Genomic DNA, 122389 nt, shown 5'->3' on the forward strand with positions numbered 1-122389 from the left:
ATTTTATTAGGCAAACTACCTTATTCACAGTAGATATAAACAAAAAAGGCCCGAAGTGTGCATTATTCTAACAAACAATGCACTTGCCGTCTTAATTATCTCCCTGCGTATTTTCACATTAAGGCGCCATTTTGTTTGAAAAAGTGTATAAATAAATACAATTTTTTGTCGAATGTATGTTGTGAAAAAAAACTACTAAATGAAAGGAAAGGTCTAACTAAGAAAATGAATTCGAAACACCAATAGCTTTTATTCAGTCGTTAACGCTGTACAGACCGTTTTAAAGTATTGTTACGTGACGTCAGATGTAGCGCCAAAACAGCCGTGCAAAACAATCAGATAAAGTACGCTATCTTAAGTCGAAAACGAGTTAAGTTTTACATTTATTTCACTTTTAATAATTTTATTTCGGGCTTGAAAATTATTTAGAGTGAAATAAAATAAACAAACAAAGTTTTATCAACATTTCCAAAAAATTCCCGATTATTCTACACCACAGAAGATTTAACGACAGGGTTTTTTATTTTTTTTCTTGAAAAGTAGTCCGGCAAACATGCATACCACTTGATCCAAGTGCCGTAGAATCAGTAAATATTATCGGGCACCTTGTTATCGGGCCGAAATTGATACAATGACAGGATAAAGCTTATCTTGGGCAATAAACGTCAATCAGCAATTACTGGTTTCCCCTTGTCTTATTTTATTTGTACTATGTACCATAGATTGTTGCTATGCTTTAAACGTGCTGGTACATGCAATTATATAGGCATCTTTAATAAGAAAAGGAATATTGCAGGGAAGCATGTAAAGTGTAATGCTAAGTATCCAATATCTGCAAGATTATTGTCACACAATAAACTGGTCGGAATCTCTAAGGAGTCGGGGTTCCCTTTTCAGTTTTTACGCGCTTTAAGGCCGGGTCAATTGTTTTAATCCCTTTCTATAAATTTGTTTTAGGATGTTTTTTGTTTGCTTTTTTTTTTAAACATATCTGAATACATAAATTACAACTTCACTGAGTTATGATACGTTTGGCTATTAATATCTAAAAACAAAATTTAAACATTTGAGTATTCACGTGTCCCCCAAAAACCTAATCAATAAGAATTTGGTTTTGGGGAGTTTTGGGGAACCACATTTTATGATTGAATTCAAGTTAGTATTACAACTAAAAATATGCTCACCATGTTGATCAGCGGATTTTTTTCATCCTAATTTATAGTTTTAAATTCTACAAAATATATTCATAAACAGTTATGATTTAACTATTGGCTATTTTTTCTTAAGCTTATTAATAAAACAGTGCATTGATTCTTTTCCCAATTTTCCAGCATCATGCAAAAAATAATAGCATTTACTTAATGTACAGGCACTGCGGTGGAACCCAGCGACAAAAGGGACTTTTTTGCTTTTATTTTGTAATTGAAATACTTAATGGAATTATACTATCTAAACGTTATAAGGGAAAGTGCGGTCCAAAATACCCGATGGTTAAACATATACCCTACAACGCTCTTTTATTTTTTTTTTATTGATTCTTTTTTTTTTGGGTACGGGGAAATGCTCGTTCCCCACGGGCCCCATTGGACCCTTTTGGTAAAAAAAACCTAAATTGATAAAAATACAAGGGCAAAAAAAAAACTCAACCACTATAGAGCAAATTTTTTTCCTATATAAATAAAATGAAAAAACGTATTTGGCTATATAAAATCTTCAATACTTTTTTCAAATCCCTTATTGTTCAAAGTGTACTGTATACCGAGTATATAATGGGTTAGTAAGAAAAAGGGGAAAATTTCCCAAAACCCATTGCGTTTAATAATTTAATCGTAATGGAAACCCAAAAACAAAAATAATAAATAAATATCGCATCTTGATTCAAGACTTGTAAGTTTTTACGGGTAGAGTTCACATTTTGAAAAAAAATGAAAAATAGCAATTAAAAAAATTTCCAAAAAATGGGCTGGGCTTATTTTTTATATAATTTTTTATTTTCGGGACTGATGTCAAAAAAAAAATTTTAAAAATGGGGCCCAGAGTTATCCCCCAATTACCATAGCATTGCAACTTAGTTTGGTGTTGGGCCTTAAAAGGTCCCGGGTCTATTTTTTTCTAGGAAAGTGATGTTAAAAATTTAAAATGTAAAAATTTAATGACAAAAGAAAAACTTTTTCTTTGATTTTAAATTGTGACCATACCTTTCCGCAAAGCGTACTTCGCTAGTCTTTCATCGGATGTTTTTTGCTTTTTTTCTTTCACTTTGGGGGGCTTGTGTTTTGCGTATGTTTAAATGGGCATGTTTAAAATATAATTATTTTGGTTTAAAAAAGGTACATCCCTGAAATTTTCCCTTTTTTTTCATTTGATTACTCCCTTCCCATCAAATAATTTTTCCCAAATCAACTTTTTTTAATCAAAGACAAAAAATTTCATTCTTGAAAACAACGTCCGTGTTTTTTTTTCCCGAAAAAGATCTGAAAAAAAAACTAAAAACTGTTTTTTTTAAATGATGTACATAACTTCAAAGGCTTTTTCGGGCGTTGGTTAAAAAGTCCCCCTTAAGGGTCGACCTGAGGCCAGTTTTAGCCTCTCAAAAGCCAAATATTTTTTTTTGGTGATGAAGGAGCTCTGCTAAACCCCCTTCAAACCCCCAAGCAGAAGGGGGCACATCCCTATGTACCCTTTTTGAGGGGATGATGGGCCGAAAAAAGTGATCTTTTTTAACGGAAAACATTTTTGCAGGGGGTTTCTGCAAAATTATGGCATTTTTCCCAGTATTTGGGGCCCCCAAAAGTGGGGGTTGGGGGGAAAGGGGGGAAGCCATAAAAAACATCCATTTTGAAGTAAGGGGGTTAATGTATCTTTTAACGTTTTTGGGAAATTTTTTTATCAAGGGAAACATTTTTTGCCCCGAAAAATTTCGGGGGACCCTTTAAAAGCCCGTGGGGTTGGGCCGTCCGTCAGTCCGTCCGTACGCCCCGAATTTCCCCGGTTTTTCCCGGCCCAAAATTAATTTTTTATCTGGAGTCGGTTTTTAAAAATTTAAATTTCACAAAAAAATAAACCCATTTTGGGAAAGACGTTTTGGCCCGCGAAACATTTGGGTCGCTACCTTAAAAGGTAAAGGTCAAAAGCTGACCTTGCAGAAAAACCCGTGCCCGGGTTCCTTAATTTCCCAATATTTGAAAGTCGGATTTTAAAAACTATTTCACAAAAAATGATCACCATTTTGTCGCTCCCTTAAAGGGTTTCAAGGTCACGGGCATGACAAAAAGAAAAACATTCTCTTTGATCTTTATGTGACCTTTGCCCTTTTTCCGCTAGCGTACTTCCCCCTAGTCATCATCGGATAAATTTTTTTGTTTTTCTTTCACTTTGGGTGCTTGAAATGTTTATTTATATAAATCCCCAAAATTAAGACGAAGGGGTCATGCACAACATTTGGGTCGTTTATTGAAGGTAAAGGGGTAAAGGGCAGCCCCTTGCAGCAAAATAGTGTCGCCCATAACTTCAATTTTTAAAGTAGGATTTTAAAACTTTTTTTCCCAAAAATTTGATCCCCCATTTTTGAGCGACGGTCCCCGCGCAACTTTTGGGTGGTTCCCTGAAGGCCCAAGGGTCACAGCATGCCCTTTGCAGCAGAATCGTGTCCGGGCATAACTTTTTATTTAAAGTCGGATTTTTAAAAACTATTTTACAAAATAACCCACCATTTTGAGACAAATTTTGGGGGCCGTAACTTTGGGTCGTCCTTGAAGATCAAGGTCAGGGGCTTTGATTTTGCAGAAAACTGCCCGGTCCATAACTTCATTTTTTTTGAAGTCGTTTTTTTAAAAACATTTCAACAGAAATAAACTTTATTTTTGAGATGATGTTTCGCGTGCAAAAATTTGGGGGGCTACCTTGAAGGTCAAGGTCACAGAAGGGAACATTGCAGGGAAATCGTGTCCGGGGACATAACTTTGTTATTTAAAAGTGGGAAATTTTACAATTTATTTTACAGAAATATCACCAAAATTGAAAAATGTGTCGCGCCGCAACATTTGGGGGGCTGTTTTTTTACACTTTGAATTTTTGTCTGTGAAAATTAACTCTAACATTTTCAAGGGGTAAAACCTTCCTGGGGCCCAAAAACCTGGGCGGGGACATCCCCCGGGTTAAACCCGGTCTTTTTTTAAAAAAAAAAATAAAACACCCCAAAAAAACAAAAACGAAATTTTTTTTAAAAAAAATTTACCCAATTTTATTTTAGGTAAAAAAAACTAAATTATATGATTTATAAAAAAAAAATTCTTTTAAAAAATTTCCCGGGGGGGGAAATTTCATTTTTCTATGATTTTTTAATTTCCCAAAAAACAAGCAAAAAAGTGCGATGAAATTGGTAAAAAACCCTTTCTTTGTTTTCCTCTGGGCATTTAAACCCAAATTTCAAAAATCATCTTGTAGAAATTTCCCTTCACTATTTCCGAGTGCTGGAAGCTTGTGATTTTAAGCAGACATCTGAAAAATTTTTGCTCATGTTTTAAGTTCCCCGGGGTTTAGTAGGTTTCATAGTTTGGGTTTGCCCGGAGGGTTTGCTTTTTTGGGGGGGTTGACACTTATGTCGTCTGCTTCTCATAGCCCCTTTGTTTAATGTAAAAACATAATAATAAAAAAAATGAACCCCAATTTGTAAGCGCTGTAAAAATTTTCCATCGTAAATAATGACATGCAAATATTAAACACTTTTCCCTTTTACGGGTTTTTTAAAATTTTTTCAAAAATTAGGTTCTGTTTTTTTAAAACCCAAAACAAAAAATAAAAAACAAGATAAAAAATAGTTTTTTTTAAAATCAATTATTAATGGCACAAAACGGGATAAAGAGAAAAAATGTATCTTTGAAAAAAACTTGTTCCCTTTTTAAAATTTGTATGCAAAAATTTTATCCCTTTTTTAAATTTGTATGAAAAAACTTAAAAACCTTTTTTAAATTTTTATGCAAAAACGTTGGGGGGGGAATAACCTTTTTTTAAAGTTGGTTCCTGCAGAGGGAAATATTTTCTGGCACGCCTGTATTCTGCTGTTGAGGATGACACTTTTGTATTCTGTTTTTGAAAAATTTGGTTTTTTGGAAGTTTCTTTTAAACTGTTTTTTTGTTGCATGCATTTCAAAAGTTATCTTCGGGGTACATTCTTAAACTTTGGAAAAAAAAATTTAAAAAGGCCCTTTTAAAACTTTTTTTAAAAAATTTTTTAAAGCATAATGAAAACAAAATTTTTTTACGTATCCATTCACTTTTTTCCCCCCTTTTTATCATTTTCATTGTGCAAAAACAGTTCTCAAGTTTAAAATTTTTTCTAGTCCCCAAAGCATTAGCAGTCCCCGGGTTTTTTTGTTTTTGTTTTTTTTTTAGCAAAAAAAAGTATTAAATTTAATATTTTTTTTTAGATATGTGGTTTTAGTTTTAATTTATGAGGGAAATTTTACCTATTCAGACTGGTTTTTTCTTTCAGCTCTAGAACTCTTAGCCCCTTTTGCGCCACAAAGTTTTTTTTGGCCCTTTGGGGACCTCCTCTAAACCTTGGGGTGGTAAAGGGGCTCTTACTACGCCTTTTTTTTTGGTGTGGTTTATCATCACCCGGGAAAATTAATAAAAAAAAATTTTAAATTTAAACAATTTGTGAGGTTTGGCAATGTTCCAAAGGGAACACCTTTTGGGGATTAAATGAATTTTGACAAAAAAGGGCCCGGGAAAAAAAAATGCGATTGACTATATATATTTTTCTCTTAAAATAACTTTTTAAATTTTCGGAAAGGGAACTTAAAAATAAAATTTTCTACTTTAGCCAACAGTCTTTGTTACAACTAACATTCCGTAAAGCTTATTGGGGATAAATCGTCGTGTAAACGGTTTCATGACAGGGAAAAAGGGGGGTTTTTTTACAATTTATATTCCCGATATCATTTTTCCCTATTAATTCATGATTCAAATGGTTAAAATATCCTGTTTCTTTATAAGATTAAAATATTTAAAAATTAAAAAATTTTAATAAAATAAGTTTAAACAAATTCTTTTAAAAAACTTTCCTTTTTTTGCGATTTGGGCAATTTTTTATGCGATCCCAGCTCTATGTGCGCCACAATCGACTTTGTCCTTTTTTATGATAAATTTTTTCCCTTCTTGAGTGGTTTGTAGTCCCTTTTTTGGTTTTAAACTATCCATTATTTACGTAAAAAAAATTTTCAAAACAATTAGTGTGTCACAACAAAAACAAAAAATTTAATTTTTTCAAGGATTTTGATCATTTTGTTGTTTTTAAAAGAAATTTAAACTTTTTCTGACATAAAATTTCGGTTTAAAAAGTTTTTTTAAAAAAATTTAAAATGATAATAAAAAAAAGGGATCTACATTCCGTAATGTGGGTTTTATCTTATGCCCGCAGAACGTCGTTTCTAAAGACAATTTTGTCAAAAAAGATTATGGGTTACGTCATTATGTACAACGTTACTGACGTGATGAAAAATATAACATAATTTGGGCAACAAAGGTTTTTTTTTTAATTTAATCTCTGGGTTTAGTTTTTTTTATTGTTGAATTTTGTTTAAAAACTATAGGGGCTATAATATGCTAGAGTTAAACCCATAAAAATGGCGAAATCTGAATGGATCATTTATTTTTTAAATAGGTTTCCCGAAAAAGCTTATAACAGAATGTTTGGCCTTCGTAAATTTTTTTCCCAAAAGGCCATAATTCCATAAAAATGTTTGAATTGCAAAAAAACTGGGCAATATATACGCGCCCGGAGTATTTTATAAATAAATTTAAAGAAAAATATTATTATCTGTTACACATGGGCCATTGGCCATTTAACTAATATTCAAATTTAGAAAATCCTAAAAGGTTTCCCTTTTCCCATGGGCCATTTGTGCCCTTTTAAAAATTTTTTTCTTTTTTGTTGTTTTTTTTTTTCCTTTTTTTTTTTTTCTTTTTTTTCGGCGTACAACTTTAAGACAAACCAAAATTTTTATTATTTACAAAACCTCGAGGGCGTCGCATGGAAAGGCGTTTTTTTGGTTTTTTTGTTTTTTTTTTTGGGTTTTTTTTTTCAAACCATTTGTCTGATTTTTGTTTCGGTTTTGCCCCCGCATTTGTTTTGGAAGGGTTTTTCTTTTTCAGCAATAGAAGGGACTAAGCTCTTGCTTAAGAAATTGGGGCCCCGAGAGGTCCGCATTTTCATGGTCTTTTCCCTGGATCGGTGATTTTATCCTTCTGTATATAAAAAATATAAAAGGGTTAAATTTTTTGAAAAGTTAAACAAACGTTTTTATTTAGGGTTTTTTTGAAAAACTCTGTATTTGGGGCCCCCTTAATTAGCGACATTTTTTTCTGGCTTTCATTGAGTTTACGATAAATGAACATTAGAAATGAGGGTTTTGAACCCGTAGATTATATTTTCTTTGGTCTCCGTTTTGAAGAAGGGCCTTTTCCCTTTTTGGGAATGGGGGGCATTGGATTCGAGAGATCTAAAATGGCAAATTATGTTGTTTGAATTTGGGGTTTTTCGTTTTTTTTTTTTCTGTATTAAAATTTTTAAAGAATTTTCATTAAAAACACAATTTTCTTGAAATCAAAAAGCTAAAAAAAACATTTGTCTGATTCCGTTGGGTTTGCCATTGTTACAAATTTTGGGGGTACCCTTTTTACAAAACTCTTTCGTGAAAAAAATGGCCACAAGAGGCCCCGCAAAGTCATTTCGTTTTAAGGCTGGCGATTTGTTCTTTTTCTATACTCTTTTTGGTGGAACTCAAAAAACCTTAAGCTTTTTTAAAAGAGACTCAACCTTTTTTTGGGAAAATTTTGAATATATATTATTTAAATGGGGACGAACAGTAAATCTTTTAAAATTTTTGACAACTTTATTAACCCTGGGTTATGACACAAATTTTATGCGCGCTTAAGACTTTGTTTAAAAGAAAATTTGGTGTTTATGCACGAATTTTTGATTAAAAAAGTTCGTTGTTTTTCTTAAAAAATGAAAATTTTCATTATTTTGGGGTATCGTTTTTCAGAAAATGATGCTCAAAGCTCTTACGCAAAAAAATTGACCGTTTAGAGGCTTGCGGTTTTTCCTTTGGGGGGATTTTTTTCTTACAGTATATAGATCTATTTTTATTTAAAACGGGCCCTTTTTTTTTTTGGGGCTAATAAAAATGTTAAAAGGGACAAAATGGGGTGATTCCCTTACAGATAACAATTACAAAAAGTGGAAAGGGCACATTTTTACATAGCGCAAAAAAAAAATTCTCCAAAAGGCCGGAAAATGGGATTGTCGTTGTTTTTTTAAACTTGATTTGTTTTTTCTGTATCTAAATTTTATTTTCATATTTTACTTAATTTAGAATTCAAAAAAATCGAGTTTTGATAGATTTTATTTTTTCAATAGGGTCCCGTTTTTTTTAACAATGAATCTATTTTTAAAAAAATTTTAAAGGGGGCATAAAAAAATAAAATTTACATTCATTTTATCCAAACTACGGGAAAATCGATTTTTTTTCAAAAAATTCCCCAAAAATGTTTAAAAAAATAAAACAAGCGGTACTTCAAATTTACGGAAAATCCAAAAGGGAGTCTGGGGGAAAGTTGGGAAAATTTTAAAAACTTAGTCTTTTTTTAATTCGGGAAAAAATTTCCCCGGGACCCCTTGACGGGTGAAACGTTTAAAAGGGGGTGGGGCAAATTTTCTGAAATTTTGAAAAGAACGGGGTATCGAAAACCCCCCAACAGTAAGAAAATATGCCCTTGAAAACAAAAAATGGTTAAACAATTTTGGTGGAGTTTTTTGGGGCTAAAAAAATAACATTTTTTGGGGAAATGAGACTTGTTGGCACTTTTTCAAACAGACATCTATTTTCTAATGTAAAACACAGAAATGAAAAAAAAAGTTTAAAAACGGGTGACATTTGTACTTATATCGTTGTTTAAAAAACCGTTTAAAATAAAAATTTGACTCATTCATGTAAATGGCACAGGGGGAGAAAAATTTCAGCCTGACCACAGGAACTTGAAAAATTTTATTTTAAAATTAATGGTTTAAAATCAAAAAAATTTTAAACCCCCCATACAGTAATAAATAAACACAAGGGAAAAAAGCCTTTTCCCCCAAACCCCCAAAATAATTTACCCCAATAGAAACGACAAAACAACGGGATCAAAATAAATTTTTTCCCCGACTGAGGAAAAAAAAAACCCTTTTTTTTATATTTCCCTATTGGGATAAAAGGGATGTTGTATTTTTTTTCAGGTATGTTTAAATGCAGTTTTCCACAATTAATTTTCCATTTTTGGGAAAACCACAGAAAGGAAAAATGAAATCATTCTTCAAAATGGGGCAGATTTTTTAGACAGTCCACTGCTGCAAAGGAAATTTTCATTCAGTCAAGGTGGGCAGAAGTGTTTTTTTAATTTCAGTGTAAATTTTAGCAGATTTTTCTTCTTATTTTCTTATAAATATAACAGGTGGTTTGACCCTACTGAAATTCAGAATGAAAACCCATTCACAATCAAAGAAAAAGTCCCCCACAAAATTCAGAATTTGGGGCGGAGGGGACTGTTTACAATTCTGCTTAAAAAAATTAAAAATTAAAACTTTTTCTTATAAAAAAATTTTTTCCATGATTTTTTTCTTAATGTTCGGTGATAATTTAATAAAATTTTCAGTTTGCATTGTGTTTTTTGTTTAAAGTTATTTTACTTGGGAAAGGGGGTTTAAGCCCGTTTTAGAAAAACAAACTGATGTATAGTCTTAAGTTTTTGTTTAATAGCTTTTTTAGTTAGAATGAAACTTTCCCGGATATTTTTTAAACTGGTTTTATTTTTTATGGTATGGGGTTTTTGGTTTCCCGAAACCCAAATTCAAAATGGAATTAGCAGTAGCCTATAATAACACATTGTCACATGATCCAACCGTTTCAACGTCTTTCCAGGGAAAAGGGATGTTTTTCAAACATTAAAGGGTATACAATTTTTATATATGTGCTTTCTTCATTTTAAAATTAAATTTGCAGTACTCCTTTTATTTGTTAGCAATAAAAATTTTTTTTACTACGTCATACAGTATAAAGGATTGTAATTTTTTAAATTTTTTTAGCTTAAAGCTACTTTAAAATAAATTCAAAAAAACAAAAAATAGCGACTTTTCATTAGTAAATTTTGGTTTCATATCACTCCAGATCTTATTATGGTTTTGTCAAGGCAAAAAAAATGGGGGTTTTTAAAGAAAAAAAGTCTGAGATTGTGGGAAATCGGAATTTGCTGAGACACTCCGTTTCGTGTCATCCGTACTAAAATTTTAAATCAACAACATGGTTATAAGTAGCAGCCCCTAATAAACGTATATTTACGCTTTTTAGCGGTTGTTTTCATACAAATTTAAAATTTTTATGGAAAGATTACTCTTTCCTGAAGCCATCCAAGTGCCCGTGAAGCTAAACGGGTTTAAAGGGGTATGCACATGAAAATCTCGTAATTGCTGTGCTCTTTTAGCAAATATAACACTGTGACGTACCTAATGAACGATTATAGTCTCTTTTCATGTTAAAAATTTGTATACGAACTTTGTGTTACCGTGGGGTTTTTCCGTTTAAAATCGTAATTTATGACAAAATTTTTATGAATTTTCAAACTACTGTTAAAAAGGTTAAAAAAACAGTAAAAATGCTTTTTTATTGGCACGGCAAAAATATCTTTAATATTTTTTTTAAAAGTAACTTAAAGATCCTAATGTTTTAATTTAAAGGATGACATTTGTAAAACATTTTTAAATTTTAAATTTTAAAAATAAAATAATTATTTTTCAAAAAATTTTCCCAAAACCGAATTGTTAAATGTACTGCCAAATGTATACGCATTATAAGTAATCATTTTAATATATGCTTTCATTTCTTATTGAAAAATTTGGCTTATACTTTTATCGAAAATCAATTTCTAATTGCATGTACCTCCCTTTATTTACATGAAATGTAAATTCGGTAATATCTTTACAAATAATGCTTTTTGGAACTTACAATATTGATAAATCTTCATTTGAGCATCATATTTATGATATAAATCCATAACAATTTGAGCTACAGGTCTTTAAATGTCATGCATGGATCTGCCAGCTTTTGATATTTTCTGAATCCAAGATTGAGGATGAGCTTTGTGATAAACAGTTAAACAATATCTCTGAAACCACTGGCGAGAATATCATCAGTTTGGTTTCATGCATACTTACTAATCCTAGGATCATTTATTGATCAATATTAATTTTCCCCCTTTAGGTGCCACAAAAGTTTGAAAAATTCTTTGAGCATTACGAAAATATTTCGAACAATTTTGAAACACTTCTTTTCTTACTTGCAGAATTACATGGGTTCAGATAGTAGCTGTTTTAACTATGGCAACCAGAGTTCAGGCTTAAGTGGTCAGTTTTACAATCAAGGTGTGGCTCAGTCTATTGATTCAATGATGAGCTCTGCCTACATGCAACAATATCAGGGATCGTCATTTCCCCAACAGATTTCAGATGGAAATCATTTTCTCAATATGCGGAATTCCTTTCCATCATCCAGTTAGCTTCTGGATAGCAATCACAATCGTGCTTTTCTAAGGACAGGTTCCGGTTCCCCTTTTGATGGGCCAGACTAACATGCATCATTTCACATCCTCCATTTGAGAAATTCTGGTCAAATCCCCAAGAGGTGGCTAATAATATTTACATTATGCAGCATCATTCGATATTCCACAAATAATTACTGTACAAGTGCCATCTATCGAAAAATTAGATCTGCACCATTATCATATGCCAAATCAAGATTCACCAAATTACAATTCCAAAATTCAAGATAATCAACAGCTCATGTGTTCAGATTACAACCAAGGACAGTTTGCATACTCCCTAGCCCACCTCATCAGTCACAGCTGCACATGGCAGTCCAGGGATTCAAGACTGTACACCAATAAGTCCTGCCTCTGCGTCAGTATGATGTCTAGTCCACACTCCCACCATAGTGGACGTAATGTACCTAGCTTCCAGTCCATGTTCAATGCATAGTCCAAACAAAGGAGTGCGTGAGATCTCCAGGCCCAAATCCCCAACTTATAAATTCACCACAACGGGGTCAGTACCAAATGATGTCGCCAATGAATACCTCAAATCAAAGACTGATTTCTTCCCAATTCCTGCCAATCAGCAACTCAAAGTCTCTGTTCCGTCTTCCTTGCCACAAACTTTCCAGCAGTGTTACTATGGGAATATGATGAATACTTCGCAGTATCCAAACTTCCAGCAACCAATGTCTGTACAAATTTTCACCTAGTTCAATCTCACAACCCTCTACAAGTGGACAGTTAAGTAATTCCCCTGGTAATTTCCAGCACATTCCCCAGGTGGTCATTAGTGGGCATTTTTAGTAACATATCATCTCCCTACACTCCTGGATCAGGTAATTACCTTAGTCCAGGTCAACCTCATAATTCTCCATCTGTGTCTCAACATATGACTGATAGAAGTTTAGCAAGTTCACCAAACTTTAAAAAAATGTAATAGTCCTCTGCAGTCTCTTCAGAAACTGTGTATGCTACCAGAGGTTCAAGTTGTTGATCCTAAAACTGTAGTTAAAGAAGCTTGTGTTCATTCTCAAGGAGAATCATTAGAAGAAAAACTTTTAGAAAACAATTCGCCATTGCCTGTGTCTTTCAAGTGGCACACCATTGCTGATACCAATTTCTCATCAACCTTTAACGAATTAGCTCCTTGTAATTTTGAGTCTGAATTGACACAAAGTAATTCAGATAGAGCAGCTTGTGAGCCCCTAATGTAAAAATTTCAGCCAAAAGAAGTTATGTTACTAAAAGAAGCAAAAAATGATTTAAAGTTCACCTCAAAGTCAAGATACTGTTCAATATTTTAATGTTAGATCGGAGATTGATGATACAAAACAGTATACTTTTGGAATTAGTTGAAAGTATAGAAAGACAAATCAAAGGGAAATAAAAAATTTAGATGATTCTCCAAAGTTCGGATAAAACAAATTCAGAAAAATATTGATAGTGAGAAGAACTTATTAAAGGGTGACACAGACAATAAGGTTGTTCATGGTTCTTCAGAGGATCAAACTTGTGCTGAAAACTTTGTTGGTGGATCTACAAAATGATCATGTAGAATCTAACTTGGAAAATAAGACTTCAAGATAATTTAAAAACAGATACTGTAAACAATGAAGGAAGTATTGAAAGGTAAACAAGATTCTAGTCAGAGTAAGCAAACTTTGTGATACTGGCTCTGAAAAAGGTGCTGACACCACTGAAAAAATGTGCAATTTAATTCAGCAGACATTGATCAAGGAGCTTAAAGTGGCAATCAAAAGATGTTGAAATGGCATTTGATTCTGAAAGTTCTTTGAGTGGAAATGATACTCAGCTGAGCTTGTGTGTTAAAGATGTGAAAGAAAACCTACAGTAAGCAAGAGATATTAAAGAGTTTTGAAATAAAGCCCAAGATTAAGAGGTGATAGTACTGGTTCATTAAGGCATAAATGAACGTGCAAACAGTGATTATGAATATGAAGACCATATAGGGTGTGATGACATAGAAACCGGTTTTAGTGATATTGATAGTTAAGTCTAATGAGATGGTTGAAGAGTCGTTTGATGATGCAAAGGATTTGGAAATGATATTACAAATGGAAGTGTTTTAATAGATAGGGTTGTGATTACTAGTCCCTCTTGGAAAAAAAATAGCATTAAAAATAGTGTTTGTTCACGTCAAAAAGCGTAGAAAAAATGGGCACATGAAAGAGAGCGTTTCATGCAGTCTTTATCAGACTCTGATGATGTGCCAAGTCCACTGGGTGGTGATGTTGATGAATGGTTTAGAGGATCCAATAAGTGTAGATAATGGTGATGGAACAGTCACGGTGAGAAAGATCATCTCATATAAGACAAAGAAAAACTCCTGTTAAGTACAAAGATACCTCATTTTTTCAGGGAGATTTTGTTTTGATTGATGGACAAGATGAACCTAAAAGAAAAATTGTTAAGAAAAGCATCAGTATGAACCATAATGCAAAAGCAAAAATGGTGTTGTAAAAAAATCTGATAAAAACTATAATAGTATCAACTCACATGATTCGCCCAAACTGAAAATCAATGTGAAACAAAAAAGACAAAAGTTATGAAGATGAAAATGTTGTAAAGAATTTGGAAAGTACCATGAAACTTTTAGCAAAGCAGGAAGAAAAAATGAGTAAAAGTGAACAGGAAAAAAATTCATGTTCAGTGAATAATATTAAAGTTCTTACAAGAGGGGAAGATGGTACAATTTAAGGAATTGAAAACAGTAACTATTTGTAAAGGCTCTTCCAAAAGATGACTTGGTGAGAAATAGTGGATCTAAATCTGGTTTTAATTACTCAACTGCCAAAGTCAGAGATTCAAAACACACACCTATTCAGACAGCTACAGTTATGACCAGGAAGTCTTCTAAGCGAGAATGTAATATAGAAAAGAGTGAAAGTACCAATGTAAAGAAAAAAGTTTCTAGAAAGCATATCAATGGTGTTAGAGCAGATACTATAAATGGTGAAACAAATGAAAGAGTTTCTTCAGGTAGCCTTTCAGTGAACCAAAATAATGAAAAAAAATAAACAGAAACTAAGAAATCAAAAGCATTGTCTAGGAATAAAGATAAAGTCAGATGAAGACATTGAAGTAATTGAAATTGATTCTGACGATAGTGAAGGTGCTGGAAATAACAATGCGTGCTGATATAAAGGTAAACTAAATTACGAAATGAAGAAAAAACAGTTCCAAAGACTAATAGTAATCACTGTGGATGTTCAAATGCAGTGACTGAAGATGTGAAAGAAGGCAGAGGATTTTATGTTTTCTCTTGTTGAAGATGAAGTAGTTGACAAACACTTAATTGAAGGTATTCAAACTGATCTCAAAGAAAAATCTGAAGAAAGTGAGGAATTTGCATTGAACCAGAGACTTCAGTAAAAAGGTTAAGTAAAAAGTCATCTTCTGGGTCAAATAACAGAGGTAATAACTCAAGTTGTAGGACCAAATCAAGTGGTAAAGTTGTTAAAAGAAAATATTTGTCTGATGATGATCCTGATTTTGAAGTGGGGTCCAGTAAACGACAATGTAAGTCAAATAGAATTGATAAAAATACTGATAATTCTGCTTCTAAAAAAAGTAAAAAGAAATCGGACAAATGGGCAAATTTCAAAGGACCAAAAAATCATATTTGAAGGAATGAAACAAACTCCTAAACATTTTGTGTTGTGATAAAATGACCCATATGAAGAAACTGCCTCTAAAAAAACAAAAACTGTGACTCAGAATATGACCAGAATTGAGATCTCACAACTTCCAATCGGACAAATCAGTTCTTATTCCAAACAATGAAACTACTGAAATTGAAGCATGGACTTGTGCTCTTTGTGGTAAACACAGTAGCTTCAAATTTCTGGGTGATCTCTTTGGACCATATACTGTTGAGACTATGTCTGACGACATGCTAGAATTGAGTCCAAAAGTTCGACTTGGTACTAAAAAGAAAAAGGCTGAGGACAGTGGCAATAAGAATGGTAAGTCAAGGAGGCGTTCAAGTAGTGTGACTCAGGAAGTTGGTGACTGGAAGGAAGTGTGGGTCCATGAAAGCTGTTCAGTGTACTCGGACGGTGTGTTTCTGATTGGCTCCAAGATCTACGGCCTTCAAGAAGCTGTGAGAATTGCCAGTCAGACGGTAACTCAAGATTAATTAAATTATAATAAACATATCATGACAAGAGTTATAAATACTTAAACTTATCTAGTTACATGTACATTAAAGCCAGTTAAGAATCATTCGGGAAACTTAAAAACTTTAAATTAATTTGTGTCCTCAAAAGGGTAAATTTGTATGGAAGCTGTACTGGTTTTAGCATTATGAAAATTGCTGTGAAATGTTTCATTATCACTGACTAGTTTCTCATTATTCTTTAATAGACAGATGTACATGTATCAATTGAAGAACTCATAAGATAGTAGTATACATGTTGTAACCTACATGAATGCCTCCAGTTATAATGGAGCCAACAGTCACAGCAGTCGGAATCTAGAATCAATACTTAATTTACTTTTAACCTGCTTAAGTAATGAGTGTGTCTTGCTTAGACTTCAGAATCTCATTAGTTTGAGCTATTAATATTAGAAAGTTGGGTTGGACTTGTTCTAAACTGATGGCATTGATTTATTGATTGATTATGGCTGCTAGTGTGTGCATGCAAATGTTAAAATCACCTACCATTTTAATTTCCTCTTAGAACTTCCAGTATTTTCAATGTGTTACTGTACATGTTAGTCTATGAATTGTTGATTATTTAAACCAAATGATCTACACATAAAATTCTAGTTGTAGAAACTTCAGACCACTGCAGAAATATTTTACTGACCAAGATTAAAGTACATCAAGTTGAAGGGATATAAATAACATAATAACTCACTTTAAAATACAACGTAATTTCTTAATGTAGTATGCACTTTTTTATGTGGAATCTTCTGGGACATTTTATTTAATGTGATTGACACAACATAAGGTTAAAGCTTTTAAAACACAATTTGATATATTGCTTATTTTTGAAATTTAAGTAAAAGGAAAGACATAATGTTTTGATATCAAATGATGTTGTTGTTGTTATAAATTTCAATGTTAATATTAAAACTTTTTTTACAGCCGTGTTCAGTTTGTAATGAAATGGGTGCTATGATTGGTTGTCTAAATAAAGGATGCCAACAAAAATTCCATCATGCCTGTGCTCAAGGAGCTGGTAGGTTGTTTTATTCCCATTGTTAAAATTATTTAGTTCATACCTTAAGCTCCCCCTTGTGGCTGAGGAGTTTCCTTTAAGATCGAGGCATCAGAATTGCAGCTTCCGTTTAACCCAGTGTGATCGTAAGAGGTGACTAAATGGGTTCCAATATTGGAGTCTGTTATCTCTTTGCACCAGCAGGTGAGATGGTTTTGACCTCTGGTGTTGCTATAATTTTGTAACACCCGAGGTTAGTCAAAATCATCTTTCCTGTTTTGGCGCCATATGACCTAAATTGTGTTGGTGCACCGTAAAAACCAAACAAACAAAAATACGTTAAGCTGATATAACATCTTGTTCTCAACAAAATTTAATTTAAATCCTGCATGGCATCCCATTAAGGAAAGTGGGGGGAAAATGAGAACAAAGATCAACAAGGCAAGGTGATGATCACAGAGCGCAGCCCCCGACACAATGTGTTTGCATTCTAACACGGAACAGGGACAATATCTTTAACAATGCTGGAAACTGTGGTGGTAAATTAAAAATGTATCTATGAATGTTATATCAAGAATAAGATAAAAGATAAGTAGCTTTACGATGATGATTGCTTAATTCTTTGAGGAAAAACAAACAAAAAAAACAATAACAAAACATTAAACATAGTGTGATACAAGCTGTTTGGTAAACCTCCACAACTTAAGATATATATGCAATTAATAACGCACAATTTGTGACAAATGTAACTCAGAAACATGTGAAGAAGTTGCCAATTTCAGTGTCACAATATAATGTTTAGGCACAAATGTTAAGGCACAGGTGGCATGTTTATTGCATGAACTTTAATTTCCTACTGGATTAATGTACTCTTATTAATTGATGTATAATATAATAAATAATGTTTTCTATATTGACAGAGTGCTACCTTGATGAAGAGAACTTTTCACTTCTTTGTCCAAAACACAAGGTTAGTAGTGACGGTTTTGAAGAAGTATATACAATTTTTTGACATTCCTTGTCTTTTATTAAGAAAAAGAAATGTAATTTCAAATAATCATAAATCTGTGTATATTTTAAGAATGGTTGAACGAGATACAGTGAAAATTAATAATTATTCGCCACAAATACATATTTTTTTACACCTTATGTACCGTATTTAACCAATTATCACACGTCTATATGTCATATGACAGTAAATCTAATTGTGTGATCATATTACCCACAGGGACTTAAAATTCTTTCATGTAAGAAAGCTGACCAACTATTTTATATAATGTTTGCTGTTTAACTTAGTTGTGTAATATCAGTGATTCTCTACTCAGAGATAGAAATAATGCAAGGAGGAACACCTGGAATGTATCACCACCGGATAAGCTAAAAAGTCACCCTATGACCATTACAGTGTAGGTGTGACTTAAAACTGACCCCTGCCCCTGAAAATGTAGCTTCTCTGTATTTATATGGTTTTTTGGTTCTGTGAATATGTAAGGTTAAAAAACCCAATGTTTGAAAAGGTTCTAAATAAATTTGTTAATCAGGCTTAATAAGATACTTTATACAGATAGTTCAATAGTAAACCCTGATAAACCATGAAGAATAGATATTTTGGTATGAGTAAACTGAAAGAAGAATCAACATATTCTAACAAATGTTACGTTAAGTAGGTAAGGAATAAAAAAGTTGTATGTGATTTACATAGTAGGAATACACACATGTATTTGTACTTTTACCCAGCTTGAGTGAGACCATGTTGGACAAGGTAGCAGGCTTTTCCAGCATGAATTTTAAATTGAATGTATTTGATGATGTTTTCTTTTAAAATTATTTTATAGGTAAAAAAATTAAAACAACTAGAAGAGGCCTCAACGTCTACTAGTGTTGGGTGATGAAATAAAGGAAAGGGATTTGAAAGAACTGTTTCTGAGTCACTGTTCAGGAAGGACGACAAGTTGTGTTCTGCTTTGCTTCATTCCGTTGCTGGGAAAAAAATGAGAGCAGGGTACCAGTGTCATAATTTGTTGTGCAGGGTATCGGACACCAAAAAATGAAGAGCACAAAGCCAAGTTAAAGTTACTATGGATAAATGATCCAGACATCTTAGATATAGGATTAGATGACTGTTGAGGGGGGTATAAGGCAATAATTGTTCTGGAAAAAAGTTTTAGTGGGGCTCTATGAGCATCATTAGAATGTGTTAATGTTTTACTTTAGGATGTGTGGGGGATACTATTTGATGATGGTATCAGACATTAACATTTGTTTATTTTTTTACCCTTCATAATCAATCTTTTTTATAGAAACATATACAGATAAGTTTGGGATTTTTTTTGATTTTTTTTTTTCAAAATCTGAATGTATAAATTCCTGCTCCCATTTCTTTAGGGAAAATAATACAATTTTTTTATAATTGTATAGGCACCTTGGTTGGCCACTTGTTATGATATACACTGTCCAAAATAGTGGGTTATGTGGTTACTTAATTGTACCTAAAAGTGTAAGAAATATTAAGAAGGACCATTACTTAATGATTGTTATATGATGAAATAGTAAACAAACCAATATGTTTACATGTCATACTTATAATATTTGGATTAATGTGTGTATATGAGTCAAAACCATGATTTGTATTGCACCAAAGCTGGGAGAAAGGGAAAATTTAAGAATTTCTTACAAATTTTGACAAGATCTTAACCAAGTTTTATATATATTACTTGAAGTAATGTATTGAATGTCTCCCTTGAGTTAGAAGTTTTATCACGACTACGAAAATTTCTATCTCAGCAGTTAACATACAGGTTTTTTTTCACCTTTTATAACAGAGGCCTGAAAGAGGTCTCTTCCCATATTGTAGTTTTCTCTAGTTTTCCAAAAGTCAGTTTTTGCTTTCTCAAATCAGCTATTATAGCAGTAGTACTTCCCAAAATCAAGAGGCTTACGCCTCTTCCTAATTAAGAAAGAAAAACTCTTGGCACAAAACCTGCCTTAGTCGCATTTAGCAATATAAGAGGATGATTGATAAAAAATCAAAACCTGTTGATTATCTTGATCTTGTGAACTTGTGTCTCAACTGTCACAAACTTGGTCAACAGCGTTTTGAATAATTCTCAAGTATGGTTGTATAAAACTGTTACAGATCATTTACAAGGTAAGAGATCAACAGAGCTACAATAGTACACTTGTCACAATCTTACTTATTGTAGGGTCATCAGAAAGTAAAAGAAACAAAATTTTGATTAGTTTTTGTCTGATCAAAATAATAACTTTTGTTTTTATTAGCATTCGGATCTTTGTGTCAATATCAATATATACATGTAGCTTTGTTTCAAGTTAAGCATTTTTCTTTTGCAAAAAAATATATTTTAACTTTGTTGCTTTTTGTTTTTCAACTTGCATACCTCATTTTCCACCCACCTCATAGTCACATGAAAATTGTGAAAAAAATGTCTCATTTTTTAGCTGGACTATTCCAAGAATAGAGAGGCTATTTTACCCATGCATAAGAGTTACTCATGGTTAAAGGCTTTGTACGCAACTTTATATCTCCAACACAAAGGTATTCACTGAAAAGTTCAAGCATGTCTAAGGGATCATAATGCTTACTGAAGTTTATTTTCCTAAAACCTTAGCTAGGATAAGTTTATTTTCCTAAAACATTAGCTAGGATTTTTAGTCTGACTAAACAAAGTTTATAGACGGCAGGCGTATTCTTATTGGCGACGGCACAGATGTGCCAGCTGATCTCGGTCTGTCATGGTCTCATGGGTGGAATCAGTTGCCACTAGCATAAGGGTTAGTAATCCGTTATCTCAAAAATGCTACATCTTACAGATCCATCTAATACAGTCTAGGAAAAATATCAAAGACTGTTAGAGAAATTGTATATTTACAAATATATTATGTAAAATAAAGCTTGTGGCATGAATTATAGTTTTGTATTGTTGACTCATTTCAGCTTTTGTTGTTGAGCAAAACTGCTATCATTTAAACATTGCAGAGGTATTCACAAAGTTAAGTGGCAAATGTTAGTGAAATATCCTCTCACCATTTTGTATAAAAGTACTAATGTTACAAAATTAGTTAATTTTAATTTTGTTGATAAAATACCTGTTTTCTGTGATAGATTTATGTTTAGTGATGTTGTACAGTAAGTGTTAAATACAAAGCTAACTGGATAAAGTTTCTGGTAAATTATTAGCAACTTATAACTGCTTCTCTAGAATTTTTAGTGCCTTTACATATTTTCTATTCTAGATCTTGTTGCCAAAAAATTGATTAAGCCCTTTTCATGCTGAATGTCTTAAATAGACTTGTCCATCTTTCAAGGTGAACAAAACTATCCATCTTTTGAAATATCGACAGCTTGGTGTGACAGGGTTGTAACTCCTTCTTTATCTAATATGAGTTAAAACCCTTTTGCACCAAGCCCTCAATATGTACGGATTGAAGAACGAACAGTGAAGGCATGGATGTGCTTGCCTGATCTTGTTTCGCACTGCTTTCATAGGTTAAGTCTGATTCTGCCAGCAGGTTATGGGTTAAAAATATATAATTTTTTTCTCTCAAATGATGGCTTGTATATATACATTCTGTTAAGTGTGTAGAAATTTGAATCAGTTATTTGATTTTGTAAAAATATTTTGTAGACAAAATAATGAAAAAATATGTAATTTTATTCATTGGTTGTGCTATTTTCACAAATTCTTATTTTTGTTTACATTATTATATTGTTCATTTGAGGCGGACGTTTTTGTTTTTTGTTGCATTTCTTTCGGTTGATACTGAGGGATTATTTAGTGGTGAAATATCACTACCTGTTGAATGTTTAAATATTTCTTTCTTATAGTTTCACTAGTGCTTAATGGGGGAAGAGAAGATGTGGCCTCTAGATTCCTAAACTCTGTTCACATTTAAACTGGTATCTTTTGAGGTCACATTTTCTTCGTCCTACCACTATGAAACTTTTGTCAGAATGTTTCTTCTAATACAACAGTTTTTAACAGTAAATGTAGCTCCCAGAACAGTTTTGTTAATTTATATACATGTAGTCGAGGGCATTTTGTTTGTTGCTCTTTCATGATGTGATTTTTTTAAATTCTTTTTTTCTTATGTTTAGATATTTCAGATTATTCAAACTACAGAATGAAAAGTTTAGAATGTGAAAGAGTTCCATTCAATAATTACAGTTGTTAAAGGTAGCACATTTGTGATGTGTCAAATATAAAGAATGTCAGTTGCATGTCTTTGACACAATTATTAATCTGTGCCTAAAGAACTTATCAAACTTTATTTCTGGACAAAACCATTCATCATCTATAGAAACAAAAATAAAAAAAAGTACAGTGAACTGTACAGACCACATGAACGTGCCATCGGATCTTGGTCTGCACTGGGCTGCATGGGTTACCAAGAATCATATAGCACCAGCAAGCCTAGAGTTAAACAACATAAATATTACTTGTCAGCTTTTGTATATACAATATAATTTGTTTTGCTTCTTTTAAAGGCTGAAAAAAACATATATGACTGAATGGAAATGGAAAAAATAATCTTAAAAAAAGGAATAAAATGTTATAAATATTTTACACCCAACTGGCATTTTTTTCATAACATGCGTTATAAATACATATAATTTATGATAGTTAAATACATATATGTCTAAATATGTGATAGTTAAAGATGTCTTAATGTTTTTGTTTTTTTTCTCTCGTATTATTGTACTTTTCGTAATAAGTGATCATAAGTATAAAGACAAATATGTTAAAGTATCAGAAAGTTCTCACTTTAAATGTCATTCATATGTTAATCTGCTTTCTTTTTCCTTAATCTTTGTGCACAAGTGCACTTGTACATATTTATGAAACCTTCATTTTTTCTTTCTTTATAATTGCAATGAAATGCCTATGTCATTAAAATAAAGAATATGGTTTTATTTGTTGTTATATGTTGAAGGCTTGCTGTCAGATTTTAGGATAACTTTTAATAAATAAGTCCAGAAGATAGTATGAATGTCTTTGGTATTACACTTTGATTCAAAGTGAAACACCTAGTATATTTTGTAAGAATTTAGGGAAAATTGTTTACAAAGATTTTGTAAAAGTAATGAACACAAGGCTGTGATGTAACCATTTATGAAACCAAAATATTAAACAAAGTACAAAAGGAAAGATCAAAAAAGGAGAGTGACATTCACAAAATGCATTCCCCATAAGGACCCAGCCTCACAGGACCATCGTTAAGGTAGTCCAGCAGGACACAAAGCCGGGTAAAAAAGACTGACTGACCTTGGAAGTCAAATTATTGTATTATCACAGTTTTTTGTTGGATGCTATAATTGGCTATACATTTGTAAGAAATTAATAAATTGTCTTTATACTTTGGCACAACAATCCTTTGGACAAGACATAAAAGAGGATTTAATGAAATTAAAAGTTGACCTGAATTTGACCTTTACTGTCGAGGACAAATTTTGCGTATATATTTATATTGTCATTATAGACTTGATTGATACTTCAGACAAAAGAACATTTTGAATTATTTTAGTGTGACCCTCAACCCTTTAAATGACCTTTACTATCAAAGTCAAAATTTGCTTAAATTTTCATAACTTTGTTGTTTACTTGTGGATTTTATTTATTTTTTGACAATAGAACATCTGACAAAAATAACATGATGATTATTTCAAATGAGACCTTGACCTTTGAAGGACCTAAAATTATTTTTTACTACAATATTCTTCCACAGATGCATTTGACTGTAGAAGTAAGAGTGTCAGTGCCACTCGGTTGGCACTTGTTTCAGTTCCACATCATGTGCACAGACCAGGCAGTATTCCTCTATTACTGACATATGGAAAAAATGTTGGACCGTGCTTTCCCTTAAAATGGATAAATCATAAAAAAAACCTACAGTATGCTGCAGGGCATTTAATAACTGTAGGAAATGTTGCACACAATATAATACTGCAAACAAGTTTTAAGATAAAACATATATACTGGAAAAGAATTGTAAAAAGATGCATAATGAGGTTGACAATGCTGGTTCGGTGCGAATTTTGTCATCTTACTGTAACATGATATTATACAGTGTCTTTTAGTATATCATTACAAGAGACTGCTAATCCGCACAGACAAAAGTAAAAAGACCTGTATAAAGGGAGGAAATGTCGTGAAGTGCCACACCATTTGTATGCAATTACAAATAATGGATTCTACATGAGTATCAGGCTACAGCTGCAAGGTTGGTAAATTGTTACAGATTTCAAAATACATATTTCAGTGCTTTTTTTTTCAAGGGTATGTATTGTTTCCTAAATTATATTTTGAATGACGAAAAACAAAGTTGCCTGGCAGGGACCAAAGGCATAACATTAGACCTTAAAAAAATCACAATTGTATTTCATTGAATTTTTGCCTGAAATCCGTTGAGAATTGAAAAACTTCCACACAGAAAGAGAATGATAGTTTTTCTTTATTTATTAATTAGATCTAGATTTTAGCTCTATCTAGATTCTACCTAGTGAGAAAAAAAACAACGCATACACTATGATACAGTAGATGATATTTGTTTAGTTCAGTGTAAGATCGGAATTTATGACATGCTTTTCGGTGGTTTATAGAAATATATCAGTGAAATATAAAACTGATAATTTCACTGTTTTAAACAGTGAAATTATCAATTTGATAATTTCACTTTTTTAAATGTAAGCCCCTTGAGTTGTTTCAGTGACCAACTTAATGACGTCACGTCGTAAATGACGTCACGTTGTATTATCATTTGGTGCGCTTTTCGTGAACACCATAACTTCATATTTCACTCGTGGCTGCGTTATGTTGATCAAAAGTTGATTTCTAGATCTTATTTCTTCATTAATACCGATATCATCATAAACATACATGTATTTTTAAAGGCACATTATGCCTCGGAAACGAATAAACTTTCCTTCTTTAGAAAGGGGTAAGTATTAATTCAACGAGGAGTTTTAAAATATTCATAATGCAGCTAAGCACGTAAAATTTTATTCTTTATAACAGGTACGTATATTAATATATACTTGTTTATAGGTTTCACTTAAATTTTAATTTTATTCTCTAAAAGTATTCACCTCAAACAGATATACAAAGTTTCAGTCTCCGGATCCAATCTTTGAGGGCATTTTCATAGTCCTTTTATGCATTTAAGAAGACACTGGAATATTGAAGAACCAAGGTAATTTCGCTGAACAAATTTTCGACCTGAAAGGTATTAAATTTTTTAGCTTTGGAAAACAAAAAAGAAGGCAAGGGGCAATGTCAGGTTAATACGAAGGACGGGGGAGATTTTTTTCTGCTTCAGAAAGTCTTCCACTGTAGACGCCTTGTGCGATGACGCGTTGTCATGCAACAATTTGACATTTACCAAAACTGTTGCGGGTATTCGTTTTCGAAAGTTTTTGTTTTTTAAAGAACTTTTGTCTTGTAAAATTTCGAATTAACAGACTTGCATTCAGGAACAACAACCGGAATGGCGTGACCTTGAGTTGTAAAGAAAATGGCATATACATTACGTTCGTAATACTGATGGTCCTTTTTGTCATTTGCAAGACTTTGTTGCCCAAATCTTGTTTTTTTCTGTGTGTGTTTTCGCTTTGGGTCATAAAAATGAACCCATGCTTAGCGCATTACACGTGAAAGTTTTTCTGCTCATCTGTCAGCAAATGGGGAATCAATCTAGCTCAGATCTTTCTCATTTTCAAATCAAGTTTGAGAATGGTATGAGCTGCTCCTAATGAGATGCCAACGATACTAGCTATTTGCCTAGTGGTGTATATTGTATCGATCAGTTCTATTTCTTTCACTTTAGCAACCATCTTGACAGGCTTATTGACGGGCATTGGATGCATCTTCAGTGTAAATCAACTCACCTTTCAAGCCTATTTAACCAACAAATAACTGATAAAAAAGATATTTCCTTTTGTCCAAATACAGAATAGATTTCTCCAAAATTTACACCCTTTGCCAAGGAGACAACGATTCCTAATGTAAGAATGTTCCGTGTCACTTTCTGATCTTCTACCAACCATTGTTGTATTACAACATACAGTAAAAATATACACAGCTAAAGTGAACGTATTTTAATGTAAAACTAACATATGTTCATTATATACATGTACTTATAAATGAAATATTGAGAAATACCGGTATTGATAAATAAAATGCGTATTTTCACTGTCCGTATTTTCACTGTAAAAATTTATTTTTCACTGCAGTGAAACATATTTTCCGTATTTTCACTGGTGTCTTGCCCGATAATGTAATGTCAAAAAAGAGGAAAATGTATATAATAAACAGAAAATTCAAGTTTCCAACTTGTGGCATGAAAATTTACATATTTCACTCGTGGCTACCGCCACTCATGAAATATTTATTTTCATACCACTCGTATGTATCAATCATGTATTTATAGAAAAAACTTGGATATCCTCTATATATTTTCCCGATAACCTTCATTTCCTAGTGATTTTTCTTTCTTTCTTTCTTTCTTTCTTTCTTTATTTATTTATTTATTTATTTATTTGTTTATTTATTTTTATGCAATATTGAACAAAATTACGTTATAGATGCATTCATATTTGAACTTGGGGAAAATATTTGAACATTCCTCGTATAACGTGGAAATAATGGATTTATTACATGTTAGATGTTTATCACCTAAAGAAATGAGCACTGAATGGGAAATTATTTGTCATTCAAGTAGCATTTGATGCAAACAAAGAAGTAATTAGATTTCCATACAAATAGAGGATATTTGTTTGGTTCAGTGTAAGATCGGAATATATTTCACCGAGTGAGCACCAAAAGGTATATTTCACGAGTGGCGCAGCCACGAGTGAAATATGAACTTTTGGTGTTCACAAGGTGAAATATATTTCGATCTTACACTAAACTAAACAAATTTTCTTTTTATTATATGCAAAGAAACGTTTTAAAAAGACATAAAACCTAATACTGAATGATAAGCGCGCCAAATAATAATACAACGTGACGTCATTTACGACGTCACGTCATTAAGTTGGTACCCAGTTCTGTGCACGCTTGTATTTCACTGAAACAACGTAAGTGGCTTAAATTCAAAACAGTGAAATTATCAAAGTGGTAATTTCACTGTTTCAAACAGTGAAATTACCAGTTTTATATCACTGATATATTTCTATAAACCACCGAAAAGCATGTAATAAAATATTATATCACTCTAACTTAACATATTGACAAAAAGCAACAGAAGCAAAAGATGATTTAAGTATATAATTGGCCAAAAAGTTACTTTTTCGGAAAAAAGAAAGAAGAAATAACAGGGCATCAATATAAACTCTTTAAAAAAATATTTCTGTGGCATAATGGGCGTTAAAAGAAAAAAAATCAAAGGAAGTCAACAAGATTCGTATGTGAACAATCCGAGTTAATGAAATTATGGACAGAGTATTCAAATTAACACTTATATATAAAAACAAACGCTTTTATTACATGCTTTTCGGTGGTTTATAGAAATATATCAGTGAGATAAAAACTGGTAATTTCACTGTTTGAAACAGTGAAATCACCACTTTGATAATTTCACTGTTTTGAATTTAAGCCCCTTACGTTGTTTCAGTGAAATACCAGCGTGCACAGAGCTGGGTACCAACTTAATGACGTGACGTCGTAAATGACGTCACGTTGTATTATTATTTGGCGCGCTTTTCATTCAGTATATTAGGTTTAATGTCTTTTTAAAACGTTTCTTTGCATATAATAAAAAGAAAATTTGTTTAGCTTAGTGTAAGATCGAAATATATTTCACCTTGTGAACACCAAAAGTTCATAACAGTAACAGGCTTAAGTTCAAAACAGTGAAAAATATCATATTGATTATTTCACTGTTTCAAAAAATGAAATATTAGTTTTTTATTTCACTGATATATTTCTATAAACCACCGAAAGCATGTAATAAAATAAAAGTATTTTATGACATTTAAAGATACGTTTTTTATTTCATGCTTTCCAGTGTTTTATTGTAATATATCAGATGATATAGAGGATATTTGTTTGTTTTGCATGTAAGATTGAAATATAATTTCACTGAGTGAACACCAGATGCAATATTTTCACGAGTGGCGTAGCCACGAGTGAAAATATAATAGCTGGTGTTCACGAATGAAATATATTTCAATCTTATATGTAAAACAAATAAATTTTCTTTTTATTTTATGCTTTTTAAGTGATTTTAAGTATTTTTTTTTACTGATTTTGCCGCGTAACGTCGCGCATTCTCCTTTGTGACGTCATTATATCATGACGTCACATCATAAGTTTTGAAATATAGTTCTGTTAAATTTCTCTAATTTTGTTAACTTTTTAACATGATGTATGATGACATTGACTTTCTTTTCCTAATTAAGCAAATTTACGTATGACGGCATTTATTCCTGCCTGTTATTCCATTTGGTGATGATTTTCTTTTCATCCGCATTCAGATATAGTCCGGCTACAGTGAAAATTATATTTTATGAATTTCACTAGTGGTTTATCAGAATATAATCATCTGATATATTGTAATAAAACACTGGAAAGCATTAAATAAAAGATCTATATTCTGATAAACCACTAGTGAAATTTATAAAATATAATTTTCACTGTAGCCGAACTATATCTGAATGCGGATGAAAAGAAAATCATAACTAAATGGAATAACGGGCAGAAATAAATGCCGTCATGCGTAAATTTTGCTACTTAAGGAAAAGAAAGTCGAAGTCACCATACATCATGTTTAAAAACGTAACAAAGTTAGAGGAATTTAACAGAACTACATTTCAAAATTGATGATGTGACGTCATGATGTGATGACGTCAAAAAGGAGAACGCGCGACGTTACGCTACAAATTCAGTAAAAGATACTTAAAATCACTTAAAAAGCATGAAATAAAAAGAAAATTTATTTGTTTTACATATAAGATTGAAATATATTTCATTCGTGAACACCAGCTATTATATTTTCACTCGTGGCTACGCCACTCGTGAAAATATTGCATCTGGTGTTCACTCAGTGAAATTATATTTCAATCTTACATGCAAAACAAACAAATATCCTCTATATATTTAATATGTGTTATTATATCGCAATATCTATTTAGAAATCTACTATATAAATGTAAAGCAATTAAAAAAAACGATTTGTCTACAAAAAATTAATTGCATTATAGTTAAAACCTACAGATCTAACTGCTTTTGATTTTTTTGTACCTTTGAAGCACGTTCGACTGCCAATGTGACTAAAGATATCTTCCAATGTGTTTAACATAGACCACTCGTATCATTTTACTAAAGAGTTATGAAATTATGAAAAATGTGCCTAACATAATTATACCTATGTAGGAAACACCATTATTTAATGCGATTTTTACGCGCCATTTTATTTAGTGGTTTTATACCTGTTATGTTCTTTAAAGTTAAAAAAGGCGGGAAATGCCCTTTCCAATCAAGTTTAGAATATGTTATAATTAAATTGCGCAAACCGATTATAGCTATCTAGTACCGTGTTACCTATTATACGTTTCATGCAATTATGTATATACATAACCATATATGCATGCATGCGTGCGTACGTGTGTGCGTGTAAAAATCCTCTAAAAACACAAGGTTACGGATCAATAAAGATCCGGATCGATTTGAAAGCAGGATAAGTGGCTCTAATTTTATCAAATAACTACCATCATCAATTAATTTTAGTTCATCAGTAATAAGCCACTGTACATGGATTTTTATTTTTACAGCTAAAGTGCAAAAATATTTTTATAAATACATGCAGAAGTGTCCCAGAATTTAATTCCTTATATAGAGCTCAATGTGTAGATAACAGTCTATGTCGCCATTCGTGCAAAAGTGTTCTCAGTCCATCTTATAAATTATGTAAAAATGTAATAAAAGTCTGAATAAGTGCTTAAAGTTAATACTTTTGGTTCTCAAAAATAATTATTTTTGGTACTTTTTTTAGTATAAGTCCAGGTATTTCAAATATTATAAGATCCATTCTATTTTAATAATGACCCTGTATAAATTTAATGCACTAGCTATTTATTGCCCATAGAAAATCTACTTATTTAATTTACGTGTTAGATTAATAATATACTTTGTATAGAAACCAAAAGTGTTGTGAATAAAAAGAGTAGCTGAATTCGTAAGCAACTTACAGGTGACAACAATTGGGACATATGTAATCAACAGTTGTTCTAAAATAAATTTACTCGGAAAAAGTAACAAATGCTCGTACTGATTTAGGTGCTAATACAAATGTGTCAATATCAACTAATGAGATGCCTACTCCTGGAACGTAGATTAGTTGGATAAAGATTTTTTTAAACATTTGACAAGTCTAACATTTGTCAGTAGCTATATATGTCCGTCGCAGGGTCTTTTCCTAGACAAAAATAAATGCATCATCGATTCAAAACCTCGCAAAATACGTCTAATTAATTTCATTTCGATATAAAATGCGAAAAAAATGGATTTTTAGGTGACCCAGACCGGATTCCGTAGCTTATGCATTCAATACACAAATATTTTGAGTCACCTGTCTTACTGAATGATCTCCCTTGATAGCCTCTCCTAAAACTGTCACGTGATTCACTACTATCAAATCATTCAAAGGCGGGCGTCGGCCCGGGTATAACTTGGAAGTATAGAAAGTTTGACAGAAATTACGGAATATACTTAATATTCAATATAACAGTTGTTTTGAGGAATTATTTGCATATATTGACACGTGGATACATTAATTTTTATTCTCAGCGTACGAAGTTACCTCACTTTGAAATTTAGGTGACCAGTTTGGGTATTTTCAAAATGGCGGCTGGTGATGATCCTTTTGGTAGTTCGGGCGTGAGTGCCCAAGAAATGAAGTATTTGATGGTAGACAAGAATGTAATCAATGACCCGATGATGCAGGCTGAATGGGCATCCAAAAAGCTTATCTGGGTACCCCATGAAACGCATGGATTTGTTGCTTCTTGCATAAAGGCGGAAGTTGGTGACGAAATTGAGGTCCAGATAGAAGAGTCAGGAAAGAGAATGAGGTTTCACAGGGATGATTGTCAAAAGATGAATCCCCCGAAGTTTGCAAAAGTTGAAGATATGGCAGAACTTACTTGTTTAAATGAGGCCTCTGTCCTCCATAATTTGAAAGATCGTTATTATTCTGGCCTGATTTATGTGAGTAATCTCTTGGAATTTGTTTTAGAACAAATTTCATAATTTACTGATTAAATGACTGGTGGTGCCCAGTGTCTACAACCAATCAAATGTATCTGTTACTGATTCCAATACCCTTTTTATTTACAAACACTTGTGTATATTTCAGTGAACTGTATTACTTATAAATTTTTATCCTAAATGACCCTGGTATAAATTTTGAATGAGTCATTTATAAATGGTGCATTTTCAATCAATTGCATATAAATGCCATATATATATATATTTAACAATTATATTTTATGCCTTCAATGAGTTGAGTTGAATATTGTTGGTTGAATAGTTGTCTGTTGTGTCTTTCAGATAATAATTTGTTTAATGAGGTGGCTATAGCCATCATCTGCAGAAATGGCACAATGATATATAGAGTGTTGGCACTATCAAACAATTTGAGCTGCAACTTAAAGGCTGTTTATGTATAAAAATTATTATATATCTTTTGATAGGGAAATATGTGCATTGTTTTTTTATCTGCCTATTATTCACGAGTTGCTGCCCCTGAGTTGAGGTAAAATAAAAAATGTCAAATAAGAGTCTAAGCAAGGAAATATTGTAAATGTTAAATGAGATCTATTGCACATCTGTAAAATGTGTACATATAATAATACTTACCACCAAAGGCATCATATAGGAATCTGTCTTGACAAGTTTTTTGATCTACTTAGTATTTCAGGAGTTATGTAACCATGTTCTAAAACTTTGACAAAATATCTAAAGCCATGTTCAAATTATATCCCTGGAACAAATTTTATCAAGATTAATGGGCAATCCTAGGGTTACATAGAACATACTTATTGATTAATCGTATAATTATTTTTGTGCATTTATGTGTGTGTTTTAATTTATATTCAAGTTGATATCTGTGATAAAATTGTATGTGTATACATGTATGTCTATTCCCTGAATAAATCGATACGATGTACACAGAAGTGACAGGAAAATGTTGGTCTAGAGCTACAACTAGAAAACTGTAACATTCTTGATAAAATTTGTTCCAGGGATATAATTTGAACATGGCTTTAGATATTTTGTCAAAATTTTAGAACATGGTTACCAGCATAGTGAATTTTGTTTTAACTTTTCATCATCTCAAAAGAATTTCAGGAGTATAAAGGCAGGTTTTATATGTGATCCTGTATCTTTTCGGTGAATGATAGACATAGTGTACAGGGTGTTCACTAGCTATGAAATCCTAAGGGTCATTTTGACTGAGTTTTACTGACTACAAGGCCAAATCCCCACGAATTTAACAAAATTTGACCCTCCAGTTAAAATCCTGATGGTCAAATCAGGCCTTTTGGAAATTTGAAGGGTCAAAGAGTCATTTTAAGGGTCAAACGGACACCCTGGTGTATAAAGCAATTAACTTCAGCAAGAAAAGAAAAACATTATCAGATTATCTAGGCTGAAGAAATAGTGTGAAGACCGAAATATACATTAAGCTGAATAGAATATAGGACCAACCCAGTGTTTGAAATTAGCAGTAGTCCTATAGCCTCTGACTACTAAATTTCTCCTCGGGCTACCAACTTTTCAAAGTAACAAGCCCGGCCAGGCTACTGTATTTTCAGAGACAATATAAGCAACTGTTTTGAACAAATGAATCGTGCTAGTTTAATGTCTTTTGGGCTAGTGAATATTCCAATCTGGTAGTCCGACCAGCCTAGTGGAATCAAATCCGAATTTCTTACACTGCCAACCAAATGAAGTATATTTGTCAGCTAAATTCCTTTTAAAAAAATTTTCCATGTATAGAAAACAAATAACATTTAAGCTCTTTGTATATTATATTTTCTTTTTCATTAATTATATTTTAACTTCTTTTCAGACTTACTCTGGATTGTTTTGTGTAGTAGTAAATCCTTACAAAAGATTGCCCATCTACACAGAAAAAGTTATAGAACTATATAAAGGCAAAAAACGTCATGAAGTGCCACCCCATGTGTTTGCCATCACAGATAATGCATACAGGAGTATGCTGCAAGGTTGGTTAATGTTTATAGATTTCACTTTAAGGGGTATGGAGACAGGGCCCTTAGTGAAATGAAGAGGAAAATAGTGTAAAATTTGGGAATAAAGAAAGTTAGGAATTCTTATCTTCAATGAGTCAACTAACATTTTGGTTAATGTTTTTGGCTTTGTTTCCTGTTTAAATACAAAAAATATACATAATCGTTAATGTATATTGAACTTTGATACTATGATGCTTCCCTCTTTCATATTTGTAACACAAAAAGAAAATTGCTTTTTGTAGTACATGTGTGTGTCATAAAAGATCATTAAGGAAGTTTTGCTTCGGTGTCATTGTTTAATACAGTACATGCCATTACTTATTACAGATTATGATACAGATAAAAACAAGATAATATTGAAATGAAAATGTTTATTTCTGTGAAAAACCACTTTTAGATAATAATTTCAAAATCAAGGTCAAATATGAGTATTCTATGGTCAAAAAATGATTTCACCAAATCACATGACATGCAAACCTTGTTAACAATCAAAGAGGTATAGTTTTCATTAGATCTTTATCAAACTTAGTTTGACAGATTTTTAATAAGATCTTTTGGAAAAAAACAATAAATATAGGTCATCTAGGGGCGAAAACAAAGTTGCCAGCTGAAATCTTATCGGAGAAAAGTATTGTTATAAGTTCAGACACCCTATTTTTGATCATATCTTTTTGCTGACTCAGTATTTTGTTTTGATGATTAATTAGTTAAGTTGAATATTGGTTATCCAGGAGACAGTTACTGGTCCCCATGTCAAATCACAAGAAAATGTTCACAGTATGATTTGATCTTCATTATGTTACTTTCAATCATGGGAATCATGGGGGGAGTTTGAAAACAGGTCATCTTGATTCATAAACTAGGTCATCAGGTCAAATCAGAAGTAAAAGGGCACTGGTCAGTATTGACATTGCAGATTTTTTTGTAAAAATTTAATTGGTTCATGGATGTGCCAGAGAAATTCTCAGCAACAGATGAGCCTTTATAGTTTAATGATTGAATTATTATTATAGATATTATAGTTTTCCATTTTATTGTTTTAAACATATAACACACTGCCTTGTTTGTTTGATCAGATATTGGAGCAATCAGTATTGATAATATCAAAATTAAAGGGCAGTCTGGAATGGTTCATTGTGTTCTTTGAATTTACATTTCTTTAACAAGTTACTGATATATATTTATATATACACACACAATTGAAAATGCTTGGCGTTAACGGAAAAATCAAGATTTTACTCTATCATTTACTTAAGAGAAGAAACTGTGTCTAATATTTTAAACCAAATTTATTTTTATTTTACACAAGATTTACTTAAGAAACCTTGTCTGATATTTTAAACCAATTTTGCATGTTCAGCAATTGTGTAGGACTGTTGGGTTCAATATCTTATAGATTTTATTATGTATGCATTGTTTACAAAGCAGGATTGAAATTTGACCCAATATTGGCATTGAAGTGTGAGCTGTTGAATAACCAAAATATTCTTGCTTGCGATTAGGCTCAAAATATTAAAGAAGAATTTGCAGATAATTACATGTAAAAATGCTTGTTTAGCGTAGAGAGTGGAAAATTTAACCTTTTATACCGTAGGATGTGAGGTGTTAAGACAGTTTCAAGTTTTATTATAAGGTTGTAAATTGAAATATTTAAAATGTTAAGATTGCCCGAAGGATTGTCATTTGTCTGTTTGATTATTGAAATACCAAAAAATACGTTTAAAACAAGTATTGAAAAGTACTTAACATGGTACAGAAAAAGTTTGGTCTCTTTAAATATTGACAAATTGTTGAGTTTTTTTGGGGGGTCACATTTTCTTATGTACCTAAAATTTAGTAAATATTACGGTAAATCCTGTCCTAATGTTTAGTCATAAATAGAATTTATTTAGTGGCTGTAAAACGGTCATAGCCAAAGGACATGATTGCAGTTATTTACTCTATCTGGTTGTAAATCGTAAATTTATCTATCAAGAATCTTTAGAAACGGATTTAGATAAATTGTACATGATAAATTACCATTAAAAACAAGCTGACCTACTAATCCAAGTAACAATGTACATGTAAGTGTACTGGTATGTCACATCAAAGCCTTATTTATTTTAAAGGAAAATTTTAATTTCTCTCTTAGGTGTATTATAAAGCTTAAAAATGTTGGACCAATTTTGTAAATATTGAGTCTTCAGTAATTGGTCAATTTAAAACATTGTGTAATGATACAAAGTAATTTGGTAGTGTTTGTGTGATCACAAGTTGATTATATGTAACAGGTGTTTGCTTTAAATTAGTTTACTTGTAATTGACATTCATAGTGCACCTTTAATGAGAGTATTATAGGTGTATGGTTAAGGTACGGTTGTTTAGTCATCCTTCAAGTGTTTTTGGATGTTTATTTGGCTTACATTGAAAAATACTGGTAATATCCTCAAATCAAGGCCGATCCCGTGGCAACAGAGAACATGTATTTGTACCTAACAGCTCATAATTTCCGAACTACTCATAATTTCCGCATGAGGCATGATCCTAAATTTGTCAGATAAAATTAATTATGTAGTATTCAGCAAAAAAAAGTAATGGATTGGGTTTTATCACTAGTTTTTATCTTTCAAGTACAGCAGTTGACAGCTTTCTTTCATAGAAAACAAATGTTAAGTTGAAATAAATTTCATAGAAAACAAATGTCAAGTTTAAATGAATAGAAAGTCTAAAATACTCCACAGTCTGTTTTTTTTATTAATCTGCACCTACACACAGTGTTTATTTTACTGAGACATTAAATGCAAAACTGTCTTGAGACACAAATGCTTGGAAGCATCATTCTGTTTGAAAACAGTTTGAATTGTTTGATTTTTTACTTTTTGATTTTTTTTACTAGGGTTATAATGTTTTTCATTCAGGAGATGGCAACTTCTCCACTTATATAATGTGATCATACTTGGATAGCTTGAAAGGCATGTAGATTTCAGCACAAGCAATTAAAATCATATACCAAGGGCATAATTAAGCATTAAACTTATTTTCATTTTCAGATAATATTTTTTTTTTGCCATATTACTCAGTTTGAGGATATTTTAAGCCAAATATTACCACAATCCCCCTTTAAGATAGTATGTTTTTTTGTCTTCATAAATATGCAAAAATTGCTTATACTTAATACTATTGGGAGAAAAGTCAATTATAGAAATTCAGCAGGATATGGTTAAAAATGAAAAATAGCAACTGAATGTTAAAAATCGCATTATATCTTAAAAGTTGCCTGAATCTATTTACAATCAGATTTAAATTCATGATATTTTACTATCATATTGTCTGTTTGTGTAACTTGAAAATCGCTGGCGTCATGCTTTGAAAACTCTTACGATAAAACAGACAAACCGGTTACATACTGTGTGTTATAAGGCTTACTACCACCGTGTAAATCTGTGTTGTTGACAATGACACGCAACATGAATTTCATGTTTAATTATTTGTGTAAATTGGTTTCATATCATTCGATTTCAAGGGCTATCTACAAACACAATGTACTGACCAGAAATCTTTTCGTATACTTAATTTTAATACTTTTTTCTACACGTGGACTAGAGAGTTATCGCAATTTTGCACAAAGACTTACTTTATGGTAAAGATTAGTTGTATTTGGTTGAGATCTTATCTATTTAAGGAATGCAGTGTGTGCTTTCTCAACCATTCAGCATTTGTCATTACGTTAAATATGCAGGCTACATGATACAACAATTTATTTATTTGACCCTTGAAAACGTTGTATAATGACGGTCAACCTGGAAAAATGATAGTAGATCGCTAAATCGTCACTTTTATTAGCGATTTATTTGGTTAAACGTTTTAAGTCAACTGCCAATGAGGATTCTTTTAATAGATTAAAGATTTTTTCGATTTATTAGAACAAATACATTTCATGTCAACGAAAATAGGGTATAAATAGTATTGTAGTACTAGAAGATTAGGTACATTTATATTTGTAAGAAAAAAGAACATCTAACTCGCTACCTCATGAATGGGAGGGAAAAAGTGATAGAAAGCTGTAGTTTTCTAGTTCAAGTAGTTTTAGTCTCCTAGATAAAAATGTACTCCAAATTTTTAACACAATTTGAGTGAAGAGTACTACTGTATCATATCGACTGACTACTTGTGTTAAGTTCAGCTATTATCATAAAACCGCATCTTCTTCATATGTGCCTCTATCATACATCCATTGTACAGTTGTCACTTTCGAGATATGCGATTATTGTACAGGAAATTTTTATATTATGATGCTTGAGATATGAAGTTTTACTGATGTTTACATAGTTTAAATAGTTGTGTTTGGCGGCCTTTCATGATAAGTGATGGTATGAATAATCAGCGGGGAAAGGAAAGGCTGTATTTGCAAGATAACAGTGTTGAGGTGCAAACCTTACTTAATGCAACTGTACATAGCATTCTGTGTGTAAAACTCCAGCATAGATAGATTATAATTATACAAGTAATAAAAAGTTTCAAGTTAATACTTTCATATAGTATCTTCTTAACTTGATAATTAAAGCTTGTTTAAATTAATTAAATCAGCTATATCTCATAATCTGACTGTAAAGAAAAACATGTCCTACACTTCGTTTTTAAGCATATACTTTTTACTGTCATACTGAGTTAAGGATATAATAATTATATTCTATAATATTGACCTTAACTCAGTATGACAGTATTAAATTTGGGGGAAAAAATTGATATGGTGTATTGCGGATGTCACATTAATATCCATATATAACCAAATTTTGGGCAGTCTACTGTAAAATGGAGCAAAAAATTCTTGATAAAACATATTCATATCTCTATTCCAAGGCCAAATTTTGCATAAAAGATCAAATGGTAATGTCATAGGCTTAAATGCATAACATCAGCCTCCTGGGGCATTATTTAACAGATGGCATTTGTTTAATGTTTTCAAGAACCCTTATATTCAATGCTGCTTCCTGTTAGCTGATGGACACGCTTTTGGCCAGTGTATTATAGTATATTTGCATGCTCTGATATAAATTATGATTGTTAAGATAGTTTGTGATTTCATTTTTAATCTGTTCAGGTCATAAATAAGTAATGGGCTAAAAAAATTTTGAAATTGTAAGGCTTCTACCGCATTTGCATTAATTTTATATGTGTCTGTTTTGTGTTTGATCATCGGAACAATTTCTTCTGCTTCTTTAAAACTTTAATGAGTCGTTATATTATGACAATTCACATGCAAACATTTATTCATCTATTAGTATGTTAAACTGTGAAAAGAAAACATTAAAAAAAATCGCTGATAAAACAGCATAATTATTATTTTTATTGATACTGCAGAGTCTGCACTGATACAATTTGATAGCAATATATTAGTGAATATTATGAATAGTGCAATTAACCATTTCATGTTTTTGATAAATCGTGTGAGAAACTTTTCAAAATTTTGTAAACGACTGAGCTTTAAAGTTGCTGACTTGACTGAAGTCACAAATTGAAAAGATAATGTTAACCCAGACAAGTTCTGTAAGGAATGAATTGTGTTCTAATACAGAACAATTGAATTTTTCATTGCAATTAACTACCTCGGGGGGGGGGGAGGGGGGATATTACTTAAATTTTCTTTGTTTCCTTAAAATTTAAGTAGGTTAATGTGACACTTAAAACTGAAACACCAAAAACAGAAAATAACACCTGAAATTTAATACAAATTTATAAAACTGCCTGAATAGTTTAAACTCCTGTTAAAACAGCTTTTGTTTTGTGTCAGATTTGGCATCAGTTGTTATGTTTCTATATTTGTGGATGGTAATGTTTAGTGAACACAGTAGTCGATTCATTTTCTTTCAAGAGCCCTTGTAATAAGATATTGTCCTTGCATAAAAATGAATGATTGTTTTAGGTGATAGTCAGCTGTAGTTTACATGTTTGTCAAGAGGTAGATAGATGAAATGCATAGTCACACACTGGTTTGGTACAGTTATTTTTACCATAAAGAAATTCATGCTTCTTGTATCTTTGTAAGTTTGAATGTCCTGCTTACAGTTGCAATTAATTCTTCCCTCCTTGTTAAATAAATACCATTTTAGATTAGGGAAATGAGTCATTATGAAAGGCAATTGATGGTAAGGCCACATGGAATTTAAATGTTGTTTTTTTAAGAAATTTTCACTTTGTTAAACTGAGAGTAAAAATTTTTTGCAAAATTCATGAAACAAGATTTACATTTTAATGTCAGAAATACTAACTGATCAAGGGTGAAACAGATACTAATATTAAGTACCTTGTTATGCATTGCTTTGTATTGAGCATTTGAATTATGGAAAGGGATCTGATGAACCACAGATTTATTGGGATGGCCTAAAATAGTTTTGAAAATCTGCTCCTGTGTGAATAAATTTTAAATGCTTGAAATGAAATCAAGAATTTGAAATGAGAGAAATCCAGCCAGAAGTATAAATCAGATTGTTGAAGTATCTATATATATTTATATATATCTGATACAGATACACAACTGAAAATCTGTTACATGATGTATAATGATTAATATTAATGTGAGAAAATAACATTTTTTATTTGCTTCTGGAGCTTTCACTTTGATGCAATTTATATTTGAACAGATAGAACTCTAGCAGATGTTCCCAGACCTTCATTGTTTTAATCATTTTTTTTCTAATGTAAAACCATTATACTGGAGAAGTACATGGTTAAAATTATGAGTAATCTTGTTGCCAGTCATGTTGATATTTATTGTACAATACATATATACCAGTTAAAACTCAATTTTATGCTACTGGACTGCACGATTTAAGAAAATGGGTAACATTTCCTTCTGCCTGATGTTTATACCACACAGCCTGTCTAGGATGGAATCATTCTTCATAAATATGACATGCAACTGAACTTCCACCATCGGAAGTTAACTATGTCATTATAACATCAACAGGTCCTGATATAAATTCTTGTTGTCTGATGGCTAATTATATTAAATCTATCTTTTCACCTTTGATAGAATGGATTTCAGCCTGTGTATGCATGATATTCTAATAATTGATGACAAAGTCACTGACAGTGTTCCAGGAATGTTTCCAGGAAATTATAAATGATGACTTCATAATCCTCTTTAAGTGGGTTCAATACAAATTGATCGAGCACAATTACTTTCAACCACATTCATAACATTCTTCTGGGAATCGATAGACTATGGCATGGAAAGCATTTTTAGCCTCTTTGCTCCAGTTGAATGTCTTGAACTAATCTGAATGGTATCAGTTACAGTAAAGTTCACTAGCCTAGAAAATGTCTTATCACATCTGATTTTCTCAGGTTTTCTTTGTTTAGTAAGTTTGTTCAGTTCAGGGTAAATATGAATTGATTGAAAAAAAAGAACATTGATCAGTGTTGAGGAAATCTGGTTTGGATAGTGGTCTAGGTAACAAAGTGATCTAGGCTTCAATCTGTTGCTATATTAATGCTTGAGTTTGAATTCCACCAGCCACGGTATGTTGAATATTTTTAGGCAAGGGCTTGGGTTATGAAGCTCCTACCCTTTCTGAGAAAAGAAAGAAACTTGAAAAGAAATTCTTCTGGTACATGTAGTAATGACTTTCATTGGTGTGATTGAAGGTTTGATTGACCTGTTGCTCATACTTGTTACAGTCATTCATGTCATTGATCCAAGAATTGTGAATCATTCAATATGTGTCTGCATTCTGTTACAGACAGTCTTATAGACAGTCTTAGCATCAATGTTTTATCAATAAATGTATAGGTGTCATTCATACCACTTTATCAATCTATTTATATAATCAAAGGATGATACATTATTTGGTTTGTATTCAGGTAGGCTCAGTTGGTCATTTGGTGACAGGTCAGTAAAACTGCTTCAGTTAAAGCTCAATATCTAAAGTACCCTTCATTGTATAGTTGTCTTCTGTATTAAGGTACAACCCCTATTGATTTCAGTGTCAATCGGTCATAGTTGCATTGACTTTAAAATTGAAACAGTTGTGGGTCTGTCTGGTCAGTCAAGTGTCAGGAATGGTGTTGACTGGTCACTAGATGAAATTATCATTTCTGTGGCGATATCTCATAATTGGTCATTTTGTTGACTTTTACAAGATGACACCGTCTAATCTATATATCTGAAATGTTGAGGGAATTTATAGATTTAATATTTAACTGTACTGTAGCTTGAACAATTGAAGAGAGACTGGCAATATGTAGGAGTCCGAGAGGTCCCTTAATATTTTGGATTTGATTTTGTTTCAATTTTCCAATTAATTATTTTGAAATGAATATCAAACTATATTAATTATTATTACATATTATCTTATATGTATTGTAGTCTATCAGTCTTCACGAAAAACTTTAAAAAGCGCAAGACATTCGGGCCAGTAAAATTTCAAATCTTACTGGCCCTGGTGATTTTAACCGGACCAAATGCATAGATAGGTAATAAATTGATGGGTAAAGGAAAACACTTGATCATGCTTCCCTTGACAACTTTGAAAGAAGTAAAATACTTCTTGTATTCTGGGCCATATGTTGACAGCTTTGAAAAATCTATAAGGACCAAATGTTTAGACAAAATTGACTAGAATTGAACATGAACAAAGCAATTTGCTTCTAACAAATCACTTTCACACAAAATATTTACTTTGATAATCATAAAATCATAGCTAAATAATGACAATAATAAACAATGGTTTAATTTCCGTTACTTTTCGGTGCGGTACGGAAAATATCCAAGAAAAAATGGCAGCCTCCAATACTCAATACAATTTAGACATCTCTCGCTGTGTTTTGAACATTTAGGACAGAATTGATGGGTTTCATTTGCAAAAAAGGCAAAAAGATCGACCTTTTAGAGAACCCTGCTTCATTATTTTGATGAATTTTTCTTATAATATTTTTTCATGGCCAAAAATCTACTGGCCCGTCGGACCACCAACCTTGCAATAATCACCGGACCGATGCTAAATTTAGTGGCCTCGGACTGGCGTTAATTTCGAAGACTGGTCTATAAAAGCTTTTAGGAATGTAAAAATCCACAACTTAGTGGGAATCATGTAAACCCCAAAACATCCAGTTTTTCACATGACACCTATTTCTTCATTTGCAGTATTATCAGCATGTTTTAAAAGGGCCCTGTCATTCTTGCCTTCAGATCAATTAATCATACTGATTGCTTCATGATATACTGTTATATAGGCAGCATATTTGTTTAACAAATGGGATTTTGTGTTTAATATATGAAAAAAAAGTTGTGAAAATTCTATGTTCTAATTGTTGACATTTTTTGTTCATTGCAGATAGAGAAGATCAATCCATCCTTTGCACGTAAGTAGATGTTCTTATTCTTGACATTGTGATAAATTAAGGTCCCTAAATTTCACATTTCTATACTCTATGGAGTTTCATACGCACACAAATTCTGTTACATGGTACCATTCATCTTAGGGCCAGTGGGTCGGCCCCAACATTGTCAGTACTGGTCTTTGATAATTAAAGGTGATTATGCATTATTAATTGGGGATATGAACCTCTTATATTCACCAGTAGATCTTAATAGTGTTTGTTGTTTGTTTGTGTGACATAAACTCATATTGGTTTGTGACTTATGCCTGGAATGAATACTGTGTACATTTTATACATTGATTGATGTGTTTGTTATATGTGTTGATGGGGTGATAGACCTGTCAGTATTGTGTCAGATTATAGAGGTAGTTTAAGGTCATTAACTGCTTTTATCTTTGCCAAGTACACCATGTGAAAATTTTTCTTTTTATCATATATAATATATAGTAAATTATGCATGTGACATTTACATAAATGACTGTGTATATGTATAATGTTAGATCATTATCTGTACTGTCAGTTTATCAGAAAGCAAATATCCCAATCTTTTCATTGGTTTGTGTCACATACTGGAGACGAAAGTAAGGCACAAGTATTTAACCTTTTAAAAATTAAGCATCTCAAGTTTCCCTAGATTGGCCAATCAATATTTCAGTGCATTTTCATTGGTTTTATGTTCACCACTGCTGTCCAGCAATAATATTTTTGGAATCTCCATGGAGGTTTACTTGCTACATTATCAGTCGCTTTATCTTTTCCACATACAAAGTGAATAATTGGAACTTCATCTATATATTGTTTATTTATTTGTCCAGCTTACCTTGTAGCTTATCGAAGGATGGCGGTTCTACTTGTGGTGCATGCTAGTGAGTGAAAGAATAAAGTGGTACATAGGGTCTCCCTCCGCCACTTAACAGTAGGACTGTAGGTGTGTCTTCAAAACACAACCAAGTTTATTTATTATCATCCCTTTAAGTAAACAAGGCATGATATAATAATGACAGGCACTGATATATTACATTCAAACTATTTACTGCTGCATTAAAATAAACCTTAACATTGATCATGTATATAAGTGTTTTCTGGCTTTAGTCATTGTATTGTTTTATATGGGATTATTATTATTCATGGCTTATTTTTACACGGGCATATAATTACAATAAGTCCACACTTGTGAACACGATATCTCGTGTATGCTAATGAAGAGAAAAGAAATAGGTTCCTGTCTAACATGTTATGACTAATGTTAGGTTATCAACATGTATTTTGTGTTCAAATCAATATGCACTATAGGGTAACCCAACCGCACAGATTATTTCTACACTCCTCAAGGTTTTTATTACAAAAAAGAAATATGAAAGAAAATGTCTGCATGTGTTACAACAAAGCTTAAGGTCATATCATTAAATGCAGTGCGAAAGTTTGATTGCGCAGATAATATTTGTATAAATTTACACATTACTTTATATAAAAAAGGAAGAATTGAACTTCTGTTTATTTAAGGTTTGAATTATTTTTAGAATTTTAAGGATAGGTTGTTACTTCATTTTTTTAAGAAGCATAAAAAGAATTAATATCTACTTAATCAAAATTAAATTTGATCTCCTCGGTGTTTCAATCAGAATCAGGTGATCAAGTACTGGTCGGATTTTAAGATTTTTACATTGTTTGATTAGGCGCAAAGGGTCCACTGAAGCAAAAAATGTGTAGTATAGAATTGGAAAATGTGCTCAAAGATAATATTTTGGCTCCTTGGCTCCTTTAAGGAACTTGGTCAGCCAGTGACAATGAGGGTATCTATAAACTACTTGATATAGTCTTGTTAACAAATTAATTAATTACAACTATTTATCTCTGAATGGTCAAATTACCAGCATGTGGAGGTATAACTGGTCAAGTAACCAGCATGTAGAGGTATAAGTGGTCAAATTACCAGCAGCTGGAAGTATAACTGGTCAAATTACCAGCAACTGGAGGTATATAACTGGTCAAATTGCTATAAGTGATCAAATAACCAGCAACTGGAGGTATATAACTGGTCAAATTGCTATAAGTGATCAAATAACCAGCAACTGGAGGTATAATTGGTAAAAATACCAGCAACTGGAGGTATAACTGGTAAAAATACCAGCAACTAGAGGTACAAGTGGTCAACAAATTACCAGCAACTGGAGGTAAAAATGGTCAAATTACCAGCAACTAGAGCTATAGTTGGGAAATGTGCTTCCCTCTGACAAGCCCTGAATTCGCCAGCATGTGCCAGCATCAAATTTGAACTATCTTCAGTCATACAGAGTGCCACCCTTTCAAACTTTACATTTATCAAACTGTATTATAGATTGATATTGTTCTGTTTTGAAAATGCACTGGTAGATCCTAGATGTTTTGAATATATAAACACTTCATATCGAAGCGTAAACGGTTTCCGGGACCTCAAACCTTGTCCTGTTAGAATTGTCAATTGTTTGCAAGTTTTGCTACTTACAAATAAAGCTATTATTATGTGGGACACTTGAACTAATGATTATAATACTGATTGTTTACAGATATAAATGTTAAACCTTCCTGTGTGTCAAAAATGTCATTGAAACTTGACGTTAGGTTAAGGCCTTATTTATGTCCCCCCTTTTAAAGAAGAGGAAATATTGTTTGGCTTAGTATTGCCCTATTGATACAGTTGTAGACAATTGTATGTCTGGCAGAGAACTAGATATAAACTGCACATAAAACAGATATAGTCAGTGGATGTTTTAGGGCAAAGGTCAAGGTTACATTTAAGTTTAGACTGAAAAAATGAGTTTCCCCAGTGTCAATAAAAAGAGAAAGGTTTCATTTGCAGTGGTCAAAATTTAGCAGAAGATAATGAAAATGAGGTGTTAAGGCAAGAAAGGCAACTGCTGTGGATTTATAAAGATAATAGCTTACTATCTTGATAATAAGGCATGAAAAATAAGTCCAATCAATGTTGGCACAAATAATTTTCTTATCCTATTACTATGGTGGCTGATTTGTGCTAATAAGCGGGGACCCGTGGCGAAGTTTTATTTATTAAACTTTGCCCCGCGCCCCCGCTAATAAGCGTGTTTTTGTTCCGCGACCCCGCTGTATTATTTCTTAAATCTCGCTCCGCGCCCCGGCAGGACAAAGTTTTTGTGTCGCCTTAAAAAGGTGACATATAGGGATTACTTTTGTCGGCGGCGTCTTTGTCGGTGTCGGCGTCCCCTAAAGCTTGTCCGGAGCATAACTCAGTCACTTTTAAGTCTGATTGACTTCAAACTTGGTATGCAAGCTTCTTTCAATAACTCGAAGTGCAGTACACAAGGATCGGTACTCTGCACTTCTTAATTTTTGAGTTATTGCCCTTTGTTAATTTTCATACTTTAATTTTGTCCGGGCTATTTCTCTTCAACTATAAAAGCTATGGACTTGAAACTTCATAGGATGATAGATCTAAGTAAGAAGAAGTGCAGTGCACAAGAACCGGTACTCTGCATTTTCTATTTTTTGAGTTATTGCCCTTTGTTAATTTCATACTTTAATTTTGTCCGGGCCATTTCTCTTCAACTATATAAGCTATGGACTTGAAACTTCATAGGATGATAGATCTCATTCAGAAGAAGTGCAGTGCACAAGAACCAATACTCTGCATTTCTTATTTTTTTGAGTTATTGCCCTTTGTTAATTTTCATACTTTGTCCCGGTCATTTCTCCTCAAGTATGAAAGCTATGGACATGAAACTTCATAGAATGATAGATCTCATTAAGAAAAAGTGCAGTGTTTAAGAACTGGTACTCTGCACTTCTTATTTTTGAGTTATTACCCTTTATTAATTATCATACTTTATTTTTGTCCATTTCTCCTAAACTGTATTGTTATCAAGGCGACAAATCCGACTTGCGGAGTTCTAGTATTTATCAAACTTCGCCCCACTCCCTCGCTCATTAGCGTGTCTTCGCTCCGCACCCCCGCCATTTTAACTTGTTAATTTTCGACTTTTCGCTTGGCGGGGTCGAGGGGTGAAAACACGAATGACAAAGATCAGCCACCATACATTACTGACATGATAACAGAAATAGTTATCAAGCATGTGTTATCAGGTAGAATGCCCTTTAAGTATTTGTATGATAAATATAGCCTTTAATGTCAAAGATATTCCGGGGATTTTTGCATAAGTGTTTTAGGGTCAAGTAAAATTAATACATATTCAGAATTTTCACACAATACAATCATTATACTAATTGTACAAGTCAGGAAGTTTTCAGATATACAGCTAGACAATGTGGGTCATCCTTAGTCATAAAACTAAAATAGTTTTTGCCCTATATAATTATATTGTGATACAGAAATCTTTCGTCAAAGCTAGAAATACATAAAATAAAACAATCATTTAATGAAATTCATAATTATATACATTTATACATATATGTATGTGGTGGCATATGGCTAAGTATATAGGGAAAGTGAATTATTTACATGATGTGTGGTCTTTGAATGAATTGTATTTCTTTCTTTTTTTCTACATGATGAAATTGTCAAGCTGGTTAACGAAAAAGTCAATTTATAATTAGATATCTACACTAAAACATATGAACATGCTTTATACACTAATGAAAATGAATTGGAATTTAATGATTCATGTTTGAGGAAATAAATAGTTTACACTTGGCCTGTAAACTATTTATAAGTGAACTGTTAATAAAGAGATGATATGTATTTCTAGCAGAATGTGCCAACTGGGGTGTCCTACTGTATATATGTTAACAATTGTCTTCATATTTGCTCCACAGTGTGCCCTTGGGTTTGCTCATAAGCCATTATTGACCCCACCTGTTAATGCTGCTGCCTGGATTATGAAAACCTAGATCAAGTTTTCTTATGATAATCACCAAAGTAATTGTTGTTCTTTAGCATTCTTTATATTCTTCTTTGCTGAAAATTTAAGAATTTGTCAGTAAAACTATTGTTGTTTTCTACACCAGTCTGAGACACTTTGAAATTTACATCTCCACTTCAGTAAGGGAAGAACTCATGATTGGCTAGCATCTATTTCTGTGAAGGAAGTTCAAGGTTTGTCTTAGTCATTGATAAACTTCATGCCATATGCCAGCCTTTTTCATTTAAGATGTCATGTGACAGTGTATGTCTGCTATGACAGTGCACTACCTCAACACTTAGCATTTGTTTCTTAAACATATCATATATGTTTTATACAACTTACTGCATATTTTAACATTATCAGTGTCAAAAATATTTCAAATGGTATTGAATACTGTTTTCCGTGTCATGCCATTTGACTATGCAATGAATAATAAATAAACTAGCATACTTTTTCAGAACCAGACATATACTCTTTCAATGTTTGGATTACTGATAATAGCTTGTAAAAAAGGGAATGGAGATGTAACAGTATTGAAGTTTCAATCATAGTAACAATGGGGCCACTATGTTTGTTCTGGAAGAGATTGATATCTTGTTCAAACAAGCCAATATTGAAAAAAAAAATCACAATTGTACAACAGTTACATAGAGTTAATTAATAGAGTTTCAGATATTAGCCGCAATACATTTGCAATTGGCCATGTACAAAATACAACAAACTTCCATACTGTTTAATAGCAAGATTTAATTGATTGGGAACAGCACTAGGTATTCTTCTAAAATTGATAGTACTCGTAATTTTTTTTTATACCTTACTTACATTATGTAAAGAGTGAAAAAAATTAGCTTTTAAGAGAAATTGTATTAATGTGTTAGTGAAATAAATATTTACATTGGACTTAAGACAAGATTTTAGGTCATTTTTATTGACAATGGACAATGAATTATTTACAATCCTGCATGAATTGATGGGAAGATTTGTTTTCCTTAACCTTTCTATTAAGATTTTATCAAGGTACATGATGTAACTTGAGCCGTCTCTAGTATTTATTGTCTTGTTTTACATAATCCAGAACTACCCACTTTCTACAAGCAGACATTTCATGTACACTTAGTGGAAAAGTTCACTACACCTTTTTCAGTTAACTGTGGGCATACCTAACATACTTTACATTTCACACTGTTTAAACACGGAAACTTGAATTATCGAAATACAGACTAAACAAGGTAAACACGCAAGATGGCCTTATATGGTATTACATAAACTATGTTAAAAACCCATCTTGTGGTTTTTGTGGTCAAAGAGACGGGACGACGTGTAATTTTTATTCAACTTTTTTATCACCTGTTTAAATTTCAGTTATTTAATGATTAATTTAAATATTGTGACATATGTTTTTTATAGGGAAAAGTCAGTTATAATATAATAGTTTTTCAAGTTTTACTGGTTATTTAAGCTATGGGGGAATATGTTCATTTAAGTTTTTTCAATGGTTTTCCATGGATCAGCAGTTTAGGTCTTTCACTTTGACCCTGAGACAAGCAACACTTGAAATTAATCGGTACTGAATTATTTCCCTTAATGAAGTTATAAAAGTCCTTGTATGCATGCAAGAACTATCTTGCAAGTTGAGAATAATTAAGACTACAGTCCATGTTTATAAATGACCTCCTGACCAGTTACCAAAAGGTCTCTTTATATGAATCTTAGTATCAGGAACTAAATTTTGGTCACCTTATTCAAAACTACCCCTTCTATTACATTATACTAAGGGTAAAGGACCATCCATCAGGTTTATTGATGTTTTGTTTTTTCAAAAGAACATTTTTAATGGACGAATAATGTTTTGGTCCTTGATGAATAATCATAATTTTCCGTACATTGAAGAACTCATACATGCAGGCAGTACATGATACTTATATCACAACAGAAATTCTGATTTGTTCATCATTTTACATGAAATTACCGTGGATATACATATAGATAGAATGATGTTGTATTTTATCATAATGTCTCATATTGTAGAAAATAATTGATGCACTGCAGAGATGTGATTGAAACATCTGTGGAAAAAGTAACAATTCCCTGGCACGTTAACAGCAATTCTCTCATCATATATTGTAATGAATTCCTATATGTCTATGTCTACAGGTGGCTCTCATGTATATACACAATATAATTACAATTATTTTAACACTTTCCCTGCTGGAAGTTACTGAACAGACCAATGCAACCAATACAGACCAAGATTATGGTCTGCACTGTTCACTTAATATGATTCAGTCAACACATATTTTGACAAAATACCTGAAATGATACATGGTCTAGTCCAGATCGAAAGATGGATAAGTCAATTCAGATATATAGAAGCCTGTTGCTATCTACTTTTTTATTTGCCACAGAAAATGTTAAATTTTCATTTCATGAATGAGATTTTTTGTATGAAGAAGTTCAGCTACTTTCATATGGTATTTTGAGGTGTGGTTATCTTGAAGTTATATTGAAATTATAGTGCACATAACATCTGTTCACTTTCTTTGAACAAGTAAATATTATGTACTATTGATATGATTCCAAAATATGTTAGAAAACCTCTGTTTGTGCAGTAAAACCAGTTATTTGTACTGGTAGATATCTTTAGAAGTTGTTACATGTATTTCAGCTGAATATGATATATTATAGACTTTAATGCCAGTGAACTAACAAGTTAACATAGCTAAGGATGTTTAGGTTTCAATTGTAAGACTTGAACCTTTTTACTAGAATCATCACATGTCCCTCACCACTGTGGACTTTAATTTCTCAAGGAACTTTGAATGCTATCCAGCTAGCTTACAGTGCCTGAAAATACTGTACTTTTAGGCATTTGAGGTGTACCTGACCGGCCACTGGAGCTGTAAAGTCATTACTTACTTAAATAGTGTTTGTATGACTATAAATACATCTTACAAAAAGGACCTTGTGTCTGGGGGTATTTGTTGAGTTTACTTGCTGGTTAATTTTGATAGATCAAGGCCAACTTTAGTTAAAAACACAAAATTTCAAACAATGATCTAAACTATGATTTTCCTTGTATATGTCAGAAGACTGGAAGCATGTTCCATCAGTTAGGAACAAAGATAAAAGGTTGATGATAACAAAAGTGCATGTTGGGAATGATGAGAATGTTACTTTATATTATTTTAGATAAGACTTTATGACATTCCAGAACTAGGAAAATATTAGCAATTTGTCTGAGGTAAAATATCAATAGTGCTGTGTTCATAATATATTGCATGCACGATCATACATGCAGATGTTCACAGTGATATCTCAGGAACACACCTTTTATTTCTCCATTTTATGATTTATATATAGCTTAAACACTTCAAAAGACAAAAGAAACTTGCATTTAATGTTTTTACCTAAAGATTACCTTTGTTCCTCTATGAAAAAAACAACAACAAAAACACCCTCACACTTTGCAATATTCTTGAGATATAACTTGGGGATGAATTCAAGCTTTACATTGTTAAATGTGATATTAAAAGGGTTTCCAGAAGTTGAAAGTTACAAGTAAATCATCTTCTTCAATAGAGAATAATGATTTAACATGATACAGTGGTTTATTGGGTTATTTCTGGTACAGATTTATTTACTATCCCAACATCTTACCCTGTAGGCTATACCTTGCCTGTAATGTTACAATATTTTGACACTGATAAAACTATTGATGTTTTAAAGTAGACTTTCATCAACAAAATAAGATTTATAAACTAGATTGTTTGTTTGTTTATTTGTTTTTATTGTTGAATTCAGCACATTGTTGGTCATTTCTTAGTGGTTGATTTTCCTTGACAACTAGCCAGTAATTTACTTTCAAACAATGCAAATTTCTACTATGTTATTGTATTAATATCAATAAAAACATACTTTTTCATATTTTGGTTTCCCTGGTGTATCATTGTATGTCAATTTATTACAGTACATTAATGATGAATGATTTCATTATTAATTTATAGATATAAGTGATGTGCATAATTATGTACATTCTGTCAGAAATTGACAGCTATATTTGGTCATTATAGAGCCAGATACAAAATATAGGTTGTAATATGCAGCATTGACTTGTGAATTATCTTAACTTTCAAATTGTCCGATTCCTTGTTGACTATCTGATTGCCCTTAACAATTATTGCTTCCAATGACTTTATTAATTGCATTAAGTATGGTATGGAAACACTGTTAATCTGATAGGCATTATATACAAGCTGTCTTTCTACAAGTAGGGTAAAATACAAGTAGGGTAAAAAAAATAACTTCATAGTATATTATAATTATGACTTGTAATAAAAGATGTATTTAAGGCCAATATTGTGTTACTATTAGTAACTTTATATCACATATATCTAGTATCTTATCTAAATAGCACTTTTGTGGGGAAAATTTAAGTGAAAGGAGCAAATTATATATTTGCTTTGTGAGCAAATCATAAACTGCATAATCTGGACATTTGTTGTTTGCTTTACAAATATGTGCTGATTGGTTTAATTTTTTCGTATTTCAGAGGTGAATCTGGTGCCGGTAAAACTGAGAATACAAAGAAAGTCATCCAATATCTTGCTTTTGTAGCGGCCTCATCACGCACCCAGCGTACCTCTGTCTCTAATGTTCATATTCAGGTATGTATTTGGGCCCGGTGTAAATTATCAGTCACAGAAAATATCACTGTCATCATCATCTGCTCACTAGATGTTTGGCTGCGGTTGCTGGTCTTGTTTTGTGACATATATACTATTCTTAACTCAGTATGTTATTGTTCAGTGCTGGCAACTGCAAGACATATAAGGGAGAGGGCATTCTATGTCAGTAGATAATACTTTTACAGGCATTCTATGTGTTGAAATACTTTCAGCTTGAGTTATTAAATGTTATAGGCTAGAATGCATAGATTTTCTTTCACTTTTTTGCTTCATCAAAACAAGAGGTTCAGCATTGGATGGTCCTTTGTTGTAAAATAATCTGCCTTTTGCAAGTTCAGCATTGTATAAAAGTGGTGACATTGGACAATTCATTGCCCTCTTGTTTTAAATGATGGAAAAAAGATTTTGTTAAAAAGCTGCTAGTGATGTTTTAAAACTGGATAGTGGTAAGTTAAGTCCAGTTTAGAATTTTGCTTCATAGACTAGGACAGTGTCTAGATATAAAAATATGATTTTAAACTGATTAAGTTATGTTTGAAGAAGGCAATTGATTTTGAAAATAAGACTTTCTCTACAACACCTTTAAAGAATATATAAAACTTCCTAGGGTGCATCATAATCAAGTTGAACTAAAACTTATTAGATGATATAGCGTGTTTGGTGGGAAATGGTTATAACTCATATGGCATGAAGAAGCTGTATCAGTTTCGCGCCAAGCCATAAAGAAGCTATGACAGTTTCACGCCAAGCCTACGATTTGTACATATCAAAAGCATTAAAAGACTTTGAACTTTGTAAAGTTTAGTCGTTTATACTTTTGTGTGTAAATGTTCTAGGGTTTCGATAACAGAAGTCATATCATGGTATGTACGACACTTTAAGTTCTCGTACTTTCTGTGTGAGACAGAGTTGTGGTTGCAAGAATTCTTGTTGCCTGTTGTATTTAATCTTGCTTTCGTTATATGTTAAAAAAAGTTATAAAAGTTGTTGATGAATATCAAGCGAAACAAATTTTGCATGATGATTATTTATTTATCTTTAGAAAAAAACTTTTGATTTTCTGTTTGAGACATGCTGGAGTATTGTAATATCATATAGATTAGTGGAATTAAGCAAGAAGCATAGTTTATTTCACTTGCAGATTTTTTGTTACGCCTTGCATATTCATCAATGTTTAAGATTTCATCAGAATTTATATATATATTAGTACAATGTTTAATCAGAATGAAGATTTTGATTTTACAGTTTTTCACTTCTGTTTTTTTTTTTCCATTAAGCACTGTTATAATTTTAGAAAGTTGACCAGTATCCTAATAAAGTGTTTCTGATCTTTCTAATTCATTACTTGGATTTTTCTAATTTTTTAAGGACGACAAATTTTCAAGAGTAAGAACGCTGTTAAAGATATCCATTATAGTACACAAAACCCCCATTAACACTATCACTAAATGCCCTCTACATATAAAATTGTTTTGTACACAGAGAATATGTCTATTCTCTCATAGTTAAAATATATTCTATCTTTCCTAGTGACCCATCATCTCCCAAACATCTGTATTTCCTCTTTTAGTCATTGACTTATGGTCATGACTTCAAAATTTCTTCCCTGTTACCATATAGCCCATGGAACCTTTAAATAAATGTTATATAATCAAATTTCTAATAACATGCAAGTTGTTACTTCCAAAAAAATTTCATAATGATAATTTTGGATATTTTAGTCACCTACGCCATTAAAGCTAGTAAGTACGCGCATGTAAAGATTTTAGACAAGTCTCCCGACTTCATCAATATTGAATGATTTTCACGCAGTTTATTGATTTCGAAAATGTCTTGTGTTTTTTTTATTATTCTAGTTGAAAATCTTACATTAGTTCTGCAATTATAAAAGTAGCGATAACATGTAGAAATGATATTTACAAAACTAACATAATATTTTTTTCAGTTTTTTTTATTTTTCATGATTTAGTTTAATGGATAACCAATCACTAGCTCCAATATATATAAAATTATATTAAGGGCTATTGTCTTTACACTTAACTCTCACATTTTGATTTTTTAATAAGAAAATTGTTTGCAGTAGAATATTTTAACGTCACGACTGAAAGTGGTGGGGTTTTTTTTATCGACCAGTTAAGCTGGAAAGTTGCCATATAACCTTTACCATATATAAGCCGACCAAAAAAAAAAACCTTGCCAATATTGTGTTGTTATTCATTTTCTCGGTAATGCCATATTTCAATATTAAGGATAGAAATAATTGATTATGATGTCTCCTCTGGCAGCTTTTTGTTGACCAAGTTTAGATTTCAACAGTAAAATTGTATACCTTATAAAGCGAACAGGTGTCATGGTGTTGTTGAGTTTTCTTGTTTAAAGTTGTACAGTTGACCTAGCATTTGCAAAAAATTTGAAAATGACAAAATTCATGAAATATTTTCACAAAGATGTTATAATAACTTAAACTTGGATGATTACCAAACAAAATTTACAGGTTTTTCAGTATTTTTATGAAGCCAAGAGTTGATTCTGTTACTTTTAGTCTTCAGTTAAAAAATATGTCTTACACTAGCCAAATCTTCATAAAAAATGTTCATAATGTGTAATTATGTAATAAAAAGCTGTTAACCAAATTTGGTTTTAATTTATGATTTTAAGATTGCATGTTTAGCTAAGCTAAGAAAAGAAAGCATGATAAATATAAAAGACCTTATACAAAACTGGAATTGTATATATCAAAATTTCTAATAGTAATATTTTTATTGGGCCCAATTTTTGGCCATTTGTTTCAGGCAAAGTGCCTTCCGTGACTAGTGAAAAGTGACTAGTGAAAAGAAATAATTAAATAAAAAAAAAAAATCTGGATAGAAATATATGCCATTATTTTTATGAACCCCTGAAAAACATACAAGGGTAGATAATAAATAATTTGTCTTTCTAACCTACTTGTATTATCTCAAAGATCCTGCATTTTTATTGGAGGATAATTTTGATTGTTAGTATTTTTAATGACCCATAACCTTTGTATGGGGTCAAGGTTATCTAGACATAAAAATAAAAGTGAAAGCATTGTCAGGGAGCTTACATCAGTTTTGTTGATATTCTTGTTTGCACAAGACCAAAGCAGATCTAAGATGACGTATGGGGTCTTTTTTCTGTTGTGGCTAAAAATTTAGTGGCAAATAATGTTTGGCTTATTCTTGATGTGTTGGTGGCTAAAAAGACGCCAGTTGCATGTAAACAGGGTAATTTTACGTTACATGATCTTCACTGTGCAATGATATATAAATGTTTTAAAGTAGCACAGTTGTTTTGTTTTTTAAATGTATACAATTTTGTAGTTTACTGTCATAAAGGTAACTGGCGTCGTTTTGCCCAGCACATCACATATTTGTGTATGTTGTGATAAAATGTACTTTAATGTTGTCAATGAATCTTTGATTGTAGCAAAACACGTTTACTTTTGTGAGTACCGACAGTTGATAAAAATGCATGACAGAACATAAATGCACAATTTATACAAAATTATATCTTGTTTTTTATTGGTATTTTATATGAGTTCTTTATTAAGAAACACTCTTTTTTTCACAAACTCCCCCCTTTTATGCTAATGCTATTTACCAGTTTCCATATTGTTCTTAACATACCCTGGTAATCTAATGCAAGTATTTCTTTATTTTAGTTCATAGCACTGTTATAATGTGTTTGTTCTTTTTTACTCGACTCTGTGTCATCGAGGGGGGTGGGGTGGACTATTTGTCCTAAAACTTCCATGTATTAGTCAGTATGTTTAGTTTATTTTAGGTGTGCATAAACTTTTCTTTTCTTTAGAATGTTTTTGTGTCTGTCTTGTATTTCTTTTTTTTTCAGTAATAGCTTTTATCATTATTACAATATAGTAAAGTGGAAAGGTTACCTTTTGAATATTTGTTTAAAAAGAAGTCAGCAGTTTAATCTGTACAAAGGAAATGGTCTTTTGAATATAGGCAGGAAAGTATTTGAAATGACAAACTTTTTCAACAACATATTTCAAGGTTTCTTAGGTGGCTAGAAGTGCATGCTTGCTGTATAAGATGTAGTGCATTTTTGATATTATTTAAGTATATAGCATCATGTAGATTTAAATAAGCAATGCTTGAGGATAGCTTTTTCAGTAGCCCAAATCATTCTCACAATCATCATCATTTGTTTGGATATTGTTTTGTATAATTATTGTCAATCAGAGAAATTGCATCCACTATTTTTGATATCGATACATTTTTTTTTCTGTGTTGTAATTTCTTATTTAAATCATGCACTTTGTCAGAGCATGTAATATATAAATTGCAATTCAGGGTTTTCCCTCAGACTTTCAGAGAGGGGGTCCAAAGGCCTCCCAACCCCACCTTGTTAAAAATCTTTTAAGAGTCCATTGAAGTCCTCATATCAAAAGGGGTTTCAATGTCAAAGAATTGAAGGGACAGCAGTATAGAGTGATTAGACTACAAGGACGTGAAAGCTGGCCTGACTTGATACTGGTCATATGGTGGCATAGGCAAGTCACTCAGAGATGTAATTTTAATGTCTGTTTCAAAAAGTATTTAACACTAGTCTTGTCACAGATTACAACAATAAGTTTTGTCAATCTTTGTCAATCAGTAGAAAGCAAAAAAGTTTTGGATCTTTTATTAATTCTAAAGAACTTTATAGATGAACAGAAAAGAATATTTCTCACACAGCTCTGCTGCAAGTGTCTGCATTTGCATTCATTTCAATATTATTTTTGAAAACATCTTGTTTCAATAACTCTCAAAAAAAATAAGATTTAGAAACTAAGGGAAAATAAAACAGATGTGGGTGCATTTCTCTGTATTGAATATTTGAAGAAAATAAAAGCAGAATAATTTCAAAGGAATAATTTTCAAATTCAAAAGATGGATATTAAGTATTGATTCGAAATTTTAACTAAATTGTAAAAACAAATTGTAATAAAGTTCAAGCTGTAGTTCAGTAGAGATGTAAATGAAAGTATTTTTAGTACTGTAGAATCATTTCTGTAGTTTTGTAAACATAAGTTTCTATATTTGAATGAAAACAGAAAAAAGAAAACATGGCATGTGATAATTTTGTTGTCTCCAAGACAAACAGTGTTTGAAATAATATAGAATATGTGCATTTAGGATAAGGCAGAATTTTCATTTTAACATTTGGTTAGCTTTAAATTGAAAAAAAAAAATCAAAGACATCAAGTTAAATGGTACTTAAATTATAAAGTAACAAAGTAGTCATGTACTCTGTTTTATCAATTGAACAAGTCCGCTATGAGTTGCTTATCGATAATTGTGCTGTAAATGTGTTAATTAAAATGGTTTATACGTCTGTGACTTGAATTGTCATAATCTGTGTAAAGAAAATATCACTGTGACGCCTTTACCTTTACAGTGACAATAAAAGTTTCACATAATTTTACTGAATTTTTCACGACCTCTATTTCAAACACTGTTGTCAAGGGGACAGATATATTGTGTCCCAAGCATGTACTTTGTCTAATCAGACTCTCTCATTTTCTTTCCTTGCTATGGGGAAATGTCACCGTTGTTGTGTATTATAGAACAGAGAGATCAACCTTGTAAGTATACACAGAGACAAACAACCTCCTTCATACAAATCAGTCAGGACAGCGTTTTTGTTACTAAAAGAATTTTACATTTTTCATGGTTTGCTATTATAGCTCGTCAGAGCTGAGGTAGCAAAGAGATTTTATGGACAGGGTGGATGGTGTAATGTCTGTCTTCGAGTGTCTTATGCAAGTTCACTTGTCTGAAATTATTGGCCAGATAAGTTCGAATATGTGAATAACATTACTGCTCTGATCGAAGTACATGTATAGTCATCATCATCGTCTTGACCCATTTTAGCGGAGTTAAGGACAAAAACAACACACTTAAACACCTCATAAATTGATAAATCAGTCATCACCAAACTTGGTGGAGTATTCCCATTGAAAAAAAGTATTATTATAAATTACCAATTGTTGAAAAGCATATAAAAAGCAAATTGGAAATTTAAATGCAGGAATATTAGGCAGATTTTCTCGATATGCATGTACATTTACTGTCATATGCATACTTATACTAATGATTTGAGGAAGTCATAGTTACAGAAGTATAGTACATAGAACTGTTATCAGTATACAAATGTAATGAAGCAAGTTAAGATGATGGGGTTGTCACACTAAATCAGTATAAAATGTGAAAATCATGACTTAATTTGCCTGCAAGGTAATTGTAATAGATTTTTGAGGATATTTTTTGGGCAATTTTTGGGGGGAAACTTAGTACTATCTCATTACATATCAAATGATCGTCCTTGTTAGTGATACACAAAAACTTATTCTTTAGCCATTAGATGTAAAATAATGTCTAGACGGCCTGAATAGGGACTCAACTACATGCATGTATGACCTTAACCCTTACCGTACGAATTTACACTGCTTTCAGTTTGGAACAGTCTGTTAAAGTATTTCAATATCAAAAGTACTAGAATTGAGCTACCAATGGTATAGAGGCTGGTAGACTGACCTGGCTCTTTACTGGTTGCAATGGCTTATTTCTTTCAGTTCCAGCAGGTTATAAAGTGTTGGTTATAATGTTATTGTGTATCCCAAGGTTATTGTATAATCCTGACCCTAATATTATTAGGATGACATAGCACAAAATATTTATTCTGGTGAGCAATTATAGGGACCTCATGGCCTGTTTATGCAAGACAAAGTTTATTCAAGTTTTCTCTGATATGAAGACATTCTACATTATCAACTGGCCAACATTGAAATTGATAATTAAATATATTACAAAGATATGTGATATTTGTAGGGGTTGAGTGTTGTTTATAGAAGATACTGGTAAACATGTTAATAGTTTTTTTTTGCAATTTTTAGAAACCCTGACAAACTTTTTATGAACACTCGAAAATTGATTCATCAATGTGAATGAGATTAAAGATTAATAATAAAGTTGGCTGTAAGCAGAAATAGGATGAAAACACTGTCTTGTACATTAGTGATATGTTGATTTATGTTATTTATTAAATGTGTGTTGTTTGAAGGTTGTAAATATTTATAGATATATCTTTGGATACGAAACAGGTAGTAACAGGTATATTTTGTTGATAATCATTCTGTATAAACAATTACGTACACAATTTAGTCAGGTATGTCATACAGAAAAACCTCATTCTGTACAGATGTCAATGAAACAATATGTAGGCTTGCACTTTAACAGTATTTGGCTTATTGCTTGCACATAACTGAGATGTGAATGAACGAAACATTTGTTTGTACATGTAATGATGTAACATGTCAAGAAGAAGTTTTCCCCTCTCGAAAGTTTTGCAAATTAATTTCGCAATATTTATTGAGACATTTTCACTCCCCCCGCCCCTACCCTCCCAACAACCTCTGTATTTATGACCCCCTCCTCACTCCCCCCTCCCAATGAACCACAATATACACACTGTTTATGATATTCCATTATGCATTCTTTCAATTTCACCATCAATAATTTAGTTTAATGTACTGGGCATATCTGCTAAAATTTATTTTATTAGTGTGTTGTTACATTATGCATGGATGAATCTGCTGAAAAATTCTTGGAACCAACACATGATCTTTCTGCATACTAAATTTTCTAAAGAAAGGCACAGGCAAAAACTATATTATACTATATTTCAACATCAACTATGAGAATTTATGCCCTATATAATATTATGATGACCCAGCACTGTGAGTTCGATTTCCTTCAATGGATTTTGTAATTCTTTCATGTAGAAAAGCCATTTAGCAAGCTCACGTTACTTAAACCCAACCCCATGGAACATTCTCCTTCTCCCCCTTCTCCCCCTCCTCACCCCATCTCTTTAAAAAAAAAAATTGCATTAATGAATAGTTTCAGAGTTACCAAATAATTTTAAAAATTGATATTTTGTGAAAGGTCTATATTACTTGGTTTAGTGCTAGTGAACTTGACAGGCATAAATTTTAGGGCAGGATTTAGATTTCATGGAGAGGAATTGCTGCTGTTGCATTGGTTGTTAACGAAAATAGGGTCTTTCATTATTAAATCTATAGAATGAAATTTTTTAACATATTTGAAAAGAAAACAAACATTTTTCCTATCTCAATTATGTGCAAGCAACCTTTTTACTAATGAATATGTTACAAAATATTTGTAGTAATACAATTTTATTGACTTCCTTTGCACTTTTCTTTCCTTTCTCGGGTGAAATTTGGCATATTATTTATTTTTTTACCTTTAAATACACAGTAGTACAAGTAACTTTAGTCCTCAGTAAACTTAATTAATTTTAATTTACGTGTCTGATTTGAACTATGCCACCCAATATTTACACAGATATTTTAATGACTATGATTGTGTTGTTGTGTTGTGTGTGGTGTTGGCATGGTTGTGTTGTAATTTTGTCATGTGTGTAGTACACGATACATTGTGTAAGGTCATGTTTTCACATTGTGTTGTCTATACATTATACAGGGAGAACTCGAGAATCAGCTATTACAGGCCAACCCGATCTTGGAAGCTTTCGGTAATGCTAAAACTATCAAGAATGACAACTCTTCAAGATTTGTAAGTATTTTCTAACATCTGTTCTAACTTTAAAAAGTATGATTTGAAATGTTTCAATTGAGAACGATGAAAAAAATATATTAATACATGTACTGTTGATATTTTTATACTGTCAAAATACCTCTGAATTCACTGCTGCAAAATACTACACACATAGTGGATTGTGTGCAAAACACTTGAGATGCTTAATGACAATTCTCAATATTGTCGTGCATTCTTGACATTCCTGGCGGAGGAAATGACAATTGAGTGTAAAAAATCTCTATTAGATTTTTTGTTGTTTTTTTCAAGTGTCAATACAATAGGAGATCAGGCTATGTAACATTCGGTGATACGAATTCAGTTTACATTGTTGCTATACCATTGTTTTATCTAGATAATGATGTAATTAGTAAAATTGTCTGTATATTGTGTATGTATTGTAAAGTATTCACTGGTAACATGTTTCATCTATACAGGTGTGTTATACGTCATCACACACACATGACTGTCATTATACCTGACTCAATTGATCACTAGTTTTTATGTGAAAACATTCTTCATGATTAGGTTTACAAATATGTATTGTTTTTTCTTGGTCATTTAAGTTTGCAGTGGTTTTTGAAAGACGAAATTAATAAAAAACAAATTTAGCTTATAAATCGACATGATGTCACATCAAAAATACTGAGCCATTTTCACTTGTTATTGTATTGATTTACTCAGGGAAATATACATAAACACATACAATATCGTCACATATATCAACATGTATATAAACACACACAAAATGCAACAAAAATGATAATTAAATTAAGAAGTATGTTTTATGTTACTCTAGGATTGCCCATTAAGCTAAAAGCTTATTTCCAATGGGATGCAATAATTATGTTTACATTCTGTAACGATAATTCAAATGAAAAGTAAAATTGTACTAAATACATGTATGTATTAAAAATATACTTATATATGCTTTCATTTGTCAATTTCAGGGTAAATTCATCCGAATCAATTTTGACACATCTGGTTATATATCTGGGGCCAATATAGAAACATGTATCCTTTTGACTGGGATAATAATCTTCGAAATGCTGGTTTGACTCCCAGGCAATGCAAATTTTCTCTGTTATAATTGATCTTTGACATTAAGTTAAATGGTCATTTGTCTCAGAATGCTTGTGGGATAAGTAGTCATAGATATTGCAATTTCTGGCCAGTTATCTAGGAAAACTGGTAAGGTGGACCGACTACTGATATGAGACCAAAAAATGCGTTAAATCGGTGTTACAGAACTCATTATTGCTCAACATCACACAATTTTACCCACTGATAAGCCATTTACCAATATTTGATGATAAAAATGTTGTTGATGGTGGTATATATGGACTTTAGTATCACTCAGGTGTCATTTTCTTCCATCATTTTCCCACTGACTTAGTTTTAAATATTAATAAAAAAAGTCAAAGATGTTACTGTCAAAGTTGTAAAATTGAATACAAAATATTCCTAATAGAGTAACAGTCTGTTGATAAACATATAATATTGACATTTTAAGCATAATTTTTTGTAAAGTTTCGTGTCATTTCATATTTAAAACATGATAAGAAGTAAGTGTATGATTTGATTATAGTGCACAATTCTTTAACTGTGTGTAAGATTTACTAGAGAAGTCTCGAGCTATAAGACAGACAGACCAGGAAAGATGTTTCCACATTTTCTACCAATTCCTTCAGGGGGCCACACCTGCTCAGAGAAGTATATTTTCTCCAATGCTATTAAAAAGTTTTAAGTTTGTGTAAAGTGCTGTTGCAAAGCAATTCTAATGAATGTCTAGTAATAATAATGATAATTCAGTGTTTAAACATAAGGGCTTAAAAAGTGTCAGTTTATTTTGTACTTTTGTTTACCACTTTTATAGCAAAGTTGTTACAAACTTGTAAAGGTAAAGGTGGTTTTAATATGACTTTCTGTAAGAAATCTGTAAATTTATTTTAAGTTGACATATAAAATTGTTCTTTTTGTTGTTAATATTGCATTAGAATCTTGACTTATACAAAAGTTTTTGAGCATTTAAGAACAATGAAGGAAAAGTCAGCATTAGGTAGACTATAAGCAAGTTTTTGAAGATTCTAGCCTTTGTTTCAAATTAAAATTCTGGTGATAATGTAAATCTGGTTTTGATTCTTGTAAACTTTTGTAATGATATCGGTATTGATATATAGTGTATGTTTTACAGAGGAGTTTTTGCTGGATGATATTGGCAATTATAGATACTTGACCAAGGGCCACATGGCAGTGGCTGGAGTTGATGATGCAGCAGAATTCCGCTTTACTATTGAGGCCATGAACATTATGGGAATTAATCCAGAAGAACAATCAGGTAAAAACTGTTGTGGAGTAGTCTGTAACTTACGATACATGTTAATTAAATTATAAGGATAGCTGACTAAGCTTTTTGCACTTTCCTTGCCTTTGACATGACTATTTGGTTGAAAAACCCTATAATAGACATGTAAAAGCCATTTTCTTTAAATTCTTGGTAGATATCTTGGACTTTACTATAAACTGATATTTCACACACAAATTACAAAAATAGAGAGCTTTACCTTGCGTTTCTTTCTTCAAAGATACAAATTTCTTTTGCCATTAATGTACTTATGCCTTTTACTTGAACACACTACTGTCAACATACTCAATGACTTATACATGTACAGTATGTAACAGCCTAGAGTACTGTTTTAAACTTATATTTGACAATTTATGTTTTTATGCTGTACTTAATTTTTGAAAAATAGTTTTAGATCTGTATAATTATGTTTTTATTGTTCATCAGTAATCTAATGAAATACTGTTTTGTTTACAGCTCTACTAAGAGTGATGTCATCTGTGCTGCTTTTTGGCAACATGAAGTTCCAACAGGACAGGAAATCTGACCAGGCTACCCTTCCAGATAATACAGGTATGGTTTAAGATGACAAAAGGAATACGGTCACAATAGACTTACTCCAGAATAAAGAATATTTTGGGTTTTTCAAAGTTAATCTGGAGGTACAAACAAACTTTTACAGTGTTACAGCCTCGAAAAAACTTGCATCAGGTACTGCACTGTGAAACTGTAACAGTAAAAGTTTGTTTTTACTGGGATATTAGCATGGAAAAACCGGATACTGAATTTTATTAAACTTTGACATGTACTAAATGTATGTATGTTGATAGAAAAATGTTCTATGAAATTAAAGCTTTAAAGCTTTTTGTTTCTGTTCTGATAATTGAATTGTAGAATTTAATTGACAATACTTGTGAATTCATTTGATTTTGTGGGCATGAAATTTGGTGGTTTGTTGCAAAGGATATTTTCAGGGCTTCTGAAATTGGTGGATTGTCTCTTTTTCCAAAAAAGTGAAATGCAAATAATCTAGTGCAAAGTAATCTTGTAGCAGACTAATGAAGATTCACTTGATCTTAAATTCATGGTTTGACCTATTCTAGAAATCTACAAAAATAAGTGCTCCATGAATAATAACATTGCAGTGTTAACTGTTTCACCATTTACACCACTAATGCTTTATGTTTCAGTGGCACAGAAGGCTTGCCATTTGTTAGGGCTTCCAGTAACTGCAGTTACACAAGCATTCCTTCGTCCCAGAATCAAGGTTGGCAGGGACTTTGTAACCAAGGCTCAAACCAAGGAACAGGTGTGGTTTTCCAAAATATTTCGTGTATACTTTCTATACAAGACTGTTGAAAAGAAGTTTTTTTCAGATGACATTTACATATGAAAATCAATAAAGAAGACTAGTAAATGATATAAGACAACTTTGTGCACTGCTTGTTGCCTTTGAACCTTTTATAAAACCATGAGCTTGTTTGATTATTCAAATGACTAAATGATTATTATTAGCTCACCTGAGCATGCTCAGGGTGAGCTTTTAGGATCGATGATTGTCCGTCGTCCGTCCGTCCGTCGTCAGTCCGTCGTCCGTTCACATTTAGTTGTTAACACTCTAGCGGTCGCATTTTTGCCTCAATCATCATCAAACTTGGTCAGGATGCTTATCTAGTTGATAGCTCGGATGAGTTCGAACATGGGTCATCTCGGATGAGAAACTAGGTCACAAGAGCTAAAAATAGAAAAACCTTGTTAACACTCTAGAGGTCACATTTTTGCCTCAATCATCATCAAACTTGGTCAGGATGCTTATCTAGTTGATAGCTCGGATGAGTTCGAACATGGGTCATCTCGGATGAAAAAGTAGGTCACAGGAGCTAAAAATAGAAAAACCTTGTTAACACTCTAGCGGTCACATTTTTGCATCAGTCATCATCAAACTTGGTCAAGATGCTTGTCTAGGTGAAAGCTCGGATGAGTTCGAACATGGGTCATCTCGGATGAAAAACTAGGTCACCGGAGCTAAAAATAGAAAAACCATGTTAACACTCTAGAGGTCACAATTTTGCCTCAATCATCATCAAACTTGGTCAGGATGCTTATCTAGTTGATAGCTCGGATGAGTTCAAACATGGGTCATCTCGGATGAAAAAGTAGGTCACTGGAGCTAAAAATAGAAAAACCTTGTTAACACTCTAGCGGTCACATTTTTGCATCAATCATCATCAAACTTGGTCAAGATGCTTGTCTAGGTGATAGCTTGGATGAGTTCGAACATGGGTCATCTCGGATGAAGAACTAGGTCACCGGAGCTAAAAATAGAAAAACCATGTTAACACTCTAGAGGTCACATTTTTGCCTCAATCATCATCAAACTTGGTCAGGATGTTTGTCTAGGTGATAGCTCGGATGAGTTTGAACATGGGTCATCTCGGATGAAAAAGTAGGTCATCGGAGCTAAAAATAGAAAAACCTTGTTAACACTCTAGCGGTCACATTTTTGCATCAATCATCATCAAACTTGATCAAGATGCTTGTCTAGTCGATAGCTCGGATGAGTTCGAACACGGGTCATCTCGGATGAAAAACTAGGTCACAGGAGCTAAAAATAGAAAAACCTTGTTAACACTCTAGTGGTCACAATTTTGACTCAATTGTCATCAAACTTGGTCAGGAAACTTGTCTATGTCATTGCTGGGAATAAATCGAACATGGGTCATCTCGGATGAAAAACTAGGTCACAGGAGCTAAAAATAGAAAAATCATGTTAACACTCTAGTGGCTACTGTTGTGATCCAAATATTCTGTTAATTGGTCTGAAAGTTTGTTTTGATGATTTCTAAGTCAAGATCGAACATGGGTCATCTTGGATGAAAAACTAGGTCACACCGCCCAAATATGGAAAAACCTTGTTAACATTATAGTGGTCACATTTTCGACTCAATTATCATCAAACTTGGTCAGGATGCTTGTCTAGGTAATTGCTTGGATGAGTTCGAAATCGCATGTGAAACTAGGTCACCGGAGCAAAAAATAGAAAAATCTTGTTAACACTCTAGTTGCTTCTGTTTTGATCCAAGTATCCTGGAAATTGGTCTGAAAGTTTGTTTTGATGATTTCTAGGTCAAGTTTGAATATGTGTCACCTGGGTAAAAAACTAGGTCGCACTGTTCAAATATGGATAATCCTTGTTAACACTGTAGTGGTCACATTTTTGACTCACCTGTCATGAGACTTGGTCAGAATGCTTTTCTAGGTAATTGTTTGGATGAGTTTGATTAGTCAGGTGAGCGATCTAGGGCCATCATAGCCCTCTTGTTTTAAAGAAAAAGTCAACTTGTATAATTTGTCTTTTGACCCTTTGTGGAATGGGCCTGCCAAGCTTTAAACTTGGAGAAGTCCATTAAAAGTTATAGGGATTTCAATATCAAAATAGAAAAAGCTACCAACAGAAATGAGCTTTGTCAGAATGCACAGCTGTGCAGCCTGGCCAGACTTTATAGATACTGGTGACAAAGGCTGTTCACTTTTCTGAAATTCCAGCACAGATAAAGGGTAAATTAAGAACATACTATGTAATAAAATGACTTAACATTTCAGGTGGAGTTTGCTGTTGAGGCTATTTCCAAGGCTTGTTATGAACGTATGTTTAAATGGTTGGTTACAAGGATCAATAAATCTCTCGACAGAACAAAGAGGCAAGGGGCCTCATTCATTGGTATCCTAGATATAGCTGGATTTGAAATCTTCAAAGTAAGTGAATAAAAATTGTGTTCTTATATTTTATTATTTTAGTGGATAATTGTGTTATTGGGGAGAGAAATGTCATTTACACAGCTGTTAAATTATAGTGAGTTGACTTTGGAGAAGATCATTGCAGATTAATTTTGTTTTTCTAACTACATCAGATTATTTGTTGGTAACTATAGTATTTTTACATAAAATTGAAAATAATTGTTTTCATTTGCTTTTTAAGTTTTATGAATGATGTCTAAAAAGTACTGATGAAAATTTTTCTTGATATTTTGTTAAAAACCCTAGTTAAGAGTGGAAAGTTTATAACCCTTTGCTGCATAACTGGCTTCTTAGGAAAACCCAGCTTTCACAAGAGTGAGTTTGAAGTTTAAGCTTTTTTGAAGATAACTCTTACACTGCTATATTCATATGATAAGTGACTTGGTCCGCTTTGAACAAGTGCTTGCCATTCATTTAAGGAGTTTCAATATCAAAATAACCAAGTTTGAGCAGTCAGCAGCAAAGACTTTCAGTCTGACTTGACTTAACTGGTGGCAAAGGCAGTAGATATAATCATCATTGCTGTTGGCATTCAGAGAGATAAATAAATATTTTGATAACTACAATATCTATTGAATTTACAGTTGTTTTTGCATTGCAAGAATGAAAATATTATAAATGCTTGTATACACCTTGGCTCCACAATTATTTTACAAGCAACATTTTCTGCATGCCCCCTAAGCTTAGATTTTTTTACCCATCCATTTGCAATCCATGGTAATTTACTATTAAAATATCAAAATTTGAAAAATTCCAACACTTGTCAATTTATTTTTTAATGACATGATTAATAAATAGTGACAAATTAATTCTGATGATCATAATGATATGACCTTTGTTAAATTTAAGATGAATTACTGTCATTCTGAAACGATAATCTGCAAATGTTACATTGATAGTCTGTGTGAGATAAAATCGCTGAGTTTTAATTATGATTAAAAACTAAAGCAATCAGTTTGATGATTGTTGTCAACTAATGAAGGAGGCCAAACTCGTTCGAGGGTTAGGCATATTACAATTAATAATCTGAGTAGGCACTGGGAAGTTCAACTTGTCCGTTTTTGATTACTACATGATATACCTCTAAGCAGACAAATGGATTTGTAGAACCTTATAGTCTATATCTATTTTTTTTAAAGCATGTAACATTAGTTTATATGACATATAAACAGTCTCCTGAATTTCAATCAGATCTCTATTTCTCTCTGCATGTGTGAAGATAATGTTTCGATCAGTCTTCATTTATCTTATTCTATGTAATCTACTTCTTTCAGACTTCAACTGGCAAGGTAACACCTTGACCTGTCACTTTTTTTTACTTGTATAGAGTTTAGCTCTCATTTCATTTGTTTACTCAGCAGCATGACAGTAGCGTCTTCTGTCATATTTCATGTGTCTTATATGTGATAGTGAAAGCTTCAGTGAACAGTTATATATGTGTATATATAATGGCTGCTGCCTATGAGTAGAATATTAGTCTATATGGTTTTGAAAGTTAGTTTTCATATCTAGCTCATAAGAGATCACTGTAATGATGTCAATGCCAACAATTGAGACTCTTAGGTAATGTTAGGTCACAAGTTTGACCAATAATGATAAACTTTGATGTTTGTTGTTTTGGGAAATTTCTCAAGAAAAAATTCAATCTTGAGCCATGGAGGTCAAAAAGATCAGCAGAAAAGTTAAATATTGTACAAATGTGAAAAAAAAACAACAGCAAAAAAACATGTTTTAGGTCAAAAGTGTTTTTTCTTAAACCATTTTAACTGAAAAGCTCTGTAGGGAGTTTAAGCACTAAGTCCTTGAAAGCCCTGTGTCATGAACATATGGCCCTAAAAGGATATTGAAGTTGTTTGATAACTCTTAACTTTAATATGGTTATGATAGGGAATTATATATTTCTTGAAGAATTTGATTCAGTAAAAGAAATGCAACCTAAAAATTCAACGGAAGTGGCATAAGTTCATGATATACGATCATTTATTGTTAGACTAGGAAGGTGCAAGTTTTGTTTTTGAAGTATCAGCTATAGATAATATTGAGGATATTGCATTAGACAGTGCTGTCTAGATGTTTCTATTTGCATGTGAAACACGGATGATGATAAATCTAGTGTGTTTAATCTGATTGTTAGAAGCACATTGTTACATTTACTGTGTCAATTTTTGTTAGGCATGGACATTCCCTTTTGGGTCAATCACGTGTGTATGTGACTATAAGTGTAGTAACAATTCTTCTCATTTACAATTTACCATACTTATAATAAAACAAAAAACGGGAGAGGGGAGAACCCTTAAGGGGAAAAAACACATATATAGTTGAAAATTTATTAATTTACCATAATTATAAAGAAAAAAACACACAAAAAATCAGTAGAATCGAGTCCCCATAAAGGGAATAAAAACAAAAATAAATAGTTGAAAATTGGAAACTCTTTGAGCCTGTTCATGAGAGACAATGGTAAGTGTGACGTCTGACTCTCTCAGGAAAGCACTACTGACTTTAAGTTCAAATCTTATAAGGACCAATGGGGGAAATATTTTTACTTTACCATTTTTATGATTTTTAGTAAATTTTTATATCGTTTCACAGTTAAGAAATTTGTGTTGACAAAATGATTTGGCATTTTTGAGGGGTTGCAAATATTCGTAATTTGACAGAAATGCCAATGGAGTAAATTGAAAATGAGTTGCATTGTTATATTATTTTTTTAAAGTCACAAGACGTATTTCCATTTAAGAAATTTCTTGTTTTTGTTGAGTTACATTTTTATATTTTATTAGTTTATAATTTATGAAGATTGAACTTCAGGACAGTTTGTTATATTTGGGAAAATTTTGTTTCCCAGATGTGAAAAAGTAATAGCAATGATAATAATTCATGAGGGCCTAATAATGTGAGGTTAAGATTTGCTATAAATTAAATTGATAAGAAAATAAATAAAAGTGAAAAAATGCAACATTGACTGTGGTTATAAATGAATTGACAAAAAAAGAAAGAATGTGTGAACAAGGAAATTTTTTTAACTATATTTTAATTAGCTGTAACAAAACAAGTATTCACATATCATCACAGCATAGGACAGAATTAGAGTCCTGAATTTGTCTGCCTAGAAAGCCATATGCTCATAAATGGCATTAAAATCTGGCAGACAAGTGTCTGTCAGATATACAATTATCTATACTTTCACTTTATCTAGTCTTTTTGTTGAAAAGTCCATTGTATCATTCCACATAATAAAAGTTGCTCTAAAACAATGAGTCTTTAAGAAGATTTAATGATAAAAATCACAAATGACGGGTAACACTGCTATTGAAACACAGACAATTGCATGTATCTGCTAACTTGAGAAGCTTGCAGTCTTAATTACAGCTTCACATGCATGTGTAGAAGATGCATGATTCTTGTGTTGTTTAAGACTGTCTTAAACTCTCTTGAACCAAAAGCTTAAAAGATGAACTTTATTTGTATAGGCGGAGATACTATATTTTGTTAAATGATTTTAATTCTTTGAAATCTTTGGTCAGAGCTACTTCAAAATATTGCCTATGTGGTCTGTTTGATACTGTTCAGAAAATTTTGATAAATATTTTATAGGGACTATAGGAGAAAGCAAAAAGAATGTCTCCTTCAGGAATAAAAAGATTAATTTTTAACCAAACATGGCCTTAAGGATACTAGGTTGAAATTTCCTGAAGAAAACCCTATTGTTTACTTGTTTGTTTGGAATCATCTTAAAACTTGTGAATGTAACATTGTTAAAGCTGTGTTCATATAAACCATTTTAATGGGAAAACTGGCTCAAGAACAATTTATATTTGCTCAATTTTACACCGATCGTAAAACTAATTATGTCTCCCCCACCTCGGGGGGAGACATATTGTTTTTGCCCTGTCCGTCTGTAAGCCCGTCCGTCCGTCAGTCCGTCCGTCCATTCTTCGTTTCCGGACGATAACTAGAGTTCCTTTTGACCTACAGCTCTCAAACTTCATAGGATGAATGGTCTTATTGAGCAGATGATCCCTATTGTTTTTGGGGTCAGTAGTTCAAAGGTCAAGGTCACAGTGACCGTTGGTCAATTTCTCGTTTCCGGATGATAACTAGAGTTCCTTTTGACCTACAGCCCTCAAACTTCATAGGATGATTGGTCTTATAGAGCTGATGATCCCTATTGTTTTTGGGGTCAGTAGGTCAAAGGTCAAGGTCACACTGACCGTTGGTCAATTTCTCGTTTCCGGATGATAACTAGAGTTCCTTTAGACCTACAGACCTCAAACTTCATAGGATGATTGGTCTTATTGAGCAGATGATCCCTATTGTTTTTGGGGTCAGTAGTTCAAAGGTCAAGGTCACAGTTATTCTCAGCAGTGGGGGAGACATGCGCTTTTTTACAAAAGCATCCTCTAGTTACTGATCTGTTCTGAATTTTTTGATATAACCTGTTCTCTGTCAAGTGTAACATAAATCTAGGTGAGCATTTTTAGCGATCCTGGTCCTCCTCTAGTTCAAGGTTTTACATGTTACATGTTTTATAAAAGGAACTCCACTGAGGTCCAAAAACCTAAAAGCATAACATTTGAATTTGAATTTCTTACATATATCAGCATTAAAAATATACTCTGCAATAATATAGAAAATCATAATACTGTGCAATTCTTAGTCCCATGTGAGAGAAAAGAGTTACAATGCTTGTCTTGCATAATTAGAATTATTATTCTGAAAAAAACAAAAAACAAAGCGAGCAAATGATCTGAAATTTTGCACGCAAGTTATTGGTATAAACCTTTCATCAAATGGAACATTAATCTCTTAAAGTAATTTCTGGTCCCGTCACGTCAACAAACTTCAGTGGTGTCCTTTTAAAGAAAAATGTTTAAAAGTTTGGCCTTATTAGTTATTTCTATAATAGTATCATTTACTTTCTCATGTAAGACGGAACAATTAAATGTTTTGTATACTTGACATTATACTTAGTTTTAGGTGAGCTAATTTTCTTTCACTTCTTATGTTACCTTTCGTATTGGAAAAATTCTCAAATCTTCAAAACCCAACTTTGAATATAGAAACACATTGCAGACCTCACTACCGGAAAATTATCATTTCATAGCTATTTTGTCTTTATAAAAGGACTTACTGCACTCTAAGTTTTAGTATAGGTATTTCCTATAACCTGAAAAAAGGAAGAAAATACTGATACTTGAGCTAAAATGTAATTGTTTTTTCTACAGATGAATTCATTTGAGCAGCTATGTATCAACTATACAAATGAGAAGCTACAGCAACTTTTCAACCACACTATGTTCATCCTCGAGCAAGAAGAGTACCAGAGAGAAGGCATTGAGTGGAAGTTTATTGACTTTGGCCTTGATCTACAGCCAACAATTGACCTACTGGAGAAGGTAAGCTGATCATTTATAATTTTTTCGCAAACATTGTTTGAATGAGATAAGTGGTTACATAATCATAAGGAAGGTTAATGACTATACTCAGCTGTGCTTTATATAGAATTAATTTTAGTTTGATTTTGTAAGAAGTACTAGTAAGAAGCTATAAGAATATAGACACACCTCTGAATATGTTACTGTAACCAACCATTACTGAACAAAGATTGTAATTTCTTGCTCAAGGAAACAATGGTTACTGTAACCAACCAGTTCTAAGCAAAGATTGTAAAGTTTCTTGCTCAAGGAAACAATGTCTTGCATTTGATCAGTAATCCTTAGATTTCTATTCTGACATGTTAAGCATTACGCCATGCTGCCACTTTCTGAGCTAAATTAAAGGGCATCAATGGTAAAATTGTAAAGGTGGTTGACTACAAATTGCAAAGCTTCTCTCTATGGTGGGATGCCTGCCGGCTGGTGCTGGGAATGTAGTAAAGTGAGCAAGACTTTGGATTTTCTCTATTAATGAATCTCTTTATAGCTGTATGGCTTTAAAATGGTTGATGTTGTTTTTAGAATATTAATGACTTTGTTATGTTTTTCAGCCTATGGGTATCTTGGCCCTGTTAGATGAAGAATGTTGGTTCCCGAAGGCAACAGACAAGACATTTGTAGACAAGCTGGTAGCACAACATTCCACACATCCCAAATTTGAGAAGCCAGACTTCAGAGCCGAAGCAGACTTTAGTATGATCCACTATGCTGGCAAAGTAAGTACTGATGTTTTTAGAAAGACCTGAATCTAGAAAGTTGATTATCGGTGTAATACTTTCATTTATAAGCTTTCCATGTAATGTACATGTTTTGAATAGTTACTGAAAGAATTTTTTCCCCCTATTTTATTATTATGACTCCTCTACTTAAGAAGGTTTATATAGATTTGGCCTTGTATATCAGTCTCTTGCAGTCAAGTTGTTCATATGTAGACTGACAAAACAGTAGAATTGGCATCTGTGTACTCATGACACATTTCTGATTTCTTGTAATTTAACAATAGAGACACCATTATCTATTTTAAGTACGCTACAAGTGTTCCAATATTGTTCAGTAATCTGAATCAATGGTAAGATGTTGATTTTGATATCAATGAATTGTGTTTAGGTGGACTACAGTGCAGCCCAGTGGTTGATGAAGAACATGGATCCACTGAATGAGAACGTAGTCTCTCTACTACAGAGCTCCTCCGATCCATTTGTAGCTACTATATGGAAAGATGGTAAGTTTTCTATATTTGAATTTTCATAGTGGCACTTACTGTAGAATTGTCAAATGTATTGTGTTATTTTGAATTGAAATACTTCACTTAATTAAACCTTCAGTAACTTGCCAAGGATTGAAAAATATTTTCAGAGCCACTTGTCCTGCAGAACGAGTAGTTGCTAAATTCTACTGGCAGGCAACAGTTTTCTACTTGTCCTACAAATTCTACTTGTTAATACAAGAAGACAAGTGGAATTTCAGTCCCTGTCTGCCTTTGCTTCCTATTTAAACCAGAACAGTTGGCACATTTTTGAAGTCCAACCACAGTTTACACTGTCAGCTGCTAGATTTCTGTATTTGGATACTGAAATCTCTTGAAAAAGAAATGGACTCTTCCAAATTCAAAAGAGGGAAAGTCCAAGCCAGGAATATAGAGAATGTCACCGCTAGAGTTGATGTATATAAAGTTTACTTTCATGATCTAAGAAGAAACTGGGATTGTGTTTATATCTTTCTGGACGATGATACTTGTCTACAACTCTTTACCATAACAATGAAATACAGTCCCATTTTTGGCCGTCAGAATGCAAAAGTTTTGCCCCTCAGACTGTCAAAGTTTTGCCCGTCAGACTGCAAATTTTGTCAGAAATATTTGTGTATATCCTCATTTTCGAATTTAATGAATTTTGGAAGAGTTTGTTAATTTTTGTCTTGAATGTTTTACTAGTGGTGGGGTGTAAGTATATGCATGTGTATTGATCATGCCTATTTTGAGCCTACCATAATTATGATGAAGGGTTCATACTGCACAGTTAAGATGAGATATGGGTTTGCTTAATCTGTAAAGTTGAAAGTTTTATTTTATTATTTTGAAATGTTTTCCCTTTTACTTTATAATTTTACACATCCTACAATACCCTTTGTTTTATTTTCTCAGACCATTCTATTATAAAAGTTTTTAATTTTCTTCTTTTTATTTGCTTCAAACATTTTAACACAGTTCATGTTACTCTGCTTTAAAGGATGTTTTAACCACTGTTATCCTGATTTTCAACTTGTATTGAGGCGTGTGAGATTCCAAAAACAAAACATTATTTCACATTGCCTGTAATACATCCAACCATTTTGCATAAACTACCATGTGTTCCTGTTTTGCGCTTATTTTAATCAACATGGGTAAGGTATAAAAGAAAAAAGATGGAAATAAGAAAAAAATCCTATTCAAATTAATGTTCATCTCTAGTAAAGACAGTTTATAGTGATATTGTCTTTTAAGAGTTAACCGTGATATGTTTACATTTTGGAAGAAATGATTAATATTCAAGCTTTTAAAAGGTCGCTAGCTTTTGTTGTTCTTTTTAGCTCGACTATTCAATAAGAATAAGTAGAGCTATTGCAGTCACCCGAGCGTCGGCGTCGGCGTAACCACTTATGTTAAAGTTTTTGTAATAGTTCAAATATTTTCAAAGTCCATTGACATATGGCTTTGAAACTTTGCACACTTGTTCACCATCATGACCTCAACCTGTAGACAGATGGAGGTAACTCTATCAAGCATTTTGACAGAATTATGCCCCTTTTTCGACTTAGAATTTACGTTAAAGTTTTTGTAATAGTTCAAATATTTTCAAAGTCCATTGACATATGGCTTTGAAACTTTGCACACTTGTTCAACATCATGACCCCAACCTGTAAACAGGAGGAGGTAACTCTATCAAGCATTTTGACAGAATTATGCCCCTTTTTCGACTTAGAATTTACGTTTAAGTTTTTGTAATAGTTCAAATATTTTCAAAGTCCATTGACATATGGCTTTGAAACTTTGCACACTTGTTCAACATCATGATCCTAACCTGTAGACAGTAGGAAGTAACCCTATCGAGCATTTTGACAGAATTATGCCCCTTTTTCGACCTAGAATTTACGTTAAGTTTTTGTGACACCTCAAATATTTTCAAAGTCCATTGTTATATAGCTTAAAAATTTACACACTTGTTCACTGTCATGCCATCAACCTGTAGACAGGAGGAGGTAAATCTATCAAGCATTTTGACAGAATTATGCCCCTTTTTCGACTTAGAATTTACGTTAAAGTTTTTGTAATAGTTCAAATATTTTCAAAGTCCATTGACATATGGCTTTGAAACTTTGCACACTTGTTCAACATCATGACCCCAACCTGTAAACAGGAGGAGGTAACTCTATCAAGCATTTTGACAGAATTATGCCCCTTTTTCGACTTAGAATTTACGTTTAAGTTTTTGTAATAGTTCAAATATTTTCAAAGTCCATTGACATATGGCTTTGAAACTTTGCACACTTGTTCAACATCATGACCCCAACCTGTAAACAGGAGGAAGTAACTCTATCAAGCATTTTGACAGAATTATGCCCCTTTTTCGACCTAGAATTTACGTTAAAGTTTTTGTAATAGTTCAAATATTTTCAAAGTCCATTGACATATGGCTTTGTAACTTTGCACACTTGTTCACCATCATGACCCCAACCTGTAAACAGGAGGAGGTAACTGTATCAAGCATTTTTTTTACTATCAATCACTAAGAAAAGTCGAGCGTTGCTGTCCTACCGACAGCTCTTGTTTCTATATTTTCTAAATTTTGCAAAGTTGGTTTTACTTAAATTCTTCATTAATGCTTTTATAAAATCCAAGGGAGTGAAGTTTATAACATTATTTAATGATTATAGCCGAGATTGTGGGTCTTGGTGCTGCTGATGGTGGAGATACTATGTTCGGGGCTCGTACTCGCAAGGGTATGTTCCGTACAGTCAGTCAGCTTTACAAGGAACAGCTCGCCAAGCTGATGGCAACCCTGAGGAACACAAATCCAAACTTCGTTAGATGTATCATTCCAAATCATGAAAAGAAGGTAAGTTGATTTTAATATTTATAAAGGAATTCTTCATTCATTAAGACAGTCATACCTTGAATAAATCTTCTTGTTTTTCTCATGATTAAGCATATGGATATATCCATTTTAATCCGAATTTGGAAAAAAAAATATCCTTGTACAAAGAATATTCATAATGTCTTAAAAGGGAGTTTTTTGTGAAAAACTTGGATAAAATTAAGGTATGAAGAATTTCAAGACTGAGCACATCAAATATGAAAGCATTTTATACTAAAGAATGTAATTTAAGTGCAAAAGTTGAATGAAAAAGAATTTGTAGGAAATTAAAAGATAAATGTTAATTAAATGTTTATAAAAAATATAGAATAAATGTATATATAGAATACTAATTTGACAATATTGTTTGTTATGCAGAAACTGTTTTGACCTCCATGATAAAAAATTTGAAATGAATTTTAAGAAATGTAATTGTTGTTTACAGGCTGGTAAGATAGATTCACCATTGGTTTTGGAACAGCTGAGATGTAATGGTGTACTTGAAGGTATCCGTATTTGTAGGCAGGGCTTCCCTAACAGAATCCTCTTCCAGGAGTTTAGACAGAGATATGAGATCCTCACACCTAATGCTATCCCTAGAGGATTCATGGACGGCAAAAAAGCTGTAGAAAAAATGGTGAGCTTCAGTTTAATTCTGGATATTAACTATCTGATTGAAATATGTTGGACAGTGATAAACTGCTATCTTGGTATTTGGGTATCTTTTCTGAAAATTTAATCACCAATTGCTTTTGAACCATTAATAATCAAGTTCATAATGTAGTTTCCACTCAATAACGCAAGTTAGGTATGATATTTTATTAACCAGGTTTTCAACGAAAACCGGGTTATTGTAATGCCGAAGTCGGCGGGCAGGCGGGCGGGCGTCAACTTTTGGTTTCCGCTCAATAACTTTAGTTTGCTTTGACCTATTGACACCAAACTTGGTGTATGGATAGCTTTTTCAAGAAGCAGCTTGGGATTGCTACCCAGGTGTCTGTGATCAAGGTCAAGGTCACTGTTACTAAAAATAGAAATTCAGTTTCCGCTCAATAACTTGAGTTTGCTTTGGCCTATTGACTCTAAACTTGGTGTATGGATAGCTTATATCAAGAGGCAGCATGGGATTGCTATCCAGGTGTCTGTGATCAAGGTCAAGGTCACTGTTACTAAAAATAGAAATTCAGTTTCCGCTCAATAACTTGAGTTTGCTTTGGCCTATTGACTCCTAACTTGGTGTATGGATAGCTTATATCAAGAGGCAGCTTGGGATTGCTACCCAGGTGTCTGTGATCAAGGTCAAGGTCACTGTTACTAAAAATAGAAATTCAGTTTCAGCTCAATAACTTGAGTTTGCTTTGGCCTATTGACTCCTAACTTGGTGTATGGATAGCTTATATCAAGAGGCAGCTTGGGATTGCTACCCAGGTGTCTGTGATCAAGGTCAAGGTCACTGTTACTAAAAATAGAAATTCAGTTTCCGCTCAATAACTTGAGTTTGCTTTAGCCTATTGACTCCTAACTTGGTGTATGGATAGCTTATATCAAGAGGCAGCTTGGGATTGCTACCCAGGTGTCTGTGATCAAGGTCAAGGTCACTGTTACTTAAAACAGAAATTCAGTTTTCACTCTATAACTTGAGTTTGCTTTGGCCTATTGACACCTAACTTGGTGTATGGATAGCTTATATCAAGAGGCAGCTTGGGATTGCTACCCAGGTGTCTGTGATCAAGGTCAAGGTCACTGTTACTAAAAATAGAAATTCAGTTTCTTCTCAATAACTGGAGTTTGCTTTGGCCTATTGACACCAAACTTTGTGTATTGATAGCTTATATCAAGAGGCAGCTTGGGATTGCTATCCAGGTGTCTGTGATTAAGGTCAAGGTCACTGTTATTAAAAATAGAAATTCAGTTTCCGCTAAATAACTTGAGTTTGCTTTTGCCTTTTGACACCAAACTTGATGAATGGGTAGCTTATATAAAGAGGCAGCTTGGGAGTGCTACCCAGGTGTCTGTGATCAAGGTTAATGTATTTAGTTTTCATGTTATAACTTGAGTTTGACCTTTTGACAATAAACTTGCTGAGTGGCAGCTTTGGATTGCTACTTAGATATCTGGAAGCAAGTTCAAGGTCATTTGCTTACAATAGAATTTTCAGCTTCTACTCATTAAATTCAGTGTACTTTGACCTATTGATTGCTGTCACATCAAAATTTGGTCGTTAAAAAAAACCCTGGTTTTCGTCGCATTGCGGCGCTTCTTGTTTTAAAGCTATGAATGAAAATATGGTTACTTGTGTTACTGCCCTTCTTGTTTTCTATCTTTAGAACAAGTCTTTGCCTTATTGCCATAAATAAAATTTTGACAAGTATTGGAATATTTTTCTTTGTAGATCAATGCTCTGGAGCTAGACCCTAACCTGTATCGTGTAGGTCAGAGTAAAATATTCTTCCGTGCTGGTGTGTTGGCTCATTTAGAAGAAGAGAGAGATCTCAAGTTGACAGATGTTATCATTACGTTCCAGGCATTATGTAGAGGCATGCTTGCCAGAAGGTACGAAACAGAAAATGCATAGCTTTAAACTGAATTTCCAGCTTAATTTTGATCTCTCATTGATTAATCTACAGAAAGAATTTAAGTTTTTTAGACAATTATTATATTTATATTTAGGAATGTAATATGCATGCATGTATTCTTCCAGAAATGATAATCTTTACTAATATATTTTGCAATTTTATATTGTATGATGTATAATTACATATCATGTGCATATGGTAGAAGTATCAAGTTTTAAGACCGCTCACAACCATGGCTAGGTTGAGCATTTTATTCACTACTTGCAACCTTAAGCTAGCAATGTTTCATCATATTGACTGTTGAACATGCTTAAATTGTGTTACAGTACAGTAAGATAGAATGAGAATAATGTTAACTTGGAGGTTTTTCTATGTCTAATTGATATCATTGTTTGATGACAGGGCATTCTATCGCCGAACACAGCAACAGAGTGCAATCAGGGTTATACAGAGGAACTGTGCTGCATATTTGAAATTGAGAAACTGGTCATGGTGGAGGCTTTTCACAAAGGTATAGCTATTATTTGGATTGAATCCTTCTTGAAGAAATTCAACAGATGACTTGTACATGAACTCTGTAGTGTATTGTCTTTGATATTTAATTTTTTTGCGGGGGAAAAGAGCATTTTGTCTAACTAGTTGTGTAATGAAAATAAAAAGACATAAGGTCTTCGAAAAATGTGTTCAGAAAGCAGTAAATGTTAACTTATAACATTACGCTATTGTTCATATGAACAGAGCTTAATTACTTAAGATGGGAAATATTAGTTTTAGTGTTAAAATTACATATTCATGCCAACTTAACTTCTTTTCATGATTTTAAGAATATTTGGAATGCTTTGTGTATATTGTAAATTGCAACATGAAATAAAATATGCTTAAACTAAATAAATTCTGAATTTGAATCTTATGTTGGAAATATTCATGAAACATTTTATTTGATTGGTTTTATTTCCCATGTGTTTCAGGTGAAACCTTTACTGCAAGTGACAGGTCAGGAGGAGAAGGTGCACTCATTGGAGAACGAGATGATGAAGTACAAGGACAACTTTGAGAGACAGAAACAAGAAACAGATGAGATGGAACGAAAATACGCTCAGATCATTGAAGAGAAATCTATCCTAGCTGAACAACTTCAAGCTGAGACAGAAATGTGCGCGGAGGCCGAGGAGGTAGAGTTACCATACATTCTCTTATAGATCATATTAAAAGTGTTTAAATGTACTTTCTTATGTTGACATCTTTAGAAAATTTTGTACAATTCATTGATAAACATGATATTGTTTGTTAGGTTAATTCTGATACTTTGTTTTATTGCTTCCCTTATCCAAGTGAATGGTCTGATTACAAATGTAATAGTTAATTTTATCTCCACTGATAGTTCACGTTGATTGTTCTAGTTCTAAAATGAGGAAATCCTGCTTTTATAAGAAAAAAAGGAAAAGAAAAATACATAAGAATATAATTATTTGCTCCAAGTTTATTGTGTCTTAATACGTTTTCCTAATGTCATACGATGAAAGTCGTTGACTTTATTAATGGGCAGAGGAGCCTATGTTGTCTTTGTCTACCATTAAAGCTGGCATGATCTTAAATTTTAATATTTCTGTAGCTTAAAAACAAACCATTTGACAAAAAAAACAAAACTTTCTGTTGTAAACCATACTGCAGCATTAACATATGATAGAGTATTACATGGCATGTTGTAATTTCAGTCGAGACAACGTCTAGTACAGAAGAAAGAGGAGTTGGAGGACATCTTACATGACATGGAGCTGAGGATGGAGGAAGAGGAAGAAAAAGTGGCAGCCATGATGGACGAAAGAAAGAAATATTCCCAAACTATAAATGATTTAGAAGAACAGTGAGTGTATAGTAGAATATGATATTTATACTTGATGTACATAATGATTTAGAAAAAGTCTTCCTTGTACGTATTGGAGGAATATATCTTCTGTTATTATTGTCAAATCATTTTAATCACTAAAAAGATGCTATTGCATGTACTACTAAAGAAAAATGGCTCAAAAGATGTTAATAAAATGTTTAAAAGAAGTATGTTGATAAAAAATTTAATTTTGTCATTTTAACCTCAGTATAATGGCATCATATATGGTATTGTTTCTTACTGTAGTTTGTCAATTGAATGATAATAGTAGATAAGTTTCCACTATAGTCTAGACTCATTGCAAAGTTTAAAAAAAAAAAAAATCTTGTTTTTATCTAGACTTGAGGAAGAAGAATCTGCTCGTCAAAAATTACAATTAGAGAAAGTCTCAGTAGATGCCAAAATCAAGAAGCTAGAGGAGGACCTGGCCATACAGGATGACTCGAATCAAAAGCTGAATAAAGAAAAGAGAAGTTTAGAGGAACGATTGAATGAAGTTAGCTCTTCTCTTGTAGAGGAAGAAGAGAAGAGTAAACAATTAGCTAAATTGAAGAACAAATATGAATCAATTATTGCCGATTTGGAAGAGAGACTACGCAAAGAGCAGCAAGTGAGTCTAGTTTTATCATTGGTATAGATTTCATCAAAATTGTAAAAATTGGTATAGATTTTGTCAAAACAGTAAAAATTGGTATAGATCTTGACAAAATAGTGAAAGTTGGTATAGATCTTGACAAAATAGTGAAAAATTGGTATAGATCTTGACAAAATAGTAAAAATTGGTATAGATCTTGACAAAATAGTAAAAATTGGTATAGATTTTAACAAAATAGTAAGTCTTTCATCTTTTTATGATTTATACTTGTGACAAAGGGACTCTTTTTGAAAATAAAGGCACTAGAAAAAGAACTAGAAGCCATTGGATGTTATAGATTATATGATACTGAGAGTGATGAAGAATTAGAAGGCATTGACAAAATTGTTCAATAAAAATATTCATTCAATAAAAATTATCTAATTTGCTTTAATACACTTGTTACTATATATAGTAACAAAATTGCCTATGATTTCAACTGATTATGAGTGTCACGTGACCTATTATGAGTTTGCGGCCCGGGGCCGAGAACTAGTTATCAGCCCGCAGAACATGTGCACGTTCACAAACTGAAACAATGACGTCATATTTTACGTCATCAAACAGTTAACTGTAAAAGTGAAAGTAGGTTGTCAGCACGAATCGCTTTATTTTAATTATGAGAGCTTAAGCGTATTTAGTACAAACACATTTTTGTTACTATTGAAATTTGAAGAAATAATACGACAAATTCATTCCGAAAAAAAAAATGAAAATAAAACTTGCTTCTAGATTCTACTGCTTTGAACACACAAACAGTAGACTCTAAACATCTCTGTACAGAACAGTAGAAGAGTACTGTAGACAAGAATTTCAACGAAAGAACTTCACAGTATTTGTTGTTTTTTTTTCTTTTTAAAAAAAATGCTACTATTAGATCTACCAAGTGTATTAAAGACATTAATACACGTCAGAGTAGGGCCGGAAGGTGATAATCGGCCCTGAATGAATAATGGCCCTCGGGCTAAAGCCCTCGGGTCCATTATTCATTTTGCGGGCCGATTATCACCTTCCGGCCCTCTCCTGCCGTGTATTAACCTCTTATTATTTGGTGTAAATACTGATTTTCAGACATCCAATTAATTTCAATTATTTTGCATTTTAAATATAAGACTACATGTTATAAAATGTGTGTCTTTTTTCAGGCAAGACAAGAGTTAGAAAAAATCAAAAGGCGACTAGAATCTGAAATGGCTGATCTTAAAGAACAGTTGAATGAGAAGAGACAACAAGTAGAGGAATTACAGACACAGCTTGCTCGTAGGGAGGAGGATGTACAGGGTGCCCTACAAAGGTAAGTCATTGAAAACCAGAGTAATCATTTTGCATTTGGTACAGTTTTTAAGTTTCATGCACAAAACATTTTATAGACTTTACAGCAATTTCCCCTAGACTCCATCTAGCAGGCTTTTTATTTCTCCTGACCGAAGCACACAATATGGCAAAACATAATTGTACTGTCTATTTACACCTTGGTGAAGTTAAGCAAAGTAAATTTCTTGCTCAGGGAAATTAGTGACCTTTAAATTGCTTAAAGCCATCACCTCTCTACCCAAAGCGGGTGTCCTACCTATGGACTGCTGCTCCTCCTTGATATCTAGTTTTGACAAATATCTAAATGTTGTCCTTGTACTCATACACAGTTCAGGATTTATAGATGATAAAAATCTAAAACGTATGGTTCTGAATTGAATTTTTGTAAAACAAGTTTTACCTTGTGTAGTCAGAGAAGATGTATCTGCTATGAATATTTCACATAAACTTTTGCCACTTTCTGTAAACTGTCATTTGAACAAAGAATAAGAAGGAAGAGTTCAGTTACACCTATCATGGCCATGTTGTTTTGTTACAGAGTTGATGAGGAAGGTATTGCTAAGTTTACCATACAGAAACAGATGAGAGAGATGCAGAATCAGCTACAAGAGCTGTCTGAGGATTTGGAAACAGAAAGAGAATCAAGGACTAAAGCTGAAAAACAGAAGAAAGATCTGAATGAGGTAAAAAAGACTAAGTCACTGTTGTTTATCTAGGCTGGGCAGATTGTTTCATTTGATATTTTTTAAGTCTTTCATAATCATTGCAAATGAAAGAGTAGTTAATATGCAATATTTGAGTAAGATCTAGGGCTAAGGCTTTCATATTGTATTCAATTGTCAATTTATATTTGCATTGATGCTTACAGGAATTGGAAGCTCTGAAAACAGAGCTTGAGGATTCCCTGGACACAACAGCAGCTGTCCAGGATCTCCGAGCAAAGAGGGAAGATGAGTTGAAAGATCTTAAAGTAACAATAGAAAGGAACCAGAAAACTTATGAAACTCAGGTGGCAGATATGCGTAGTAAACATCAACAGCAGATGGAGCAATTTAATGAAGAATTGGAAAATGTTAGGAAGGTATGCAGCATTTGTCACAATGCAAATTTACTTCCTGGGATATTTGAGGCCTTAAAAACACTAGCCCCTCATTGCTTGGACTTGAATTCTTTTAAGGAGGACAGTTTTTCAGATGACACACAGATGTTGCAAAAATGTCATAGTTTTGAGACAAGACTTTTTCAATATAGACATTCTTGTCACTTTTGTCCATGTGTAAAGCCATTAAGCTACTTTATGTAATTGAATTCAGGTATTTTTCTTCTTGCATTTTTATGTAAGTCTTCTTGATATTGCTTTGATGTGATTTGCCTTATTTACATTTTTAATTACTTGGTCAAAATGTTCTAAGCCGGTTAGGTTGCTTGATCGCTAACATATGACAAAAACTGTGTTAATAACGAAGTAAACAAACAAAAACAAACAAAATCTGATCCTTATTGGATTGGTAGTCATTTTCAAGGATAAATCATTCATTTGTTCTTGTTATATAAATAGATATATTGAAAGATTTACTGTATTTCAGACGAGGGCTCAGATGGAGAAAACAAAATCCACACTAGAAGCAGAGAACCAGGATCTAGCAAATGATCTCAAGCAAGTTCAAATGGCAAAACAAGAATCGGAAAGAAAACGTAAACAGGCAGAAGCATCCGTGTCGGAACTCAATATAAAATTAGCTGAATTAGAGCGCGTGAAGAGCGACCAGGCCGATAAAGTGTCAAAGAATGCTTCAGAGCTTGATTCTTTGTCCACACAGCTCCAGACTTCTGAAACTAAAAATATTCAGCTTGCCCAGAAATTGTCCTCCCTGGAGGCTCAACTTGCAGATGCACAGGTCAGTTAGGGTTTGTTTTATGTTGTTTTTTTTTGGTTTTTTTAGCTCACCTGAGCTTGCTCAGGGTGAGCTTTTAGGATCGGTGAATGTCCGTCGTCCGTCGTCCGTCGTCCGTCGTCCGTCCGGCCGTCCACAATTACTTGTGAACACTCTAGCGGTCGCATTTTTGCCTCAATCATCATCAAACTTGGTCAGGATGCTTATCTAGTTGAAAGCTCGGATGAGTTCGAACATGGGTCATCTCGGATGAAAAACTAGGTCACAAGAGCTAAAAATAGAAAAACCTTGTGAACACTCTAGAGGTCACATTTTTGACCCAATCATCATCAAACTTGGTCAGGATGTTTGTCTAGGTGATAGCTTGGATGAGTTCGAACATGGGTCATCTCGGATGAAAAAGTAGGTCACAGGAGCTATAAATAGAAAAACCTTGTGAACACTCTAGTGGTCACATTTTTTGAACCAATCATCATCAAACTTGGTCAGAATGCTTGTCTAGTCAATTGCTTGGATGAGTTCGAACATGGGTCATCTCTGATGAAAAACTAGGTCACAGGAGCTAAAAATAGAAAAACCTTGTGAACACTCTAGTGGTCACATTTTTGACCCAATCATCATCAAACTTTGTCAGGATGCTTGTTTAGATAATAGCTCGGATGAGTTCGAATATGGGTCATCTCGGATGAAAAACTAGGTCACCGGAGCTATAAATAGAAAAACCTTGTGAACACTCTAGTGGTCACATTTTTGCATCAATCATCATCAAACTTGGTCAGGATGCTTATCTAGTTGATAGCTTGGATGAGTTCGAACATGGGTCATCTCGGATGAAAAAGTAGGTCACCAGAGCTAAAAATAGAAAAACCTTGTTAACACTTTAGCGGTCACATTTTTGCATCAATCATCATCAAACTTGATCAAGATGCTTGTCTAGGTGATAGCTCGGATGAGTTCGAACATGGGTCATCTCGGATGAAAAACTAGGTCACAGGAGCTAAAAATAGAAAAACCTTGTTAACACTCTAGTGGTCACAATTTTGACTCAATTGTCATCAAACTTGGTCAGGAAACTTGTCTAGGTCATTGCTGGGAATAAATCGAACATGGGACATTTCGGATGAAAAACTAGGTCACAGGAGCTAAAAATAGAAAAAATCTTGTTAACACTCTAGTGGCTACTGTTGTGATCCAAATATTCTGTTAATTGGTCTGAAAGTTTGTTTTGATGATTTCTAAGTCAAGATCGAACATGGGTCATCTTGGATGAAAAACTAGGTCACACCGCCCAAATATGGAAAAACCTTGTTAACATTCTAGTGGTCACATTTTCGACTCAATTATCATCAAACTTGGTCAGGATGTTTGTCTAGGTAATTGCTTGGATGAGTTCGTGTGAAACTAGGTCACCGGAGCTAAAAATAGAAAAATCTTGTTAACACTCTAGTTGCTACTGTTTTGATCCAAGTATCCTGGAAATTGGTCTGAAAGTTTGTTTTGATGATTTCTAGGTCAAGTTTGAATATGTGTCACCTGGGTAAAAAACTAGGTCGCACTGCTCAAATATGGATAATCCTTGTTAACACTGTAGTGGTCACATTTTTGACTCACCTGTCATGAGACTTGGTCAGAATGCTTGTCTAGGTAATTGTTTGGATGAGTTTGATAATTCAGGTGAGCGATCTAGGGCCATCATGGCCCTCTTGTTTCATATCCTGAAATCAGCTGAATACTTGTAATTGATTTGCCCTGCTTTAAGTTCGAACAGTCAATTCAAAGTTTAAAGGATTTCAGTCTGACCAGGCTCTATACTGTTGGCTAGGGCTAATCACTTTCTATCAGGTTAAGATATTGACAGTTCTGTATAGGTCAAGATATTTGTATTGTTAGCATTGTTATGTTGTCCTGTTATGTACCATTATGTTAACCTTCCAAAGAAACATTATTTTCTTGACTTTGAAGAGTGACATGATTTTTCATGTGATGTGAAAGCTACCTTGTATTAAGATACATGATTTTGACTTGAGTTGTAAAACATTGCATCTCAGTAATTGTTTATGGTCATATTAAAAGTTAATTCAAGCAACGTCATTTGTTTGTAACTTTTGTTGCCAATTCTATTTCAGGAAATGGTTCAAGAGGAAACACGCGGTAAACTCGCAGCTCAAGGAAAACTACGGCAAGAATTGGAGGAGAAAGAAATGTTGAAGGAGAAGCTAGAGGAAGATGAAGATAGCAAACATCAGCTAGAGAAACAAGTGCAAGATCTACAACAAAAGGTATAAACATAATACTGATTATATTTGATCTAGTTGCGTTTTGAAATTTGTTGGTCAAGATCTTTGTTAGTTGATTTTTATGCCCCCACAATGTGGGAGCATATAGCGTTGCACTTGTCCGTCCGTCCGTCAGTCCGTCCGTCCGTACGTCCCGAAATCTTGTGAACGCAACTCCTCTTAAACCGGATGGCAGATTTTGCTTAAACTTACAGGGATGAACAACCTTAATGTGTAGATGGTAGTAAAGGAAGGAATTTTTGCTGCGACCAAATTTAACAGAATTATGGCCCTTTGTTCATTTTTTCACTAGATACTATGTAGAAATTTTGTGAACGCAACTCCTCTTAAACTGGATGGCAGAATTTGCTTAAACTTACAGGGATGAACAACCTTTATGTGTAGATGGTAGTAAAGGAAGGAATTTTCGCTGCGACCAAATTTTACAGATTTATGGCCCTTTGTTCATTTTTTCACTATATACTATGTAGAAATTTTGTGAATGCAACTCCTCTTAAACCGGATAGCAGATTTTGCTTAAACTTCCAGGAATGAACAACCTTAATGTGTAGATGGTAATAAAGAAAGGAAGTTTTGCTGCAACCAAATTTAATAGAATTATGGCCCTTTTTTGATTGTTTCATTATATACTATGTTTAAATTTTGTGAATGCAACTCCTCTTAAACCGGATGGCAGATTTTGCTTAAACTTCCAGGGATTAACAACCTTAATGTGTAGATGGTAGTAAAGGAAGGAATTTTTGCTGCGACCAAATTTAACAGAATTATGGCCCTTTGTTGATTTTTAGTTTTCAACTTGTGGCACATGTAGTCCAAAAAATATTTGACCTAGAGTCATAAGATTGACAGAACAGTGGCGTGTGGGGGCATCCGTGTCCTATGGACACATTTCTAGTTGTCATATTACAACTTTCAAGAATAATTATTGTTGAAAGAAAATCGTTGATTTTTGTCATATTACAACTTTCAAGAATAATTATTGTTGAAAGAAAATCGTTGATTTTTGTCATATTACAACTTTCAAGAATAATTATTGTTGAAGGAAAATCTAGGAATGCTGAGTAAGCATAATATCTAAAGTGCAAAATTGTACAGTCTGACATGATTTATAATTGTTAACAAAAGTAGACTTGAAACATCAGAATATGCATAAATATGTAACAATATTTTTTTCATTTTTCTAGATTATTGAGGTTAAAAAGAAGGCCGAGGAGGATGCCAGAAACAATGAAGCCCTCGATGAGTACAAGAAGAAGTCCAGCAGAGAAATGGAGACACTACAGGCACAACTCGAGGAGACCCGTGCAGCTGCCGACCGCCTTGACAAGTCACGCAAGAAGTTGCAAGCTGAAGTGGATGATTGCAATATGGAGCTGGAGAAACAGAGATCTAGTGTTCTTAATGCTGAAAAGAAACAGCGCAAGTTTGACTCCCTTCTTGCTGAGGAGAAGGCCAGCACAGAAAGGTAACGTTCCCTTTTCTAAACCTAAGTTTGTTTTTTCATCCCATTGTCTCAACTAGGTTAGTCTCAGATGTGATAATATTTCAATACTCCTGCATGATTGAACTTGTATGTTTTGTAGCATTTGGCTGAACTCAGACTGCAGGAGGCTAGATACCATTAAGGTTGTTCAGAGAAATAAATAAACAAGCTGTTTCTGTTCTATATATTATATTGAATAGAGATTTGTTGATAAGCATTAAACCCAAATTTGGACCGCATCTTTATGTTTCACTTTACTATCACATTGATTTTATACACCTCAAAATACAGTCACTGAAAATTGATTGAATATAATTGATAAACATTTAGGGATCAGCTAGTTGCCATTGCAATCGTTTAACAAGATATTTATACGTTTATTTAGACTTATGCAAGAGAAAGAGTTTGCGGAGAAGGAAAGCAGAGAAAAAGAAACTAAGATTCTTAACTTGCAACGTGAATTGGAAGAAGTTCGCGATAGGTATGAACAGCTAGAGAGACTGAAGGCATCTCAACAGAGAGAACTTGAAGACTTGTACGCAACTAAGGATGATGCCGGCAAAAATGTAAGAAGATTTGTAGTAAATTGATAAAAGTTAAATGTAATTTCTTCCATTCTTATTTTTATCTCCCCTGTTTTGAGCTGTTGTGACTACAAAATTGTATCTGACTGACGGCCATTATCATCTGTTAGGTAATTACAACCTTTTAAGATGAACAGCTCAGATGAGCAATGCGAGGTTGTTACAGTTCTCCTGTTTTTTGTCACAAACATAAAAAACCTTCTGTGTTACTAATAAAAGTAAAAATGAAATTATCATAAGTGCAGTTAAAAAAATTTGTATCGGATATTTTAAATTCTTGTCGAGTATACATGTAGTTTGAAATCACTGGCAATGTAAACATTTGTTCCAGTTTCATAATCAACAAAGAGTTGTCAAGTTAAAAGAATTTTTTATACAATGTAAATAATAATACTATAACAAGTTGTCCTTTAATGTGAAGGTTGTGATTCAAATTTTCCTTCATCATTTTAGGTACATGAACTGGAGAAATTAAAACGCAGCTTGTCAGAGCAAGTAGAAAGTCAGCGTCTACAGATTGAGGAACTTGAGGATGAAGTACAAGCCTCTGAAGATGCCAAGCTGAGAATGGAAGTGAACATGCAAGCAATGAAAGCCCAGTTTGAGAGAGATCTGGCTGGACGTGACGATGCTGTTGAAGAATCCAAGAAGTCTCTTATTAGACAGGTATGAGTTTGTATGGCTATCTGGTTACATCTTGTTTATAGTCCATATCTTTTGAAAATTTGTATAAATTTTTAAAAAATTAAGATCGTTTAATAGGTAAATAAATATATAGCATAGGTGTATATGTCCATAATTGAATTTCATCCAAAACTACACATTTGACTGTGTAGTTTATAAAAATAGAAATGGATATGGTCTAAATATTTTTAAAAGAAGTTCAAATAAGACCATTGAAACGAATGCATATAAACTTGTTAAAGTGGTATGATAAATATCGACTTAATACAATATTCCAAATGTTAAGCAGATTTCCAGCAAAATGATTACCTTTTACTAGTTTCATGTATGTTAATGCCTATTTATTTATGACTAAATGAGGAGTGATTGTATGAAGTTTATGAATAATGAAATTTACTTGTATATTGTCCATTTGTACATATTTTAGCTACGCGAAATGGAAGCAGAATTGGAAGATGAAAGAAAACAAAAGGGCTTGGCAGTTAATGCCAGGAAGAAGCTTGAAGGAGACATCAAAGATTACGAGCAGCAAGTCGAGGGGGCTAATAGAGTTAAGGAAGATGCAATTAAACAATACAAAAAGATACAGGCTCAGATGAAAGACTTTGCCCGGGAATTGGATGAAGCTAGACTGGCTAGAGATGAGATGCAGGTAACATTCAAGGAGAATGAGAAGAGATTGAAGAATATGGAGACGGAGAATCTAAAACTACAAGAAGACATTGCAGCTGCTGAGAGAGGTAGACGTAATGCTGAGGCTGAGAGAGATGAACTTCAAGATGAGTTGGGAAGCAATACCACTGGAAAGTAAGTTTAATTCTGTGTCAGGGATTTGTCATTTACTCTCCTGATACCAAAGGAAATGATGACATTCTAAACTTGGTCTGTTGCATCATTGAATGCTTTTTTTGCAGGAGTTTTCTTGATAGATAGAATTTTACCAATTTTGTCTGTAGCATCTTTTGATTGATCTTTTCTTTAATATTCAAGTAATTGAAATAAAACAAAAACAACAACAACAACACTGTACTTATGGGGCCCATGTTGCTTAAAATAATTAAATGTTAAATCATTACCTTTTCATAAAGTGATAATCTGCTGTATGGACTTTGGATGGTATTTGTGTATTCTTTTTGCATGTACTCCTGCCATGTGTTATATTTATAAAGGCAAGGTTATTCTGCCATCAAAGCCCTCTTCTTAGAAAAAAATTGTCTTTTGGTCAGCGTAACACATTTCTTGGAGCAAAATTCACCTGTTTATAGTAACATTTTAGTAACATTTAGTATAACAGTCTTTATCACATTTCAGGTCAGCACTACTGGATGAGAAACGTAGATTAGAGGCACATATTAGTCAACTAGAAGATGAACTTGAAGATGAACAATCGGCTAATGCAGATCTAATTGATAAAGCTCGCAAAGCTAATATGCAGGTAAGACCAGAAAATATAAATTAAAGCAGCAAGTTCGTATCTTAACTGTACATTTAGCTCATTTGTCAAAATATTCATTAATTAACTGATTAAGGCATTATTGTTATTGCTGTATGATAAGTAAATATGCAATATTTGTCATACTCTTAAAATAGAGTCAGAAGTTGTATCTCTAGACAATGTATAGTGATTTTACAACGATCTATAGCCAGTGGTATTTGACATCATTCTTAAACGTATTGTATTGATTAGTATTGAATATACCAATATTGTTGTCAGATATGTTTTAATATATGCTGAAAATGCACGTAAAAGCAATTACAATATCCCCTGCACATAAATTTTGGGCTATACTGGAGTCTCCAAATTTTTTGCCTGTAGTATGAATTCTGTGTCCCTTGAAGGACTTTCCTCAAACTTGATCACCTGAACAAAGCGATGTACAGAACCCATGCTACCCTTGATGTTATATTTGACTGGATACCTGTTGTTTTACCTATATTTTTTGACCTGATTGTTCATTGTGAAAATTTCAGCTGTTGTTGTGTATCTGTATATAATTGTATCGGTATTGAATAAATATCCTTCATATTAACAGTTTGAGCAATGCCAGACCGACTTACAGTCCGAGAGATCTGTCACACAGAAACTGGAAACACAGCGAATGCAGCTGGAGAGACAGAACAAGGAGATAAAGGAAAAACTGTCTGAACTTGAGGGCCAAATTAGAACACGAACAAAAGCAACTATTTCTGCCCTTGAAGGCAAGGTTGCCAACCTAGAAGAACAGTTAGATCTGGAAACTAAGTAAGTGGACTGAAACCAGAGGTTTTACCACCAGATAACCTGCTGAATTTCTTATTCGGACTTGTTCAGTTTTGATTGGCATTTCCACAAATTCAGTACTCTTGTATATTGACATTTTATTTCTTTTTTGATATGTAACTGTGTCACCTAGACCATATTCGATTTTGGTCATGATTAACATTGATTCAAAACAACCTGTTACAAGTTTATCTTAACAATGACTGGCATATTTCTTCACATGGAAACTCTTTATCTTGTAGAGAAAGAAACACATTACAGAGAACAGCCCGTCGTTTGGAGAAGAAACTCAAGGAGATGGCTATACAGGCCGAGGATGAAAGACGCCATGCCGACCAATACAAAGAACAAGTAATTTCTACAGTTTCATTATCAGAAAAAAATAAAGCATTGGTTTCCAAATTTGTTTAAAAAATAGGAATATAGTCTTAGTGTTTTACTTTTGTATGTTGTTTGTAGGACACTTACGAAAAGAACTTTTATGAAAATTTTATAAAATGTTGATAATTGTTATTTAATGCAACATGGCAGATTGCTATTGCTGTTTGTAAGAATCGTGTCAGTGAGATGTTTTAAGCTATCTATATAGGTTTCTGAAGTGATATAGTTCAGTTCAGGGTTTTTTTGGGGGCTAATAATCAAACAGAGAAACTAAAATATTTGCTTCCTTTTATGGCTTCCAAAGACAGGTTAGGAAATTGAACATTTTCTCATTCTTATATGACTAGATGGAAAATCTTTAAGATCATCTTTGGATTATTTTAAGTTTTTTTATTTTAATGAGAGATAAAAATTCATCACAGATTTTTGTAATAATATTCGTAGGTTGATAAGATGAATGCTCGCGTAAAAGCATTGAAACGCCAAGTTGATGAGGCGGAAGAGGAAGTGACCAGAATGAATGCTCAGAAACGTAAAATACAGCGCGATCTGGACGATCAAATTGAACTCAATGAATCTGCATCCAGGGAAATTTTACAACTTAAGAAATACAGGTGAGAATGGTTTTTCTTAGATAATTTAATGAACAAAATATTGTTTTTGGAAAGAGAGTCCTATAGATAAACCTGGCTGGTTTACAAGTATAGATAGTATAAGACTATAGAAGATTATTGTACTATTATGATTTAGAAGTTGTTTTTATTTCATCAAGTAGCCTCGAAGCTATATTGTTTTTGGTGTACAGAGAATGGCTTTAAATGTTGTACGTCACCATTTATTTATTCTCATTCGTTGTGCTGCTTTTTTATTCTTTTTACACAGAGGAGACAGCAGGTATGTTGATCACCGATTGTTGTAATAAGTACTGTTGCCATGGTTTCTGTGCACTTTGCTTATACACAAAAATAAAACCCCCGCAGCTCCACAAAAGCATTTCTCTCTTCTCAATCATCATAACCAGTAAAACCTTGAAAATTCCTTTTATTGTCGATTTCTGCAATCAGAGTAAAAAGCTTTTAAGTGTATTGATAATGAATATGGCTTGTGTAATATCTGTATATGTAATGTTTGTGTGTAAGCATAATATGTTTACTTTTTGCATTGAATTTCCAAGTTTCTTATCGCCTATCTCCATGAAAAAGTGGGGCTCTTGCGTAATAATTCTGTACATGTGAGTGTTCTAAACATCATGTCTAGTCTGTAATTTAACCCTTTGAGATATCAGAATCTTATGGCACTGATGTCTGCTATAAAAAAGCAGTTTTCACCTGCAAAATAACAAAGGTCAATGTCATTCTATCTAAAAATAGCAAAATGAATTCTTGTTAAGTTAGAATCTAGGAATTGAAGAAAAATTTGATCATCAGACCTAGGTTACAATTGTTGAGGATATTTGGGGTCAAGGTCACTATGATTTACAGTTTAACTGTTAGCATAGGAAACTGGTTTCTGCTTAAGTTGTGAATGAGGTAATTGGCATGAAAATTGGTATATGTGAAAGACTTGCTTATAATTACTTTAGGCTTCCCAGTAGTTAATACCAAAGTCACCATTAATAGTTTTCACTTTGAGATTTTGTCCCAAGTTGCTTTAATCTATATAGTTTGGTATGATTTCATCACGTAAGATTTAAATTGCTTTGCGAAGAAAAAAATCCATCCAGTTGACAGGATGGTGTAGAAAATACTTAGTTTAGCTTATAGCTCATCATTATTTTTTAAATGACAAAAAAGAAATGTTGATCAATGAGAGATTCAAGCTTTTGTAGATAAAAAAGATAGAGTGCATGGCCCTTTTCATTCTTCATTACATTTTCATATTAACTGTCTATTGTTAAGCAAAGCATGATATGCATGAAAATTATTGGGTATATTTTTTTGTAAAATTGTTATTACTTATACTATAACTCTTTTTTTCATCATATATTTTTGATACAAATTATTTAGCATTCTGTATAGATTTTTAGGCTGATGATTATTTAAATATTGTATGTGACATGCCATGCCAAATAGACGCCAGTTGTATTTAAAATATTGAATTTTACTGTACAGAGTTTAGGGAGAGCAAATTTATTATAAACTCCATTTTAGTCATATACAGGCAGGATATTTCTCTTGATTGCTTACCAGTATTAATCTGTTTTGGCAGTAGATAACAACTTCTTATTATAAGAAATTTGAGCAAGTTGAGAGCAAAGGGCATTCAACATAGTGTTGTCCATTAAAGGCACATTATGTCTCAGAAATCAATGTTTATCAAATACTTTAGAAATGTCAATCATATGTTTAATAATGGATTTAGAGCATGTTAGATGTTTAACAGCTTAACCCATTACTTCATGAGCATTTTGTGAAAAATGGCTGTTTTCATTGAAAAGTCTCCCGTTACAAGTTCAAATTGCTATAATACTATAAAAACTGCTTCAACACTAATCTAACTTGGCACAAATGTTGACTGGACCATTGCCCTTGCAACAACATGCTCAGACTTAAATTTTCTGTTACCATGGCAACGAGGGGACATCTCAAAATTGCCAAAAATCACTATTTTGCGTTGATTTTTTCCATCATAATTGATTTCAAAGTGCTGCAACTTCTCAATGGATTGAGATAGAGTCAAATGCTTTTCAGCGTTGGTTACACATTACCTTATGATCAATCTGAGGTCATTTATAGCCTCTCACAAGTCCAAAATTTTCTTGGTATCTTTTGGTTGGGGGGCCGCGCTGAAAATGTGGTCACTTTTTTTAACAACATTTCTCAAACAAAAACAAGTGTTGGGGGCCTAAATAAGGCATTTTTTCACCATTTGAGACAACAAAAAGGGGGGGGGGGAAAGGCGTTAAAAGGCGTGTATATGAAGTAATGGGTTAAGAAAGCAGCACTAATTGTGCTGTAATGTCACATAAAGGTAGCAATATATACAGAAAGGAGTATATAGACTTCCATACAAAATACTGATTCATTATAATTATACCATTTGCCAACAAAGCAAAAGGAGCAAAGATGAACAAATGAGTGTTTTTTTCGGAAACTGTAACAAGATACAACAAAACACTCTTTGAGAATTTCAATTAAAAATGATTTCTGAGGCATAATGGGCCTTTAAATTATTTGATGGTAGAAACATCTGCCTTGGTAAGGACCGAAACTTGCCTGTAGGCCTAACACTTTACATGCTACGTAAATTGATGATCAGTCAGATATCTTAGTATTTCTTGTCATTCTCAGAAATATCAAGGTTCACAGTTTAGGTTCCAGATATTGAACTGATTTGTCACACTTGAGCTTGAAATCTCATTCAGAATTACATATTTAACTGTTGAAGAAAGAGTAACATATAACCTTGCAGCATTCATGGGTTTTTATGATGTTTTATACATTCTTTATATGATATATAATGACTTAACCAACTGGTGTCTCTTTGCTGAAATCATCACATATACATGTATATATTTATATATTATAGCGTTTTACTATTGATATAAATTCACACGTATATAATTTCTTGAATGCCTTTCTTTATAACTAGCTCTCATTCATAAGAGGTAATATTAAGAACTATACTAATGCACAGTATTTTTTGGTACTGACGTGGGTTTGCCAGTCATTTTTTGCCGTTTGAAGGTGACCACTGACTTACATTTCAAGATCTAATTCATCTATAATGAGGCATTAATATGCAGTTTTTAGCAAATTTTGAAAGTTAAAAGTTTAAAGTACTGATGCAGAATGGATCCAGAATGGATCACAGTAATCAAGGCTAATATGCTCAGCTCATTTTCTAAATATACCCATATTGAGTACTAAACTGCGTGTTTTATTAACATGATATAGAATGCAAATTGGATGCAAAACTTATCAAATATTGGAGTATGTATAAAAACTTGTAATGTATTTATGAGCAGTGACCTATAATTTGTTGGATTAGTGCAAAATGATTGTAACATGTAAGATTTAATGGTGATACAACTGTTTTGCACTGAATCTATGATATTTATAATAGCCAAAATGAATGAATGGTGTTGTTGTGTGATATGTAGAAAGTACAGTTTGTTTGCAAACTATACAAAAATTGTGTTTGATGTGCGTAGTGATATCTTTATAAAGAAACAGTATCTTTGTTCTGCTGTAGTAAATAGTTTTCTTCTATCTATCCTCAAGCAACAAGATGTGATTAGAGGTATCATTGCTGCATGTGCTTCGTAAACTTGGTCAATGCATTCTGTCTGTGCTTGCAAGCATTTCGTGATCATGATGTAGCTACACACGTCACCAGTTGTCTCCGCAAATTATGCAGTTTTGTTTCTAATGTGTCTGTTTAGATATTGCTGTATGTTGAAGCAAAGTTATTATCTAGCATTTTAAAGGAAGGAATTGTTTTTCAAGAGTTCAAGAGAATATCTTTGAACAATTTAAGTCCTTTCCTTTAAAACTTTTTGTTGTGAAAGGTTAAAAATATAAGTTTTATGTTGCACTATTTACGAGCATGTCATAAAAAAAAAGTTTAATTAAACCATCCAAGAAAACAAAAATGTGGGCACTTCCTCCCCTAGATTTTTATCTTCTAGTTCTTTCAGACTCTTATCTCAGTGTGCATCACTTTTAAGCAAAGATATACTGCATATTTTGCTTGTTTTTGGTCTTGATGATTATGCATAGTATTTTATCCATTTGTAATGTTTTACCAAACTCTTTGTATGATAGGTCAATTGCTTGATCACTGTCAAGTGAATATGTACTGTTTTTGGTCCTGTGATTTGCATCGGAGTATGTCCTTTAATATTTTATGTAATGTCTTGAGCTAGTTCTCTGTAATGGTTCTCAAATGTACATGTGCATAATTTCTTCATGTCCTAGTTTTTATCATGACCATGTTTTATGATACAGTACCATATTGTCACCTTAGTTCAGTAACAGGTTAACTTCTTATATAATTCAATAAGAGTTTACTCGTTACTGCGCTAAGATAACCAAATGCTAGTTTGTCCATTAGTATATATCACACTTCTGCACATTAGTTTTTTGAAAGACAATGATTTGATTCATATTTGGTATGCAATTTCATAATTAAAATAGGCCATATTCAAAGTTTGGTTACAATTCATTGTATTCTAATATTATAATGTAATTTATACACTGTGATTGTTTTGGATGTATATATTTTATAACTATATATCTTATATCTGTGTGGTTCTGCTTTGATGAGAGTTCATGGAGTTACTTGTCTACTTTGTGTATGACTATGTTCATTCTCTGCATATTGACTTCACCTAAAAACCTTCCCAGTTTAAACCTCATTTCAATATTATCATTTCCATAAGCCTTAAGTTAAATTACTTATTTACAAGACTGTATCTCCTCCAAAAAATGGGAATATTGTTAAAACATCACTTTTATTAACCAAGATATTGTTTTACCCTGTTTTTCAATCAGAACCTTCCTCTCATTGAATTAATGTGCATACAAAGTAAACAAATCATATGGCATTGTAATTTTTTAAAAAGAAAAAAGTTGATATGGCTCAGACAGTTCATATTGGTATAGAAATAACAAATAATTGCTCTCTTGTGCCTAAGGATTGCTTTATTTTGCCTCCAAATTTTAAAATGGCCTGTAACCTTTATTTTATATTTATTTAATTCTTTGTCAGTCGACTTGTATATAGAGATATTTGCTGCTCAGTTCAGGTCATTTAGAGTAGAATGCTATCCAAGCTTTTTACCATATTTACATTATGCCATCGCCATTTTTATTCTGCGTCTAGTGAATCAGCTTAGCTGCTGCCTGTCACTTGTTATATTTACTGCAAATTTCATTAAAGATATGCTTTTGATCAGCTTTTTCATTCTTGAAATATTTAATCTAAAAACATTAGTGATGATCTTAATGTGCGATCCTGATTAACAAATTGTTGTTTTAGTGTTTGTAGCATAAAATCATTGTAACTCTAAAATAAAAAATAATAATAGAAAAATATTGCTATTTAAAGGTAGAGCCAACAAAAGTGTTTCTTATCTTGTATTGAACATGAACTCCATTTTACAGAGAAAAAGGTGTGTCTGTTGCTTTTTTGGTCAAACCTCTTGCCTCTGACCTCAGTGGGTTCGAATCCCACCAGGAACTTTGGATTCTGTCATGTGAAAAAGCTATCCAGCTAGCTTATGGAGTCAGTGGTTCTACTCTAAAATAATGCACAGAGGGGCACCTGAGGTCTTACTTCTTTAGTAAAGCTTGAATAGTCGCCATACGACCTTTATAGTGTTGGTGTAATGTAAAACGCAACAAAATAAAATTGAATAAAAAAAACCCCAGAAAAATGCTTAACATACTCTGTGATAAATTTCAATACGTAATTAAGTCTGTTATTAAAATTTGCATAATATCAAGATAGAGGAGTTTATTTTTGTTTCACATATTACGATGTTTGCTTTGTAGGGTTATTCCAGAGAAAGAATAAGTTTATTGGTAAGGTTGCAACAACCTGCATCCCAGAATAAAAAGATACATAATGAATCTCTTGCCTATAATGTTATAAAACCGAATGGCATGTCAAGTTTCCAGCTGTTCATAGCCTTCTCTTTATTTTTGCAGACTTTTCTATTCAGTATTCTCTTTCTTTTAGTGGCTCTTTTCTTTTCTTTTGAAAATGTTTACCAATTATTTATTTTATATTTTGACACACCCCATCTTTCCAAAAAAGAGGATGGGAAACATAAGGTGACCATTTGGTTTGTCCGAGGAATGCTTTGTTGATGCTGGATCGAAGAAATACAAAAAAGTTGTTTAAATATGTTTTTCCTCAGATTAAATCAATGAATTGTATCCTATTTTGGTTTACTGTCAATTTAACTTGTGTAAGGGCTATCTAGGTGTGCCATATTATGCTAGATGGTCCTCTCTCTCAAGTTTATTCAAATAATTTGCCTTGGCTCTGAGTAGGGGCCAATGTGTGCACCAAACATTGATTTAGTCCTCAAGTTTAATGTTTATTCTGACCAGTAACTTTATGGTCGATCTTGCAAATAGGTATAAATTTTTTGTTTACAATAATTTACAATATTTATTGATAAAAAAATGAGGTTACCTATAATGTCATAAATATTGTCACCTTAGTGGAGTAAAGGGTTAACTCCTATTAAATTATATTAGGTATTAACTAAGGTGATGAATTATACTACTTTGAAAGAGGTAAGGAAAGTGGTTCATTTAGCAAATAAAGACAAAATATTTTAACTTGTTATCTATATTTTTGGTAAAGGTACAAGACTAGGTAATGAAAGGTTGTAACCCATGCTAGATTTGATATTAATGTCATACTGATTTGCTGAGATATATATATTCTATCACCCTAACACTCACAAGTGTTTTTCCTCATACATCAGTTCTGAGCGGATTACATAATTTGCGCCGTGTCTCGACAAAACCAACATAGTGCGTTTGCGACCAGCATGGATCCAGACTGGCCTGCGCATCCACGCAGTCTGATCAGGATCCATGCTGTTGGCTTAAAACCCTATTACAAGTAGAGAAACTGATAGCGAACAGCATGGATCCTGATCAGACTGTGCGGATTCGCAGGCTAGTCTGGATCCATGCTGGTTGCAAACGCACTATGTTGGTTTGTTATGACGCAGCTCAATTTTGAAGTTAACTGCAATTCTTTCATTTAAATGCACCATTAAGTTGAACACAATTTAAGAACTGAAATGCTTAAAATGAAGGGTCCTAATGTGTAAATCGTTTTGATTGACCTCAATGGTTTTTTTTAATTGCTTATGTTTGTTATATTATATATTTTACGCTTACAAGTATCTCACAGTCATGTACATTTTGCTGTTTGATCTGAATTTGTAATTATAACTTGTATATTATAATTATTTTGCTCTAAATTTGCTTGTTTTCACAATAGAAATAGTGTTTTTCTTGTATATGTTTTTTTAAAACTCTATGTAATTGTATATTATTGTTTATAACAAATATGCTATTCTTTATAGTAATCATTGTTTCTTGGCGAACAAAAGCAGGTCTCTGATGAGTTGTGAAACCTAGACTTGCTGAATCTGTGTAATTGATTTGCCCTGCTTTGAATTTAGAATGGTCCATTAAAAGTATAAGGGATTTCAATATCAAAATACAAAAATTGAGCTTACCAATAGTATAGAGCCTGGTCAGACTGCACAGAGGGGTAACTTGGTCTTCTTCTATTATAAGTAATGCTAGAAAGTGCCATGTGACCAATTGCACTGGTCTGTTTATCCCCCTGTGTCACTGTCAGTCTCTTGAACAGTTAGACTGGCAAAACAGTGAAATGTGGGGGCATCTATGTCCTTTTCACACATTTCTAGTTAATGTACAATTAATGCAATAATTAAATTTATAATCTATCAACAAGAATGTTTTTTCTGTATATCAGTATTGCTTATAGACTTATTTCATACTTTCCATAAATTTATATATATGCCACATCTTATATTACTATAAGAAAGAGTGTATTTGTTAATAACAATAAAAAAAAAGAAGTTTTAATTTGGTTCAAAATGTAAATCAGTTTAAAAATTAGGATCAAATTAAGAATAAAACCTGGGTCAAAATTAGGATCAGATGTCAAATATTAAGCACAGCTCTTGAAACTTGATTTGAAATATATCTAAGATTTCACAAAGAACTTCGAGCCAACTGTTTTTTCAAATCTGTTTGCATCAACATGGAAAATGGTTTGAAATATGATGCTAATTTTGATCCTTTATAAGTACAGAGGCTGCCCATTGCTTTGTTCTTTAATTTTATTTAAAAAGCTTATTTTTAATTTCATTACATTTTGCTAAGCAAATTTAGTTTATTATTTTAACATTGACTAAAAACACTTTTTACATGAGCTGTAATATTGCATTATACACTTAATGGATAAGTTATATTCTGGATAATATAATTTTACAATATTGATTCTTTATCTTTGTTTGTCTGTATAGCTTTCTACCGGAAATACATGTAGATGATTGTTGATTATTAATGTTTTCATTAGATTCCTTTAGAAGTCATAGAGTTATCTTCTTTCTTGTAATAGACTGTTATGTTTATATATAGTTATTTAGTTATTTTTTTTGCTCATGGTCACTCAAGACAGCATTATGACATTTTCTGGCTAACAAGGGCTGACCGAGGCTAGGAAGACGTTTTACATCATAGGTTCTTATAGGTAAAGCTGGTAGTAAACGAGAGTAAGTTCAACAGGAAGGTAAAGTTTGGACGCGCAAACCGTGGCTAGAGATTAAAAAATGGGTTAAAAAATCTTTGAACAGCTTCTCAAAGAATCATTTAAGAAGATTTTTAGCTCGACTTTTCTATGAAAAGGGGAGCTATCCTACTCGCCCCGGCGTCGGCGTTAGCGTTGGCGTCACACCTTGGTTAAGTTTTTCGTACCACCCCACTTTATTTCAGAAGTATTACAAGTATGGCTTTGAAACTTACCATACTTGTTCACCATCATAACCTCCATCTACAGACAAGAGTACATAACTCTGTCAAGGTTTTTGACAGAATTATGGCCCTTTTTTGACTTAGAAAGTGTATTGAGCTTGGTTAAGTTTTTTGTACCACCTCACTTTATTTCAAAACCATTGGAGGTATTGCTTTGAAACTGACCATACTTGTTTACCATCACGACCTTCATCAACAGACAAGAGGACATAACTCTGTCAAGGTTTTTGACAGAATTATGCCCCTTTTTGACTTAGAAAATACATTGAATATGGGTAAAATCCACTTATTGCCTTAACCCTTTGAGATATTGCTTTGAAACTTTTAATGCTATTTCACATCATTACCCCCATCTGTACGCAAGAGAAGGTAACTCTGTCAAAAATTAAGGCCTTTTATCGACTTAGAATCTTGGTTAAGTTTTTAGTACCAGTCCACTTTTTGACTGAACTGTTTGAGATATTAATTTGAAAGTTGGAATACTTGTTTACAATCATGATTCCCAAACATGTCCAGGAGAAGGTAATTCTGTCAAAGATTTTATTTGAATTATGGCCATTGTTCACTTTAAAAATACAGAGATTCTTGTATTGCCTTTTACTGCAAAAACTTTTTTTATTGGCAAGCAATAAAAAAGTCGAGCGCGCTGTCTTACGGACAGCTCTTGTTGATCTGGTAGTGGATGAAGTGTCATTATCTAATTTTAGTGAAAAATTTATTCATTTTCTTTATTCTTGTTTCGTTTTAGACCATCTGCACGATCAAGTACAGCACGATCAGTTTTGTCGATGAGTCGAAACACGCCTCTTGATGATGATGAAGATGACGAAGAGGAAGATACTGCTAATAAGACTAACGACACTACTGCTTGATTACCATGACAACGGTGATTGGATAACGAAAAAACATTTTTGGGCGTTATTTTTGTTATTTTAATATTAATTCGGAGCAATAAACTTGTAAATATATTATATTGCACCATGTTAAACGTTGATAGAAAAGCAAGTTTTGTTGAAATGCTGTTTTCAGTTCTGGTGCATGGAAATGTATTTTAAAATTTTTGAACTTCTGAAAAAGTTGAAAACGGAAAGAAAAAAAAATAAAAAAAAATATATGTACAGACTCTTGAATAATTATACCATGTATAATATACATGTATGTGTATTCTCTTAGCTAATAATGTAAACAAGTGATAATACTGTACCTAGGTGCCTGTTTAATTTGTGATATAAGCTTATTAATATTTGTGTGAAGGGGAACAACTCTATGTATGCATGTACTTTACTATGTTAGGAAATATTATAGTGTTGATTTGTAGCTCAGTTAATTTTTAGGTCAGGAGAATTTTCCAGCCACAAACAAATAATTCACTTTAATATAGTACTCTGAAACGTCTGGTCAGAAATACTTTAAATATAAACTTAATGACATCTATACATGCTCCCCATGTTAGTATTTTTTTAAATAAATCTGAATGACCTTTTAAAGGGGCACTGGAGATAAAGATATTAAAATACTTGAATGACATTGTCAGATGAAAGAATTGATGGATCTAATCTGGATTTGGTTTGCAGTACCCTCGGGGGGTTTTCCTTATTAACTAGTTATCCAAAAATGGAGCATTTCTTATTGAACAATTTATTTGTTTTAAACTAGTTCTATATTAGAATCCTTCATTTCCTTGCATGAATTGAGATCTTTTTTCGATGTTTTTTGAAATGTTAAACATTTTATTCTGTTGAGCTGTTTAGGGTGATTATTTGCCCTCCTGTTAGGTGTTAAGGATGTAAACTACTGCTTATTAGCAAAATATATCTTATTTTTGTATTTTTGTTTTTGTATTTATGCAAGCCAAGCTCTTTGTTTTATTACCATTTATATAAATTTTTTTGCTTTCATTTTTATAAGTTACTGTAAGTTTTGTGCGAAAGGTGATAATTGTTCATTTACTCCCGACGTATTTCTCCACGATATTGTTAATAACCGATTATCATTTCGAAAGATGGATTACAAAAACTTAAGGATTTTACCAAGCACTTAGATTATAACAATGCGACTGAACTTCATACTTACCATTATATATTAATTTCATTGGTCACTAGAGATGATTTGATGTATGTTTCGTTTTTTGTCTTTTGTTTGGATAAATATTAAATAATCAGGTACAATTTTATCATAAATGAATACACTAGGACACATTTTTTAATGTAGTTAATTATTTAGCTAATATGATAAAGGCTGTAGCTTATTAGGATAGAAGGATGTTTTTCCCCCTGCAAAATATTTACTAGGTCAAATAGATCACAGTATAGAACTAACATTTTATCCCTGCTAATGCATTCCATTTAATTACAATATTGAAACTAATAATATTAGTTTTCCACATAGGTAATTGATGAAATTTGTTTCGTCTTGTTTTGCTCTGAGCAAATCGCATGAGTTTCTTGCTTTTTTATATGAACGTGAGCGTAGTGTTTTACCTGACTAACAAGGCGCAATAAGCTTATGAACTAGTTTGAAAAGCTATGGCTTTAGTTGTAATACTGAATCAAATTGTTGAAATAAGTGCAAAAAGTTCATCATGGATGAGCGTCCTTTTGATCTGGAATGTGATATTGATATAAAAGTTCATTTCACAAAAATTCGCTAGCAAAAAAGATTGTTAGAGTGTTAGATTATATATGAACTATATACAAAACATTCTGTTAAAGATATGAAGAATGAGTTGCTGTTAAGAATTTGTGAATGAAGTGATGTTTAGACTGTCTCTGTTTGTTTATGAATATAGATCTACGTCATGATTAGATCTACGACATGATGAATATAGATCTTTTTCATGATGAATATAGATCTACATCATGATGAATATAGATCTTTTTCATGATGAATATAGATCTACATCATGATGAATATAGATCTTTTTCATGATGAATATAGATCTACATCATGATGAATATAGATCTACATCATGATGAATATAGATCTTTTTCATGTTACTCAAGTCCTAGTTTTCATAAGTGTATCAGAAAAAGAAAACTGGAGAAAAATTGGAATAAGCATAAAGTGTAAATTTTTTAAATAATTTAATTGATTGACAGGTGTTTTTTCTGTTGAATGTAAAATGAACTTGATTTAATAAGTTTTAACATTATTAATTTATTGATAATTTTAATTATTTTGAAGTATATTTAACATAAGAACTAAGATTCTTATTTTCAAGATCGTTATAGGAATAAATACTTGAAATCTTTGATAAAATAGTCATATTGTCGGCAAGTTTTTTTTTTGTTTCACAGTTTTCTTCCATTATAAAGCATTGGACCTATTATTATATATTATGTATATACTGTTATCTATATATATATATTATGTTTGCATTGGCTATTAGCAATATTAATTTTGTTTAAGGTAAATATTAACATAGGTACTTTAGTTTTCTTTGTATTTTTATTTCTAAATAACTGAACAATCTCCAGACATGGATTACATTTGTTAGATATAATGTAAAATTTTCCAGGTAACTTGTGTTCACCCATATGAAACCGTGAAAGTGTCAATCAATTATTGTCCGATATCAAATTCTCAATGTGTAATCTCAAAACGAACATATGCTTAAAGAAGTATGTTTCACTTGCCATGCTTTTAGTATAGATAGGGCTTATTATATAATTGGTGTGATTGAAATAGGACAAAAATAGTGCTATCATTTTTTTTACATATTCATAATATAGTTGACCTTTTGTTTAGATTTGTTTTTTTGTGTGCTAAAACTGTTAGTTCTAAGTGCCGTAAAGACAATGAAAAGCATAAATTCACATGAACATTTTTTCATAACATGATGTTTTAAATGGTTTCCCAGCTTTGAATAAACTTACACATAACAAAATGGTTGAATGGCTAACAGTAAGTACAACATATCATTCATAATTGATTCAAAAATCACGTGGCTCCATATGTAGTTTAAAAAATACTTCCCATATATTGAGAAAAAAATGGAATATTTAAGCAATTATACTTAGTTGGATTTAGTTGAAAATAACTTCTTCTAAATAATGATTGAGAAAGGGATGATTTGATTGTGCCAAGACTTGCAGTTATTTGTTCATTGACTGGTTTAATTGTTTATATTTTGAAGAATATAATTTTTCGTGGTAACTGAACATTTATAATGTTTTGTTTTGTTATATTTGCATGGTTAATATACTCACGTCAAGCATATCAAATTTCTTTACATGAAATCTGCCTTACTCTTGTATATTGAAAAAGAGGATAAGTTTTATAACTATTGTCTCCTGTACAATACTATAAACGCCACTTCTGAAGCTGTGGATGTTCAACTGGTCAATTACCATGGTATTGTATTTATAGTACTGAATAGGCCATACTAATTTTGTGACTGTAAAGGCATTTATATGAATATAAATTCAACATCGGCAGAAGATGGTGTAGAAATAATGTACGAGCCGTCATCAGTCGTCATTTAAGACCTTAGCATTATTATTTTCCTTTTATGATAACATTTGTAGTCTTCTTCTAATTCACAGTTTTATTTCTTTTTGAATTTTTTTTCTTGTATATTTTTTTCTCTTATTCTTCACTTTGCTGTAGCTATTATATCCATGTATGAACATTTTGTAATGGGAACAAAGTATTTTTATGAATCTATCATTAAAAAGTTTGAAAGGAAACTAGTATTTGTTTTCATGTTTACATGGTTTATCCACCCTGTATACAAGATGATTATGGATGCTACCACGTTAAAAGTCACAATGTGGCCTTTTCAGTGTAGTTGGCATCACACAAACGTAACTATGTAAATTTTTATTCATTGTCGAACCGAGGATTTGTTTGTGCATCTGACAGCATCTGCGTGACACGTGTCATGTATTCTTGAGTAACTCCACATCTCATCTATCACGACTATGTCTCTGATCACGGAGATTTTTGCTTTAAATTCCCCAAGGTCTTTTCCCTTTTTATAAATTGGGACTTTTTTAAAAAAAAAACCCTTTTAAAAGTTTGAGTTCATAAATGCGGAGATAACCCTTTAATCCTATATTCTTTATCGTTGACGGTCAAATTTTAAAATTACGCTTCTTCAGACCTTATTGATTCCCATACAAAACCCATAATCTTGCCCTGGTTTGACTTAATGTTACCCTTTGTGATCTTAGAAATTTTCTGGTTAAAAGTTTTGCATGCAAAATGTCAGGTATTTACTTTCAAGCTTCCTTCATGCCTTAAGGATCATTCTAAGATGCCACTGTTACAAGCCCATATTTTAGCATATATGACTTTGTGACCTAAGTTAAGACTTGATAAATGTTTTGCATATAAGATAGTCTTCAAAACTACTAAATCTTTACACATGCCTTCAGGATCATAAATAAAGGTCACCGTTAAAGTCCTATATTTTTCACATAAGCCTTTTTGTAAACTTTAAAATCCTGGTTAAAGTTTAGCATACAAGATCAGTCTTCAAACTTTGAAACTATTCACTTTGAATCATCGTACATGTCATCGGAATCTCAATTTTATTGGCAACTCCAAGACCAATACTCTCGATGTATTTTGATTGAATAGAACAATGTGGAAACTACTTTTCGTAGTATGATTATTTTTCACGATGTGGACAATAGTGCCTCTTATAACCAAGAAAGATAGAAGGCTACACGCTGGCTTCTGTCGTTCTTGGAGCCATGACCATACGTTTTATATTTCCGTATAGGGGAGTTTCTCAGCTATCAAACGAGCTCTTATTTAACAAATCTTCCTTTGAAAAAAATACATTCATGTTAAACACGTAGCATACTGACAAAAGAAAACGCCTCGCGGACTTGAAGCCTATGCAACCTACTGCAATAAATATTACAGAAATTGTGTATTTTTACGAAAATAAGCCGGTTTTAAATACTTTAAAGAGTAAAGCAAATAAAAGCCAATGCAATTTAGCGTTTGCGAAAAAAGTGTTTCCGGCTACTAAATTTTTTAATAGGGAGTCTCAAGGCGTTGCATTTGCACAATAGCATTTGGTCGGGACAAATACATAGGTGACAGTGGTCTCCGGAAGATATAGACTTACATTCATTACAGAAGGAATTGCCGCGCGGACTTGAGCCTATTCCACATGGACATTTTTCGATCCTGTTTGTGGGCTAACACATTTTGTCTTGCATTCCCGTTTAAAACGAGCCTCAAAGTTAATGCTCTAGCAAATCTGCATACAAATCGACGATGGTGCTACGGAAAATGATGTCTTTTTTTTTTAAAGAAAATACCTACACGTTATATATCTCCAGAAGCAATTGCCGCACTGAGTGAAGCATATGCCACACGGGCATTTCGCGACAAGCACAATGTGCCTTATATTGTCGTTACATGAGACTTGAGCTATGTAACCGTATAAAGGGAATACTGACAGTGGGCTCCGGAAATGGTGTACTTGTTTTTAACCAAATATGTAAACTATACATGCTTACACAATGAAACGCCGAACGTTATGCTATGCGGACATTTTGCGACCTTCTTTCTGACAAACATGTAAACATTGCATACATATAGAGTCCTGTATATGACATCACAGGGATCTGTATTATCAAAACAATATATAAATCATGTGTTCTTTATTTCATTTCACAGGGATCTGTTTAAAAAATTATATAAATCATATGTCTTGTATATGACATCACAGGGACCTGTATCGTCTAAACAATATATAAATCATGTGTCCTATATCATGTGTATATCACATTACAGAGATCTTTTTATTACATGCTTTTCGGTGGTTTATAGAAATATATCAGTGAGTTAAAAACTGGTAATTTCACAGTTTTAAACAGTGAAATTATCAATTTGATAATTTCACTGTTTTGAATTTAAGCCCTTATGTTGGGGTTCATGAAACACCAGCGTCACAGTATGGAAACCAATTAATATAGGACGTCATAAATTGACTTTCAAGTTGTATTATCATTGGCGCGTTTTCATTAAATATTAGGTAAAAATGTCTTTTTGGAAGCTTCTTTGCATATAATAAAAAGAAATTTTGTTTAGTTCAGAGTAAGATTGGGAAATATATTTCACCTTGTGAACACCAAAAGATCATATTTCACTCGTGGCTGCGCCACTCGTGAAATATACCTTTTGGTGTTCACTCGGTGAAATATATTCCGATCTTACACTGAACTAAACAAATATCCTCTATATAATCTTAGCAATAATAAATCATAAATCTTGTATTTGGCATCACAGGGACCTGTATCATATAAACAATATATAAATCATGTGTGCTGTTTATCACATCACAGGGATCTGTATCATCTAAACACTGAATAAATAGTGTTCAATATTTCATTTCACAGGAATCTATATCATCTAAACAATATATAAATCGTGTGTCCTATATATGACACCACAGGGATCTGTATCATCTAAACAATATTTAAATCATATGTCCTGTATATCATATCACAAGTAAAACATATATAAATCATGTGTTTAGTTTATCACATCACAGGGGTCTGTATCATCTAAACACTGAATAAATAGTGTTCAATATTTCATTTCACAGGCATCTATATCATCTAAACAATATATAAATCGTGTGTCCTATATATGACAACACAGGGATCTGTATCATCAAAACAAAAATAAATCATGTATTCTATATTTCATTTCACAGGGATCTATATCATCTAAACAATAAATAAATAATTTTTAATACATCTTCTCTCATTTGCCAACTTACATAAAAAGTAAATTACGTAACTCTATTACCTCAAATATTTAACATGAAAGTTCTGTAGATGTGAGCTTTTTCAAGCGACGTTATATATCCGTCTATTACTCCTTAAATTGTGTTTCTAAATTTTCCGTTTAACATTGCTTTGCACATTATTTTAAATTTTATATTATCTATTCATATATATTATTTTTTTGTGAAAACAAGAACATATAATGTTTTTAAACATAATTCAAATATTTCTGAGTATTTTTTGTTTTTTATAGAAAAATTCATTTTGAATAAATTGCTCAACAGTAACCATTCCGATTATTCATATTTATCAAAAATACATAATATTTAACATCTTATGTTTTATCTAACACGTGTTTATACATGTATAACATATTCCCAGTTTCTCATTTTTTGTTGAAAATATATAAAAAAGGCATTTACTATTTCTGTCAACATTTCATAACTGTCCCCTACTCAATATATTATATGACAATGAATTGCATTCCTTCTCTGATTTTGTTTATTAAAACAGTACGCATAATACTTATCTTATACTTGATTTAAATTAGATAGAAAAAAAACAGAATCCCTAAAGAATGCCCAACACGACAACATTGAAAATGTTGCAGGCTCGGTTTGATTGAGCCTGTTCATTGAAGGTAGTGGTAACTGCAAGCAACCAGCAACTTATAAGCAAAATTCAACATTTAATACGAACAGGTAAAATTTTGAAACAATCGCAGATGTGTTCATAAGGCGGTTATTATGGAATCTTCAATGTGATTCGTAAGTTTCTAAATCACCATCTCTATAAACATTAAATGACTATCTGATTTATCCCCTTCTTATCAAGATTCAATACATTTTCTTCTTTTAAATATATACACAACTTTTATTTTTTTCCAAACGCAGCCTTTTTATTGAAATGTTTAACAATCCACCATAGAAACACGTCAATTGTTTGTTGAAAATAAGAAGAGATTTAAATCATCATTTTTAACAACGAAAGATTGCCCCTTATCTTTTACATGCTGCATTGCATCACTTTCCCTTCCGCCTCTAAATTCTTTCGGTTCCAGTGTTGACATATCAATATTACACTCCTCACCTTCACTTGTTATACAACAATATGATACAATCACATTCACAGTATGAGGAATGTCAGGAAGTCTATCAACAAACTTCCGCCATGTTGTCAAGCTCATTTTCACCATAAACAGCTCAATGTGCTTCAAACTTTTCATTTCAAAAGGGAACTTTATTAAATTGTCAGTCAAATTAAATCTACTTAACTCAAGCTTACTGAGATTGTGTAATAATGAAAGTACTGAGGCAAGTCTCCCTGTTACATTTGGAGAATATAATTGAGAATTATTAGACACACCTACAGACAACATAAGTTCTTTCAATTTGTTAGATTTTCTAATAATATCAAATACTTTCTCATGATTACCATTATCCAATGTCTCAAATCTGAATACTTCAAGGCTTGTAGTATTAGCATATGTCACATCAATGCCAGCAGCCACATGAAGATAGCGAAGCTGTTTATGTTTTGATAGATCTACATCATGGTGCTCACTACACTCACATTTAATTTTTTCAAGATGTATTTCTTCAAGATGACTGTTTCCCGCAAGAAAATTACAAAATGCAATAGTATCAATATGACTCATTGTTATATATCTCATTCTTAATGCTACAAGATTGGTCACACTGGGTAGACAACTTATAGTTGTTTTACACACTGGTTTCATTCTTTCACTAAGAAAATTCCCATCAAGAGACAGAGATTTTAATGTTGAGGCATTCACTTTAATTGTGCCAGCAACAGAGTCGTTAACCTTATCATTCACCTGTTTATTACTCTGTGTACTCGACAATCCTTGGTCATATTTTATGTCAATTCTATGTAGACGCTGAAACTTTGATAAACGCTCAGAAAATAAAAAAATTCTGGTGTTAATGTCATATACAGAAATAGAACGAACATAGTCAGGAGCTATTTGCTTTTGATCAATACTTGAACAAACAATTTCATTGTTACTAGTTATAACCAAATTTCCTATATAAAATACAGGACGATTCTCTGTAACAGATGCATTGCATTCTTCTATTGACTCAACAATAAGTTTTTGAATATTACTTATGCAACTAAGATCACTATTTATTGTTCTGTATTCCTTTTGGTCATTTGACACAATATCATATATGTATTTTGAAACATCTGTTGCTAATCTAGGCTCTAGACCACATAGCATTATGATAACATTTGACTGCTCTAATATGTTATTTACTGTTGAACATTTCTGGAAAACATCTTTAACAAACTGAGAACACCTGTCTAATTTAACATTTTCTCTACTCTCGGGTGAACCTTCTTCAGTTATGAATTTGATAGCAATGTTCACCGCAGCCAGAAATTCTTGCATCGATTTGTGAATAAAAGAGAACAACAACCCCGGTGGTTCAGATACAGATAAACTTGGACATTCATCTTCTGTCAGAATTCCAAGTTTCATACACCTTTCTCGAACTTCATCAGATATGTTTAATTCGTTAAACACAGAAATGTCATATGTCAAAGACTTTACCTTAGGACAATTAAACAATGTCTCGTAAGCCAACTGTGACACATCATATATGAGATGGCTGTTTATTTTACATTTGTTCTTAGCTGTTAAATACTGAGGAAGTTTGACCTCCTGAGAATCCTTCTTACTTTCTGTACAAGTTCCTGTAGTTTTCAATTCATTCCAGGTAAAGAAAAGTTCCAACATACTGGCGTAGATTGCACACCTTGATGTTTTGTCCAGCTTTCCATCAAACCATAAACATATTAATTGTTGAAGCATAATTGGAATTTGTTTCAAAGTGACCAAAGACTTTTCTCTTAGCCTTTTCTCACAAGCACTAGCCTCTTTACAATCACGTCTTCTTGCATTCAATTGTAAGACTGTGTTTTTTACCATAAATTTCTCACTATCTACGTCAAATCCTTTTAGATTCAGTAACTGCTCAATCTCTGAGTAACCTATTCCTAAGTTGTGAATCTTCCAACGCCGAGACGTTGTTACGATTGTGTAATCCTTGGAAAGATCCTGCTGTGGCAGACCAATGGTCTGGAATTGATCACATGTCTTCCTTTCAGTAGACCATTCGTCTAAGCCATCAAGCAAAATCATAATCTTTGCAGAGTCCTTTTCAAGGACTTTGCTTAAAAGTTCATTATCATACTGACTTTTAAGCATATCACGGACAATATCTATGTCTTGATTGTGTCTGAGAGAAATGAAAAACATGAAATCAAATTTCTTCATTGGTTCAATATCATTAAATCTGTCGTCTACATGTTGTTCGTCACTGTGTGCCATACACCAACAGTTGATCAAATACTTACAAAAGCTACTCTTCCCAGACCCAGCATCTCCAACAACATATATAGATTTCAGAGGGACTCCATTCTTTATGAAGATCTCTGACATTGACGATATTTCTATTTCTTTAATCACTCCTTGATCTCCTTTTATTTCACTTGTTATAGTTGGCCTAACATAAATTTCTCTAAAGCTACATTTCTGACCTCTTGGTAGTAAAGGTGTTGTTGAAACTTGCAATAGAGTTTTGCGATATTTTTCTATCAGCTGCTTTTTAAATTCTAAAAAATAAATAAAACGAAGACGTAGAACACTTATATACATTTTGTACTTGTAAAAGAATTATGTCTGGTTAAATGTGTGGTCGTATTTAATAATTTTAAAATTGCCTTTGTGAAATAGAGTATCTTTGTAAAGACAATCTGTAAGAAATTCTGTACACCTCTTCAGAAAAAAATAATTCTTTTTAGTTATATGCAATTCAAAGAAAAATCAGAATGTATTTTTGAGAATTTTATCACTTAACTTTCTACATACCCTCGTGTAAACAAACTTAACAAAAACATAAGCTCACCTAATTTGGCCTTCTCCAAGTCTGACTGACTTTGATTCGTGGAATTTTCTTTCGTAATCTTTTTTATTTTCTGCAAAACAACATTATTAAATCAGTATGGAAAGTATAGTTAAAATATGTATTCAATTATTAAAGATAATAAGATGTTTACAGACATTGCTTAATGTGTCTTGCCGTCAATTAAGACGCCTCGGCCAATTAAAATCAAATCAACAAATTAAGGTATATACATGGAATTATTATGCAGTTCAGTGAATTACCCTCCTTGGTTGATTTAGAAACTGTCATAAGTACTTTAATGTTAGTTTCTGACAACCTAAATGTGGATAAAATACATAGACACCTTCCAATCAATGTGAACTTTGGCTTAGGAGATGATGGACAATCTAAAAGCACCTGTAAGTAGGGTTCAGTTGGCATTTTTAGCTCCAAATGGATGCAATATAGCCAAAAATTGGGTTTTAAAGTGCTGTTAAGCCCAGAGGAACTATAGTACTACACAAAATACTTATATTTACACATCCATCCTTGATATGTTAAAGCAATATTTATCAATTAGTTTTAGTGTTTAATGGACATTTACGCCATAAAAGCAAATTCTTAAAGTAGAAAAATAGAGCAGAGGTAATATAAAAATACTTAGTTACACCCAAAATGCTACTCTGTATGCACAAATGGTGTGTTATACATAATCAGGTCAATATGCAGTATTTTTTTTAATATGTTTACATGTCTTTAAGTGACATTTTGGCCATCTATCGGTATATAGTGGGTGTGATTGTTGGATGTCAAAATAAGTTTCATTTTGCCATAATTCCTTTCAATTCATTAATTCGCATGAACGATACATAACTCACGTGACGATAAGAAATTTCTGTAAATATCAATTAAGAATATACCTGCAACGTTCAACCTATAAAAAGAGTGGGACAGACCTTTTTATATTTTAGTCGGATTTATTTATTATCCTAAACATGTTCCATTATAAACTGTTGGTCAATTACCATTATTAAAGCTAGTCCTTTGAAATATATAGTCAATTTAGCTCAACTTGACAATGAAAAGATTAGCATAATATCACTTTAATCTTCTTCCAGAAAGTCTGTTGGTAATGAATTATTTCAGTTTTGGTTAAACTCACTTATTTTGTGATGGATAAAACCCTCCCTGTCACATACAATTCTAATTTTTTGCAGCAGTTTTATAATGAAAATAATTTGTTTGGTTACCTGGATGATTTTATGGACGTTCTTACAAAAACTGGCTGTACAATAGTAAATTATGGATGAAAATCACATGTTAACATTCATTTTCAGAATAGTAGTATTCGGAATATGGCATTATGGCGCACGTTGGAAGAAAAGGAATTTAAAATCGGCTGTAGAGCAGTGCAGTTACATCCATATTATTGGTAATTATATAAGAAACTTCATAAATGATTAGATACAAGGATATAAAACATTCAACATTCCCTTTAGGTCAGATTACTGTATTGTAACACAGTCAGCGATTGGCTGCAAAAAAGTGCAGGGAAAACCGTAAGATTCAATGGGAAATCAGTTGACTGGATGAAAATGTAATGTTTACAAGTATAAAAATTATTTAAGAAACTTACATTGCATTGTTTTCTTATGAAAATGAACTATTTCATAAGTATCTAGGATAATTTCTAATTTGGATATTTGCATTTTAAAAAAGTTTGTCTTGTGATCAGCAAAAAATTTCAGTGAAAAGGGGGGTAATCATGTTTTGGGACATTTTGCGAAATATTTGGTTGGTCAATCCTATATAACTACATCATTTTAATGTGTCGGGCATGTCATTCTTGTAGAAAAATCACATGTTTAGCATGAATACTCAATTTTAAGATTGGAGGTTGGTAAAGTGGCCATTTCTTATATTGTTTGTCTATGGAATAAATAATAAGCAGTTTGACCTAAAATATAAATAACCTACACTCAAATTTCAACATTGTTAGTAAATAAATCATGGGAATTAATATCTTGGCTTTGAGTCTTTTGATAATGGAGAAGAACTTTTCGCTTATGTAGAATTTAGAATGATAAATGTGTACACTAATACATAAGAGAATATATAATTTAAAATGATACATATATTAACCACCTCATTTGTCATGAACAAATATTTCAAGTCTGGCTTATATCATCTGAATATTTTACAAAGTTGTCGAATATCCAACTAGTAATGTAGTCTCAAATATTTGTAAGGTTTCACTTCGATTTTTATCTCCTGATATATTTTTTTTCCACAGATAACCCATGTACGCAATTATCAAAGATATTATTAAGACAATCATTCTGGAAGATCATAATTATGATGACCTGTAAAGTTTTTAAAGCCCAAGTTTGAGGACGCAAGACCCCGTTCGACGGAAAATTAACTGGTCCTAACAGCTCCCTCTTTATCACTATGAGCTCAAATGAGATACAAAGAACAAATCGGTATACCTCTTTCTGCTCGGAAACCACTGTCTCAAGATCAGAAACTTTCTTTTTCAAATCCCCAAGTTCTTTTTCAACTTCTAGTTTTCCCTCCCTTTCTTTACATAGTAGTCTTTCAATGTCAGTTAACTTCTTTTTCAGCTCCTCATATTCTTCATTTGTTGATTTCCGATCTTTTGCCATTTCTTCTTTAATTTGTTGCAGAATTTTCTCAAGGCAATCAGTAGTAATTATGAAGTCTTTCTGCTTCAGCTAATATAAGATACAAGTTTTGTTACATTTTCATTTTGAGAACTTGTTGTTATTTGATTTACAATACTTACTCTTCCAAATGGCATATTGTATGTAAGTTTGGTTCTTAATTTTAAATTTTACCTCACAAATATTTGCCATAACTTTCCCTGCGGACTTTCAAAATCTAAATCTTTTTATGAACCGCAACAAATAATTTCAGATGATGAATAGCTGAAGCTACTCATTGCAAAAGAGAAACATCTCAGAAGGTAGTCCCAAAAGTAAATGTGAGTTTTAGCTCCGCCCACTTTCTTATTTATTTTTCATCTTTGTTTTTCACAAATATGATATGTATTTGGCTGATATAGCACCATATTTCATTGGTAAAATCAAATAATCTTTTTGTACCAACAAACTCAATGTCGTATTTGTACATTGTGACATTTTACATGGATTTCTATATGATTTTATTTAGCTAAATCAACTTTAGACAATTTTGCACTTGATTATGATTTAATCGTATTGAACACATTCAATTTCCATAAAAATGTGTTTTAAATCGGAATGTTGTATTACCAATCATTGTAACTATACTTTATAGAGATTTTACACTTACATTTTCGAGCATTGTTATTGCTTGTTGAGACTCCGGGCGGTTTTCGAGTTCCTTACTATCTTTTAGAATTGCAATCATATCATCTATGTAAGAATTAGCATCATTTTCCTCTAATTCCGTACAGCTTGAATGAAAAATCTCATTTCTACACTTTCGTACCTATTAAATTGAAAACAAAGCTTAAGTCCAACCTCAGTGTCTGCAAAGTGTTCAGAAAAAGACATTTTGTTTGGGGATTTCAACTGTTAAAGGAGGTACATATCTTTCAATCATGAAAAAAACTGGTAAGAACTATTCCAATCTAATTTCTAAATTACTCTCACAAATAAATGAACTTTGACGCTTAAAATGCAATAGGCCTAAAATTCTACATATGCAAAAACTAAACAACAACAAAGAAACATTGGAATTATATGGATTTACCTTTGTAAAGATGTTTGATCCTGTAAAATTGCATCCAAAGTGACTATGAAAATAAATGTTGTTTAAAATAACATGTATTAACCCTGCACAATCAGTGTCATACGCAGATGGTTTTTCCTTGTACCCAGGAGCATCTATAAAACATTTACAAATGCTCCATGGATGTACTGACCACTGCTGGGCATTGGTGTTTTTCCAATTCGGTGCAGGTGGTGTGGATGCACAGTTCTTTATGATATAGTCATATATGGCGCCACATATGTTCTCTGGACAAGCAGCATTTTTGTCCTTAGGAAAGAAACAGCTACATTTGACTTGTCCAAGAGGACACTCTCTTTTTCCAGCATTCATTACTTTTTTGTGGTCTGGCTTCAGAGTTTCAACTTGACAGGTTCCACATGTTACAGTCGGTGGTATAGATTTTGATTGTTGAATACTATCTCGGATATGCTGATGCTGTTTGATAGCTAAGTCATTACAGAATGGCGCAAGCCCGTCGGCTAAATATCTAAATCCCAAAACTGCCTTGACCCACTGTCTATACTTTTTGTTTTCTAATTGAAGTTGATGTGCCATCTTGATACTCTGTCAAAATCTAAACAAAATGAAAGAACATTTAATTGACATTTTATACAAATAAGTACATTTTGGACATTTTGGATTACAATGCGAAGTCTTATTTATGATACATGATGTAAAAGACTGAATATGAGGGGAAATATTCTAAGGTTGGAGGAAAAGGATTTGGTACAACGATATCACCCTCTTTTATTTCATCGCGAACTGTAAAAATACTACTGAAAATAGTTTGATCTTTAAACCTGTTTAACATGTTGTGATCCATTTTGGATCACCTGATGATAATTGTTCAAACTTACCTTTTTTACACAATACGTCTGTACATGTTTTTAAATAACAAAATGAACTTTTAAAATAAAAAAAAATCATTTTTGATCCACTATTTTAGGCCAGTAGAATTTTATTTTTAAATCTAGATCTATGTGTTAAATAATTAATATTGTATTTGTCTATATTACTCATAAGTGTATATATTTTTCATGTACATGTACTTGCTTTTTTATTAGATCTTGACGCAATATTATTCTTTGTGATATGTCGCTAATGCCTACCAACTTTCTTGATTATACTCAAACGCTACATAATTCTACAATATTTAATACCTAAATTTAACAAATAACAAGAAATGCACATGCAGTTGATATTCTGCGGTGAAATATATGGACATCGAAAAAAACATTTTCATATATTATATTAAATTTCCACTAGTTTTTAATGAGCATATATTTTGTTCAAATTGGTAGCACATGCATTTGTTATCAAACAAAAGTGGTTTCCATTTCAAGGTGTGAGTGAGATTTGATAGTGAGTGTAGCAGTTTTTCTGTGAAAGACAGTTGGAAACCATTTATCAGGGGAGTTCCTAAAGGTTCTATATTGGGGCTAACTTTATTCTAATGTATGTCATCGATAAGTTATTCTGTAAAAATGTTTGCAGTCGATACTAAAGTCCATAAAAAGTATATTCCGCAAAAGACTGCGACGATTTTCAATTTGATCTAAACACACTTGAATTATTTGCCAACCATTGGTTTCTACACTTTAATGAAAGTAAAATGCATTGTTCTAAAAAATCAGACAGTCTTTACAATTTCACTTTTCTTGGAATGGAACTGCGTTGTGTGAATATATTTGTCAGGAGAACTTGGTAGTTATTATATCTAATACATAAAACCAGTGGACTTGCAAAATAGCTAACTTGAAAATTGAGTTAAAACGAGGTGCTTGAAATTTATTTACATCCGATATGATTAAGACATTGTACACGTATGTAAAGTGCCTGGGACTTGCTAATGATACGATAAACTTGTCTCGCTCGGTGTCATAAGATCTGTACGAAACTTATAAATTTACTCCTAAGCAATAAATACTTGTAGGACTTAGTGTCTCTTTACTAATAAATTTCTTTTATGTTATCACTGATTGATTTAAATAACATTTTTCAAGTTGAGAATACAAATCAAATGGTGATTCTAACAATGCCTTTGAGACAAGCAAATCGCATGCAATCTAGGTGTTACTATGATCTATTCTATAGAATAATCGGTATGCAAAATGACCAATATTAAAATGATTTGTAAAATTCGGTGTTTTTGTATGTAAAATATGAGAACAAGAGATCTTTAACAAAACTATATACAATAGTAAAAATACCTTAGTATACGCAATTTTAACGCAATTTATGTATCATGTAAGTTTGCAGTATTAACACAGTGCGTAATTACGGTATACATCATTTAAAAACTTTTTAGCCACGTATGTCTCTAAGTATAACAAATATATGATTTGTTGAGTGTTAGGACAGGGCTTTTTATTTAAAATTTTTCTTTTTCATAACAAAAATGAATGACACTCTTGAAACTAAATACGTTATTAGCATTTTGTTACAAGGAAGCCAAATCCTAATGCTATTATACTCGGACAAGATTGGACATGGATTTTCTTTTCTAAAACTATTTTACTGATTTTTTTCTTCAAATATCTCTGAATTTCTTTTTGTGAATAATTTTTGACAGGTACGTTTTTAAAATATATCTTTTCTTTATAATCATCAAATTGTTCTTATATAAAGCTTGAGTTCTGTTTAAGTCGGTGCTAGCGGGTGTGGGGGACGTTAGGTTTTATTCACCACTGCTGATGAAATCAATTAAACGCAGGTAGCCCATTCGCAAGCAAAAATTGCATTTAAAGATAATAAGGTTGCCATTCAATTAAGATTGATCTTTAAACTAATCAATATACAAGAAGTCTCAAGCGTCTTTTATCAAAAGAACGTGCACAGTTTCGGGTCGATTTCCATGTAACTTTAATTCTGACTGTAAATGATCTTAAAATAAAATTATGCAATCAAATTGTCTATGACAAATATGATAATGCAGTTAATTTCATAGAATATATATTTAAGCAGTAAAACCTTCTATGCCATATATGGGAAAAAACAACAACAACAAAAACAGTTAAATCAGCCATGGCAAACTAACTTAAAACTCCTTAAGTTACATGATAAAACTGTCAGCCTTTTTAAGCATCAAAGATAATCCAAGAAGTCCTCTATAATCAACTATTGTAAATCTTCCAAATAACGGATAAACCTTCCACTGCTAAAATAAATAAGGAGCAGAAACATTTTTATTTGAGAAAAAAAGATGAAGTACTTAAAATGAAAATGTGTTTTCATAAACAAACTGTTTTTTGTTAGGAAACAATAAGTAAAAAAATCATCTCGGTAAAAAGGATAAAGCTGTAATCTATCTATATGATTATACAAATAATTATAATAATTCATCCGCAATCGATAACATAACTAAAAAATTAATAAAACCATACAGGTCTAGGCACAAATCAACTGTTAACTTCCCCACTGAAATAGGGTGAAACATTATAAAAAAAGCTAGGGCGACTTTATAATTCAAGCAGACAAATTTTCTTTTGTGCAGACTACGATACAACTATCAAGTATAGAGCCATAAACGATCACGTTCTACATGACAGAAGACAAGAATAAGGTTGTGTAGGCCTTTAAACATTTGATGACAAAGCAGAAAAAATTTAACAAATATATCAAAACGTTAAGTACATGTAGTTTAATTCATATATTAGATGAACTGCACAAGGTTTATAATTTTATTTCATAGGGCGTTTGTCGGTTGCTGTCTCTATCTTTAACAAAATATATTTCTATTGATTTTCTTTCTCTTGTGTTAAACAAACAAACATTAAATATAATATGCCTTTAAACATGTTATTTTGTTTTTCACAATCATTTTTATATGTTTACAATATAAATTACATTTATAATATATGAATGCTCTCAAACATACCGTGATTTTATCATAAATGTCACCCTGGGCTTACTTCGGCCATCTTGGTATATCGATCTCCAATGTAATAGCTTGTAACAGGGTTAATATTTTCTATTTGACGTCAGGTTGTTATCGATAATTTATAGAATTCAGATCAATAAAGGAAGTCAAGTTCCCGGTGTGTACCTACCTGTTAACAATTATGTGCAGGTAATCCAGATTGCAGTAACGGTTAAGATATAGTTTAACCATGTAACTTAGTGATATACAAAACGTATTACATTAACAGGACAATTTGTTTGAAGATTTGTGTCTCGTTTAGCTATAAATGACAAAATTGCTCTACATTAAGCATTTTGATTCAATACCAGTCAACGCCTTAAATGAAAACAACAAAAATAAATCACTGTTAAGAGATGTCTTAAGCAAGACAAGAAGGTGTCGGGCTGAGAGAGTTGTCAGGACAAAGTTGAAATCTAAACAAAACGAGAAGATGATGTATTTTTATGAAATTACACAGTTTCTTTACTAGCAAAGAATGCCACTTGATCTAGAGTATGTTAAGTTAGAAAAGTTTGCAACCATCATAGTGTGTCTTATATTGCCGTGGAGGAGAAACGCAAAGCTATTGCATGAGTCAATTGACTTTGAAATAGTACCAAAAGCGAGCTGATCGGTAGGCTCCAAAATACTGTATTTGTACGAAAATACGGGATGTTTCAAGCTTTCCAACGATTCTTTGTTTATATGGCTGATAATGCGCTATAGAGCAATAGTATTGAGTTTGGCACAAAAGTACGAAAGTTTGCTTAATTAAGTAGTTGGTGAAAATGCTACATTGGCAAAGGATTATCACATCCGGCTTGTCCTGATGGCGATTAGACTCATGGCGAAACGCTTTAGTTTCCACTCGTTATAAAACAGGGTGTTATTCAACAAAATTGGTATATCGACTCGGTAGCAAAGTTTTACAATAAATAAAATATTTTAGATATGCACGAAACGCAAACATGTATGTATAATAGGAAAAAATGATGGTAGAACCTTACCAAAATGCTCTTTTGTGTAATATGTATATTACGGACACATAAATCAAAGAATACATCGAGCAATGTAAGCTTGATGATAAAAATGATATCTTATTATTTAAGACAAAATGAACATACTGATGATATGTCGCATGATGGCATATTGCATTAATGAAAACATA

General features: G+C 32.4%; 3 protein-coding genes across 16 annotated transcripts; 2 read left to right on the forward strand and 1 right to left on the reverse strand.

The window, feature by feature from the left end:
• Positions 1–15326: 15326 nt before the first annotated feature.
• LOC132728563 (transcription factor 20-like) lies at positions 15327–22746 on the forward strand. The gene is made up of 4 exons (XM_060714207.1): positions 15327–15772; positions 16742–16835; positions 17735–17784; positions 18650–22746. Exons 1-4 carry the CDS (start codon positions 15530–15532, stop codon positions 18701–18703), a joined length of 441 nt encoding a protein of 146 aa, XP_060570190.1. The 5' UTR covers positions 15327–15529; the 3' UTR covers positions 18704–22746.
• A 7694-nt stretch (positions 22747–30440) lies between these two features.
• LOC132728564 (myosin heavy chain, non-muscle-like) lies at positions 30441–106566 on the forward strand. Of its 14 annotated transcripts, none has more exons than XM_060714223.1 (40): positions 30441–31036; positions 32904–33060; positions 42402–42429; positions 51874–51988; positions 55457–55474; positions 57600–57617; positions 60538–60630; positions 61602–61665; positions 62266–62364; positions 62846–62989; positions 63473–63568; positions 64186–64304; positions 66599–66751; positions 68966–68998; positions 72022–72192; positions 72783–72947; positions 73339–73453; positions 76144–76325; positions 76789–76980; positions 78736–78896; positions 79322–79430; positions 79888–80091; positions 80635–80783; positions 81147–81417; positions 82587–82735; positions 83294–83438; positions 83624–83836; positions 84342–84653; positions 86777–86929; positions 88132–88412; positions 88816–88996; positions 89468–89680; positions 90126–90505; positions 91010–91133; positions 91732–91940; positions 92201–92309; positions 92784–92953; positions 93222–93233; positions 96563–96581; positions 102627–106566. In XM_060714223.1, exons 1-39 carry the CDS (start codon positions 30671–30673, stop codon positions 96573–96575), a joined length of 5886 nt encoding a protein of 1961 aa, XP_060570206.1. In that variant the 5' UTR covers positions 30441–30670; the 3' UTR covers positions 96576–96581; positions 102627–106566. The 14 variants fall into 14 exon arrangements, with proteins under 14 accessions (XP_060570206.1, XP_060570205.1, XP_060570191.1 ...); XM_060714222.1 differs by lacking the exon at positions 96563–96581 and adding an exon at positions 98837–98866; XM_060714208.1 differs by lacking the exon at positions 96563–96581.
• A 2588-nt stretch (positions 106567–109154) lies between these two features.
• On the reverse strand, positions 109155–121394 carry LOC132728569 (uncharacterized). The gene is made up of 6 exons (XM_060714228.1): positions 121198–121394; positions 117300–117894; positions 116877–117035; positions 116033–116278; positions 113565–113634; positions 109155–113271 (listed from the first exon to the last, which is right to left on the reverse strand). Exons 2-6 carry the CDS (start codon positions 117873–117875, stop codon positions 110567–110569), a joined length of 3756 nt encoding a protein of 1251 aa, XP_060570211.1. The 5' UTR covers positions 117876–117894; positions 121198–121394; the 3' UTR covers positions 109155–110566.
• Positions 121395–122389: the final 995 nt, after the last annotated feature.

Source organism: Ruditapes philippinarum, unplaced genomic scaffold (assembly GCF_026571515.1).
Source record: "Ruditapes philippinarum isolate M1 unplaced genomic scaffold, ASM2657151v2 ctg2779_1_1_1_1, whole genome shotgun sequence".
NCBI lineage: Eukaryota > Metazoa > Mollusca > Bivalvia > Venerida > Veneridae > Ruditapes > Ruditapes philippinarum.

Coding starts and splice junctions, on each gene's coding strand:
- LOC132728564 (XM_060714208.1), top strand. CDS start 30,671: ATGGCGGCTGGTGATGATCCTTTTGGTAGTTCGGGCGTGAGTGCCCAA. Junction 72,193..72,782: donor CAATTGACCTACTGGAGAAG/GTAAGCTGATCA, acceptor TATGTTTTTCAG/CCTATGGGTATCTTGGCCCT. Junction 92,310..92,783: donor CCGACCAATACAAAGAACAA/GTAATTTCTACA, acceptor TAATATTCGTAG/GTTGATAAGATGAATGCTCG.
- LOC132728563 (XM_060714207.1), top strand. CDS start 15,530: ATGTCTGACGACATGCTAGAATTGAGTCCAAAAGTTCGACTTGGTACT. Junction 16,836..17,734: donor TGCCTGTGCTCAAGGAGCTG/GTAGGTTGTTTT, acceptor CTATATTGACAG/AGTGCTACCTTGATGAAGAG. Junction 17,785..18,649: donor TTCTTTGTCCAAAACACAAG/GTTAGTAGTGAC, acceptor ATTATTTTATAG/GTAAAAAAATTAAAACAACT.
- LOC132728569 (XM_060714228.1), bottom strand. CDS start 117,875: ATGGCACATCAACTTCAATTAGAAAACAAAAAGTATAGACAGTGGGTC. Junction 113,635..116,032: donor TGGTTTCCGAGCAGAAAGAG/GTATACCGATTT, acceptor GTTGTTTTGCAG/AAAATAAAAAAGATTACGAA. Junction 113,272..113,564: donor CTTGGAGAAGGCCAAATTAG/GTGAGCTTATGT, acceptor TTTATTTTTTAG/AATTTAAAAAGCAGCTGATA.